The sequence below is a fragment of the Anolis carolinensis genome, unplaced genomic scaffold, assembly GCF_035594765.1.
Source record: "Anolis carolinensis isolate JA03-04 unplaced genomic scaffold, rAnoCar3.1.pri scaffold_10, whole genome shotgun sequence".
NCBI lineage: Eukaryota > Metazoa > Chordata > Lepidosauria > Squamata > Dactyloidae > Anolis > Anolis carolinensis.
The window spans coordinates 6,258,711-6,402,889 of NW_026943821.1; the positions used below are offsets into that span (position 1 = coordinate 6,258,711).

At 41.1% G+C, this 144,179-nt stretch overlaps 4 protein-coding genes and 1 long non-coding RNA gene across 8 annotated transcripts in view; 1 reads left to right on the plus strand and 4 right to left on the minus strand.

Annotated features, from left to right (window-relative positions):
* Positions 1-14,687: 14,687 nt before the first annotated feature.
* foxa3 (forkhead box A3) lies at positions 14,688-50,014 on the minus strand. The gene is made up of 2 exons (XM_003229630.4): positions 49,540-50,014; positions 14,688-16,785 (listed from the first exon to the last, which is right to left on the minus strand). The coding sequence occupies exons 1-2, from the start codon at positions 49,609-49,611 to the stop codon at positions 15,598-15,600; spliced, it is 1,260 nt and encodes a 419-aa protein (XP_003229678.3). The 5' UTR covers positions 49,612-50,014; the 3' UTR covers positions 14,688-15,597.
* A 5,943-nt stretch (positions 50,015-55,957) lies between these two features.
* irf2bp1 (interferon regulatory factor 2 binding protein 1) lies at positions 55,958-59,926 on the minus strand. Its single transcript, XM_003229631.3, has one exon. The coding sequence runs from the start codon at positions 59,554-59,556 to the stop codon at positions 57,715-57,717; it is 1,842 nt and encodes a 613-aa protein (XP_003229679.1). The 5' UTR covers positions 59,557-59,926; the 3' UTR covers positions 55,958-57,714.
* A 10,061-nt stretch (positions 59,927-69,987) lies between these two features.
* Positions 69,988-78,522, minus strand: mypop (Myb related transcription factor, partner of profilin). The gene is made up of 2 exons (XM_003229632.4): positions 76,106-78,522; positions 69,988-71,780 (listed from the first exon to the last, which is right to left on the minus strand). The coding sequence occupies exons 1-2, from the start codon at positions 76,566-76,568 to the stop codon at positions 71,146-71,148; spliced, it is 1,098 nt and encodes a 365-aa protein (XP_003229680.2). The 5' UTR covers positions 76,569-78,522; the 3' UTR covers positions 69,988-71,145.
* Positions 78,523-97,231: 18,709 nt separating this feature from the next.
* nova2 (NOVA alternative splicing regulator 2) overlaps positions 97,232-144,179 on the plus strand; it is a 60,351-nt gene continuing 13,403 nt past the window's right edge. The window contains exons 1-3 of one of the 4 annotated variants that reach the window (XM_062962795.1): positions 97,232-98,049; positions 120,755-120,898; positions 138,000-138,166. In XM_062962795.1, coding sequence (XP_062818865.1) covers positions 97,809-98,049; positions 120,755-120,898; positions 138,000-138,166 — 552 coding nt within the window. In that variant the 5' untranslated portion in view covers positions 97,232-97,808. Of the gene's footprint in view, positions 98,050-101,112; positions 101,917-101,966; positions 102,298-120,754; positions 120,899-133,930; positions 134,210-137,999; positions 138,167-144,179 lie in introns of those variants that run through there. The other 3 variants (XM_062962797.1, XM_062962796.1, XM_062962798.1) reach the window with 3 other exon arrangements.
* On the minus strand, positions 120,418-133,897 carry LOC134293858 (uncharacterized). The gene is made up of 3 exons (XR_010000834.1): positions 133,737-133,897; positions 133,218-133,412; positions 120,418-120,890 (listed from the first exon to the last, which is right to left on the minus strand). It is a non-coding gene; the product is annotated as an uncharacterized LOC134293858 (long non-coding RNA).

Below are 144,179 nucleotides of genomic sequence, written 5' to 3' on the forward strand. Positions count from 1 at the left end.
CAGAAAATAAGACCTAGTAGAGGTTTTGCTGAATTGCTAAATATAAGGCCTCCCCTGAAAGTAAGACCTAGCAAAGGTTTTGTTTGGAAGCATGCCCAATGAACAGAACACCAGAGCATGCAGGATCGGTAAATGTACGTACCATAGAGTGTTGTATATGGAAATACAGTAGAGTCTCACTTATCCAAGCCTCGCTTATCCAAGGCTCTGGATTATCCAAGCCATTTTTGTAGTCAATGTTTTCAATATATCGTGATATTTTGGTGCTAAATTCATAAATACAGTAATTGCAACATAACATTACTGCGTATTGAACTACCTTTTCTGTCAAATTTGTTGTATAACATGATGTTTTGGTGCTTAATTTGTAAAATCATAACCTAATTTGATGTTTAATAGGCTTTTCCTTAATCCCTCCTTATTATCCAAGATATTCGCTTATCCAAGCTTCTGCCGGCCCGTTTAGCTTGGATAAGTGAGACTCTACTGTATTGGTAGTAACAAAAAATTATTGATAGGATTCACAGTTTGTCTGGTTATGCTGGTTTATGATGACAACTACTGGACAGTCTATATATATAAAAGAGTGATGGAATCACAGCACCAGACAAAACAACAAAACTACGGCCCCCCCCAATCTCGAAATTTGACAACACAACCCATCATCCACGGCTCTAGGTTGATACAACAAAAAGAAAAGAAAAATAAAGTCCTAATTAGAGGGAGAGGAATAATTGCTTTTATCCAATTGCTGCCAGTTAGAAGGCTAAGCTCCTCCAACTTGGTCTCCTAGCAACCCAATAAAAATAATAAAAAACACTAAAAATAATTAAAAACACTAAAAAAATTAATACAATAAAATACTATAATAACAGAAAATAACTAAAAACAATACAAGAAAATAATAAAATATAATAAATAAAAAGATAACTTACAATAAAATTAATTAAAAAATACAAATAACGTCAAATAAAATTGCACAACAATTTTTAACCAATACCACCACCACTTTGCCACAGCAACGCATGGCCGGGCACAGCTACTAGTATATAATAAATGTTAATTTTTTGTTCAACAATAAATGTGAATCCTTCTTCATGGAAAAATAAGACTTCCCCTGAAAATAAGACCTAGAGCATCTTTGGGAGCAAAAATTAATATAAGACACTGTCTTATTTTCGGGGAAACACGGGATCTATCATCTATCTATCTATCTATCTATCTATCTATCTATCTATCTATCTATCTATCTATATCTATATCTATTTTTACTTTTTACGGTCTACATCAGGCCTGTGTGGGTGCATCTACATTGTAGAATTAAAGCAGTTTGATATCACTTCAACTACTATCGCTCAATGCGATGGAATTTTGAACTACCATGGCTCAATGGAAATTGTAGTTTGGTGAAGGACCAGCACTCTGGCATAAGAGGATAAAGACCTCTGATAACTACAACCCCCAGGATTCCATAGAATCGAGCCACAGCTATTAAAGTGGTGTCACTCTGCATTAATTCTACACCTAGGAAACCAGGTTCAAATCCCACATGTGGAAACCTAATGGTCAAGCCACACTCTCTCAGCCTCCCAGGATTTTGTAGCATGGGTCCACGGCCGTTAAAGGAGTCCCAATCTGCTTTAATTCTGTTGTGTAGATGTGCCCTAAGAACAATAAATAAAATCCACATTGAACAGGATTATATGGCAGTGTGGACTCAGATAATCCAGTTCAAGGCAGATTTTGTAGAGTCTCGCTTATCCAAGCCTCACTTATCCAAGCCTCTGGATTATCCAAGCCATTTTTGTAGTCAATGTTTTCAATATATCGTGATATTTTGGTGCTAAATTTGTAAATACAGTAATCACAACATAACATTACTGTGTATTAAACTACAGTAGAGTCTCACTTATCCAACATAAACGGGCCGGCAGAATGTTGGATAAGCGAATATGTTGGATAATAAGGAGGCATTAAGGAAAAGCCTATTAAACATCAAATTAGGTTATGATTTTACAAATGAAACACCAAAACATAATGTTAGACAACAAATTTGGCAGAAAAAGTAGTTCAATATGCAGTAGTGCTATGTAGTAATTACTGTATTTATGAATTTAGCACCAAAATATCACGATATATTGAAAACATTGACTACAAAAATGTGTTGGATAATCCAGAATATTGGATAAGCGAGTGTTGGATAAGTGATACTCTACTGTACTTTTTCTGTCAAATTTGTTGTATAACATGATGTTTGGTGCTTAATTTGTAAAATCATAACCTAATTTGAAGTTTAATAGGCTTTTCCTTAATCGCTCCTTATTATCCAAGCTTATCCAAGCTTCTGCCGGCCTGTTTAGCTTGGATAAGTGAGACTCTGCTGTATATAAAATCCACATTGAACTGGATTATATGGCAGTGTGGACTCACTCAGATAATGCAGTTCAAAGCAGATATTGTGGATTATCTGCCTTGATATTCTGGGTTATATGGCTGTGTGGAAGAGCCCAAAGTGTGCATGTGTGCAAAGGGAAAGAGAGAAAGAGGCCACTCGATCATAAAATAATAACTTAGGGGCCTTCATCTCCAGGACTACATCTCCCAGTTGCCCACAATGGCTGGAGAGTTCTGGGAGTTAGAGTGCAAAGTATTTTTTTAAAAAAATAAAACAACAATACTCTTGGATTTTTTTCAAGGGTTTGTTCATCGCCACTCCGACCATCTGTTGATAAAGAAGACTTTCTATGTAGTATTGATCTGAGCAAGAGACTTATAAGACTCCTGGTCATCAATGTTTCAATCGCTTTCCTTGATTGAATCAACCCACCCGTAGTGCCGTCTTCCTCTTTTCCCCTTCTCATCATTATCACCTTTTCAGTGAGTCATATAATCTTATGATATGTCCAAAGCAGAATAACTGGAAACCAGTCGTCTTGGATTCTATGGATGCTGGGACAGATTGCTGCAACAACCTCACAACCTCTGGGGATGCCTGCCATAGATATGGGTGAAACCTCAGGAGAGAATGCTTCAGGAACATGGCCTGGAAAACTCACAGCAGCCCAATACAGCTATCCTTTGGCTGGGAGGTGACATTGGTCCAATGCCTTTCAAGCCTCCTTTGGGACGTTATTTTAGCACTCTTTCCAACATTGCTTGTAAATATCTCCGCTATCTCGCTGGTGGAAAATCAGATTGGGGACAATGAGGCCAGATTACTGGCTTGACCTCGAGAGATTGTGTGCCCGAGAATGCAGAAAGGATTGCCAGTTGCCTGCAAGTGATTGCTAGCAAGGTTTCCTTCAATTTCCTGACTTATTTTTTTCCCATGCAAACCAACTACTAGCCCAGGGGTCCTCAAACTTTTTAATCCGAGGGCCGGTCCGCAATCCTTCAGACTGTTGAGGGGCCGGATTATCATTTGAAAAAAAAATGCAAACAAATTCCGATGCATGTCTTATTTGTAGTGCAAAAGCAACAACAACAAGAACAATGAAAGAACAATACAATATTTAAAAATAAAAACAATTTTAACCCAACATACATTTAGCAGGATTTCAATGGGAAGTGTGCTCCTGCTTCTGGCCGGTGAGATAGTGAAGTTAATTAGGATTGTTGTTGTTGTTGTTGTTGTGTGCCTTCAAGTCATTTCAGACTTTGGGCGAGCCTAAGTCTAAAATGTATTTATTTATTATTTATTTATTTACTGCATTTATTTAGTACATTTGTATCACACCCTTCTCACCCCAAAGAGGACTCAGAGTGGCTTACAAATTATATGTGCATACAATATATTATATTATTAGCATAGCACACTATTAGCATTATATATTACTATATTGAACTATACCACTATACTGTAATATTATTAGTAATATTATATGTAATATATAATATATAATTAATATTATTATATGGTATTATTATTAGTGTTATATTGTATTACATTATAATATTATTATCAATATTATATGTATATACAATGTATTATATTATAAAACTGAGGGCGGGGGCTAGGTAAATGACCTCGGAGGGCTGCATCCGGCCCCCGGGCCTTAGTTTGGGGACCTCTGTACTAGCCTATGGTGTCATTATCTCAACCACATTTGGATCATCTCAGATTTCCAGATTAGAGATATAATGGTCACCTGTTGGGGTTTCATGCTTGGAGATGGTCCCAGAGTTTAGTGCCTAGTGGATCCTCCAGATATTCTGGACTTCAGCTCCCAGAATCCCTGACAATGTCAGCCTGCTGGTTATTAGAGTCCAAAACCCTTGGAGGACCAGAGTTTGGGCAAAAGTATATTAAGTGATTAAGTTTTTAAGGAGAAACTGGATGGCCATCTGTTGGGGATGTTTTTGTTTTGTTTTGAAGATTCTAACCACAAGTCTATTGGTTGCATCTTCTTGTGTCTTCCCACATTGTCTCCTGGTCTTCACATACAGTAGAGTCTCACTTATCCAACATTCTGGATTATCCAACACATTTTTGTGGTGATTGTTTTCAATACATCGTGATATTTTGGTGCTAAATTCGTAAATACAGTAATTACTACATACCATTACTGTGTATTGAACTATTTTTCCTGTCAAATTTGTTTTATAACATGATGTTTGGTGCTTAATTTGTAAAATCATAACCTAATTTGATGTTTAATAGGCTTTTCCTTAATCTCTCCTTATTATCCAACATATTCGCTTATCCAACGTCTTGCCGGCCCGTTTATGTTGGATAAGTGACTCTACTGTATACTGAGATAAACAGAAAACCTGGGATCAGACCCTGGGATATAGGGCCTCTGTAAGTCTATGACCCCTTCCACACAACTATATAAAATCCACATTGAACTGGATTATATGGCAGTGTAGACTCAGATAATGCAGTTCAAAGCAGATATTGTGGATTATCTGCCTTGATATTCTGGGTTATATGGCTGTGTGGAAGGGTCCTATGATACTGTGATGATACTACCTCAGGGGTAGAAGCAGCTTTGCTGGATGAAGCCCTTCTTTGCCAAAGGGCATGCCAATCCTAGCCAAAATTTAAGTTGGTTGCTGGTCTTCCAAGGTGGATTCTCTGGGATTCTTTTTTCCTGGTTATCTGAGCAGAGGAGGAGGAGGAGGAGGAGGAGGAGGCTCGCCTGAAGTCCCTGGGCAGGGCTTCCACCTGGGCACAGAAAGCCCCCTTTGCTGCCTGCCTGTGACCAGGGGGTGGGTACTGTTATTTTTTCCAGAAATGTGCGGAATCGCCCGGCGTCCGGCCAGCCGGCGGAGCCACACGCGCGTCCGTGTGCACACTGGCTCCATTCAGGCCCCGGCGGGCTTGGCTTGGCACCCCTTTGGGCACCGGATCCAAGGCCCCGAGAGTGGCACACCTCTGAGCCCACAGTCAGAGAAAGAGAGAGAGAGAAATAGGAACACATGCTTTTGAATCGAGACTTTTCTGCATGCTAGAAAAGTGGCATAGGTTTTCACAGTGCTACGAACAGAGAAGGAAACAAAAACAGGGGGGAGAAAGTGCCCAGATTTGTACCCAGGCATGGCTCATACTTTTTGTATCGTAACTTTTCTGCATGCTGGAAAAGTTGCATATGTTTCAACAAAACTACAAACAGAGAAGGGGAAAAATATGTGCCCAATTCTGTGCCCATGCATGGATCATACCTTTTGCATCAAGACTGTTCCGCCTGCTAGAAAAGTTGCATATGTTTCAACAGGGAACAAAATAAAAACAAAAAAGTGCCCAATTCTGTACCCAGGCATGGCTCATACTTTTTGTATCAAGACTTTTCCGCATGTTAGGAAAGTTGCATATGTTTCAACAGGGAACAAAATAAAAACAAAAAAGTGCCCAATTCTGTACCCAAACATGGCTCATACCTTTCTGTATCGAGACTTTTCCGCATGCTAGGAAAGTTGCATATGTTGTAACAGGGAACAAAATAAAAACAGAAAAGTGCCTAAATCTGTACCACTACCCAGGCATGGCTCATACTTTTTTGTATCGAGACTTTTCCGCACGCTAGGAAAGTTGCATATGTTTCAACAGGGAACAAAATAAAAACAAAAAGTGCCCAATTCTGTACCCAAACATGGCTCATACCTTTCTGTATCAAGACTTTTCCGCATGCTAGGAAAGATGCATATGTTGCAACAGGGAACAAAATAAAAACAGAAAAGTGCCTAAATCTGTACCACTACCCAGGCATGGCTCATACTTTTTTGTATCGAGACTTTTCCGCATGCTAGGAAAGTTGGGTTTCAACAGGGAACAAAATTTTTAAAAAAACTAAAATGTGCCCGATTCTGTGCCCATGAATGGGTCATCCTTTTTTAAAATTATGATTTCTCTGCCAGAGAGCCCTAGTGCCTATCCAAACTATGAATCCCAAGATTCTGTAGGATGCAATTGTAATAGTGAAACTAGAATGATAGTGCTATTATTGTGGAGTGTGCAGAGGCCTTACATTTGTGGAGAGCTCCATTGCCCTTAAGGTAAAGGTAAAGGTTTTCCACTAACATTAAATCCAGTCGTGTCCGACTCTGGGGGTTGGTGCTCATCTCCATTTCTAAGCCAAAGAGCCGGCGTTGTCAATAGACACCTCCTAGGTCATGTGGCCAGCATGACTGCATAGAGTGCCGTTACCTTCCCGCAGCAGCGGTACCTATTGATCTACTTATATTTGCATGTTTTCGAACTGCTAGGTTGGCAGAAGCTGGGGCTAATAGCAGGAGCTCACTCTGCTCCCCAGATTCGAACCGCCAACTTTTTGGTTAGCAAGTTCAGCGGTTTAACCCGCTGCTCCACCGGCAGCTCCCTATTGCCCTTAATTTGTCCCAATGAAACTACGAATCCTCCTGCCTTGGTTAGTGCAGATGGGGAAGCATTTCAAGGATGAGAGCTTTTCCACCTGGGATACTTACCCTTTCTTTTTTCCTCTCTGAGGAGCTATTCCATTTGTGAAATGGGCTCAGCCAATTGAACAATCACACTGATTTCCAACTTTGGACAACCGAGGCATTGCTGTTGGAATAAACTCCATGTAAGTATGTAAGTATGTACAGAGTTTTTGGGGAAAGGTCATAGTAGAAATAGAGAGTATCATGAAGAAAAAAATTAATACAAACCCAGCGACTATACTATTATCTATTTATAATACAGAGGAATGGAAAGAAAATGAAAAGAATTTGGTAACAATGTTGCTAACGGCCGCAAGGTTATTAATAGCAAGGAATTGGAAAGGGGAGGTGGAAATTAAAATAGAAGATTGGTACAAGGAAATTTGGAAATTAGCAATAAATGATAAATTAACATGCAATTTAAATATCAAAAAAGGCCTAAGAAATAAAAATGACTTTGAAAGTATATGGAAGAAATTTATTGAAGAAACATTAAGGAGAGAAGATGGGAATCAACCCCCACCAGAAGAAATGAGGTTCTGGTTGGACTATAAAGAAATGGACTCCGGTGATGGAGAGCACAACGGGTAGAACACTGGGGGAAGGAAAAGACTTAATTATATGAATTGTAAAGATTTTTCTTTTTTTGGTAACAAAATTAATAGTAATGTAATAAAAAAAATATTCAAAAAATGCCATGGCTCAATGCTACAGAATCATGCACATTTCAGTTCTACATGGTCCCTCAGCCTCCTTTGCTGAAGAATTAAAACTACAAATGTCCAGCATTGAGCTGCGGCAGTTAAAGTGATAACTACTGCCCAAGTCTGCAGTCCTCAATGAATAATGTAGCTGAGGGGAATTCCTTTCCCTGGAATGTATCTATTTCTTCTCTCCTCTCTGTTTCTGCTCTCATTCTGATTGGTTATGTAGAATGGATATTTTGTCTTTGACTTTCTGTTTTTACACGTGTGTGTGCTGTGTGTACTGAGATCTCTCTCTGCTTGTGTGTGGCAGGAGAGGTGTAGAGAGTTAGAGTTCGACAGAAGCTCAGATCCAGTTCTTTACTATCAAGAAATGTAGTTATTATTTTTGTAAATAAACATTTTGTAATTTTTTTAAAAAAGGAATAAACTCCATTCTTGCCTTTCACCTGCTGTTGGAAACTGTGTATTAGAGAGCTTCGAGTGTTGTGCTCGGACTCTGGAGACCAGGGTTCAAATCTCTGCTTGGATATGAAAACCCAATGGGTGATATTGGGCATGTCATGCGCTCTCAGACTCAGAGGAGAACCTTACTAGGAAAGGTCTTGCCATGTCAGCTGTTTGGTAGGTTGGCCATGTGTCGGAAATGATATAATAATTGCATAGGACCCTGGCCTTGGCGGTGCCAGCTAGAACACTGGCACAGGGACTGCCAGTTCCCAATTGTACCCAAAATGACGGGAACTGCACTTTTTTGGGAACTTCATCCTCTGTGATTCAGCACCGGTTGTGGGAGACATGGACAGCGAGGACGTGCTCCGGCATGCGCCGTGTTGTTGCCGGCGTGACCCTTGTGCCAAAGAGCCAGTTAGTGATTAATCCTTATTGCAAGGGCAGCATTGGTGGGTGGGATCGAGGGGGTCCGGACTCTTCTGGCCCCCCTTTCCGCAGAAGCGTGTGGGCACCGTGTTTGATGAGCAAACAAACCCAACGGTCAGGGACTGTCGTGGGCGGGTGTTGCAGGGCGGAGGGCAAAGTTTAGGGCTCTAAGAGGATGGCATAAGGGTTAGGTGGCCATTAGGGTACAAGAGAAGGACTTCAAAACTTTGCGGAAGACCTGGCCTTTTAAGAGGTTCATCTCCAATTGACCACAACCCCTTCTCCATGAGTCAAAAATGTCTAGAACTGTCTTATTTTTTAAAACCAGCAGTTTTACTATAGGTTGAGTATCCTTTATCAGAAATACTTGGTCCAGGGCATGTTTTCGATTGTTTTTCTAGCACAACCCTCTACTGCAGGCATGGGCAAACTTCAGCCCTCCAGGTGTTTTGGACTTCAACTCCCACAATTCCTAACAGCCTACTGGCTGTTAGGAATTGTGTGAGTTGAAGTCCAAAATGGGTATCTATAGATATCAAACTATAGATATAGTTGATATCTATAGTTTCACTGATCCATGCTCCCCAAAATATTCCTCCCCAACAGTGTTGGTTGACCTCTTGAGATGTATTTAGATGTATTTAGATTTCTTTGTGGAGCCCCGGTGGCGAAGTGTGTTAAAGCATTGAGCTGCTGAACTTGTAGACTGAAAGATCCCAGCATGATGATGATAATTAATAATAATAATAATAATAATAATAATAATAATAATAATAATAATAATAATAATACATTGTGTTGTCGAAGCCTTTCATGGCCAGAATCACTGGGTTGCTGTGAGTTTTTTGGGCTGTATGGCCAGGTTGGGAGTTCTGTTGGAAACTAGGCAGTAGTAAAGGTAAAGATTTTCCCTGACTTTAAGTCCAGACTCTGGGGGTTGGTGCTCATCTTTATTTCTAAGCCGAAGAGTCGGCATTGTCCGTAGACACCTCCAAGGTCATGTGGCCGGCATGACTGCATGGAACTCTGTTACCTTACCTATTGATCTACTCACATTGGCATGTTTTCAAACTGCTAGGTTGGCAGAAGCTGGAGCTAACAGCGGGCGCTCACTCCGCTCCCCGGATTTGAACCTGGGACCTTTCGGTCTGCAAGTTCAGCAGCTCAGCGCTTTAACACACTGAGTGGGCCAGCTAACACCTTCCAACAAAGGATTCCCCCAGGCAGGAAGCAGCCAGGCTTTGAAACTGAAAGACCATTCAATACTAATCAAGGTGGCCAATTGCAACATTCACCCTTGCCTCCAACAGACAAAGAGTTCTTTCTCCCACCCCGGACATTATTCCACAGATATCTAAACCTCACTTGCCTAGTTTCCAACAGACCTCACAACCTCTGAGGATGCCTGCCATAGCTGTGGGCGAAACGTCAGGAGAGAATGCTTCTGGAACATGGCCATACAACCCGGAAAACTCACAGCAACCCAGACTGTAATCCATTTGATGAAGCAGAGCTTGAAAATGTTAGGGTTTGGGGAATCTTTCAATGAGATTGGGGGATTATGGGATCTATAGTGCACTAAAGCGGTGCTTATTGGCATTTATGTGCAGGAGAGTTCCTATCCTTATTTTCACTTGGCATGCACGTTAAAGGTGAAACAAACGAACAACGAAGGCTGACGATTGTCATTTGAGTCGGTGACAACAGCACAGGACGAAATGGGGAAATCGGCAGCGGGGTTTCAAAGGCACACTCTTAGATATGTATTCCAAAGGATAAGCCTATCAGTGGAGGATAAAGCTATCAGAGACGGCTGCCAGTCATAATGTCTTCAAGCAACTCCCACTATTATCAGATAGTTGCTTCTCCATCCCAGTTGCTAGAGAAGTGGAGCATTTCTTTCCATTCACGCCCCACTGGTGGGATTCCCGGAATCCCACACGTCTTTGGATTGGATCCATCACAGCAATTCTCAGGTTTTCAAGACATTAACAAGCTCAATCACACCATTGCCTTTATTGACCCCGGCTTGGTAGGATTTGTGCCATGAACATCTTTTGAAATGGGACGCAAGAGGTCCATGTAGTTTTGCCCATCTGATTCTAACCTTCTAAAGATCAAAGTAGCCCATGAGATCTATCTTAAAACTATAGGATTTTGCAGTTCTGGCACAAGTTGATATTAGTATTGGCAGATTTCAGGGCCTGGCTCCTCTCTGCCAGTTTGTAGGGGAAGAAGGAGGAGTCTCAGGGTGAAAGCAATGCCTTAAATATATATAGTTCCCTATATTTATTAGGTATGTTTTTGATGTTGTTGATGTATGGGGAACTCTGTAAAACCATGTTTAATTGCCCTAGTCCAGGAGTCTCCAAACTTTTTAAACAGGGGGCCGGTTCACGATCCTTCGGACCATTGGAGGGCCGGACTATAGTTGGCCACTGAGCAATAATAATATTCATAAATAATAATAATAATAACAACAACAACAACAACAAAAAGAGTGTTGGAAGAGACCCTTTGGGCCATTAAGTCCAACCCCCTTTTGCCTTTGTGCACCAAAAGCACAAGCAAAGCACCCCTGACAGATGGCCACTCAGCCTCAAATGTTTATTGTTGTTGTTATTATTATTATTATTATTATTATTATTAATAATAATAATAAAGAGAGTTGGAAGAGACCCCTTGGGCCATTAAGTCCAACCCCCTTTTGCCTCTGTGCACCAAAAGCACAAGCGAAGCACCCCTGACAGATGGCCACCCAGCCTCAATGTTAATAATAATAATAATAATAATAATAATAATAATAATAATAATAATAATAATGGTTGGAAGAGACCCTTTGGGCCATTGAGTCCAATCCCCTTCTGCCTTTGTGCACCAAAAGCACAAGCGAAGCACCCCTGACAGATGGCCACCCAGCCTCAATGTTAATAATAATATTAATAATAATGGTTGGAAGAGACCCTTTGGGCCATTGAGTCCAATCCCCTTCTGCCTTTGTGCACCAAAAGCACAAGCGAAGCACCCCTGACAGATGGCCACCCAGCCTCAATGTTAATAATAATATTAATAATAATGGTTGGAAGAGACCCTTTGGGCCATTGAGTCCAATCCCCTTCTGCCTTTGTGCACCAAAAGCACTAGCAAAGCACCCCTGACAGATGGCCACCCAGCCTCAATGTTAATAATAATAATAATAATAATAATAATAATAATAATAATAATGTGATTTTGTGATACGAAATCCAGCATATCTATCTTGTTTGCTGTGTCATACAATATAATAATAATAATAATAATAATAATAATAATAATAATAATAATAATAAGAGTTGTAAGAGAAGAAGAATCCCCTTGGGTCATTTAGTCCAACCCCCTTCTGCCCTTAGTTTGGGGACCCCTGCCCTAGTCGATAAAGGTATTTTTGAAAAGCCTAAGCCTATTATTGGCTTATTTAGGGGAGTGCTCTTCAATCTTTGGTCCTTCAGTCGGATTGTCTTGCCATGGCGGCTGAATGTTGATCTACTGATCTGAATTTTGAGAACCACCAACAAATTTCTAAAGTTCCCTAGAGGAATTGTAATTTGAAATGTGTGACCCCAATAACCATTCTTTACAATTGTATAGGCTTGCACTCTCCCTCTCTCTCTCTCTCGGCTGCCCCATAGAGAAAGATGTAGACCTTGGGAAACTATAACTCCCAGAAGTGCATAGTATGGAGCTGTAGTATTTAAAGTAAGGTCCAGCTGCATTCATTTCACAGTGTAGATGCACCCAGAGAAGGTTCATGGACCTTGGGAAACTGCAATTCTCAAGACCATCTCATGGAGACATGGCATTTAAAGTAAGGTCCAACTCCATTCATTCCACAGTGTAGATGCCTCAGAGAAGGGTATGGACCTTGGGAAACTATAACTCCCAGGAGAACTCCATTGCACGGAGCCATGGCATTTTAAGTGGAGTGCAAGGGCATTCATTCCATATTGTAAACGCACCAAGAGAAGGGTATGGACCTTGGAAAACTATGACTCCCAGGACTGCACAGCATGGAGACATAGCATAATAATAACAATAATAATATTATAATAATAATAGCATTTAAAATGAGTCCCTACTGCATTTATTCCCCAGTGCAGATGCACCCAGAGAACGGTATGGAGCTTGGGAAACTATAACTCCCAGGAACACATAGTATGGAGCTATGGTACTTAAAGTGTGGTCCAAGAGCATTCCTCCCATAGCGTAAATGGACCCAGAGAAGGATGTGGACCTTGGGAAACTATAATTCTTAGGAACGCATAGTATGGAGCTATGGTATTTAAAGTGGGGTCCAAGAGCATTCCTTCAATAGCGTAAATGCATCCAGAAAGGGATATGGACCTTGGGAAACTATAATTCTCAGGAACGCATAGAATGGAGCTATGGGATTTAAAGTGGGGTCCAAGAGCATTCCTCCCATAGCATAAATGCACCCAGAGAAGGATATGGACCTTGGGAAACTATAATTCTTAGGAACGCATAGTATGGAGTTATGGTATTTAAAGTGGGGTCCAAGAGCATTCCTTATTATAGCGTAAATGCACCCTGAGAAGGATATGGACCTTGGGAAACTATAATTCTCAGGAACGCATAGTATGGAGCTATGGGATTTAAAGTGGGGTCCAAGAGCATTCCTTCCATAGCGTAAATGCACCCAGAGAAGGATATGGACCTTGGGAAACTATAATTCTTAGGAACGCATAGTATGGAGCTATGGGATTTAAAGTGGGGTCCAAGAGCATTCCTTATTATAGCGTAAATGCACCCAGAGAAGGATGTGGACCTTGGGAAACTATAATTCTTAGGAACGCATAGTATGGAGTTATGGGATTTAAAGTGGGGTCCAAGAGCATTCCTTCCATAGCGTAAATGCACCCTGAGAAGGATATGGACCTTGGGAAACTATAATTCTCAGGAACGCATAGTATGGAGCTATGGGATTTAAAGTGGGGTCCAAGAGCATTCCTTCAATAGCGGAAATGGACCCAGAGAAGGATGTGGACCTTGGGAAACTATAACTCTGAGGACTACACAGCATAGAGACATGACATAATAAACTTTCCCTAACTTTCCCTAACAAGGGTATCTTGGCTCCTCCCACAATTTCATCTCCCACAAATTGGGAAAACGTCTCATTTCAATCCCGAGAGCAACAAATGCGATTGCATTACAGAATTGGGCATTCATCCGGATCATTCCCCAAAAATCCACTTTCCCACCACCTCCTGAAACGTCCGAAAAGAATGCTGGCCCCCAGGGTGAAAATTCGGAAAGAATGCTCTAGTCTACATTTGAACCCAACTTAATATGATGAACTCATTCGGTTACCGGATTTTAAGTGTCGGACTCAGTGCAATTTAGTAAATGTGATGAAGCCATAGGTCTTGAAAGCAATAGTTGCTAGGCCTAGCTATCTATGATGTTATTGGTAGTAATGGATGAGGCAGATATGGCTGTGGACAGATTTCCAGTGTGCCAATGAGTTGGACTGAACTACAGTAGAGTTTCACTTATCCAACACTCGCTTATCCAACGTTCTGGATTATCCAATGCATTTTTGTAGTCAATGTTTTCAATACATCGTGATATTTTGGTGCTAAATTCGTAAATACAGTAATTACTACGTAGCATTACTATGTATTGAACTACTTTTTCTGTCAAATTTGTTGTATAACACGATGTTTTGGTGCTTAATTTGTAAAATCATAACCTAATTTGATGTTTAATAGGCTTTTCCTTAATGCCTCATTATCCGGGGCTGTGGTGCAGACGGGAGAGCAAACCAGCTGCAATTAACTGCAATGAATCAGTTAAGGTCATGAGTTCGAGGCCCGCTCGGAGCTATGTTGTTTGTCTTTGTCCTATGTTAAAAGGCATTGAATGTTTGCCCTATGTGTATATAATGTGATCCGCCCTGAGTCCCCTTCGGGGTGAGAAGGGCGGAATATAAATGCTGTAAATAAATAAATAAAATAAATAAATTATCCAACATATTTGCTTATCCAACATTCTGCCGGCCCGTTTATGTTGGATAAGTGAGACTCTACTGTATCTGTTTCTTGGAATAGGGATGGATTTCAACCCAAATACGTATTTGTGTGTGTATGTGTGTGCATCAGGAGCAACATTTCTTTGCCACAAGATCGGAGTGATAACAGGGAGGTGGGCACTGGATACCGTTGGTTTTAATTATTGATAATACCAAAAAAAGAGACAGAAACAAAAGGCACCCCCCTGAATTGTCTCTAAAGTACGATATATTAAATCAACTCTGACCCCTTTCCCGTGACAGAAAGCACAAATATTTAAATATAAAGCCGCATTTACAAAAAAAATATCTGAACTATATTCTCCTTGTTTCTCTTTAGTCATAGACCTAAATTGTCTTGGGTGTAACCAAACTCCTTTGCATGTAACAACAGAGTTTGCCAAGTGTGATTCTGACCTAATGGTGGGTTCGAGAAGCCGAAGATGAGAGTTCGATCATTGACTGTAACATCTGCCTTGAAGCCGGAAAGTCAGCCTGTCCTGGACCAAAGGATGGTCCTCAGCTTGGTCCATCTTTCAGAATGACCTTTCCTATGTTCCTTCTCACGTATGCATGGATTCCCATCAGCACTCCACTGGTGACAGTATCAACAAGTGAGGCTGATCCATTGGAGATGGCGGGATTTGCTCTTGGGAAGAGTGCAACCAAGCCAAGGTGATGATGGATGGATCCAGGAATCATTGAGTCCAAAATCCAATCCTTCATACCCATGTGGTGGTGGGTCTCAATAAGACACAGACTTTTTCTTCCTTCCTGCTCTCCTAATCATTATGGGCAAATGAGTCTATTGAAATGGCAGGCCGTTGACCACTATGAGACAATGTTGGTCTGGAAAGCTTAAGAGTCCAGTAGACCAGGTCTCTTCATGATGGCTTTGATACTCCTTTCTACTGGCCTTGTTGCAATAGATTGGCACTGGGAAGGTCTTGATGATGAAGACACCAGGAGGAGCATCTCTCATACTTCTGGCCTCCTTCCCCTTCTCCCCTATTTTATTTATTTTGTCTGCATTGTAGCAAGACAACCCTATGAGGCGTTGAGTAAGGAGCGGTTGTAGAGGCTTTGATAGTAGGAGCCGGTCTCGCTGAGGGAGGTGGAGGTCTCATAGGGATGTTTGCTTTCCACCGAATGTGGGGAGCCGTAACCGCTGTACGCCATGGCTTGCTCGTAGGACTTGAGGTCAACCTTCTGGCTCTGCTCCGTTGACATCAGATTGGTGATGGAAAAAGGGTGGTTGAAGTTGAACTGAGGGTCCATTTTAAGGTCACTGGGGAGATCTAGGTTGGTGATGGAGGTGGCAAAGTAGTGGCTATTCAAGGACTGGGAAATGGGGGCCGGAGAGGCCTCAGAAGCCGGGGATGAGCCCTGCCCCCCAGAACAATCTAGCTGGACCAGGCCCCGTTGCTCCTCCGAGCCGTGAGAGGTATCGGAGTGGCCCGACTCGGCCCCTTCCGAACTAGTGTTGGGACTCTGCCCCTCCTGGAGCCCTTCTGAAACCTTGGAGGCCGAGTCTTGGCCCCCGGAAGCCTTTGCGTTGACCTTCTTGGCCTTGTCCTCGATTTTGAAGCGCTTCTGGCGTCGCAGGTAACAGCCGTTCTCAAACATGTTGCCCGAATTGGGGTGGAGGGCCCAGTAGGAGCCTTTGCCGGGCTTGTCCGGGGAGCGGGCCACCTTGACGAAGCAGTCGTTGAAGGACAGGGAGTGGCGGATGGAGTTCTGCCAGCGCTGCTGGTTTTCGCGGTAGTAGGGGAAGAGGTCCATGATCCACTGGTAGATCTCGTTGAGGGTCAGCATCTTGCTGGGGGCCTGCTGGATGGCCATGGTGATGAGGGAGATGTATGAGTAGGGCGGCTTGGCATGGGTCAACGTACGCCGGTAGGACTTGCCCATCTCCTTGGGCCGGTTCATGCCGGACGGAGAGTAGCCCAGTGGGGTCATCGCCTGTCCGACGTTTTGGTACGGCGAGAGGGAATTGAGACTGGATGACTGGCTGCCCAGTGGAGTCAACACTGGACTGACCGGAGAGGCCACGGTCGGGAGGCCGATGGGGCTGGCGGCGTTGGTCAGTCCGGTGAGAGACGGGCTACTCAAGCCACTGTTGGGATACGCCATGTTCATGGAGCTGGCGGACGTCAGCGGATTCAACGTCACGTAGGAATTTATCGGATTCATGGGCCCCAAACTGGAGGTCATTGTGCTCACGGAAGGAAACACCTAAAGGAAGCAAAGAGAGGCTGTTGAAAGAGATACATTACACTTTCTACATTTCCAAGATTGACTTATGCAGATTTGAGTACACTAGAATTATACTGTGTTTCCCCGAAAATAAGACAGTGTCTTATATTAATTTTTGCTCCCAAAGATGTGCTAGGTCTTATTTTCAGGGGGCGCCTTATTTTTCCATGAAGAAGAATTCACATTTATTGTTGAACAAAAAAATGAACATTTATTATATACTGTACAGTAGTTGTCATCACAAACCAGCATAGCCAGACAAACTGTGAATCCTATCAAGAATTTCTTGTTACTATCATTATTTCCATGTACAACTGGTATGTACATTTACCGATCCTGCATGCTCTGGTGTTCTGTTTGGCAGGCGCTAGGCATGCTTCCAAACAAAAACTTTGCTAGGTCTTACTTTAGGGGGAGGCCTTATATTTAGCAATTCAGCAAAACCTCTACTAGGTCTTATTTTCTGGGGATGTCTTACTTTCGGGGAAACAGGGTAGAGTCGGAAGAGACCTCATGGGCCATCCAGCCCAACCCCCTTCTTCCAAGAAGCAGGAAAATCGCATTCAAAGGATCCCCGACAGATGGCCATCCAGCCTCTATTTAAAAGCCTCCAAAGAAGGAGCCTCCACCACAGTCTGGGGCAGAGAGTTCCACTGCTGAACAGCTCTCTCACACAGTTAAGAAGTTCTTCCTAATGTTCAGGTGGAATCTCCTTTCTTTCCTGTAGTTTAAAGCCATTGTTCCGCGTCCTAGTCTCCAAGGCAGCAGAAAACCAGCTTTCTCCCTCCTCCCTATGTAATCACAGGGCTCAGGAGATCCTTAAAATGGGATGTTGCCCCTCAATCCTGTAAGAACGGTCCCACTTTTAAATGGAAGAAACATTGGGCTCATAGCAGTGAGCCAAAAGTCACCAAGGGGTCCAACATGAACTGGATTGGAGGCCCTTTATGAGACTTGATTTTTCCACATTGAATGTAAATTTAGTCTTGAAATTGCTTTATGAATATTCTACAGACAATATGTAGAGTATTCCTTACACTACATAACACAATTTTTGTTCTTGGGTTATAAATGTCATTTTCTACTTGGTTCTAGCACAAAAACATGGAAAAAAGTTTATTAAACTGCAAAAACCTTGTTTTTGCGGGAGGGACATCCTGCAGCACGTTTTGCTCTAGCTTTTAAATTAACATCTCATCAAGACTCAAGCAATTCAACCTAGTTCGTGGCAGCCACAAAAAATATGTTTCTGCAGTAGAACGACTTTCAAAATAAATACTACACATTTAAACAGGAAATAACATCTTTAAACCAGAAACAGACAATATTTCAGATTTTGTTACATAGACTTGATTAATAAGGCGTCTCTATAAAATCCAGATTATCTGCTTTGAACTGGATTATATGGTAGTATAGACTCATACAATCCAGTTCAATGCAGATAATCTGGATTATCTGCCTTGATATTCTGGATTTTATGGCGGTGCAGAACGGCCCGAGGAATCTCTACATCAAAGTTTTCTAAACTGTGTATCTCAACACATTGGTGTGTTGGCTGCAGTGTGTAGGTGTGTCACGCGAAAATACGGCGAAATGACCAAAAACTAGGAAATGTATGCTATTATCTTACAAATCGTATATTCTCGTGCACGCGAAAATACGGCAAAATGACCAAAAACTAGCAAATGTATGCTATTTTCTTACAAATCGTATATTCTCGTGCACGTGAAAATACGGCAAAATGACCAAAAACTAGCAAATGTATGCTATTATCTTACAAATCGTATATTCTTGTGCATGCAAAAATACGGCAAAATGACCAAAAACTAGGAAATGTATGCTATTATCTTACAAATTGTATATTCTTGTGCATGCAAAAATACGGCAAAATGACCAAAAACTAGCAAATGTATGCTATTTTCTTACAAATCGTATATTCTCGTGCACGCGAAAATACGGCAAAATGACCAAAAACTAGGAAATGTATGCTATTATCTTACAAATTGTATATTCTTGTGCATGCAAAAATACGGCAAAATGACCAAAAAGTAGGAAATGTATGCTATTTTCTTACAAATCGTATATTCTTGTGCATGCAAAAATACGGCGAAATGACCAAAAACTAGGAAATGTATGCTATTATCTTACAAATTGTATATTCTTGTGCATGCAAAAATACGGCAAAATGACCAAAAAGTAGGAAATGTATGCTATTTTCTTACAAATCGTATATTCTTGTGCATGCAAAAATACGGCGAAATGACCAAAAACTAGGAAATGTATGCTATTTTCTTACAAATCGTATATTCTCGTGCACGCGAAAATACGGCAAAATGACCAAAAACTAGGAAATGTATGCTATTATCTTACAAATCGTATATTCTTGGGCCCCAATACATTTTGTTAGTACAATTTATATATATGCTAGTAAAACTGAATGACTGTGTTGCAAAATGATGCATGTCTGCAAAGTGTATCTCCAACATGAAATGTTTGGAGAAACTCTAGATCCTCAAGCATGACTCAATGATGAGTGATTCTCAATGTTTGCTCCTACAAATACTTTGGACTTCCATTCCCCCTACCTTGACCCATCATGACCATCATGAGTTGGGAAACTTCTGGAAGGACCAAAGTTTGAGAGCCTTTGCTCCATGAAAGAGTATTGAACAAATAATAAGAACCAGGAAGGAACTTCTCAACATTTCCTTCAGATAAAGGGCTTTTAACATATTATACAGGCAGTCCCTGAGTGACAAACATCTGACCTACAAACAACTCATAGTTAAGAACGTTTGGGCTGTCATAACAAAGGAAATAGCGGTATTAGGGAAAAGAGAGGAAATGGGAAATAAAAGGGAAATAAAAGAAGCAATAATTGAATGTGCACAAGCAGTAATAGTATTAGGGTGGAAAGATAAATCCAAATGGTCAGTAAGTAAATGGTACCAATATATGGTAGAGCGAATGGAATTTGAAATTATGAATGTGAAACTAAATGTTGTAAAAACTAATGAAAATAGAACAAGAGAAATGGAAGAAAGATGGACAAGGGTAAAGAACTATATCATGAATCAATTTGGAGATCAAGCCATAAGAAATAAGATACAAATGTTATATAGTATATAGGATGGAAATGGATAAAGATAAAGATATAAAGATTGTCTCACAAAGAAACGAATATGTAAAAAGAAAACAATCCTCTTGTTGGTTGTGGGAATTGTAAATGTCTTGTATGTCTATAGTATGTATATTTGTGTTTTAAATAAAAAAATTAATTTAAAAAAAAGAACGTTTGGGCTGAGACAACAGGAAGTGAAAGGAGTCTACCGCTTGGAAAAAAAATCACTTCTGAAAGAGTTATTATTATGGGGAAAGGGGGTCTCCATTGAGGCTTTAACTCTGATTATTTCCGGTGCCATTTTTGGTTGACTCAACTTCTATTTGCTCATCAGAGGCAAACCAGAGGCTGCAAGGAAGAGAAAGACAAGCCATATCTACATAAGATAATGACTTAATTGGCAAAGCTATTGATTGCCATCGGTGTTGGGTGATCTCGATCAATATAGGGCTTCGGTAGCCATCTGGTCTTCTGTTTGAGGCTGTGTTGACCCAGCCCTAAGATCTGTCTGCAGGGCTTACAAGCCACCTTGTTCTTCAGGGATGTGAACTGGGGATTTTCCAGCAGCAACAGCTCATTCCTCCCTCTCGCTTCACGGGCTGAATCCACCTAAAGCCACTCACTCATGTTTGTCTAAGGCAGCCTTATACAACCCGTTTCCCTGCTCCACCCCAGAAGCCTTGCGATTGAGGGTGGCGAGGAGGGAAGCCCGTCGGATGGCTTGGCCAACTGCCCTTGTTCCTTGCAGTAAAAAGGAAGACCTTCCTGATCTTCCTTCAAGGGTCTTCTTGGATCGGTCCATCCCAATTAGCTCTAGGATATCCACCCAATCAGTAGGAATAACTATGTCCTCACCAGATTGTCTTCTTAACACTGTCTGATTTAAGAAGAAGGAAAGCATAGGAAGACTTCACACTCTGTTCTTCTAAAGTGGCCATCTATACCCATTATTAATTTTTGATCCTCCAGATGTGTGACCCTACACTGTTTATCCTGGGTACCAACACACCTGGAGATAACCAGGCTGGAGCAAGACTCTTCTCAAATTGTCCTACATATAACTCGACAGACCCTGCCTTGTTTTAGAAGCTAAACCAATCTTCCAACCAGGTGAGTACCTAGATGGAAGACCACCAATGAACCCCAGTATCTGTTGGCTATATTTCAGAAGAAGGAACTGGAAAATTCACCTCTGAGGATTCCTTGTCTTTCCAAGACTTGGAAAGACAACCATTATTATTTTTTGATCCTCCAGATATGTGACCCTACGCTGTTTATCCTGGGTACCAACCCACCTGGAGATAACCAGGTTGGAGGAAGACTCTTCTCAAATTGCCCTACGTATGACTCGACAGACCCTGCCTTGTTTTGGAAGCTAAGCCAATCTTCCAACCAGGTGAGTACCTAGATGGAAGACCACCAATGAACCCCAGTATCTGTTGGCTATATTTCAGAAGATGGAACTGGAATATCCACCTCTGATGATTCCTTGTCTACAAAATTAATGGGGTCACCACAAGACAACAAGAGACAAACACAAGACTTGGAAAAATGACCAGAAATGTCATTGTTCAATATGAGGGTTGGGTTTGGTATTCCTTTCTGTATGTCCTTCCCGTGCAACCGACTGAAATGTGTATGTTGCTGCATGTGAGGATCTTCTCACAATAATAAGAGTGTTGGGTTGAGAAGGAAACATGATGTCCCAGAACGTTGGTTTTCTACGTTTTGGGGCATCAACACCCAGAAACCCCAAGTGGGAAACATGGTGTAGATTAGATGTATCCAACCATTGATTCTTCAAGTTTGAGGAATAATAATAATAATAATAATAATAATAACAACTGGGAAATATGGTGTAGACTAGATGTCTTCAACTGTTCATCCTCCAAGTTGGAGAATAACAACAACAACTGAGAAACATGGTGTAGACTAGATATCTCCAACCATTGATCTTCAAAGTTTAGGGAATAATAATAATAATAATAATAATAATAAGAAGAAGAAGAAGAAGAAGAAGAAGAAAATCGCATAGACAGACTACAAACAGAGGCACAACTATGTGGCCCAAAGAATTCATTGGAACTTATGCCTCAAGTACCACCTGCCAGCAGCAAAGAACTGGTGGGATCACAAACCTGCAAGAGCACGCAAAGATACTGTGGGTCTTCCGAATCCAGACTGACAAAGTTCTGGAACACAACACACCAGACATCACAGTTGTGGAAAAGAAAAAGGGTTGGATCATTGATGTTGCCATCCCAGGTGACAGTCGCATTGACGAAAAACAACAGGAAAAACTCAGCCGCCTTCAGGACCTCAAGATTGAACTGCAAAGACTCTGGCAGAAACCAATACAAGTGGTTCCGGTAGTGATGGGCACACTGGGTGCTGTGCCAAAAGATCTCAGCCGGCATTTGGAAACAATAGACATTGACAAAATTACGATCTGCCAACTGCAAAAGGCCATCCTACTGGGATCTGCACGCATCATCTGAAAATACATCACACAGTCCTAGACACTTGGGAAGTGTTCGACTTGTGATTTTGTGATACGAAATCCAGCATATCTATCTTGTTTGCTGTGTCATAATAAAATAATAATAATAATAATAATATATTGTATATACATATAATACTGATAATAATATAATGTCAAACAATATAATACTAATAATAATACTATATATATATATATATATATATATATATATATATATATAATGTAATATTACTAATAATATTACAGTATAGTGGTATAGTTCAATATACTGTAGTAATATATAATGCTAATATTGTGTTATGCTAATAATATAATATATTGTATCTACATATAATTTGTAAGCTGCTCTGAGTCCTCTTTGGGGTGAGAAGGACAGGATCTAAATGTAGTAAATAAATAAATAATTTGTCTGGATATTCTGGGTTATATGGCTGTGTGCAAAGGTCCCTAGTCTTTAGAGCAATAGGAAAAAAAGCTTGGTCCTCTACATTTGGGAAATAATAATAATAATAATAATAATAATAATAATAATAATAATAATAATAATAATAATGGTGAGGACTAGATGTCTCCAACCATAGTTCCTTCAAGTCTGGGGAATTATAATACTGAAATTATAACTGGGAAACATGGTGAAGACTAGATGTCTCCAACTGTTGGTCCTTCACATTTGGGGACTGATAATAATTTTTTACTCCCAGAAGCCCCAGCCAACTGGGAAACATGCTGTAGAGTACATGTCTCCAATCATTGGTGTTCCAGGTTTTGGGATTTTAACTTAACCTCAACCATCAGGAATTCTGGAAGTGGAAATCCAAAATACTTGGAGGACCAAAGATTGGGGAACTTTGATGCAGAGCAGTGGTTCTGAACCTTTGGGTCCCCAGATGTTTTGGCCTTCAACTCCCAGAAATCCTAACAGTTGGTTAACTGGCTGGGATTTCTGGGAGTTGTAGAGCAAAACACCTGGGGACCCAAAGGTTGAGAACCACTGATGTAGAGGATAATGACAAAGGAAGTCACCCAGTGGGACTCGAACCTTGGTCTGCAGACTCCAACTACTTGCTCCAACTACTATACCATGTGATAGTCCTTTACGCCAACCACTATATCTGCTTTCGACTCGTCCTTCAGCCTGGTCTGTCCTTGTCTCTCTGCTCTGCCGCTGGTTTTTGTGAGCCAAACATTATTAAAACCCTCCTTGGATGAGAAGAAGATTACCCCTCTCCCAACCAAGGCCAGTTACCTATTGTCTTCATGGCTTTTGAACCTTCTTTCATTATCTGGGATTAGAGGGAGCTATTTCAGGGCCGGTTCTGAAACTCCCTTGGAATTTCTTTCAGAGTCCCACCAGAAACTTTCCCTCCATTTGAGACAACAGCCTTTGACTACGATTTACAAATAAATGGCTCATGGGGAAGATATTGTAATGACTTGGAGTACATCTACATTGTAGCATCAATGCAGATTGACAACACTTCTCTCCTCCAGGGATTGGCAGGGATGCAACGATGTCCTGCACTTTTATGTGTTGACTGCTACACAAATCATGTGTACATATCAAACATAATGTGCCCTATAGCTTGTGATTTGGGTCAAGCACATTTGTTCATGTTGGCTGGATCTACACTTCCATATATCCCAAAATCTGATCCCGGATTATCTGGCCATGTAGACTCATATAATCCAATTCAAAGCAGATAATCTGGGATTAGATGTAGTCGCATCTTCCGCACAAGTAAATGGAGATTTTAACTTTCCACTTGTCCATTTGTATTATATTCTTCCAACTTTTCCCTATTTTGTATAGCTACACTGCCATATAAAATCCAGATTATCTGCTTTGTACTGGATTATATGTTTTGTACTGGATTATATGTCTTTTAATTTAATCTTTGTCCTATGTATTTTAATATATACAGTAGAGTCCCACTTATCTAATGTTCTGGACTATCCAAAGCATTTTTGTAGTCAATGTTTTCAATATATCGTGATATTTTCTTGCTAAATTCGTAAATACAGTAATTACAACATAATATTACTGCGTATTGAACTACTTTTTCTGTCAAATTTGTTGTATAACATGATGTTTTGGTGCTTCATTTGTAAAATCATAACCTAATTTGATGTTTAATAGGCTTTTTCTTAATCCCTTCTTATTATCCAACATATTCGCTTATCCAACATTCTGCCGGCCCGTTTATGTTGGATAAGTGAGACTCTACTGTAGTCGCATCTTCCGCACAAGTAAATTGAGATTTTAACTTTCCACTTGTCCATTTGTATGATATTCTTCCAACTTTTCCCTATTTTGTATAGCTACACTGCCATATAAAATCCAGATTATTCTGCTTTGTACTGGATTATATGTCTTTTAATTTAATCTTTGTCCTATGTATTTTAATATATACAGTAGCGTCTCACTTATCCAACGTTCTGGATTATCCAACACATTTTTGTAGTCAATCTTTTCAATACATCATGATATTTTGGTGCTAAATTCGTAATTACGACATAGCATTACTGTGTATTGAACTACTTTTTCTGTCAAATTTGTTGTATAACATGATGTTTTGGTGCTTAATTTGTAAAATCATAACCTATTTTGATGTTTAATAGGCTTTTCCTTAATCCCTCCTTATTATCCAACATATTCGCTTATCCAACATTCTGCCGGCCCGTTTATGCTGGATAAGTGAGACTCTACTGTATACTTGAATGGTATTGTGTTTTATCTCTGTGTTTTTAATTGCGGTCCCATCTATGATGCCATATAATGCAGCTTGGAACTGCATTATGTGGTCAGTGCAGACTCATATAATGCAGTTCAACTACATTATATGTGTCTTCCATGTGTTTTTAATATGTGTATTTTACTGTATGTATTTTATGGTGATGTATTTTGGCTGTGTCGTACCCTGCCTCGAGCCAGGTAACCAATAATAATTACTATTGGGTTGCTGAGAGTTTTCTGGGCTATATGGTCATGATCCAGAAGCATTCCTTCCTGACATTTTGCCCACATCTATGGCAAGCATCCTCAGAGGTTGTGAGGTCTGCTGGAAACTAGGCCTGTGGAATAATGTCCAGGGTTGGAGAAATAACTCTTTTCTGTTTGAGGGAAGTGTGAATGTTGCAATTGATCATCTTGATTAGCATTGAATGGCCTTGCAGCTTCAAAGCATGGCTGCTTCCTGCCTGGGGGAATCCTTTGTTAGCTCACCCTGTTAGTTGGCAGGAAGCAGCATGACACTGCCCTCAAACAGAAAAAAGTTCTGTGATTCTGGCCATGAAAGCCTTTGACAAAACATTTATTATTATTATTATTATTATTATTATTATTATTATTATTATTATTATTATTATTATTTTATGACACAGCAAACAAGATAGATATGCTGGATTTCGTTTCACAAAATCACAAGTCGAACACTTTCCAAGTGTCTAGGACTGTGTGATGTATTTTCTGATGATGCGCGCAGATCCCAGTAGGGTGGCCTTTTGCAGTTGACAGATCGTAATTTTGTCAATGTCTATTGTTTCCAAATGCTGGCTGAGATCTTTTGGCACGGCACCCAATGTGCCCATCACCACCGGGACCACCTGCACTGGTTTCTGCCAGAGTCTTTGCAGTTCAATCTTGAGGTCCTGATAGTGGCTGAGTTTTTCCTGTTGTTTTTCGTCAATGCGGCTGTCACCTGGGATGGCAACATCAATGATCCAAACCTTTTTCCTTTCCACAACTGTGATGTCTGGTGTGTTGTGTTCCAGAACTTTGTCAGTCTGGATTCGGAAGTCCCACAGTATCTTTGCGTGTTCATTTTCCAATACTTTTGCAGGTTTGTGATCCCACCAGTTCTTTGCTGCTGGGAGGTGGTACTTGAGGCATAAGTTCCAATGAATCATTTGGGCCACATAGTTATGCCTCTGTTTGTAGTCTGTCTGTGCGATTTTCTTACAGCAGCTGAGGATATGATCCATGGTTTCGTCGGTTTCCTTGCACAGTCTGCATTTTGGGTCATCAGCTGATTTTTCGATCTTGGCCTGAATTGCCTTTGTCCTGATGTCTTGCTCCTGGGCTGCAAGGATCAGGCCTTCTGTCTCCTTCTTCAGGGTCCCATTCGTGAGCCAGAGCCAGGTCTTCTCTTTATCAGCTTTTCCTTCAATTTTGTCAAGGAACTTTCCATGCAATGTTTTGTTGTGCCAGCTGTCAGCTCTAGTTTGTAGTGCGGTTTTCTTGTACTGGTTTTTTGTCTGCTGTGCTTTGAGGAGTTTCTGATTTTTGACTTCAATCAAAGCAGGTTCTTCACTTTGCTTTCCATCTTCTGCCAGGGCATGTTCTTCTTCTTTGACTGCTTGTGTTACTTGTAAGGGTCCTCTACCCCCTGATCTTCTAGGCAGATATAGCTGGTCAACATCACTGCGAGGATGAAGTGAATGATAAATAGTCATGAGTTTTCTTGTTTTTCTGTCCAAATTGTCCAGTTCCATCTGTGTCCAGTTTATGATGCCAGCAGTATATCTTATGACAGGTATGGCCCAGGTGTTTATGGCCTTGATGGTGTTGCCTCCATTGAGCTTGCTTTTGAGAATTTTTCTGACCCTTTGTGTGTATTCTTTGCTGACCACAGTTTTCACATGTTCATGCTTGATGTTGTCCAGCTGTAATATGCCCAGATATTTATAGGCCTCTGGCTGGTGACACTTTTTTTTTTTGGCTATTAGGCATATTTATGCCCTCACTTTCAATGATTTTTCCCTTCTTCAATGCCACTATTGAACATTTGTCCAAACCAAACTCCATGCTGATATCAGTACTAAAAATTCGGACAGTGTTGGTCAGAGACTGGATTTCAGTTTGCATTTTCCCATACAGCTTCAAGTCATCCATGTATATCAGATACGAAATTTTGTGAGATTTGTTGTTGTTGTTGTTGTTGTTGTTGTTGTTGTTGTTGTTGTTATTGTCCAAAACACTAATTCTGCACTGATCCTGATCAAAGTGGAAACTGGTTTCCTAGGAATGCCACCGACTGGATCCGGTGCATGGAGGTTTTGCAACCCTTGTTCCATTGGTGAAACGGCGCATTTTGCACGGCAAGTTTTGCAAGCCTGCGGAGGAGGAAGCCAGCAGTTTCAGGGGCCGAGTCTGGATTTTTTTTCCGTGGCCTCCCTCCTCTCCCAGATAGCCCCAAATCCTTTCCAAACAGTGGAACAGACTCTGGGGTTGTGCAAAGCAGGCCAGCCTTGGACATTCGAACCCTGTTGTTTGCAAGGAGGGGGTTCTGGCATGCTCGGCCTTTTCCCAAAAGGACAGAGGGAACTCTCCTTTTACGCCGTGTGCAAAAAAAAAAGACCTTTGAAACATGACAACGGTGGCGGAGACGTTGCAACCCACTTCTCCATTGGGAAACCATTTGCCAAACCTCCCAGTGTCACCCCACTCCTGCCAATCCACGAATACAGAGGGGGAAAGAGAGGCATTTTGCAAAAAAAAATATATCTCAAATGGCCTAATCTTAAAAGGAGTTATATAAAGCCGGCATTGTTACCACATCTTGGTTATGAGCCTTCTAGCACTGAGGGTGGATCTACACTGCTATGTAGAATCCAGATTATCTTCTTTGAACTGGATTATATGGCATAATGTAGATTATCTGATCTGATACTCTGAATTATATGGCAGTGTAAAAGGGGCCTGAGAATCTCATGTATTTATTTTATTTATTTATTTACAGTATTTATATTCCGCGCTTCTCACCCCGAAGGGGACTCAGGGCGGATCACATTACACATATAGGCAAACATTCAATGCCTTGACATAGAACAAAGACAAAGACAAACGCAGGCTCCGAGCTGGCCTCGAACTCATGACCTCTAGGTCAGAGTGATTGGTCTCAGCTGGCTGCAGCTGGCTGCTCACCAGCTTGCGCCACAGCCCATGTATTTGTTCATTTGGGACTTGAACCACATTGCAGAAGCCAACGAAATGAACGCATGTCAGGCGAGTCTTATGAAACAACCCAGTTATTCTTTCAAACCAATTGTTTCGCATCTGCCATCCGGCTTTGGATACGTTTATGGTGTGCCACCGGAATCTCCCTCGCTTATATTGCCCCCCATAAAACATTGGTACTCATAAAGCCATGAGGTTAAAAAACAAAAAAACCCCAGACCTTTCCGCTATCGATGGTTGGCGGTTATGAACAAGATTGTTCCAGTCTATTCAGGGCTGAAGAGTTCGACATTATGCCTGTTTGCTCTAAAATAGCTAACCTGGAATAATAGCATCTCACTTTCCAAGCCTGTGTCTCAAACTATTCAGGTCTTTTCACAAAAATGACTTTTTTCAGAGTCTAAATATCCTAATGGCATCAGTTCATGGCTGATCTTGAAAGCTAAGCAGGGTCAGGCCTGGTAGTATTTGGAAGGGAGATCACCAATGGATACCAGGGGCTTGGGTGCTCTATTTCATAGGAAAGCAATGGCAAAGCAAATCTGTGTATTTACTGTATCTTGACCTATGACTTGTTTTATTGTTGATTGATTGTTTTATTGTTATGTTTTTATATTGTTTGTGACCTGGGTTTGGCCCCATGTAAGCCGCCCCGAGTCCCTTCGGGGAGATGGGGCGGGGTATAAAAATAAAATTATTATTATTATTATATTATTATTATTATTCCTTGCCCCAAGGACGCATCTACACTGCCACATGCCAAGGAAAGCTGTGTTATATACAATCAACACAGACACATACAGTAGAGTCTCACTTATCCAACATAAACGGGCCAGCAGAATGTTGGATAAACGAATATGTTGGATAATAAAGAGAGATTAAGGAAAAGCCTATTAAACATCAAATTAGGTTATGATTTTACCAATGAAGCACCAAAACATCATGTTATACAACAAATTTGACAGAAAAAGTAGTTCAATACACAGTAATGCTATGTAGTAATTACTGTATTTACGAATTTAGCACCAAAATATCATGATATATTGAAAACATTGACTACAAAAATGTGTTGGATAATCCAGAACGTTGGATAAGAGAGTGTTGGATAAGTGAGGCTCTACTGTATATACAATCAACACAGATACATATAATGCAACACAATGCAGTTAAACACTATGTAACAAATGGCGTCTCCATAAATAGAGTAGCAACATTGAAGCACACTCATGTGTTTCTCATAGAGTCTTCGGCCCCTTCTACACTGCCGTACAATCCGGATTATCAAAGTAAATAATCCAGATTATCTGATCTGAACTGGACTATATGAGTCTACACTGCCAGATAATCCAGTTCAAAGCAGATAATCTGGATTTTAGATGGCCTGTATTACAAACTCCCAGATTTCATGGGAATTAAAGTGGCACAATAGCGCTATAACTGTGCAGTTTCCCCAGGAGAAGGAATCTCAGAGCAAGAGCACAGTCCTGAAAAAAAAAGAGTACCGTATATACTTGAGTATAAGCCGACCCGAATGTAAGCCGAGGCACCTAATTTTACCACAAAAAAACTGGGAAAACATTGACTCCAGTATAAGCCGAGGGTGGTAAATTTCAGAAATAAAAATAGATACCAATAAAATTACATTAATTGAGGCATCAGTAGGTTAAATGTTTTTGAATATTTACATAAAGCTCAAATTTAAGATAAGACTGTTCAACTCTATCAGATCATTATTCTCATCTTCTTCAATGTAAATGTGCTTATGTATCCTTTTAATAATAATAGAGTAAAATAATACATGTAATAATAATAATAATAATAATAATACAGAAAATAATACAAGTAATAATAAATAGAGTAAAATAATAAATGCAATAATAATAATAATAAGATCAGAGTGAAATACATGTATTAATACAGTAGAGTCTCACTTATCCAAGCTAAACGGGCCGGCAGAAGCTTGGATAAGCGAATAGCTTGGATTATAAGGACTGATCAAGGAAAAGCCTATTAAACATCAAATTAGGTTATGATTTTACAAATTAAGCACCAAAACTTCATGTTATACAACAAATTTGACAAAAAAGTAGTTCAATACGCAGTAATGTTATGTTGTAATTACTGTATTTACAAATTTAGCACCAAAATATCACGATATATTGGAAACATTGACTACAAAAATGGCTTGGATTATCCAGAGGCTTGGATAAGCGAGGCTTGGATTAGTGAGACTCTACTGTAATAATAATAAAAATAGAGTAAAATAAATGTAATAGTAGCAACAATAATAGAGAAAATAATAAATGTAATAATACCAATAATAATAGAGAAAAATAATAAATGTACCATATATTCCCGAGTATAAACTGATCCAAATATAAGCCAACCAGGACCCTCACCCGAGTATAAGCCGAGGGGGGCTTTTTCAGTCTTAAAAAAAGGGCTGAAAAAATAGGCTTATACTCGAGTATATACAGTACATTCCTCATTAACGGAAGTTAGGCTGGGTCTATAATGCCATATAATCCAGTTTCCGAATCCAGATTATCTGCTTTGAACGGGATTATATGACAGCGTAGAATAGAGCCATACAATCCAGTTCAAAGCAGATAAATTGGATTCAGAAACTGGATGATATAGCGGGGATAGATGCAGTCTTAGTGTTGTTATTTTAACCATTTCAATAGGCTGGCAGTTAACACATCACAGTTGCTGACATCATCCTTTGTGACATCATCAGGGTCCCCTTTCTATGACATCATAAACTAGGTTTAACATTCTATTATTATTATTATTATTATTATTATTATTATTATTATTATTATTATTATTTCTATCGTGTTTATATTTAGCTTTTATTTCGTGATTGAGGCCCCTTCAACACTGCCAAATAAAATCCAGATTGTTTTGAACTGGATTATATTGCAGTGTGGACTCAGCCAATTCGGTTCAGCACAGATCATGTGGATTATCTGCTCCGGTAATCTGGATGATATGACAGTGTATGACAGGAGCTTCCACACAGCCATATAACCCAGAATATCAAGGCAGATAATCCACATTATCTGCTTTGAACTGGATTATTTGAGTCCACACTGCCATATAATCCAGCTCAATGTGGATTTTATACAGCCCCAAGAGACCGATGTGGAGACCCTATGGCTGGATCTACACTGTCATATAATCCATTTCAAAGCAGATAAACCAGATTAAATGGCAGTGTAGATAACGCCTATGGGTGCATTTACTACAGTATAGAATGAATGCAGTTTGGCATTCAACTGCTATGGCTTAATACTGTCGAATCCTGGGAATTGTATTTTAATAATAATAATAATAATAATAATAATAATAATAATAATAATAATAAAAAACTTTATTTATACCCCGCCACCATCTCCCCGTGGGGACTCGGGGCGGCTTACATGGGGCAGAGGCCCAAACAACTTAAAACAAAACATAGGCAACAAATACAAATCACAATATAAAGAGATAAAACAGTAATACAATATATCAATTAAAACAAATTATTTTGGTGATTCATCAGCAGCAGAGAAGGCTAAAGACCTTGTAGAACTATAACTCTGCCATGGCAGTCGAAGTGCTGTCAAACTGGATTAATTCTACAGTGTGGGCACACCCTAGTACTATTCAGCATGTTTTTACGTGTTCATAAAACTACTTAATATACTTTTACATGTTCATAAAAATGTGGAAGAAAGTTCCTGCTTGTTCTTTACACTTCCAGCACTTGTTGTTTCTTCCCTTATACATTTTAGCTTGGGCCCCTGGTGATGGTTAAAGCACTGAGCTGCTGAATTTGCAGACCGAAAGGTCCCAGGTTGAAATCCCGGGAGCGGAATGAGCACCCGCTGTTAGCTCCAGCTCCTTCCAACCCAGCAGTTCGAAAACATGCAAATGTGAGTAGATCAATAGGTACCGCTTGGATGTTTTGGCAGGCCTTTGGAGATACAGTCATTAATTAATCAGCCCCAGAGGGTTTTTAATAATCTATCCTGGTTTTATTACGATTTTACCATTTATGTGTTTTAAATGCAATTTTTTATCCTGTATTTTTGTTTTAATTGATATATTGTATTACTGTTTTATCTTTTTATAGTGTGATTTGTATTATGTTGTTTATGTTTTGTTCTATGTTGTTTGGGCCTCTGCCCCATGTAAGCTGCCCCGAGTCCCCACGGGGAGATGGTGGCGGGGTATAAATAAAGTTTTATTATTATTATTATTATTATTATTATTATTATTATTATTACCGCTCCGGGGGGAAGGTAACAGCGCGCCATGCAGTCATGCCGGCCACATGACCTTGGAGGTGTCTACGGACAACGCCGGCTCTTCAGCTTAGAAATGGAGATGAGCACCAACCCCCAGAGTCGGTCACGACTGGACTTAACATCAGGGGAAAACCTTTACTTTTACCTACATTTTAGCTAGTTTTGCTGGGTCAGGTACCACCTGTGCATCATTTTATTATTTTTTTTCTAAGACCGTAGCACCGAATTTTCTTTAAGCCAATAGTCCACATTTCCCCCCATTTATCTAGTTCTATGTTATGCCTGATATTTTGTGCACAATCAGGTATCAGTTCTGTTTAAATTTCCATATACAATAATCTATGCTCATAATAAAAGTTAAAATATGTATGTGTGTATGTGGCTGGGGTGTCCACTTACACAATCTGGGCCCCGACTTCCACAAATAGCTATAACTTCCACTACTCAGAAGACACCAATGGCCCTCCCTCCAATGACATTGCAGGTTATGGCGAGCACCATGAACATGTCCAAGAGCCTGCCAATGTCATCCACAAACACCACCCAAGTGAAGGCTTTCATATGGGGATTATTTCATTCTAGATTTTATGTTTTTCTTCCACCACGGGCATCCCAGTGTTTCTTATGCTCTCAATTTGTGGGGAATTTGCATGACTCCACCCACTGCCTCTCCCATAACCTTTTCCTACTCTTTTCTATGGCACACAGCAAACAGAGGAAGTAATCAGCAACTGAACATACTCAAGAGGTTTGGGGAGAATTCACCGAGATTTATAGGAGTTGTAGGGACTGGGATGTGTAGTTCACCTGCAATCTAACAGCACTCTGAACTCCACCAGCAATGGACCTGGAACTCACTTGGCACACAGAATACCCATGACCAGCAAAAAATACTGGAGATCTTTGGAGGGATTTATAGGAGTTGTAGTGCACTATGAACCCAAACAAGGATGGATCTGGACTAAACTTGGTATGCATCCCCAATATGCTCACATTTGAATACTGGTGGGTTTTGAGGGGAATTGGCCTGGACATTTTGGAGTTGTAGGTACTGGGATGTATAGTTCATCTGCAATCAATGAGCACTCTGAACTCCACCAAAGTTCAGCCGATGATGGAGCTAGACCAAACTTGGCACACCGAACCCCATGACTAATTCAACCTACTGGAGGGGTTTGAGGGGACTGGCTCATCATAGTAGGAGTTGTAGTTTACCCTATAGCAAGAGTGCACACTGAAACCCACCCATGGTGCATCTAGAGCAGTGGTTCTCAACCTTTTTTTGACCAGGGCCCACTTGACCAGAGACCACTTTGACCAGGGACCACCTGAACAGGAATCACTTGACCAGGGACCACTCTCCAACATTAATACCAAAAAGGTTACAAATCAGTTTTTGGTCAATTTTAGATTCAGTTTGATTATCTGGGGTGCAGATTCAAAGAATTGCATTGGTTAGACCACATCAACTTTAATTTTTAATATGTTTAATTAACATATGCCATCCAGCAGTCGCCATCTGCTCGCCTACAGAAAACCATATTTAATAATCTAGAGCTGATGTGGTCTATCCAATGCAATGGCCAGCTCTGCGGAAAGGAGAGGAATTGAAATTAATAAAATAAAATAAAAGAAAGAAAGAAAGAAGAAGAAAGTTCGTAGACCGGATTTTTGTTCTTGTGGCCCACTGTTGGGCGCTGCCCACAGGTCGAGAACCACTGATCTAGAGCAACCTTGCCCAACATAACAAACTTTAAGTACTAATGGAATTTCTCAGGGTGAACCTGGCATGATGTGAATTGTAGTTCACCCACAACCTTATGCATTTTGTACAAGTAAAAAAATGACTTTTTCAAATAACCTGGGCAACGCCGGGTAGCCAAGCTAGTACTTTGCATATTTTTCCAATAAGATGTCTTTCCTTAGTACACGGTTCCTTTTCAAATTCTGATTGGTTCCTTTCAAATCTCATATTTTTATTGTCTAACTCAAATCTTTCTTTCAGTTGCCTATATCTATACCACTGAATCCTTCAGTTCTTCTTGAGTTTTAAATGTGTATTTATCATTTCCATGTGTTATTACATCTCTCTATACACTCTAGTACAGGGGTCCCCAAACTAAGGCCCGGGGGCCAGATGCGGCCCTCCAAGGTCATTGACCTGGCCCCTGCCCTAAACCTTAGACTTACGGTTGACCTAAGTCTACCTGGTCTTTGGAGGTCTTTTTGCTTACCTATGGTCTTATGAGATCGTCTAGATGGTCTTTGAAGGTCTCTTTGCTTAGCTATGGCCTTATGAAACCATCTAGATGGCTTTTAGAGGTCACTTTCCTTACCTATGGTCCTATGAGACCAACTAGATGGCCTTTGAGGGTCCTTTTCCTTGCCTATGGTTTTATGAGATTATCTAGATGGCCTTTGTGGGCCCCTTTCCTTACCTATGGTCTTATGATCATCTAGATCAGGGGTCCCCAAACTAAGGCCCATGGGCTTCCAAGGTGATTTACCTGGCCCCTGTCCTAAACTTTAGACTTAGAGTTGACCTAAGTCTGAAATGACTTGAAGGCACCCAACAACAACAATCTTAATTTTGGACTATTTCATCCTAGTCCGGCCCCCTAACAGTCTGAGGGACTGTGAATCGGCCCTCCACTTAAAAAGTTTGGGGACCCCTGCTCTAGTACTATATCCCATAGCTCCCTTGAACGAAATATTCCGACCGTTCTGCAGAATCCCACCTTGATGTCTAAAATATCGGTTTTTGCCTGAAAAACAAAACGGCACCCTCCTCCTCCTCCTCTTTGCCCACCGATGTGTCCCACCCTTCAGCCATATCCTGTCCTCCCCTTCCTCCGATGGGCAGCCATTGGTTCCTGGGCAAAAACGGCACATCCTGCTTTGCAGGTTTTCTGTTTGCTCCCTTTCCACCCAGACCACAGACAGGGCTAAAATTAAGCTGTTTTTTTTTTCCTTGCAAAGGAGGGAAACTTTGGGACCAAGTTTGGGAAATAATAATAATAATCTGGGGGCTGGGAGAGAAAAGAGCCCTTGTCTTTAAAAAAAGGAGTCAACCTGAGCCTGAAATAAGCCTATTATTAGAGCAGTAACTGTATTATATGAGTCTACACTGACTATATGATGCAGATCTGTGAGTGCGCTTTCATATCACTTGCAAACATATGGAGACTCCATTCATTTCATAAGGTTTCACTACATCATATAAGTCTACACTTACTATATGATGCAGATATCAAAGTGTGCTTTTATGTCGCTTGCCGACTTATGGAATTAAGTCAGCAAGTGACATTAATTTCATAGGGTTTAAGTGCATCATATAAGTCTACACTCGTCATATGATGCAAATATATAAGTGTGCTTTCATGTCGCTTTCCGACTTACGAAATTAAGTCGGCAAGTGACATTAATTCCATAGGGTTTAAGTGCATCATATAAGTCGGCAAGTGACATTAATTTCAAAGGGTTTAAGTGCATCATATAAGTCTACACTCGCCACATGATGCAGATATATAAGTGTGTTTTCATGTCACTTGCCGACTTATGAAATTAAGTTGGCAAGTGACATTAATTTCATAGGATTTAGGTGCATCATATAAGTCTACACTCGCCATATGATGCAGATATCAAAGTGTGCTTTCATGTCGCTTGCCGACTTATGAAATTAAGTCGGAAAGTGACATTAATTTAATAGGGTTTAAGTGCATCATATAAGTCTACACTCGCCATATGATGCAGATATATAAGTGTGCTTTCATGTCGCTTTCAGACTTATGAAATTAAGTCGGCAAGTGACATTAATTTCATAGGGTTTAAGTGCATCATATAAGTCTACACTCACTATATGATGCAGATATATAAGTGTGCTTTCATGTCACTTGCCGGCTTATGAAATTAAGTCGGCAAGTGACATTAATTTCAAAGGGTTTAAGTGCATCATATAAGTCTACACTTGCCATATGATGCAGATATATAGGTGTGCTTTCATGTCGCTTGCCAACTTATGGAGCCTCCATTAATTTCATAGGGTTTAAATGCATTATATAAGTCTATACTCAACAGAAGATGCAGATATATATTTACATGTGCTTTCATGTCACTTACTTACAAATTGAACCTCCTATAATTTCACAGGGTTTGCATGCATTATATAAGACTGCACTCGCCATATGATGCAGATATATACCGTATATACTCGAGTATAAGCCGACCCGAATATAAGCCGAGGCATCTAATTTTACCACAAAAAAACTGGGAAAACATTGGCTCCAGTATAAGCCAAGTGTGGAAAATTTCAGAAATAAAAATAGACACCAATAAAATTACATTAATTGAGGCATCAGTAGGTTAAATGTTTTTGAATATTTACATCAAGCTATCCAACTGATCAAATCATTATTCTCATCTTCTTCAATGTAAATGTGCTTATGTATCCTTTTAATAATAATAGAGTAAAATAATACATGTAATAATAATACTAAATACAGGAAAATAATCCATGTACAGTAGAGTCTCACTTATCTAACACTCACTTATCCAATGTTCTGGATTATCCAACGCATTTTTGTAGTCAATGTTTTCAATACATCATGATACTTTGGTGCTAAATTCGTAAATAAAGTAAATACTACATAGCATTATTGCGTATTGAGCTACTTTTTCTGTCAAATTTGTTGTATAACATGATGTTTTGGTGCTTAATTTGTAAAATCATAACCTAATTTGATGTTTAATAGGCTTTTCCTTAATCCCTACTTATTATCCAACATATTCGCTTATCCAACGTTCTGCCAGCCCATTTATGTTGGATAAATGAGACTCTACTGTAATAATAAATAGAGTCCAATAATAAATATAATAATAATAAGATCAGAGTGAAATAATAAATGTATTAATAATAATAATAAAAATAGAGTAAAATAAATTTAATAGTAGCAACAATAATAGAGTACAATAATAAATGTAATAATAATAGAGTAAAATAATAAATGTAATAATTTCATAAGGTTTAAATGCATCATATAAGTCTACACTTGCAATATGATGCAGATATATAGATGTGCTTTCATGTCGCTTGCCAACTTATGGAGCCATATAAGTCTATACTCAACATAAGATGTAGATATATAAGTGTGCTTTCATGTCGCTTACCTACTAATGGAGCCTCCAATAATTTCATAGGGTTTACATGCATTATATAAGTCTATACTCAACATAAGATGCAGATATGCAAGTGTGTTTTCATGTCGCTTGCCGACTTATGGAGCCTCCAATAATTTCATAGGGTTTCACTGCCTTGAACGGCATTAAACGAATTGACACTCGCCATATAATATACAATGCAGCTCTAAAGGCTGAACACTGTGGAATCATGACCTTATAAAACTAAAACTTCCAGTATTTTATAGCACTGAGTCACAGCAGTTAAAATGACACTAAACTGCACCAATTTGACAGTATAGACTGTATATAGTATGGTCTGCAAGTAGCAAACAGACATCTACGAAAACCTCTCCTTATGATTTATTTTGTTCAAAGCTTGACTTTAGGACCCTAACCTACAGTAGAGTCTCACTTATCCAACATAAACGGGCCGGCAGAATGTTGGATAAGCGAATATGTTGAATAATAAGGAGGGATTAAGGAAAAGCCTATTAAACATCAAATTAGGTTATGATTTTACAAATGAAGCACCAAAACATCATGTTATACAACAAATTTGACAGAAAAAGTAGTTCAATATGCAGTAATTCTATGTAGTAATTATTGTATTTATGAATTTAGCACCAAAATATCACGATATATTGAAAACATTGACTACAAAAATGTCTTGGATAATCCAGAACGTTGGATAAGCCAATGTTGGATAAGTGAGATTCTACTGTATTTTGGAACTTTCCCGTATAACTCACAAGCAACTGGCCAAAAAATAATAACTAAAATGTCATACTGCATTCACATTGCTGTTTTTTGTAGTACAGTAGAGTCTCACTTATCCAACACTCAATTATCCAACGTTCTGGATTATCAAACGCATTTTTGTAGTCAATGTTTTCAATGCATCGTGATATTTTGGTGCTAAATTCATAAATACAGTAATTAGTACCTAGCATTACTGTGTAATGAACTACTTTTTCTGTCAAATTTGTTGTAAAACATGATGTTTTGGTGCTTCATTTGTAAAATCATAACCTAATTTGATGTTTAATAGGCTTTTCCTTAATCTCTCTTTATTATCCAACATATTCGCTTATCCAACATTCTGCCGGCCTGTTTATGTTGGATAACTGAGACTCTACTGTACTGTGTTACATTAAGTTAAACGTGTCTTTATTTGTCTTCATTTGCTTATGACTATCAGGTCAATATAGAGTTGATGGTGTGGTCTAGTATGGGCTCTAGTATTAGGTCTATTTTTAATAGTAACTCTCAAACAACCAGAAACTTCATTTATCTGGCATTTATCAATCCCCATGGGTGCCATATGAGAGTCTATTGTATCACCTTCCTTTTGAACTAATGCTGTTGCAGATGCTGCCCTTGCCCCCACTATATGCAGTAGAGTCTCGCTTATCCAACATTCTGGATTATCCAACGCATTTTTGTAGTCAATGATTTCAATACATCCTGATATTTTGGTGCTAAATTTGTAAATATAGTAATTACTACATAACATTACTGCGTATTGAACTACTTTTTCTGTCAAATTTGTTGTATAACATGATGTTTTGGTGCTTAATTTGTAAAATCATAACCTAATTTGATGTTTAATAGGCTTTTCTTTAATGCCTCCTTATTATCCAACATATTCGCTTATCCAACGTTCTGCCGGCCCGTTTATGTTGGATAAGTGAGACTCTACTGTATATAGCACATGAATGGGGAAATCAAGATTATTCCCATTTCCTTGGCGCGCCCATCAAGCAATCTCATATCTAAGGCTTGGCGCACTTTTGTGCCTTTGCGCCTTTGTCATAGAGTTGGGTGTGGAACGCACACCTTTTCATAATATAGGCATCCTTCGCACGTCAATTATGGGGGGAGCCAACAATTATAGGCCGCATTGTTCATAGAATCCTAGAGTTGGGAGAGACCTCAAAATGCCATCCAGTCTAACCCCCTTCTGATAGGCAGGAAGGCACAATCCGATCCCTCCTGAGAGATGGCCATCCAGCCTCTGCTTAAAAAACCCCAGAGAAGAAGATTCCATTAGGCTTCAAGGCAGTCTATATTACACTAGAGTTGGAAGAGACCCCAAAATGCCATCAAATCCAACCCCTTTCTGATAGTCAGGAAGACACAATTTTATGGCCCAGTTCTTTTTAGGAGCCAACCCAGGATTTTATCAAGCATGTTTGTTTTTATATGATTTTATTTGTTTTATGACTTGCTTTATTGTTGATTGATTTGTTTTATTGTTGTGTTTTATATTGTCTGTTTTGCCTGGGCTTGGCCCCATGTAAGCCGCCCCAAGTCCCCTTGGAGAGATGGGGCGGGGTATAAAAATAAAATAATAATAATAATAATAATAATAATAATAATTATTATTATTATTATTATTATTATTATTATCCCTCTCGACAGATGGCCATCCAGCCTCTGCTTAAAAACCCCCAGAGAAGAAGACTCCATTAGGCTCCAAGGCAGTCTATATTATACTAGAGTTGGAAGAGACCCCAAAATGCCATCAAATCCAACCTCTTTCTGATAGTCAGGAAGACACAATTTGATCCCTCTCGACAGATGGCCATCCACCCTCTGTTTAAAAGCTTCAATAGAAGGAGACTCCATTAGGCTCCAAGGCAGTCTATATTATACTAGTTGGAAGAGACCCCAAAATGCCATCAAATCCAACCCCTTTCTGATAGTCAGGAAGACACAATTTGATCCCTCTCGACAGATGGCCATCCAGCCTCTGCTTAAAAAACCCCAGAGAACAAGACTCCATTAGGCTCCAAGGCAGTCTATATTATACTAGAGTTGGAAGAGACCCCAAAATGCCATTGAATCCAACCCCTTTCTGATAGTCAGGAAGACACAGTTTGATCCCTCTCGACAGATGGCCATCCACCCTCTGTTTAAAAGCTTCAATAGAAGGAGACTCTATCAGATTCCAAGGCAGTCTATATTACACTAGAGTTGAAGAGACCCTAAAATGTCATCCTATCCAACCCTATTCTACCAGGAAAAAGGACACATTCCGATCCCTCCCAACAGATGGACATGCAGCTTCACTGAAAAACTTCCAGAGAAGGAGATTCCACCAAACTTTCAAGGCACTATATTCCCCTATCAAATAGGTTTAACCAAGTTCTTCCTAATGATTAAGTGAAATCTTCTATTATTTTGCACCAAGGTGTCAAGAACACACATACGTAAACATCCGAGGCTTGTTGGCTGGCTGAAAACGCTTTAAATGATTTTCTTTCTAATTGATTTAATTGATGACCTACTTTTGCAAACTTTTTACCTTTGCGCAGAACCAGCCAGAATGGAAAACGGAGCCAAAAGTTATTTATTAATCCCGATCTTTCAAGTGACTCAGAGAGAAAGAGAGCGGCCCAATCGTAAAATCTTCAGCCATACAATAAACGTATATTAATCTATAGGAGGGGCCGCTCCAACTGCCGCAGTGACCCAGAGCCTGAATTCAAGCCATTGTTTGTAAAGTGTGCAAATGTAGCAAGAGTTTCAAACTGGGAAATTCAGTTTTGGGTGAAATCCTGATCAATATCGACATTAATATAAGTTTAAATGCATCTGTCTACACTGAAGAATTAATGCAGTTTGATACCACTCGAAAAAGTAAAACTCAAGGCACTTCTGGTCCAAAATATTATTAGAATACTCAACCTATTTATTATTATTATTATTATTATTATTATTATTATTACTACATTTGATTAATATTAAAAGTATTACATTTATGTATACGGTAGAGTCTCACTTATCCAACATAAACGGGCCAGCAGAATGTTGGATAAGCAAATATGTTGGATAATAAGGAGGGATTAAGGAAAAGTCTATTAAACATCAAATTAGGATATGATTTTACAAATTAAGCACCAAAACATCATGTTATACAACAAATTGGACAGAAAAAGTTGTTCAATGTTCAGTAATGATATGTAGTAATTACTGTATTTACGAATTTAGCACCAAAATATCACGATTTATTGAAAACATTGACTACAAAAATGCGTTGGATAATCCAGAATGTTGGATAAGCGAGTGTTGGATAAGTGGGACTCTACTGTATTATTATTATTATTTTATTATGACACAGCAAAGATGATAGATATGCTGGATTTCATATCACAAAATCACAAGTCGAACACTTCCCAAGTGTATTATTATTACATTTTATTAATATTAAAAGTATTACATTTATGTGAATTTAATTTTTAAACTCTTGGTTATTTTTAGATTTGTTATACTCAGGTTGTCTTTATTTATTTTTTAAATTTGATTTTTTGTTTGTTTGTTTTTTGGCACTGAATGTTTGCCATCTTGTTGGAAACCATCTTGAGTTCCCCTGGGGAGATAGAGTGGGTTACGAATAAAGTTATTATTATTATTATTATTATTATTATTATTATTATTATTATTATTATTACTATTATTATATGTTTTTAATATATATTTTTCATGGTCATTCGCTTTATCTATGTATTTTCATTATGCTGTACCCCACTGTAAGCTGTGAGATGAGGCAGATGAATAATAATAATAATACAGTAGAGTCTCGCTTATCCAACGTAAACGGGCTGGCAGAACGTTGGATAAGCGAATATCTTGGATAATAAGGAGAGATTAAGGAATAGCATATTAAACATCAAATTAGGTTACGATTTTACAAATTAAGCACCAAAACATCATGTTATACAACAAATTTGACAGAAAGAGTAGTTTAATACACAAGTAATGCTATGTAGTAATTACTGTATTTACGAATTTAGCACCAAAATATCACGATGTATTGAAAACATTGACTACAAAAATGTGTTGGATAATCCAGAAGGTTGGATAAGCGAGTGTTGGATAAGTGAGACTCTACTGTAATAATAATAATAATAATAATAATAATAAAAATCAGGAGGCAGAGGGCTTCTGCAAGTGAAACAAACCATAGAAGAGAAACATGCGCTGGCAGATTAATCATTATAATCAAGTCCTATCACGCCTTTTTGTTGGGTTTGGTATTGAATAGCCTAAGAGCTATTCAATGAAATTATTATTATTATTATTATTATTATTATTATTATTATTATTATTATTATTATTATTATTATTGATAGACAGATAAGAGAGAGAGAGAGATGATAGATAGATAGTTGAAAGATGTGCCATAAATGTGGGCAAAACGTCAGGAGAGAATGCTTCTGGAACATGGCAATACAGCCAGGAAAACTCACAACAACCCAGTTGATAGACAGTCAGAAAGATTATGTGAAAGACAGTCAAGAACCAACATGGATGGAAGTCAGTACTAGAAAACTGCTTCAAGTGCAAAAGACAAAAAGTAAATACCGTAAAAATAGAAGAGAAAACCGGCAAAAGAAGGCTCTCCATAGACAGTTCTTGGGGAAAATTGAGAGCAAAATTGACAAGGAAAAAACATGGATGTGGCTCACAAATGGAGCTTTGAAAAAGGAGACGGAGGTCCTGATTCTTGCAGCCCAAGAACAAGCAATTAGAACAAATGCTATCAAAGCCAGAATTGAAATGTCAACTACAGATTCTAAGTGTAGGCTCTGCAAGGAAGCAGACAAAACCATAGATCACATCCTTAGCTGCTGCAAGAAGATCGTGCAGACAGACTACAAGCAGAGGCAGAATACTGTTGCTCAAATAATCCATTGGAACTTGTGCCACAAATACCATTTGCCTGTGACAAAAAACTAGTGGGATCACAAGCCTGAAAAAGTTACAGAAAATGAACACGCCAAACTACTCTAAGACTTCTGAATTCAGACTGACTGAGTTTTGGAGCATAATACAAAGTATGGATCGTCGATGTTGCAATCTAGGCAACAGCAAAAATGATGAGAAGCCACTGGAAAAGCTGATACGCTACGAGGATTTAAAGATCAAACTGCAAAGACTCTGGCACATGTCAGTCAAGGTGGTCCCAGTGGTGATTGGCACACTGGATGCCTTGCTTAAAGACCTTGGCCAGCACTTGAAAACAATCAGTGCTGACAAAATTACCATCTGTCAGTTGCAAAAGGCCACCCTACTTGGATCTGCACACATTATCCACCGATACATCACATAGTCCTAGACACTTGTGTGATCCAATACAACAGCCAGCATAGTGATCTTGTTTGCTGTGTACTAATCTTGTTGTGTATCAAATAATAATAATAATAATAATAATAATAATAATAATCTCTCCAATCAAACTTTTTAAAATGGTCATTGAAATAATAATAATAATAATAATAATAATTATTATTATTATTATTATTATTATTTTATTATGACACAGCAAACAAGATAGATATGCTGGATTTCATATCACAAAATCACAAGTCGAACACTTCCCAAGTGTCTAGGACTGTGTGATGTATTTTCAGATGATGCGTGCAGATCCCAGTAGGGTGGTCTTTTGCAGTTGGCAGATGGTGATTTTGTCAATGTCTATTGTTTCCAAATGCCGGCTGAGATCTTTTGGCACGGCACCCAATGTGCCCATCACCACCGGGACCACCTGCACTGGTTTCTGCCAGAGTCTTTGAAGTTCAATCTTGAGGTCCTGATAGCGGCTGAGTTTTTCCTGTTGTTTTTCGTCAATGCGACTGTCACCTGGGATGGCGACATCAACGATCCAAACCTTTTTCTTTTCCACAACTGTGATGTCTGGTGTGTTGTGTTCCAGAACTTTGTCATTCTGGATTCGGAAGTCCCACAGTATCTTTGCATGTTCATTTTCCAATACTTTTGCAGGTTTGTGATCCCACCAGTTCTTTGCTGCTGGGAGGTGGTACTTGAGGCATAAGTTCCAATGAATCATTTGGGCCACATAGTTGTGCCTCTGTTTGTAGTCTGTCTGTGCAATTTTCTTACAGCAGCTGAGGATATGATCAATGGTTTCGTCAGTTTCCTTGCACAGGTGGTATTATTATTATTATTATTATTATTATTATTATTATTAAGAATATTTCTTTTTCCAGCCAAAATTTTAAAATTGAGCATTGACTACTTTTTCTTCTTCTTCTTCTTCTTCTTCTTCTTCTTCTTCTTCTTCTTCTTCTCTCTAGCCAAACTTTTACCATTTGGGCATTGACATTGTTGCTGTTGTTTTTGTTGTTATTATTATTGTTATTATTATTATTTTCTTCTCTCCAGCCAAACTTTAAAATTTAAAATATGTAAGCATCCATTGCTTGACCTATGCTTCTGATAAAACAAAATAAAGACCCTAATGCACAGTCTGTGAGCTGTGTTGCGTCTGTTTGGGAACGCGTGGCAGAACTCTCTAAATAAATAAAAAGTCATCCAGCAAATTTAAATGACGTACATGGCTGCACGGACCACCCTTTGGCTGCCTCCTGTTTGCCAAGGGAATGACTTTAAAAAACGTATCCTTATTACTAGAAAATTAGGTGGAAAGATTTCGCCAAAGATAAAGCTTAATGCTGGAAACCTTTGGTTAGAGAGAGGTCGGATCTACACTACTCAAAGGCTTTCATGGCTAGAATCACTGCGTTGCTGTGAGATTTCCGGGCTGTATGGCCATGTTCCAGAAGCATTCTCTCCTGATCTTTTGCCCACATTTATGGCACATCTTTCAACTATCTATCATCTCTCTCTCTCTCTTTCTTATCTGTATTAATAATAATAATGATAATAATAATAATATTTTTTTATTTCTAACCCGTCCTCTCTTCCCAAAGGGACTCAGGGTGGCTTCCAAATGTAAAGGCAAATAGATATCTATCTGTTGTCGAAGGCTTTCATGGCTAGAATCACTGGGTTGCTGTGAGTTTTCCGGGCCGTATGGCCATGTTCCAGCAGAAGCATTCTCTCCTGATGTTTCGCCCACATTTCTGGCACATCTTTCAACTATCTATCATCTCTCTCTCTCTCTCTCTCTCTTTCTTATCTGTATTAATAATAATAATGAAATATATATATATCTAACCCGCCCTCTCTCCCCAAAGGGACTCAGGGCAGCTTCCAAATGCAAAGGCAAATACAGTAGAGTCTCACTTATCCAACACTCGCTTATCCAACGTTCTGGGTTATCCAACGCATTTTTGTAGTCAATGTTTTCAATACATCATGATATTTTGGTGCTAAATCCGTAAATACAGTAATTACTACATAACATTACTGCGTATTGAGCTACTTTTTCTGTCAAATTTGTTGTATAACATGATGTTTTGGTGCTTAATTTGTAAAATCGTAACCTAATTTGATGTTTAGTAGGCTTTTCCTTAATGCCTCCTTATTATCCAACATATTCGCTTATCCAATATTCTGCCGGCCCGTTTACGTTGGATAAGCGAGACTCTACTTTAGTAAGATCAGAGTGAAATAATAAATATATTATTAATAATAATACAAATAAAGAAAAATAAATGTAATAGTAGCAACAATAATAGAGAAAAATAATAAATGTAATAATACCGATAATAATAGAAAAAATAATAAATGTACCATATATTCTCGAGTATAAGCTGACCCAAATATAAGCCAACCAGGACCCTCACCCGAATATAAGCTGAGCGGGGCTTTTCCAGTCTTAAAAAAAGGGCTGAAAAACTAGATAATCTCTCCTTATTATCCAACATATTTGCTTATCCAACATTCTGCCGGCCCGTTTACGTTGGATAAGCGAGACTCTACTGTAGATATCTATCATATCTATCTATCTGTTGTCGAAGACTTTCATGGCTAGAATTACTGGGTTGCTGTGAGTTTTCCAGGCTGTATGACCATGTCCAGAAGCATTCTCTCCTGACATTTCGCCCACATACGGATTATAAATGGAAGGAATGATGCCGAGAGGCAGCCATAATTTGCATTGCCCAAGTTTACAATGTTGTAAATACAGTAGAGTCTCACTTATCCAAGCCTCCCGTATCCAAGCTTCTGGATTATCCAAGCCATTTTTGTAGTCAATGTTTTCAATATATGGTGATATTTTGGGACTAAATTCGTAAATACAGTAATTACAACATAACATTACCACGTATTGAGCTACTTTTTCCTGTCAAATTTGTTGTATAACATGATGTTTTGGTGCTTAATTTGTAAAATCATAACCTGATTTGATGTTTAATAGGCTTTTCCTTAATCCCTCCTTATTATCCAAGATATTTGCTTATCCAAGCTTCTGCTGGCCTGTTTAGCTTGGATAAGTGAGACTCTACTGTATACACCATTTCTCCAGAGAAATAAAAAGGAAAGTAAGGCTTAGTTGCAGTGAATTTTCCAGGCTATATGGCCATGTTCCAGAAGCATTCTCTCCTGACGTTTATGCCCACATCTATGACAGGCATCCTCAGAGGTTGTGAGCTCTGTTGGAAACTAGGCAAGTGGGGTTTTATATATCTGTGGAACTGCTACATTCACACTCGCCTCAGGCAGACAAACATTCTTTCTCCTGCTCTGGACATTATTCCGCAGATATATAAACCTCACTTGCCTAGTTTCCAACACCCCACAACCTCTGAGGATGCATGCCATAGATGTGGGCAAATGTATGCTACTAAATGCCAGATATGGAGTCTCAAAACAACTTTGGACATTCCTCGCTCTTTCTTGTTGAAGTCTTCCTAGGAACATCTTGCCCGCCTTGGTTGGGAAAATGAGAGATTGGATCAGATCTCTGAAAGTAACTCTGAGGTTTACGAGACGAACAGCTTCATGGAGCTAGACCCTGTTGACTTCCCTCTAGTTTTGAAGTCCGTTTGAGTTGTCATGGATAAATTAATATCACACTTGTGTATTAGAACGAATGAAGAGTTGGGCACAAAAGCACACGTTCCCATCCCATGGTGATCATAAAGAATGGCTCTGTTTCCCAAATTGTATTCTTTACATGTGACGTACTCTCCAAAAAAGAATGGAATACAGACTTCAAGTTCAACGATATTAGCTTATTTCAACCTTACACACACACACACATATATCAACAACTGTTCCAAAATATTTCAATTCCAATCACTTCTGCTAATATGTATATGTAGATATGTGTGTGTGTGTGTGTGAGTATGTATGTATATATATAATAAACAAGTATCTATTCCAAAACATTTCAGTTTAACTCAGCTCTGCCAGTATATGCATGTGTGTATATGCACGTTTATTTATTTATTTATCAAACTTATATGCCGCCACTCCCCTTGGGCTCGGGGCGGCTTACAAGAACCGGCTAAAATCAACAATTTAATGCAGAGTTACATTTTTATAATGTGTTTTATGAATACTGATGTAAGTTAATAATTTTTTTAACTGATTTATATTGCACTGTATAATTTTTATATATGTGTTTTATTGTAAGCCGCCCTGAGTCCCCTGTTGGGTGAGAAGGGCGGGATATAAATATTGTAATAAAATAAATAAAATAAATAATATTTATATACAGTAGAGTCTCACTTATCCAAGCTAAACAGGCCGGCAGAAGCTTGGATAAGCGAATATCTTGGATAATAAGGAGGGATTAAGGAAAAGCCTATTAAACATCAAATTAGGTTATGATTTTACAAATTAAGCACCAAAACATCATGTTATACAACAAATTTGACAGAAAAAGTAGCTCAATACGCAGTAATGTTATGTTGTAATTACTGTATTTACGAATTTAGCACCAAAATATCATGATATATTGAAAACATTGACTACAAAAATGGCTTGGAAAATCCAGAAGCTTGGATAAGCGAGGCTTGGATAAGTGAGACTCTACTGTATATATATTTGTGTATGTATGTATATGTATGTATGTGTGTGTGTAAAACAAATATTTGTTCCAAAATATAATTCACTTTGACTCACTTCTGTGGGTTCGCTATAGTATTATGTTTATGTATATGTGTATATATATTTCAAATAAACAAGCATTTATTTCAAAAAAATTCGACTCACCTCTGTGGGTTCGTTATAGTACCATGTTTATGTATGTGCCTCTGTGTGTGTGTGTATATATATTTATATGTATATGTGTATATATGTATATATGTGTGTATATGCATATGTTTATATGCATATGTCTCTCTTTGTATTTATATATGCGTCTTGTGATAAATATACACACATATACGAAGACACATATATACAGACACACAGAGACACACACACACACATATATATACATATACAGTAGAGTCTCACTTATCCAACACTCGCTTATCCAACGTTCTGGATTATCCAACGCATTTTTGTAGTCAATGTTTTCAATACATCGTGATATTTTGCTGCTAAATTTGTAAATACAGTAATTACTACATAGCATTACTGCGTATTGAACAACTTTTTCTGTCAAATTTGTTGTATAACATAATGTTTTGGTGCTTAATTTGTAAAATCATAACCTAATTTGATATTTAATAGGCTTTTCCTTAACCCCTCCTTATTATCCAACATATTCGCTTATCCAACATTCTGCCGGCCCGTTTATGTTGGATAAGTGTGACTCTACTGTATACATATTTCTCATTTTAACTTACTACATAGAGCGTTATCAAGTTTTATCAAGCCTTGTTGTTTGGTTTAGTATTGTGATATGGCCTAAGGGCTAATCAATAACATTTATTATTATTATTACATATAAAGACACATGTATATGTGTGTATATATATATATCTCAAACCAACAAAGATCTATTCCGACTCACCTCTGTGGGGTCGTTGTAGTACGAAGTCCATTCCGAAATATCGTGCGATTCCATTTTGACGGAGCCCAGCATTCCAAAAAGTCCCGTCGAGAGGGAAGGAAATTAAAATAAAATAAAGGATGGAGATTTATTAGATATGGATATATATATATATATATATATGTATTAAAAAATCCTGGAATCACTTTCTTCCGGGTCCTTCTTCTTCTTCTTTAAAGAAAATAGGTGTTCTTTCCAGCCCAGTGGCGCCCACCCAAAAAAGCAACGAGTTCGAGATTGACCAAGGGACAGGCGCCTTTTTCGGACTGGATCCCAATTGGGAATGTGATTTTCCCCTCTAGAAGCCAATGGGACTCAACAGGCTTCCATGGATGTGGACAATGGGTCCGATCTTGGGACGCCGCATTGGTGGCAATGCCTTTTTGTCGCTCAGAGGCCCAACCGGCTTGGTCTCTGCAGCAAGAAGGGCTGGTCCTTTGGAAGAGAGAAGCAAGTCTTTATAAAGTGAGACACTTCTCCCAATACTCCGCCCCAAAAAGGAATTTTTTTTTTACCTTAGGTGAGCTCCATCATCTAATGCCATAGGTATCATTGCCATCTGGTGGAAGAGAGCTGTCCAACATGGGAGCTGATAGTTAGCTTTTCACAGTAATGGGATCAAAGATCAATGGTAGGAATTATTATTATTATTAATAATAATAATAATAATAATAATAATAATAATAATAATAATAATAGGACTCTTACAAGTAAAACAAGCAGTCAAAGAAGAAGAACATGCCCTGGCAGAATATGTAAAGCAAAGTGAAGAACCTGCTTTGATTGAAGTCAAAAATCAGAAACGCCTCAAAACACAGCAGACAAAGAATCAGTACAAGAAAACGGCACTACAAACTAGAGCTGACAGCTGGCACAACAAAACATTGCATGGAAAGTTCCTTGACAAAATTGAAGGAAAAGCTGATAAGGAGAAGACCTGGCTCTGGCTCACGAATGGGACCCTGAAGAAGGAGACAGAAGGCCTGATCCTTGCAGCCCAGGAGCAAGACATCAGGACAAAGGCAATCAAGGCCAAGATCGAAAAATCAGCTGATGACCCAAAATGCAGACTGTGCAAGGAAACCGATGAAACCATTGATCATATCCTCAGCTGCTGTAAGAAAATCACACAGACAGACTACAAACAGAGGGACAACTATGTGGCCCAAATGATCCATTGGAACTTATGCCTCAAGTACCACCTCCCAGCAGTAAAGAACTGGTGGGATCACAAACCTGCAAAAGTATTGGAAAATGAGCGGGCAAAGATATTGTGGGACTTCCGAATCCAGACTGACAAAGTTCTGGAACACAACACACCAGACATCACAGTTGTGGAAAAGAAAAAGGTTTGGATCATTGATGTCGCCATCCCAGGTGACAGTCACATTGACAAAAAACAACAGGAAAAACTCAGCCGCTATCAGGACCTCAAGATTGAACTTCAAAGACTCTGGCAGAAACCAGTGTAGGTGGTCCCGGTGGTGATGGGCACACTGGGTGCCGTGCCAAAAGATCTCAGCCCGCATTTGGAAACAATAGACATTGACAAAATTACGATTTGCCAACTGCAAAAGGCCACCCTGCTGGGATCTGCGCACATCATCCGAAAATACATCACACAGTCCTAGACACTTGGGAAGTGTTACTTGTGATTTTGTGAAACGAAATCGCATATCTGTCTTGTTTGCTGTGTCATAATAAAATAATAATAATAATAATAATAATAATAATAATAATAATAATAATAATAATAGTAGTAGTAGTAGTAGTAGAGTCTCACTTATCCAAGACTCACTTTTCCAAGGTTCTGGATTATCCAAGCCATTTTTGTAGTCAATGTTTTCAATGTATCATGATATTTTGGTGCTAAATTCTTAAATACAGTAATTACAACATAACATTACTGCATATTGAACTACTTTTTCTGTCAAATTTGTTGTATAACATGATGTTTTGATGCTTAATTTGTAAAATCATAACCTAATTTGATGTTTAATAGGCTTTTCCTTAATCCCTCCTTATTATCCAACATATTTGCTTATCCAACGTTCTGCCGGCCCATTTACGTTGGATAAGTGAGACTCTACTATATCATATTTTGGTGCTAAATTCATAAATACAGTAATTACAACATAACATTACCGCGTATTGAACTACTTTTTCTGTCAAATTTATTGCATAACATGATATTTTGGTGCTTAATTTGTAAAATCATAACCTAATTTGATGTTTAATAGGCTTTTCCCTAATCTCTCCTTATTATCCAACATATTTGCTTATCCAATGTTCTGCTGGCCCGTTTACGTTGGATAAGCGAGACTGTACTATATCATATTTTGGTGCTAAATTCATAAATACAGTAATTACAACATAACATTACTGCGTATTGAACTACTTTTTCTGTCAAATTTGTTGCATAACATGATGTTTTGGTGCTTAATTTGTAAAATCATAACCTAATTTGATGTTTAATAGGCTTTTCCTTAATCCCTCCTTATCATCCAAGATATTAGCTTATCCAAGGTTTATTTATTTATTTACAGTATTTATATTCCGCCCTTCTCACCCTGAAGGAGACTCAGGGTGGATCACATTGCACATATAAGGCAAACATTCAATGCTATAACATAGAACAGAGACAGACACAGACACAGATACGGGCGGGCCTCAAACTCATGACCTCTTAGTCAGAGTGATTTGTTGCAGCTGGCTGCTAACCAGCCTGTGCCACAGCCCGGCCCATTTAGCTTGGATAAGTGAGACTCTACTGTAATAATAATACACAGGCCGACTAAAAAAATCCTCTTCTTTTTATCTTGATTTTTTGGCCTGTTCTTGGGGTTCTTTGGGGTGCCAATTCTGAAAACTGCATTGGTTAGGCAGCATCAGGTCTAGTTTCTTAGATATCATGGTTTTCATTGGGTGACTGGTATACGTCATATATTCTGTACCTCAGAGACTAGGGCTGATGGGGGAAATCTGGTGCCATTTTTGGAATCAGTGGGTCAAACATACCCAGAAACAGGACTAATATTTGAGGCACCAAAATGTGTATTGGCCAGTATTTGTTTGTTTATTAATTTATTATCATCTATCTATCTATCTATCTATCTATCTATCTATCTATCTATCTATCTATCTATCTATCTATCTATCTATCTACCTACCTACCTATCAATCATCTATCTGTCTGTCTGTCTGTCTGTCTGTCTGTCTGTCTGTCTGTCTGTCTGTCTGTCTATCTATCTATCTATCTATCTATCTATCTATCTATCTATCTATCTATCTATCTATCTATCTATCTATCTATCTATCTATCTATCTATCCACATCATAAAAGTGAAAATATGTACCTGTGTGTGTGGCTGGGGTGTTCACTTACTCAAAAAGGCTCCCACTTCCACAAATAACAATAGCTCCCACGACTCAGGAGACGCTAATGGCCCTCACTTGAATAATATTGCAGTTTATAGCAAGTGCCGTAAACATGTCCAAGAGCCCTGCCAATGTCCTCCACAAACACCACACTGCCCACTACCCAAGTGAAGGCTTTCATACAGGGACAATTTCATCCTTGATTTTCTGTTTTTCCTCCGCCACAGACACCCCAGTGTTTCTGACTCTCTCCATTGGTGCGGAATTTGCATGACTCTGCCCACTGCCTCTCCCATAACCCTTTCCTATTATTTTCTATGGCACACAGAAAACAGAGAAATTGATCAGCAACTGAACATACTGGAGAGGTTTGAGGAGAATTCACCATGATTTATAGGAGTTGTAGGTACTGGGATGTATAGTTCACCTGCAATCTAAGAGCACTCTGAACTCCACCAATGATGGACCTGGAACTAACTTGGCACGCAGAACCCGCACAACCAGCAAAAAATACTGGAGGGATTTATAGGAGTTGTAGTTCACCTACATCCAGACTGCACTAAGAAGCCAAACAAGGATGGATCTGGACCAAACTAGGTATCCACACCCGATATGCCCAAATTTGAATACTGGTGAGCTCTGGAGGGAATTGGCCTGGACATTTAGAAATTGTAGGTACTGGGATTTGTAGTTCACCTGCAATTAATGAGCACTCTGAACTTCTCCAAAGATGGAATTGGACCAAATTTGGGACACAGAGCCCGCATGACCAGCAGAAAATATCTGAGGTCTTTGAGGGAAATTCACCTTGATTTGAGGAAGTTAGTTCACCTACATCCAGAGAGCAGTGAACCCAAACACTGATGGATCTGGGCCAAACTTGGCACACATACCTGATATGCTGAAATTTGATTCCTGGAGTGGTTTGGGGGCAAGTGATCTTCCTTTCTGGGAGTTGTAGTTCATCCACAACCAGGGAAACTGTGACCTCCACTGATGATGGACTTGGACCAAACCTGGCACACAGAACCCCCATGACTAACTCAACCTACTGGAGGGGTTTGATGGGACTGACTCACCATAGTGGGAGTTGTAGTTTTCCCTACAGCCAGAGAGCACACTGAACCAGAGCAAACTTGCCCAACATCACAAACTTTAAGTACTGATGGGGTTTTTCTGGGCTGACCTGGTATGATGTCAGTTGTAGTTCAACTCCGAGCCTAGTGTGTATTACCACTAAATTAGAATTAAACATAAGACTATTGAAAATAAATTAAACAAATGTTCTTAAAAGTATAAATGCATTATCTAGTGCTGTCTAAAGGGAGCGGAACAAAAAGAGCGAAATATCAGGAGATGAGTGTGAGGTTCGTGAAAATGGCTGTCAATGTAGATATGTGTTTTCCTATGTCCTGGGGTGCGTCTACACTGTAGAATTAATGCAGTTTGCCCCCACTTGAAATGTCCTAAGTGTAGTCGTACTCTATACTGCCCTGAACTCTTAAAGGGAAAGAAACACATACATTGTTATTATTAATTCTATTATTATTATTACTATTGTTGTATAAGATGTCCCAAGTGAAGTCGTACTCTATACTGCCCTGAACTCTTAAAGGGAAAGAAACACATACATTGTTATTATTAATTCTATTATTATTATTACTATTGTTGTATAAGATGTCCCAAGTGAAGTCGTACTCTATACTGCCCTGAACTCTTAAAGGGAAAGAAACACATAAATTGTTGTTATTATTATTATTATTATTATTATTATTATTATTATTATTATTGTTGTTGTTGTTGTTGTTGTTGTTGTATAGGATGTCCTAAGTGAAGTCGTACTCTATACTGTCCTGAACTCTTAAAGGGAAAGAAACACATAAATTGTTATTATTATTATTATTATTATTATTACTATTGTTGTATAGGATGTCCTAAGTGAAATCGTACTCTATACTGTCCTGAACTCTTAAAGGGAAAGAAACACATAAATTGTTATTATTATTATTATTATTATTATTGTTATTATTATTATTATTACTATTGTTGTATAGGATGTCCAATTGAAGTCGTACTCTATACTGTCCTGAACTCTTAAAGGGAAAGGAACACATACATTGCTCTTGTTATTATTATTATTACTATTAATATTGCATAGAAGGCCCTAAGTAAAGAAACGAAACTAAGTAAAATGGAAAGTATTGGCTTTGTGAATACAGGGGTTGTACTCTATACTGCCCTGAACTTTTAAAGGGAAAGAAACACATAAACTGTTATTATACTACTATTATTGTTATTATTACTATTACTATTGTTGTATAGGAGGTCCTAATTGAAGTATTTGTCCCATGGATACGGGTGTCGGGGGTCGTACTGTATACCACTCTGAACTCTTAAAGGGAAAGTAACACATACATTGTTGTTGTTGTTATTATTATTGTATGACACAGCAAACAAGATAGATACCCTGTTTCCCCGAAAATAAGACAGTGCCTTATATTAATTTTTGCTCCCAAAGTTGCACTAGGTCTTATTTTCAGGGGATGTCTTATTTTTCCATGAAGAAGAATTCACATTTATAGTTGAACAAAAAAAAATGAAGCTTTCTTATATACTGTACAGTAGTTGTCATCACAAACCAACTGTGAATCTCATCAGGAATTTCTTGTTACTACCATTATTTCAATGTACAACAATTTATAATATGTACATTTACCGATCCTGCATACTCTGGTTCAGCAGGCTTGCTTCCAAACAAAAACTTTGCTAGGTCTTACTTTCAGGGGAGGCCTTATATTTAGTAATTCAGCAAAACCTCTACTATGCCTTATTTTCTGGGGATGTCTTATATTCGGGGAAACAGGGTATGCTGGATTTCGTTTCACAAAATCACAAGTCAAACACTTCCCAAGTGTCTAGGACTGTGTGATTTATTATTATTATTATTATCATTATCATTATTATTATTATTCCTCGGTTGCAAAATATGATGCACAGTAAATTGAGAAAAAAAGATAATCAAGTTTATTGACAGAGACAAGTAAATGAAATACAAAAAGAACCCCAAACTTAACGTTCTCTCTTTTCCATATAATGCGGAAATCCGCTCCTTCTTCTTGCATCGCCTTGAACCCCACCATCGCAATATTCAAAATACACAGAGCCCTCTCTTGGTGCGTAACACAGCTTGAGGACCACGCAAGTCAGACTTTTATACATATATATGTCTGTCTCCGATCCCTCCGCCTCTCCGAATCACGTTTATTTATGTACACCTCCCTAGTCAAAATCCCGATTGATTTATTGCGACAGAATCCCATCCCTTACGAGGCTTCGATTTTGCTTGGGGTTAGGAATTAAGATAAATAGCCTCGTTTTGAACTAGGCTCCGTTTGTCTGTCCCCAGTGATGAAGATTTGGCCTCTGAATTGTATTACCAATTGACGGCCAATTTTGGCTCCTAGACGCCCCAAATCGAGGGATTTTGAGAGTCGGAAGTCCAACATGTAGAAGGCCAGAAACTGGTCCCTCTATTGAAAACCGCACTGGTTCTATTGAAACGAATGGGCGATGCTCTCAGACTCATTTGGATTAAGTGCTGGACTGGGAACTTTCCCATCCAATTGCTCCTTCGTTCCTTCTCATCTCTCCCACTTATATTTTTTAATTTTCCTCTTCGTTTTTTTGGTGTGCACGCTGAAGTCTTTTGGTACGGGGGAAAGGAAACCACCCACCTTCCGCTTCGGACATAAAAATCTACACAAGAGGCACTTTTCCCGTCTTTTCCCAGACCCTCTCCTCTCCAAAAAATGCGATTCCCATCCGACTCGTCTTCCTGCTCAGAATAAAAGAGAATCAAAACTGGCTAGGAACAGAAATCTGGACTTGATATATCTATATATCAGACATTTGCAAACTTGGGCCATCTAGGTGTTTTGGACTTCAACTCCCACCATTCCTAACAGCCTCAGGCCCCTTCCTTTTACCCCTCGGCCGCTTAAGCGGCCGAGGGGTAAAAGGAAAGGGCCTGAGGCTGTTAGGAATGGTGGGAGTTGAAGTCCAAAACACCTAGAGGACCCAAGTTGGCCCATGTCAATTATATAATATATATATAAATGTTGCACAGATTTAGTCCCATATATATATATATATGTACACACACACAAAACACACAATGCTCGGGGAGCAGTAGAATGGAGACACTGGTTTTAGGATGGTGGGCAATGGATTGGATGGGATAAGGAAAGTTGAGGGAAACATACAGATACAAGAGGAAGGGAGTTTTGGTTTGGGGATACAAGACAGGATGGGATGAACTTGGAGTAGTAGGATACTTGGGTAAACAAACAGCTGCCCTTTAAAAAAATCATATTTTCTCAGGGCATCCTAACAGGATGGTATGAACCTGGGGTAGGATACTTGGATAAACAAACAGCTGCCCTTTTAAAAATAATAATAATCATATTTTCTAACTCTCCGGATTCTTTGCCCCGACAGAACAACACAAACGATTGGTTAAACGTAAGACGCGGCTTCGTATATCAGCTTGCTATGGAAATTATTATTTAAAAAATAGATTTATATACAGACAAGGCCCTAGTCCACCGTGGGTGTCAAGCAAAGGGTGCCGGCGTCTGGCGGGGAGTAAGTTACTCATTCCAGTCACGGCCACCGTGGAATTCGGAGAGGGCGACTGAAGAGCGCTCAGCCCTGGCACACTGTCCCGGACGATGGGCGGACTGACGGACGCCGCTCTTTTCAGGGGTCGCGCTCCTTTTTTACTTTGACGTCTCCGGCTAAGATGGTGGCGATCTCGCCCTGCATGAAGGCCCAGGGCACGTTGGAGCCCACCAAGGGGCACTTCTCCCCACTTGGGCAATAAACCTCGCCGGCGGCTCCTTGGGCTTTGATGAAATCCCGAGAACACGGGAAGCAGAACTTGTGCCCGGGCACCGAAGGGCACTGGACGAAGTGGGTATCCTCCAGGCGCTCGTGGCAAATGGTGCAGCACAGCGGGGCGCTGCCGGCACCGCCCGACGAATCGGGGGCGCTCTGGGCACCGCTCGGCTCCACTCCCCCGGAAGAGTGGGCTCCGGAGGAAGAAGAGGAAGAAGAAGAGGAAGAAGAGGAGGAGGAGGAAGTGGTCGTCGCTTGGCCTGGCTCTCCGTTGCGGGGCACCAAGCGGTGTTGGCCGGACGCGGCGGGCGAAGCCGGGCTGGCGCTGTTTTGCCGGGCGGTGGTGGAGTGCACCGGATTGACCTCTTTATTCCCCAAAGTGTCGGCCACGTTCTTCAGAGCCGTGATGGGCGAGGGGTCGTTGCGCAAGGATCCCTCCGGCACCGCCGACGTCGGCAAGTGGGCCATGCCGGAGGGATACATCCCGCCGGCCGAGCTTTGTGCCAACCAGTGCTGCCTCTGCTGTTGCTCCTCGCCGGTGAGCTTGCCGGACAGCTCCCCATCTGGCTCGGGGGAGGCTTTGCGCCTGCGCATCACGGCCCGCGTAGGCGGCACGGCCCTGAGCAGGAGGCTGGGCGGCATGGCGCAGTTGCTGTCGAGGTACTGCTGTGGCATTGTCTCCGCCGAGGGCGGCTCTCGGAAGAAGCGGACGTTTTCGGTGAACAGCTCGCCGAGGAGGCGCCACTCGTTGGAGCCGTGGCACTTCTCGTATTCGAGGTACTTATACCCTGACGAGATGACTTTGCCGGGCTCCTTGAGGCAATCCTGAAACATCTGCTTGGCCACTCCTAAAACGCCGGCGTAGACGTTGCCGGAGCCGCAGGGATACTCGGTGAAGAGCTTGAGCTCGTACTCGTAACTGGGCCGGGGAGTGGCGTCAAAGGCGAAGATCCTCCCGACGAGCGAGTGGTCCTTCTTGAAGCGGACGTTGAAGGGGGCGCAGCCGTAGAGCGCCATCAGCCTCTCGCGCACCGCCTTGGGCTTGCCGTGCCACTCCTCCGCCCGGCCCCGCATGGCCTCGTTCAGCTCCGCCAAGCACTCGCTGTTGCGCTGCTTCTCTTTCTCGTAGTCGCCGTACACCAGCCTCGCCGGCTTGGCTAACTCGCCTAGCATTGGCGATGCCATGATTCCCGGACGAGCCCCCAACCCGGAGACGGCGGCTAGCAGGCCCTGGGGCCCGGCCATCAGCCCTTGCGGGACCAAATTGGGGGGCACCGGGCCGAGCAACGCCCGCCGGGCCGTGGGGCTTTGCCGACTGCCTTCGCCCTCGTCGGAGCCGGAGCCACGAGCCAAACCGTTGGGCAAGCGCGGGCTGAGCGCGTATTCGCCCCCGGAGAGACGCCCGCTGCCCCGCTCGTATCTCTCCAAGGAGGCCATGCCACTGCCACTCCCGCCGGCTCCACCGCCTCCATCCTTGGCATGCTTGGCACCCTGGGGCCCCGGCGAGCGGCCTTCCTGCAAGACGTGGTTCCTCTTCAGCTGCCGGGCCGTCTCGATGAGGAACTCGATGCGGTCGGCGCCTTCGAAGTTGACGCAACCCCGGCAGACGGCTTCGCTGAAGTCCCAGATCATGGCCCAGGGCATCTTGGGCAAGTCGCACAGGTAGCACCACTGCCGGCGTGACGTCTGCCCCGAGGAAGACATCCTGGAGGGAAAGGGCCTGCCCGTCCGAGGCCTGCAGCAGGGCTCGCAATCCAGGCCACCGATGCCGCCGCGCTCCAACAGGGGGCCGCCAATGCAACTGGTGAGGCAGAAGCAGCCAGGCTCTCAGCGCGGCCTTCCCGTTTCTCTCCCTCGCGTGCAAATCGTGCGGACGGGAATCCCGCCCCTAATGTGGGTTTGGCGCGGGAGGGGAGGAGGAGGACGCGGAGGAGAACTCTTCCCAAGGCCAGGAAGGAAGGAACGGGGGGAAAGAGGGGGGACCTGGCTTTCTTTTCTCCTCCTCCCCCCTCCTCTCTTTCTCTTCTTCTTCTCGCCCGCCTGCCCTCTTCCAGGGAGAAACTTACATAACTCCGCTGCAAGGCGCGCTGGGAGATGTAGTTCGGGCAGCCGGGGGCGGGGCTGCCAGGGAGCTGGCTCTTAAAGGCGGACCTGCGGGCAGCAGCCTTCCACTCAGGCAGTGGGTGGGTGAGTGAGTGAGTGAGTGAGTGAGTGAGTGAGTGAGTGAGTGAGTGAGTGAGTGAGTGAGTGGGCGAGCGAGCGAGCGAGCGGGCGGGTGGGTGAGTGGATGGGTGAGTGGATGGGTGAGTGGATGGGTGGTTGAGTGTGTAGGTGGGTGGCTGGATGAAAGATTGTTGATATGTTGTCGAAGGCTTTCATGGCCGGAATCACTTGGGTTGCTGTGAGTTATTCGGTCTCTCCGGCCACGTTCCAGAAGCATTCTCTCCTGACGCTTCGCCTGCACCTATGGCAGGCATCTTCAGAGATTGTGAGGTCTATATGTTGTCGAAGGCTTTCATGACCGGAATCACTGGGTTGCTGTGAGTTATTCGGTCTCTCCGGCCACGTTCCAGAAGCATTCTCTCCTGACGTTTCGCCTGCACCTATGACAGGCATCTTCAGAGATTGTGAGGTCTATATGTTGTCGAAGGCTTTCATGGCCGGAATCACTGGGTTGCTGTGAGTTATTCGGTCTCTCCGGCCACGTTCCAGAAGCATTCTCTCCTGACGCTTCGCCTGCACCTATGGCAGGCATCTTCAGAGATTGTGAGGTCTATATGTTGTCGAAGGCTTTCATGACCGGAATCACTGGGTTGCTGTGAGTTATTCGGTCTCTCCGGCCACGTTCCAGAAGCATTCTCTCCTGACGTTTCGCCTGCACCTATGACAGGCATCTTCAGAGATTGTGAGGTCTATATGTTGTCGAAGGCTTTCATGGCCGGAATCACTGGGTTGCTGTGAGTTATTCGGTCTCTCCGGCCACGTTCCAGAAGCATTCTCTCCTGACGCTTCGCCGGCACCTATGGTAGGCATCCTCAGAGGTTGTGAGGTCTATATGTTGTCTAAGGCTTTCATGGCCGGAATCACTGGGTTGCTGTGAGTTTTCCGGTCTCTCTGGCCGCGTTCCAGAAGCATTCTCTCCTGACGTTTCGCCTGCACTTATGGCAGGCATCCTCAGAGGTTGTGAGGTTTGTTGGAAACTATCCAAATTGGGTTTTTGTACCTGTGGAATGATGTCCAGGGTGGGAGAAAGAACTCTTGTCTGCTGGAGGCAAGTGTGAATGTTGCCATTGGGCACCTTAAATAGCACTGAATAATTATGTTATTATTAATAACATTATTATTATTAATAATAATAATAATAATAATAATAATAATAATAATAATAATAATGTTGCCCGCTTTTGGTCTAAAACTATTTAGCTGCTTGTGATTCCTTTATTTTATCACTTTTGTACTTGTTTGTTATGCAATGCTTTTGACACGAAATAAATAATAATAATTGCAGGAAAAAAATTATAATTGATTTTTTGACCTACAGGTTTCTTTCTTGCCCAAATACTGTAAAAACATATAGAATAATATATTTTAATAAATATATCATAATAATTGAAGAAATAATAAAAATAAATAATTGCTAAATAATATTAATTATTATTACAGAAATAATAATCGAATTTTTAATTTTTTTTACCTATTTGAGTTCTTTTCTTGCCTAAATACTGTAAAAATAAATATAAAATAATTGCAGAAATAATAATCATTGCTTTTTTATGTTCCTTTCTTTAGTGAATACTTTAATATATATATATATAGATAGGTAAAGTTTTCCCCCTGACATGAAGTCTAGTTGTGTCCGACTCTGGGGGTTGGTGCTCATCTCCATTTCTAAGCCGAAGAGCCGGCGTTGTCCGTAGACACCTCCAAGGTCATGTGGCCACAGGCATGACTGCATGGCGCGCCATTACCTTCCCGCCGGAGCGGTACCTATTGATCTACTCACATTGGCGTGTTTTCGAACTGCTAGGTTGGCAGAAGCTGGAGCTAACAGAGGGAGCTCACCCCGTTCCCTGGATTTGAACCGGCGACCTTTCGGTCAACAAGTTCAGCAGCTCAGCGGTTTAATCTGCTGCGCTAGTAGGGGCTTACAAAAATGATATTCAGCCTGACTTTGGCTGCTAAGCAGGGCCAGCCCTGGTTAGGACTTGGATGGGAGACCGAGGAGGTGCTTGAAGGCCCTCTTGGCCTTCCTTGCCTTTCCCCTCCTCTTCTTTTCTCTCCTTCCATCACTCTCTTTCATCCCTTTCGTTCCTCCTTAAATCCTTCCTCCAAAGGGAAGTTAAAGGGTTAAATCAGCTCCTTGGCTGGAAGGGGAGGGAACTACATTTCCCAAGCCGCCCCGCGCGGAGAGGTCCCGGATGTCATTGCGCATTTCCTGCCCCCTCTTTCTCTCCTGCAAAGTGTCCCCTCCCCTTCCCTATCCTAGGGGCGGGACTAAGCGAGTGATTGACAGGCAGGGGAGCGAGGGAAAAAAAAGTCCTACAGGTTGAGTTTAGTTTCTGCAAAAGGCTTCGGGCCAAAAAGGGTTTTGCATTTCGGAGTTTTGGCCTCTTTGCCTATACAGATTGAGGCCCCTTCTGCACTGCCATACAATCCAGATTATCCAAGTAAATAATCCGCATGATCTGCTTTGAACCGGATTATCTGAGTCTACACTGCCATATAATCCAGTTCAAAACAGATCATTTGGATTTTATATGGCAGTGTATAGAAGGAGCCCCAGACTGCCACACAATGCAGATTAATTGAATTGCGTTATGTAAGTCTACAACTCCCAGATTTCCAAAGCCTTGAGCCATGGCACCCAAAGCAGCATCAAACTGAGTTATATCTACCGTGTAGATACATCTGAAGTGTGATAGCAAGAGAAACACAGAATATAAATTACGTAAAAACACATTTATTCTCTTCTTTGTGTTCCATGTTCTTCTCTAGTATTGAATGTCACCTCTGTTGCTATCCAATTTGTTTTAATGGTTGTTAATTGGGATTTTTTTCATGCTGTTTATATATTTAATCCTGCTGTTTTATATTTAATGTTTGCTTATTTGTACAGTAGAGTCTCACTTATCCAACATAAACGGGCCGGCAGAACGTTGGATAAGCGAATATGTTGGATAATAAGGAGAGATTAAGGAAAAGCCTATTAAACATCAAATTAGGTTATGATTTTACAAATTAAGCACCAAAACATCATGTTAGACAACAAATTTGACAGAAAAAGTAGTTCAATATGCAGTAACGTTATGTTGTAATTACTGTATTTATGAATTTAGCACCAAAATATCACAACATATTGAAAACATTGACTACAAAAATGCGTTGGATAATCCAGAACGTTGGATAAGTGAGACTCTACTGTAGTATCAATAATAATACCTTACCATAGGAAATATGGTAGAAGAAGTATGGAGAAGGTTAAATATGATGAATAAGAATAATAATGAAAAATGCTGGCGGGGGTGCCAGGAAATTGGAAGCTACATGCATATGTGGTGGGATTGTAAACATGTAAAAGATTTTTGAGAAATGGTTATAAGGGAAATAGAAAATATTATGAATATAAAAATTAGTAGGAATCCAGTGGAAATATTACTTTTAATTAAAAAAGAGGATGAGAAAGATAAGAGGGAAAAAATTTAATAGCTATGCTATTAACAGCAGCTAGATTACTAATTGCAAAATATTGGAAAGGAGAGATGAAAATACAAATTAATGAATGGTATAGAGAAGTTTGGAGAATGGCAAACTAACATCAAATTTAAAAGTAAAGAAGGGATTATGGGAAAAAATTACTTCGAAGGTATTTGGAGAAAATTTCTAGAAAAATTATTGGAAAAAGAAGACTGGATGTGCTGGTACGGCTGTATCAGAAGCTCCAACTTTATTTTCTTTCTGCTAATGTTTGCAGTCATAGGGCAGGCTGCCTGTTCATCATCATTAAGTTTGGTTCCGCCCCTTGTTCAGGGCTCTGGGAGGGAAGGAGCCATTTTTAAGTCAGTCTCACTTAAGGAAGCTAAGCTATAGGACGTAGACCAGCTCGTCCCGTAGAAAAGCTTCATATCTCAAGAACATCTGGGGATATAGAACATCCGAGGAATCAGAAACAGAAATTCCAGGGGAAAGGTCCCAAAGGTTCTGGCTAAGAGCTCACAGCCTCTCAGCTCCTGAGGGAAACAGCCCTAAAGTTTCCAAAGAAACCTCGGAGAGGGAACAGCACCACAGATCCACGCAACCCCAGCTGAAACATCTGCAACCCTTGGTTGGTAGGTCCACTCGATACCCAGACGCATTTGGAGTCAGCAGTGGGTCCCACATCAGCTAGGCCCATATAATAGACAGCCTGGGAGAGGTTATAAGGGGGTTTTAGAGAAAGCACAGTTATCCAAAGACTGAAAAGGCCAACAGTGTGACACCTCAGGGCAGCGTGAGCACTGGGAATCAGACACGAAGGCCAATAAACAATCTAATATCTTTATTAAGGAAATAAAGGAGACAACTAAAAATAAGCAGAGTATATAGTCCAGCAGTAGACATTTCAGGAAAGGTCAAATGTAGTCCAGTAATGTGAAAGTAGATATCCAGTATTAGAGTTCAAAGTTTTAAATCCAATAACCGAAACACACTCAAACCTTTAGGCTGTTTGAGTGGGGATTAAGGCAAGATCTGTCAAAGAGTTCCAGGGCTCAAATCCGAGGCTAGGATGCAAGGCAAGGCAAAGTTAGTCGTGGTAAAGCTGAAACGCTGTCCAGACTTGACAGGGAGACGAGATGCAACGCCGGTCTACTTGAGAGTAGCACGCTGCAGAACTAGAGTCGATGTGAATTCCTCAACTGACACGTTGAACACCACAAAGGACAGTTGGCGCCCAGAACTTTTATGGGACTTCGCTCTCCTTTCCAGCCAGGTGTCTAAACACTCTTTCCCAAGGGAAAGTGGACTAAGTCAACAACTTGCCAGATGCAATCCTCCAGGGAAACTCTCGAGGGAACCGGCTTAATTAATGCTTGCTTTCTCCACTAATCTAGCGCTTCTCCGCGCGAGATGTTTCCCAAAACAATTTGCGGTCAAACATAGCGTTTTCTGGAGAACCGGGCTGCGAGTCAAGGCCCTTTTTAATTAACTGTGGGCTAAAACTGTCAACAGGGGACATCTGGAAGGGAACAGAATCGTGGGGAAATGGCAGAAACCCCATCGCTTCTTCGGTCTGATCCATAATGGCGACGGGGTCACGACTCGGAGGTCTCTGAGACACTACAAACAGTTCATTAAGGAAACCTTGAAGTGTTATTTGGCTCCTTGAAAATTTATTATTTGTTCAATAATAAAGACTTTGTTATCTCATTAAAGACTCAAAGGACTATCCTTTTCAGGAAAATCCTCAAGAACCTCTCTTTGAGGCGCCCTGGCTTCCCGCTGGGCATAAAGTATACGTCCTATACAAAGACAATAGCTACAGGCCCAGCGTGTGACAGAACACTGGAATTTACCTCCAAATGAAGAATTGAACTTTTGGTGTGACTACAGAAGAAGAGATGGCTCTGGGGAAGGGGAGCACAGGGGCGAATGTAAATAAAACGGGGAAATGTATATAATATGTTTATTTAACTGTAACTTTTTCTCAAATAATAACCAAAAAAAACAAAAAAAAACCCTGGAACCTCAATTAGGGGCTGAGACTGAATGAGAAACTCCCTCCTGGGTAAACAAAAGACTGGGTGACTTGGAAGGAGCTGAACAGGCTGCTATCCGCTACCACGAGATGCAGAGGCAATCTTCAGAAATGGGGCCTCAAAGTGGAGTCCACGATATGTGAGTGTGGAGAAGATCAAACCACAGACCACTGACTACAATGTCACATAGACAATGGGGGACTTTCTCACAGCGACACCAGAGGCACTCCAAGTGGCCAACTTCTGGTCAAAGGAAATGTAGTACAATGCCAAGTTTTTAAACTTTGTTTGTGGTTTTTCTATGCATTATAACCATAGTCTCAATTTGCTTCTGAGACAATAATAAATAAATGTATAAACACGAACACACACATATTCTTCATGGGCTCCTGGGAAAAGAAAACCAAAATATGCTTGCTCGCTCGTCTCAGTTCCTCATCTCTAGAATGGAAGCAAAAGGTGCAGAAAACTATGAGCAAAATCAAATGAACTACAGTAGAGTCTCACTTATCCAAGCTAAACGGGCCGGCAGAAGCTTGGATAAGCAAATATCTTGGATAATAAGGAGAGATTAAGGAAAAGCCTATTAAACATCAAATTAAGTTATGATTTTACAAATTAAGCACCAAAACATGTTAGACAACAAATTTGACAGAAAAAGTAGTTCAATATGCAGTAACGTTATGTTGTAATTACTGTATTTATGAATTTAGCACCAAAATATCACGATATATTGAAAACATTGACTACAAAAATGCCTTGGATAATCCAGAACCTTGGATAAGTGAGGCTTGGATAAGTGAGACTCTACTGTATATACTGGGCATGGGAACAATGCTAGTTGAAAATGTGTACAGTAGAGACTCACTTATCCAAGGTTCTGGATTATCCAAGGCATTTTTGTAGTCAATGTTTTCAATATAGCGTGATATTTTGGTGCTAAATTCGTAAATACAGTAATTACAAATTAACATTACTGCGTATTGAACTACTTTTCCTGCCAAATTTGTTGTACAACATGATGTTTTGGTGCTTAATTTGTAAAATCATAACCTAATTTGATGTTTAATAGGCGTTTCCTTAATTCCTCCTTATTATCCAACATATTCACTTATCCAACGTTCTGTCGGCCGTTTATGTTGAATAAGTGAGGCTCTACTGTAGTTCGTATATTTTGTACTAAAGCAACCATAATCCAGAAAATAAGCTGGTGCCTTTCTCCAGGAAGTTCCAAAGAGAAGAAAGTTCAGAGCAAACAAGTTAGGTCATTGGTATCATTTATGCCAAGTAGGTGTGGAAGGTGAAGAAGACCCTCAGCCATTGGTCAATTTTCAATGTTGCGGCAGCCATTTGCAAGTACAAACCTTTTGGGGTGTACGGCTGTTCTGCCTTCTCACAGCTGTGGTGAAAATAAACTTTGCTTTTTGCATCTCTCACAAGACTGAGTTTTCTGCCTGATTTCCCTCCTGAGCCAGGACCCTTTGAAGGTAATTGTCTTACAGTACCTCCATAAATGTGGAAAGTGCATGTTTGCTTGTAAAAAGAAGCACCGTGATTCTGCACCTCGTTTTTCTGCAATGGTGACGTCAAGATTTGACAAACACAAAGAGAGATCTAGTATGAAAAAATAGTTTATTGAATTTCCACCGGGATGGGATTTAGTGAAATACAGGCCATTAGCAGACCGCTAGAACTGGGAGACGGGTATTTCTCTTTGTGGGATTCACAGGCCGCGTACTTCTTTCGTCACTATCAAACCACCCACGTTTTCAGCTGAATATGTGTCGGGATTTGCAGAATGGGTTTCAGGCAAAGGGAAGAAGAAAAGGCAGCATCTTGGTAGGATGGGAAGATGGCCACATTACTCCACACTCCTTTACTGATGGTGGAGACGGCTCCCGGCATCAATAATGGGGCGAAGTGTGTTAAAGCATTGAGCTGCTGAACTTGCAGACCGAAAGGTCCCAGGTTCAAACCCTGGGAGTGGCGTGAGCACCTCCTGTTAGCCCCAGCCTCTACCAACCCAGCAGTTCGAAAACATGCCAATGTGAGTAGATCAATAGGTACCGCTCCGGTGGGAAGGTAACAGTGCTCCATGCAGTCATGCCTGCCACATGACCTTGGAGGTGTCTACGGACAACGCCGGCTCTTCGGCTTAGAAATGGAGACGAGCACCAACCCCCAGAGTCAGACATGACTGGACTTAACGTCAGGGGAAACCTTTACCTTTAATAGCCAGAACTGTGTTCTCGACACAAGAGTCCACACTGTCATATAATGCAGTTAAACGACCGACCGCATTATCTGGCAGTGTAGATGGGGCCTCAGTGCCATTTCCTTGTCCAACTTCTCTCACTGAACATTCCTTTTATTTTTCCTCTTTGCAGCCTATGATTTTAAATACTGTATTTACTCAAATCTAACGCTCACCATTTTGGGGCGAAATTGTCTTGCCAAAATTAGGGTGCAAAATCGCATTCGATTTGTGTAATATGGTCATCTTAGTGTTGAGCCAAAGCCAAGGGGGAAGCTGCTTCGGGAGCTCCTATTGAGGGATGTCACCTGTAATTAATTGCCATAAATCAATACTATGCAATACTGGGATTTGGAGTTTGGTGACGCATCAATATCTTTTGACAGAGAAGGCTCAAGGCCTTGCAAAACAATTAAAAGGAAATCTCTATCTTCTATAGGTAAAGGTAAGGTTTCCCCTGACGTTAAGTCCAGTCATGTCTGACTCTGGGGGTTGGTGCTCATCTCCATTTCTAAGCCAAAGAGCCGGCATTGTCCGTAGACACCTCCAAGGTCATGTGGCCGGCATGACTGCACGGAGCGCCGTTACCCTCCCGCCGGAGCGGTACCTATTGATCTACTCACATTGGCATGTTTTCGAACTGCTAGGTTGGCAGGAGCTGGAGCTAACAGCAGGCACTCACTCTGCTCCTGGGATTTGAACCTGCGACCTTTCAGTCTGCAAGTTCAGCAGCTCAGTGCTTTAACACACTTCACCACCGGGGCTCCTCAGAACCCCCATTTCCAATATTGGAGTTATTTATAGGATTTGAAGTTCGCCTACATCCAGAGCTCACTATGAACCCAAACAATGATGAATCTGGACCAAACTTGGCATGCCTACCCGATATGCCCAAATTTGAATACTGGTGGGTTTTGAGGGGAATTGGCCTCGACATTTAGGAGTTGTAGATACTGTGATTTATAGTTCACCTGCACTCAATGAGCATTCTGAACTCCACCAGGGATGGAATTGGTCCACACTTGGCACACAGAGTCCCCATGACCAGCTAAAAATATTGGAGGTTTTTTGAGGGAAAATTCACTCTGATTTAGTGGAGCTGTAGTTCCCCTACATCCAGAGAGCACAGTGAACCCAAATACCGATGGATCTGGACCAAACTGGGCACACATACCTGGGCCGGGCTGTGGCGCAGGCTGGTAATCAGCTGCTGCAATAAATCACTCTGACCATGAGGTCATGAGTTCGAGGCCAGCCCATGGCGGGGTGAGCACCTGTCAATTAAAAATAAAATATAGCCCCTGCTCGTTGCTGACCTAGCAACCCGAAAGATAGTTGCATCTATCAAGTAGGAAACAAGGTACCACTCATAAAAGTGGGGAGGCAAGTTTAACTAATTTACAACGTTGGAATGAGGAAGTGCCATCAGAGTGGATGATGAAGCAGCTGCTCCCCCCTGTGGCCAGAATCGAACATCCCCTCAGAAGAAGGTTAAATTGCCTCTGCATCTGTCTGTCTCTGTGTCAGTTTGATGTCTTTATGGGCATTGAATGTTTGCCCTATATGTACATAATGTGATCTGCCCTGAGTCCCCTTCGGGGTACAGTATATAAATACTGTAAAATAAATAAATAAATAAATAAATAAATAAATAAATAAATAAATAAAATATGCTGAAATTTGATTACTGGAAGGGTTTGGGGGGATGAGCACCAACCTCCAGAGTCAGACATTACTAGACTTCATGTCGGGGAAAACCTTTACCTTTTCTTTTGGGGGAAACGGACCTTCCTTTCTGGGAGTTGTAGTTCACCCACAACCAGGGAAAATGTGACCTCCACTGATGATGGACCTGGACCAAACCTGGCATACAGAACCCCCATGACTAACTCAACCTACTGGAGGGGTTTGATGGGACTGACTCACCATAGTGGGAGTTGTAGTTTACCCTACAGCCAGAGAGCACCCTGAACCCCACCGATGATGCATCCAGAGCACACTTGTCCGATATAACTAACTTTAAATACTGATGGGGGTTTTCAGGGTTCACCTGGCATGATGTCGGTTGTAGTTCACCCCACCACTTTATGCATTTTGTACAATTAACAAACTGACTTTTTCAAATAACCTGGGACCCAAGCTAGTATGTCTATAGAATTGTCAGCATTTTTATTAAAAACTAAATAAAATATTTGAAAACTATATCCCCCATGACTCCATAGCATTGAACCAAGGCAGTTGAAGTGGATTCATTCTGTAGCATAGATGCAACCCAAGGTTTTCTTTTCCATTGGTGGAAGCTTTGATGCTCTCTTTTGTTTTTTTAAAGAAGGAATTCTAAGCAGGCAGCAACTGTAATGGCTGTATTAGAAAGAATGCACCTTTTCCTGCCACGTATTACATTCGTAGGCAAGTAATTATTTTGGTTTCAAGGTTTCAAAAATTGGGGTGCGCGTTAGATTTGATGGTGCATTAAATACGGGTAATATAGATCTGCATATAAATTTGCAAGAACCTGGTGTGGGTGGCAGATCAATAGAGGAATGCGATCGAAGCCTTTTGGTTCCCGAAACTTCAAAAAACTACAAGCAAGAAGCCGGGAGCTGCGCTTGCTGAGCAATGAGTTGTGTGGAGCCGCGGCAAACTTTTAGCAGCAACCAGAACCTGGGAAAGTCACTTTTGGGGATCATGATTACCGTGTTTCCCTGAAAATAAGACAGTGTCTTATATTAATTTTTGCTCCTGAAGATGTGCTAGGTCTTATTTCAGGGGATGTCTTATTTTTCCATGAAGAAGAATTCACATTTATTGTTGAACAAAAAATGAACATTTATTATATACTGTACAGTAGTTGTCATAATAAACCAGCATAACCAGACAAACTGTGAATCCTATCAAGAACTTCTCGTTACTACCAATATTTCCATGTACAACACTTTATGGTACGTACATTTCTGGTGTTCTGTTGGCGGGCATGCTTCCAAACAAAAACTTTGCTAGGTCTTACTTTCGGGGAGGCCTTATATTTAGCAATTCAGTAAAACCTCTACTAGGTCTTATTTTCTGGGGATGTCTTATTTTAGGGGAAACAGGGTAGATCCTGGGAGTTGTCGTGCCCCAAAAGTGACTTTCCCAAACTTGGGCAACAAGCAAGGTCGGGGAGAGCAGGGCCATGTGTTGTAAAGGGTTCAAACTTGCATTATCCATATGAGGATATCTTTGAAGTTGGGGGGGCGGGTAAGAGAAGTCCTTGAGATGCCAATCACAAGGATAGCATGCTCAGCCCCTTCTCAGCATGTTCACGAGTTAGTTCTTCCAGCGCCCTCTCCGTTTGCGGGTGGGGATGCCTTTCCGCCGCTTCTGGAGCCTGCTTGGGGGTGGCCCCGTTTCGGGCACGTCTTGCAGAGGAAGTCTCGCCTCGTTCTCCTCCTGCTCTGAAGATGTTTCCAGTTTGGCAGCAAAGGTTCCTCTGGGTGGAGAAGGAAGGCTCTCCGGCATACAGATCTCCTCCTGGACGTGAGATGGGTGATGCTGCGTCTGTGCCGGAAGCAGGGGCAGCAAGGCGGCCACCACTTCGGTCAGCCGCTCCAGGCCTTGCCGCAAGGTGTAGCTCAGCTCACGGATGGCGTCGGCGGTCTCCCTCTGCGCTTGTAGGAAATCCGGGGGGGCCTCGCAGGCGGGTGCGCTGAGGCGGGTGCGCCGGCGTCTCAGGGGTGGCGAGGCGGAGGGGCACGAGGTGGCACCGGAGGAGTCTGTGAGATGCGGCCGGATGCAACCCAAACTGGCCGGAGAAGGTTCCAAGTGGACCATGGACTGGGCTGGAGTGGGAACTGGTGAATCACGCTCCTTGGGCCGCAGAAAGCCTCCGTCCAGGGCGCAGCAGGATGAGTGATGCACAGACATCTCCGGGCTGCAGGATGGGTGGCCTCCGGTTGGCATATCTGTAAGGGCAAGGAAGGGAAGAGAGTGACTATACTGCCACTACACTGACACTTGGAAACCCACCTCCCTGCGTTATAGTAGGGGCTGCTGTGGCGCAATGGGCTAAACCCTAGTACAAGTGAACTGCTGACCTGAAGGTTAGCTGTTTGAATCTGCAGGACAGGGTGAGTTCCTGCTAGCCCTAGCTCCTGCCAACCTAGCAGTTCGAAAACATGCAAATGTGAGTAGATAATAATAATAATAATTGTGCGGTTTTCTGGCATTGTATATTTCTGCCGCTTCTGTGACTGTTCATTTGTATTTTGATTCCGTAGCCCACTTGTCGATGGATGTCCAGAATCAGCAGCATCCACCGCGGTCCTTTTTATCCTGGGCGACGACCGAACCAGTATAAGCTCCCCCACCACGGCAAGGTTTGTGATCCCAGCAGTAAAGAACTGGTGGGATCACAAACCAGCAAAAGTATTGGAAAATGAACACGCAAAGATACGGTGGGACTTCCGAATTCAAACTGACAAAGATCTGGAACACAACACACCAGACATCACAGTTGTGGAAAAGAAAAAGGTTTGGATCATTGATGTCGCCATCCCAGGTGACAGTCGCATTGACAAAAAACAACAGGAAAAACCCAGTTGCTATCAGAACCTCAAGATGGAACTTCAAAGACTCTGGCAGAAACCAGTGCAGGTGGTCCCGGTGGTGATGGGCACACTGGGTGCCGTGCCAAAAGATCTCAGCCGCCATTTGGAAACAATAGACATTGACAAAATTACGATCTGGCAACTGCAAAAGGCCACCCTACTGGGATCTGCACACATCATCCATTATGGTAGGGGCTGCGGTGGCGCAATGGGCTAAACCCTTGTGCAGCTGAACTGCTGACCTGAAGGTTAGTAGTTCCAATCTGCAGGACAGGGTGAGTTCCCGCTAGCCCTAGCTCCTGCCAACCTAGCAATTCGAAAACATGCAAATGTGAGTAGATAATAATAATAATAAGCAGACAAAAAAACCAGTACAAGAAAACCACACTACAAACTAGAGCTGACAGCTGGCACAACAAAACATTGCATGGAAAGTTCCTTGACAAAACTGAAGGAAAAGCTGACAAGGAGAAGACCTGGCTCTGGCTCACGAATGGGACCCTGAAGGAGGAGACAGAAGGCCTGATCCTTGCAGCCCAGGAGCAAGACATCAGGACAAAGGCAATTAAGGCCAAGATCGAAAAATCAGCTGATGACCCAAAATGCAGACTGTGCAAGGAAACCGACGAAACAATTGATCATATCCTCAGCTGCTGTAAGAAAATCACACAGACAGACTACAAACAGAGGCACAACTATGTGGCCCAAATGATTCATTGGAACTTATGCCTCAAGTACCACCTGCCAGCAGTAAAGAACTGGTGGGATCACAAACCTGCAAAAGTTTTGGAAAATGAGCACGCAAAGATACTGTGGGACTTCCGAATCCAGACTGACAAAGTTCTGGAACACAACACACCAGTGCAGATGGTCCTGGTGGTGATGGGCACACTGGGTGCCGTGCCAAAAGATCTCAGCCGGCATTTGAGCCAGAGCCAGGTCTTCTCCCTGTCAGCTTTTCCTTCAATTTTGTCAAGGAACTTTCCATGCAATGTTTTGTTGTTCCAGCTGTCAGCTCTAGTTTGTAGTGTGGTTTTCTTGTACTGGTTTTTTTGTCTGCTGTGCTTTGAGGAGTTTCTGATTTTTGACTTCAATCAAAGCAGGTTCTTCAGTTTATTATTATTATATTTTGCTGCTAAATTTATAAATACAGTAATTACTACTGTGTATTGAACTGCTTTTTCTGTCTATTTGTTGTAAAACATGACGTTTTGGTGCTTAATTTGTAAAAACATAACGTAATTCGATGTTTAATAGGCTTTTCCTTAATCCCGCCTTATTATCCAACATTTTCGCTTATCCAATGTTCTGCCAGATAAGTGAGACTCTACTGCATTTATATATATCCTTGCTGGTAAGCTGTTAGGAATTGTAGGAGTTGAAGTCCAAAACACTTGGAGGGCCAAAGTTTGCCCATGCCTGCTAGACTGTATAGGGTAATCCTCTATAGAGCCTTATTAGCAGGTACCCAGCACGGCTTGTTGTTTATACCCACACCCTTTTGCAGAAAAACTGCATGCAAATTGATATGTAGTGATGCAAAATGGGACGGAACGGAAAGGAAAGAAAAGGACAGGAAAAAACCAGTGATGCACTTAAGGGTTCATTGTACGCAGCACATTCAGATGTCGGTACCAATTGGATGAAACGTGGGAGTTTATGAATCCTTCTTATGAAGAAACACTTTCAAAGAATGACACGCTGTTCTCACCGCATCTATAAAAAGGTCTGCGTGTAACGGCAGTACTTTGGCTGGGGCTCAAATGCCACACTCTTCTGCCCCACACAAACTATATTTCTTCCATGGCCATGGCCTCTATTAATTCACATCACTGGCCTCTTTCAGCTGTAAAGCGGATGCCAGGTCCAATGATTTTTAAAGAAAACAATACGCTTGGATTCCCATGTGGCACTTAAACCTTGTGAACCCATGAGTAGGAATTGTGTGGTTCCCCAAAATGTTGTTGAACTACAACACCTCTAATCCTCACCTTTATAATATGTTGCATGGGTCCCAGATGGTGTTGGATTGCCACTTCCAGCAGCCTAGCTGCCGTACATAAAGGTGAGGATTAGTCGCTCTGTACATGCTCAGATCTGACGCACTGTTCCAAGGTATCAACCTTCTCCTGATTTTTCTTTTCCATATACCCTTTTTAATGCTCCAGGAGTGAATCTAACCTCCATTTAAGTTGTCTTCTTTTCTCCTTCTTTTCAGAACAGAGTTTGGGAATTACCGTATACACTCGAGTATAAGCCGACCCGAATATAAGCCGAGGCACCTAATTCTACCACAAAAAAACTGGGAAAACATTGTCTCCAGTATAAGCCGAGGGTGGCAAATTTCAGAAATAAAAATAGATACCAATAAAATTACATGAATTGAGGCATCAGTGGGTTAAATGTTTTTGAATATTTACATAAAGCTCTAATTTAAGATAAGACTGTCCAATTCTGATCAAATCATGATTCTCATCTTCTTCAATGTAAATGTGCTTATGTATCCTTTTAATAATAGAGTAAAATAATACATGTAATAATAATAATAATAATAATAATAATAATAATAATAAAAATACAGGAAAATAATGCATGTAATAATAGAGTAAAATAATAAATGCAATAATAATAATAATTAGATCAGAGTGAAATAATAAATGTATTATTATTAATACAGTAGAGTCTCACTTATCCAAGCCTCGCTTATCCAAGGTTCTGGATTATCCAAGCCATTTTTGTAGTCAATGTTTTCAATACATCATGATATTTTGGTGCTAAATTTGTAAATACAGTAAGTACAACATAACATTACTGTGTATTGAACTACTTTTTCTGTCAAATTTGCTGTATAACATGATGTTTTGGTGCTTAATTTGTAAAATCATAACCTAATTTGATGTGTAATAGGCTTTTCTTAATCCCTCCTTATTATCCAACATATTCGCTTATCCAACGTTCTGCCAGCCCGTTTATGTTGGATAAGTGAGACTCTACTGTAATAAAAATAGAGTAAAATAAATGTAATAGTAGCAACAATAGAGAAAAATAATAAATGTAATAATACCAATAATAATAGAGAAAAATAATAAATGTACCATATATTCTCGAGTATAAGCTGACCCAAATACAGTATAAGCCAACCAGGACCCTCACCCGAGTATAAGCCGAGGGGGGCTTATTCAGTCTTTTAAAAAGGGCTGAAAAACTAGGCTTATACTTGAGTATATACAGTACGCAGCCTTCCAAATGTTGAACTCCAGGTCCCAGCAGTCCTAGCCAACAGTGTGGGAGGATATTGGGATTTACAATCCACCAGTGTTTGGAGTGAAATGTGATTTGCTGCTTTAGAAACATTGTTCTTTTTTAATGCTGTGAGCTGCTTTGCATCTGGGTGAAGAGGTAAAAGCACAACGAAAACAACAACAACATACAGGCAGTCCCCAAGTTTGTTCTTAAGTTCTACCAGCTGTAAGGAATTGTGGGAGTTGAAGACCAAAACACCTGGAGGGCCGAAGTGTGCCCATGCCTGGTCTAGATGCAGACCTCTCTGTTGCTGCCATATGGCAATGCTCTTCTGCCTTCAGCAAGCTGGCACCAGAAGTGCCACGTTCACAGCTGCACCTATTTGCCCATATTGGAGAAGTCTACCAGCCTGTGATCCCATTCCCCGTATCACTCACCTGTGCCCGGCTCCGCTGCCAGGGGGTAACTGTGGGCACCAAACCCTGGCCCTGCATCCTGGCAAGGCTCTGCCCGGCCGTTGGCCACCCCCAGCATCACGCCGGGCCCCAGGATGGCAAAGATGGCTTCCTCCTCGGCAGAGAGGCTCTCGTCGCAGGAGGCGGTGGTGCCGGCCCCTTGGGTGGAGTGGGGCACCCGTGCCAGCTTCTCCTTGGTGCGCCGCTTGAAGTCATTCCACCGCTTCTGGACCTCCTGCCCGGTCCGCTTCCAGCTGGTGATGCTGTTGATCTTGGCGGTGATGCCCTCCCAGACCCGCCGGCGCTCGGCCACTGTCACCCGCCGGCTCTGGGTACCGTAGAGCTTGCCGTAGTTGGCACGCACCTCTTGGATCAGGATCTGGTTCTCCTCGTAGGAGAAGCGCGGCTTACGCAGGCGGATGATCTCCTCGCTGGCCCCAGGCATTCCCAGTTTGCCTTCTTTCAATGATGCCAACCTCTGGGCAACAGCAAGAGTTGTTTATGCCCGGCACCATTTGGTCCTGTTCCGTGCTAATCTTTGGACTCCCTTAGGCTTGGTGCCGTGAAGTTGGCATCTCCATCATACTGGGCTCAGAGGCAAGGCGAGAAGATTGTGGTCCTTCTGGTGCCAACCTCTGGACTCTTACACCAGGCACAATGAAGTTGGCATCTCCATCATACTGGGCTCAGAGGCAAGGCGATGAGATTGTGGTCCTTCTGGTGCCAACCTCTGGACTCTTACACCAGGCACAATGAAGTTGGCATCTCCATCATACAGGGCTCAGAGGCAAGGCGATGAGATTGTGGTCCTTCTGGTGCCAACCTCTGGACTCTTACACCAGGCACAATGAAGTTGGCATCTCCATCATACAGGGCTCAGAGGCAAGGCGATGAGATTGTGGTCCTTCTGGTGCCAACCTCTGGACTCTTACACCAGGCACAATGAAGTTGGCATCTCCATCATACTGGGCTCAGAGGCAAGGCGATGAGATTGTGGTCCTTCTGGTGCCAACCTCTGGACTCTTACACCAGGCACAATGAAGTTGGCATCTCCATCATACAGGGCTCAGAGGCAAGGCGATGAGATTGTGGTCCTTCTGGTGCCAACCTCTGGACTCTTACACCAGGCACAATGAAGTTGGCATCTCCATCATACAGGGCTCAGAGGCAAGGCGATGAGATTGTGGTCCTTCTGGTGCCAACCTCTGGACTCTTACACCAGGCACAATGAAGTTGGCATCTCCATCACACAGAGCTCAGAGGCAAGGCAATGAGACTTTGGTTCTGATGGCACCACGCTCTGGACTCCCTTAGGCCTGGCAGCATGAAGTTGGCACCTCCATCATGCAAGGCTCAGAGACGAGATGCTGAGTTTTGGTCCTTTCTGGCACCAACCTTTACACCTGGCGCTGTTAAACGGGTACCTCCATCGTACAAGAGCCGTCTTTGGGTCCTGGCAAAGGAGTAAGGATTCCTTCTTCTTGGCATGGCTTGCTGTGCCAACCTTTGGACTCTCTCACGCCTGGAACCAAGAAGGTGGAGACCCTGTGATACAGGGACCAGAGGCAAGGTGCTGGGTTTGGCTCCCTTCCGGTGCCATCCTCTGGACTGGCTTATAATGCCCGGCTCTGCGAAACTGGCATCTCCTTCGTCCAAAGCTCAGAGGCAAAGCAATGGGATTTGGTGACTCTCTTATGCTTGGCACCATGAAGCTGGTACCTCGATCATACAAGAAAGACATTGGTTTTCAGTCCACGCTGGTGAAACTGGCATCTCAATCATACAGAGCTCAGAGGCAAGCCAATGGGATGTTTGGTCCAGTCCCAACCTCTGGACTCTTTGTGCCTGGCATTGTGAAGGTGGCATCTCAGTCTCCATCATCATCCAGAGCTCAGAGGCAAGGCAGTGGGATTTGGGTCCCGATGGCGCCAATGTCTGAACTCCTTGACGCTTGGCACCATGAAACTGTTGCCTCCACCATACAGAGCTCAGGAGCAAGGCACTAGGAGTCGGTCTCAGTTGGCACTCTGTCATCAAGAGGCAAAGAGCTGGGCTTTGTAGTTCCTGTGGTGCCAACCTCTGGACTTCTTTATGCCCGGCACCTTGAAGCTGGCATCCCCATCAAATGGGAGAAGGAGGCACGGCAATGAGTCCTAAAAGATTAGGAAGGGTTGCTTTCTTCTCGGCACTGCTTGCTGCTCTTCCTGCGGGTGGCACCAACCGGGCAAAGAAGGCAGCATGGCTTTGCTTCAGCAGAATTGCCTTCAGGGCTCCTCCGGCTGCCCAGTCCTCTTCTGCACCAGCTCAGCTGCGTAACGTTGGTGCATTGCAAAGGCTCTCCAAATGCTCAGGAAGCTGCTCTTGCCTTCCTCCTCCTCCTCCTCCTCCTCCTCCTCCTCCTCCTCTTCTTTGGGCATGCTCACTGCTCAGCCGCACTGCCCTAGCAACCGCAAGAGGCCTCCTTCTCTCCCCCCCCCCCCCACACACAGCTCCAAAGCCTTGTGGGAAAATCTCTCTTTTTCTCCATCTCAGACTGCAGAAGCCTCCCAAGTTTTTTGGACTATAGCTCCCAGAATCCCTGATCCTTGGCCAAGGCAGCTGTGGCTTCTGGGAGCTGGAGTCCCAAATATCTAGTCTGGGCAGCCCTAATATTCCACACCAGGCCTGGGCCAACGTATACCCTCCAGGTGTTTGGACTTCAACTCTCACAATTCCTAGCAGCGGGTAGGCTGTTAAGAATTGCGGGAGTTGAAGTCCAAAACATATGCAGGGCCGACATTTGTCCAGGCCTGATCTACACTGGAGTTTGGTTTCACTTTGATGCAAACAAAGCAAATAGGCAACTTACAACCATTAAAAGCGACACAGCTTAAAGATAAATACAGTAGAGTCTCACTTATCCAAGCCTCGCTTATCCAAGCTTCTGGATTATCCAAGCCATTTTTGTAGTCAATGTTTTCAATATATTGTGATATTTTGGTGCTAAATTCATAAATACAGTAATTACAACATAACTACTGCATATTGAACTACTTTTTCTGTCAAATTTATTTATTATTTATTTATTTACAGCATTTATTGTTGTATAACATGATGTTTTGGTGCTTAATTTGTAAAATCATAACCTAATGTGATGTTTAATCGGCTTTTCCTTAATCCCTCCTTATTATCCAAGATATTCACTTATCCAAGCTTTTGCCGGCCCGTTTAGCTTGGATAAGTGAGACTCTACTGTAGATAGATAGACAGATAGATAGATACTATGTGTGTGTGTACACACACACATATACATAGAGAGAGAGAAAATATAAACATTGCCCGGGCTGTGGCGCAGGCTGGAGAGCAGCTGCAATGAATCACTCTGACCTGGAGGTCATGAGTTCGAGGCCCGCTCGGAGCCTATGTTTGTCTTGTCTTTGTTCTATGTTAAAAGGCATTGAATGTTTGCCTATATGTGTAATGTGATCCGCCCTGAGTCCCCTTCGGGGTGAGAAGGGCGGAATATAAATGCTGTAAGTAAATAAATAAACATAACAAATAGGCGACTTACAACCATTAAAAGCGACACAGCTTATAGATAAATAGATAGATAGATAGATAGATAGATAGATACTATGTGTGTGTATATACACACACACATATACATAGAGAGAGAGAAAATATAAACATAGCAAATAGGCAGCTTGCAACCATTAAGAGACACAGCTTATATATATGTATATACTCTGTGTGTGTATGTATATGTATGTGTGTGTGTGTGTGTATATATATATATATATACAGTAGAGTCTCACTTATCCAAGCTAAACGGGCCGACAGAAGCTTGGATAAGCGAATATCTTGGATAATAAAGAGGGATTAAGGAAAAGTCTATTAAACATCAAATTAGGTTATGATTTTACAAATTAAGCACCAAAATGTTATGTTTTACAACAAATTTGACAGAAAAAGCAGTTCAATGCGCAGTAATGTTATGGTGTAATTACTGTATTTATGAATTTAGCACCAAAATATCACGATATATTGAAAACATTGACTACAAAAATGCATTGGATAATCCAGAATGTTGGATAAGCGAGGCTTGGATAAGTGAGACTCTATTGTAGTCTACTTACAACCATTAAAAGCGACACAGCTTAGAGATAGATAGATAGATAGATAGATAGATAGATACTATGTGTGTGTATACACACACATATATACATACAGAGAGAGAAAATATAAACATAACAAATAGGTAGCTTGCAACCATTAAGAGACACGGATTATATATATGTATATACTCTGTGTGTGTATGTATATATATATCATACACACACACACACACACACATATATAGATAATATAAACATAGCAAATAGACAACTGACAGCCATTGAAAGAGACACAGCTTATGCATATGTATATATTGTGTGTATACACATACATATACACATATGCATAGAGAAAGATATAATATAAACATAGCAAATAGCAGCTTAGAACCATTAAAAGTGACAGCTTATATATACTATGTGTGTCTCTGTGTGTGTGTGTATACACACACATATATAGATTGAGAGATACAGCTTATGTATACGTATATACTGTGTGTATACATACACATATGCATAGGGAGAGAGATAATATAAACATAGCAAGTATGCTGCTTAGAACCAATAAGAGACACAGCTTATGTACAGTATATGTATATACCATGTGTGTGTGTAGATATATATATATATACACACACATTACATGCACACACATATACATACATAGAGAGAGAGAAAGATAATATAAACCTAGAAAACAGGCATCTTACAACAATTAAAAGAGACATAGTTTATAGATAGATGTTAGATGATATAGATATGAAGGTAATGTAAACAGAAAATAGGTAGCTTGCAACTACAGTAGAGTCTCACTTAATCAACATAAACGGGCCGGCAGAATGTTGGATAAGCGAATATGTTGGATAATAAGGAGAGATTAAGAAAAAGCCTATTAAACATCAAAATAGGTTATGATTTTACAAATTAAGCATCAAAACATCATGTTATACAACAAATTCAACAGAAAAAGTAGTTCATTACACATTAATGCTATGTAGTAATTACTGTATTTCTGAATTTAGCATCAAAATATCACAATGCATTGAAAACATTGACTACAAAAATGCGTTGGATAATCCAGAACGTTGGATAAGTGAGTGTTGGATAAGTGAGACTCTACTGTATTAAAAAAGACCCAACTAATAGAGATAGAAAGATACAGATAGATATGCTTTGTGTATATATATATATATATATATATATATATATATATATATATATATAAAAGAGTGATGGCATCACGGCAACCCACAAAACAACAAAACTACAGGCCCCCCAACCTCGAAATTTGACAACACAACCCATCATCCACGCCTCTAGGTTGATACAACAAAAAGAAAAGAAAAATAAAGTCCTAATTAGAGAGAGTGGAATAATTGCTTTTATCCAATTGCTGCCAGTTAGAAAGCTAAGCTCCTCCAACTTGGTCTCCTAGCAACCCAATAAAAAATAATAAAAAACACTAAAAATTAATACAATAAAATACTATAACAGAAAATAACTAAAAATAATACAAGAAAATAATAAAATATAATAAATAAAAATATAACTTACAATAAAATTAATAAACAAAATGCAAATAATGTCAAATAAAAATTACACAACAATTTTTAACCAATACCACCACCACTTTGCCACAGCAACGCGTGGCCGGGCACAGCTAGTATATATATATATAGAGAGAGAGAGAGAATATATACCATACAAAACAGGAAGTTTACGCTATTAAAAGAGATAATAATAATAATTAAAAGTTTATTTATATCCCGCCTCGATCTCCCCCGAAGGGGACTCGGGGCGGCTTACAGCAAAATCAAAATACAAGCAATGATAAAATATAAAACATCAAAGGACAAAAACAAAAACCAATAAAAAATATACATAATAAGTTAAAAAACACAACACAGAATTAAAACATCAAATTAAAAACAATGAGGTTGCAATAGTGCATAAGCAAGGTACAGCACTCTTGGGCAGAAGGGCCAAAAGACTTTGCAAAACCACAACTTCTAGGATGATATCATCATCATCATCGTCGTTGTCGTCATCATTATTATTATGATCATCATTATCCATGGGTCAATGATATCAATGAAATGGCAGGTTAAGTCTTAATGGCCAGTGCTTTTGGTGCCCTCTTGTGGACAAAGAAATACTGCACCCGCATTGAAATTCTGATCTGCAGTGCGTTGCTGCCATCAAGTGGCCAAATGGGGAAGTGCATCCTTCAGCTCTGGAGAGCGCCTCTGTGCTGCCATCATGTGGACAGAGTGGGAAACCGCAACTTTATGTTATATTTCCCTCCAAAGGCACCCAAAGGGAGGAAAGCCAGAAAGAACAATAAAGAAAAGAGAAAAAAAGGAATGAAAGAAGACATGCAGAAGTAAAGGAAGAAAGATAATAATAATAATAATAATTATCTACTCACATTTGCAATTTTTCGAACTGCTAGGTTGGCAGAAGCTGGAGCTAAGAGTGGGCGCTCACTCCGCTCCCCGGATTCGAACCTGCGACCTTTCGGTCTGCAAGTTCAGCAGCTCAGCGCTTTAACACACTGCGCCACTGGGGACTCCTAATTTGGATAATTAGTAGATTTTAATTCAAAATCTTTGAAGAAGTATTTTATTATATTAAGAAGTTATAGTTTTGCAAGGCCTTCTCTGCTACATCATGCCAGTGACTCACCCCAATGCAATGATAGAATGAAGGCACATTTTAGCGTCACTTCCATTTGATGTGGTTCCGCACTGTTGGCTCATGGGATTTATAGTTTGCCGTGGTCCCATTGTTCTCTGATAACAGGAATGCAGTGCGGCCTCACTCGACTTTCCATGGTTCAATGCTATGGAATCCTGGGAACTGTAGCTTTGGCAGACTTTGCAAAACTAGACTTCCCAGGCTCCATAATATCGAGCTACGGCCGAGGTGCACTTTAGTTACAGAGTTGTATGGGATGCTGGGAGGTGTAGTTTGGTGAAGCAGCCGCACTCTTGAGCAGAGGAGGCGAAAGGCAAAACTTCAGTTCTCAGTATATTATTATTATTATTATTATTATTTCATAGCAATGAGCCATGGAAGTTTGAGTGGCCTTATCAGAGAACGATGGGATCACAGCAAACTATAAATCCCAAGGGCCCACAGCATGGAGCGACAGCAACTGGAAGTGGTGCCAAAACGTGCCTTCATTATACCATTGCAGTGGGGCGAGTTCCCGCCATGATTCAGCAGAGAAGGCCTTGCAAAACTATAATTCCCAGGATTCTGTAGCACTGAGGCATGGGTCCTTGGCAGCAAAGAAATACTATTTGAACCAAAGATATGTCTGTCTACATTGTGGGATACTGGGACTTGTAGTTTGGCACGGTACCAGCATTATCTGGTTCGGACCCTTGTAAAATTAGACGTCCCAAGATTAAACAGCAAAATGATATTTTCCAAGGCTGTGGGATAGACTGGATTTATTTATTAATTATTATTATTATTATTATTATTATTAGTTCTTTCCTTTTTTTTCCTTTCATTCTGTGTTCCTTCTTTCATTTCGTTTTTTCCTCCTTTCCTTCTTTATTGTTCTTTTTTGCTTTCCTCCCTTTTGGTGCCTTTGGAGGGAAATATAATATAGAGGTGCAGTTTTCCACTCATTCCACATGATGGCAGCACAGAGGCGCCCTCAATGGCTGAAGGATGCACTTCCCTATTTGGCCACTTGATGGCAGCAAAGGACTGTAGATCAGAATATCAAGGCGGGGGCAATATTTCAGTGTCCACAAGAGGGCACCACAGAGACCCACATTAGGGCTTGTTCAGAGCCTGTTTAGGGCAGTTCAGGGCTAGTGTTGCCCATTTGGTGCCTTTTAAAGGTTGTTCAGGGTCTATTTAGGGGTGACACAGCCATATATATATAATATATATATCTGTGTCACTCCTATACACACATGTGCATAGAGAGATAATATAAATGTAGCAAATAGGCAGCTTACAACCCATAAAAGAGACACAGCTGAGAGATGGATAGATAAAAGGTAAAGGTTTCCCCTGACGTTAAGTCCAATTGTGACTGACTGGAGGTTGGTGCTCATCTCCATTTCTAAGCCGAAGAGCCGGCGTTGTCCGTAGACACCTCCAAGGTCATGTGGCCGGCATGACTGCATGGAGCGCTGTTACCTTCCTACCTATTGATCTACTCACTTTGGCATGTTTTCGAACTGCTAGGTTGGCAGAAGCTGGAGCTAACAGTGGGTGCTCAATCTGCTCCCGGGATTTGGACCTGGGACCTTTCGGTCTGCAAGTTCAGCAGCTCAGTGCTTTAACACACTTTGCCACCAAAGATAGACAGATAGATAGAACAGAAAATTAACAGCTTGCAACCATTAAGAGACACAGATTATGAATATATATACATACACAACACACCCAAATAGAGGCTACCTCCAGGCAACAACGGCCAGGCTACCTCTATGGAAATATCCTCACTGATTGACTTTGCAGCTGCTCAATGCTACTCAAGCTTAGAATCATAGAATCATAGAATAGTGGAGTTGGAAGAGACCTCATGGGCCATCCAGTCCAACCCCATTCTGCCAAGAAGCAGGAAATTGCATTCAAAGCACCCCGACAGATGGCCATCCAGCCTCTGCTTAAAAGCCTCCAAAGAAGGAGCCTCCACCACAGTCCGGGGCAGAGAGTTCCACTGGTGAACAGCTCTCACAGTGAGGAAGTTCTTCCTGATGTCCAGACGGAATCTCCTTTCCTGTAGTTTGAAGCCATTGTTCCATGTCCTAGTCTGCAGGGCAGCAGAAAACAAGCTTGCTCCCTCCTCCGTGGGACTCCCCTTCATGTATTTGTACATGGCTATCATGTCTCCTCTCAGCCTTCTCTTCTGCAGGCTAAACATGCCCTGGTCTTTAAGCCGCTCCTCATAGGGATTCTTGTTCTCCAGACCCTTAATCATTATAGTTGCCCTCCTCTGGACGCTTTCCAGCTTGTCAACATCTCCCTTCAACTGGTGCCCAGAATGGGACGCAGTGTGATTCCAGGTGTGGTCTGACCAAGGCAGAATAGAGAGGAGCAGGACTTCCCTGGATCTAGACCAGTGATGGGCAACCTTTTGCGCTTGGTGTGTCAAAATTCACCAAAAAACCTAGCATGACTTGGGTGGTGTGTCACTTTGAGAAAAAAAAACACCATAATTTTGCAATATGTATAATTTAAATAACAAAAATGTATAATTGTAATATATAACTGTATTTAATAAATCAAAAAACTATTTACTACCATTATTTCCATGTACAACTATCTATGGGACCTCTTGCAGTTTCCACACTGATTTCTCTCTATTGTAGTTTCTATGTAGTCATGAATAATGAATAATATAATAATAATATAATTTTTTTTCATGTCAGGAGCAACTTGAGTTGCTTCTGGAGTGAGAGAATTGGCCGTCTGCAAGGATGTTGCCCAGGGGACGCCCGGATGTTTTGATGTCTTTACCATCCTTGTGGGAGGCTTCTCTCATGTCCCCACATCGAGCTGGAGCTGAAAGAGGGAGCTCATCCGCACTCTCCCCGGGTGGGATTCAAACCTGGCAGCTTTCAGGTCAGCAACCCAACCTTCAAGTCACTTAGTCCACTACGCCATCTGGGGGCTCCATAATAATAATAATATAATAATAATAATATAATGGTAATAATATGATAATATACTACAATAATAATAGAATGATATAATATATATATAAATGTAATGTGCATAATTCCCATGGAGTAAACAACAAAACCACTGGACCAAATCACACCAAATTTGGCCACAAAAGACATAGCCATCCAATCAATCTACTTGCGGCAGCGTATCAGCAAAAATGGCTAGGCATGTCAGTGCTGACATGCGTGTCATAGGGTGGCCATCACTGATCTAAATGCTATTCCCCTATTGATGCAGGCCAGAATCCCGTTGGCTTTTTTAGCAGCCACATCACATTGTTGGCTCATGTTTAACGTGTTGTCCATGAGGACTCCAAGAGCTTGCATTCACACTTGCTTCAAACAGACATGGGTTCTTTCTCTTATTTATTTATTTACAGTATTTATATTCCGCCCTTCTTTCTCACCCCGAAGGGGACTCAGGGTGGATCACATTATGTACACATAGGGCAAACAGTCAATGCCCATAAACACATCAAACAGAGAGCGAGACATATATTATTATTATTATTATTATTATTATTATTATTATTATTATTTACAGTATTTATATTCTGACCTTCTCACCCCAAAGGGGACTCCGGGCGAATCACATTGCATATACATATAAGGCAAACATTCAATGCCATATACACATAGAACAAAGACAGATACAGACGCAGAGGCAATTTAACCTTCTCCTGAGGGGATGTTCGATTCTGGCCACAGGGGGGAGCAGCTGCTTCATCATCCACTCTGACGGCACTTCCTCATTCCAGGTTGTAAATTAGTTAAACTTGCCTCCCCACTTTTTTTTATAAGTGGTACCTGTTTTCCTACTTGATAGATAAAACTATCTTTCGGGTTGCCAAGTCAGCAACGAGCAGGGGCTATATTTTATTTTTAATTGACGGGTGCTCACCCCGCCACGGGCTGGCCTCGAACTCATGACCTCATGGTCAGAGTGATTTATTGCAGCTGCTCAACAGCCGGCGCCACAGCCTGACCCCTGTGCATTATTCTCTGACCCTGTGCATTATTCCATCTATATATATATAAATGAGTGATGGCATCACGGCGACCGACAAAACAACAAAACTACAGGTCCCCCAACCTCGAAATTTGACAACACAACACATCATCCACACCTCTAGGTTGATACAACAAAAAAGAAAAGAAAAATAAAGTCCTAATTAGAGGGAGAGGAATAATAGTTTTTATCCAATTGCTGCCAGTTAGAAGGCTAAGCTCTGCCCACTTGGTCTCCTAGCAACCTACTCAGCCCAGGGGACAGGCACAGTTAGGCCTCACTTAGGCCTCTTCCACAGATTATCAGATTTTAACTGGATTATATGGCAATGTAGACTCAAGGCCAGGGGTCCTCAAACTTTTTAAGCCGAGGGCCGGTCCACAATCCTTTTGACTGTTGAGGGGCCAGATTATCATTTGAAAGAGAATACAAACAAATTCTGATGCACACTGCATATGTCTTATTTACAGTGCAAAAACAACAACAACAAGAACAATGAAATAACAATACAATATTTAAAAATAAAAACAAATTTAACCAACATACATTTATCAGGATTTCAATGGGAAGTGTAGTCCTGCTTCTGGCCAATGAGATAGTCAAGTTAATTAGGGTTGTTGTTGTTGTTGTTGTTGTTGTTGTTGTTGTTGTTGTGTGCCTTCAAGTCATTTCAGACTTTGGGTGAGCCTAAGTCTAAAATTTATTTATTTCTTTATTTATTATTTACTACATTGGTATCACACCCTTCTCACCCCAAAGGGGACTCAGAGTGGCTTACAAATTATATGTACATACAATATATTATATTATTAGCATAGCACAATATCAGCATTATATATTACTATATTGAACGATACCCCTATACTGTAATATTATTAGGAATATTATGTGTAATATAGAATATATAATTAATATTATTATATGGTATTATTATTAGTGTTATATTGTATTACATTATAATATTATTTTCAATATTATATGTATATACAATATATTATATTATAAAACTGAGGGCGGGGGCCAGGTAAATGACCTCGGAGGGCCGCATCCGGCCCCCGGGCCTTAGTTTGGGGACCCCTGCTCAAGGCCTTTCCACACAGCTATATAACCCATTTAGAATCTTATATTATCTGCTTTGAACTGGATTATCTTGACTCCACACTGCCATATAATCCACTTCAGTGTGCATACTAAACATAAAGACTACCATACAACAGACATTCAATACCACCACTACCTCAACAATTTCTCACCAACACCACCAGACAACGCCACAGCAACGCGTGGCTGGGCACAGCTAGTAGGTATATATACTTGCTTTATACACTCCACTTGCTTTCCTCTGAAATTGCCATTAGGCAATTTACAGATGCAGGCGAAACGTCAGGAGAGAATGCTACTGGAACATGGATGTACAGCCTGAAAACCTCAGGGACAAGTTCTTTCCCCTTTGAGGTGGCCATCGGTGCCCCAGTGGGGTGTGTTGGCCTTCCCTTTGTGGGGTCCGGAGGCAGTGGGGTCCTGGCGAAGGGAAGGGGGTGGAAAAGGGCCAGATGTGCCCGCCTTGGACAAGAATAATAGGCCGGTGGGGAGAGAGAGGGCAGACAGATGGGCCGGCGGACACAATGGGCCGTCCGCTTAGCATGCAGGAGCCGTGCGCGGCCGACTCCGGGCCTCCCTTCCCCCTTCCCCGGCTATTGAGCCGGACCAAAGGCTGCCAGGATGAAAAGGCCTCCTCCTTGCCAAGGCCCATCTGCTCCCGGCCCAGGCAGGCCTTCCCAAAGAGAGGAAAGACAAAGACCCACCCGAGGAAAAGGGTTCTCGCCACACATCAGGGGAACCACTGACTGCAGAGGGAAACTGAGGAAGACCCATAACCTAAAGACCCACTAAGGCAGGGGTCCCCAAACTAAGGCCCGGGGGCCGGATGCGGCCCTCCGAGGTCATTGACCTGGCCCCCGCCCTCAGTTTTATAATATAATACATTGTATATACATATAATATTGATAATAATATTATAATGCAATACAATATAACACTAATAATAATACCATATAATAATATTAATTATATATTCTATATTACTTATAATATTACTTATAATATTACAATATAGTGGTATAGTTCAATATAGTAATATATAATGCTAATATTGTGCTATGCTAATAATATAATATAATGTATGTACATATAATTTGTAAGCCACCCTGAGTCCCCTTTGGGGTGAGAAGGGTGTGATACAAATGTAGTAAATAAATGCAGTAAATAAATAAATAATAAATAAATACATTTTAGACTTAGGCTCACCCAAAGTCTGAAATGACTTGAAGGCACACAACAACAACAACAACAACAACCTTAATTAACAAGCAGGACCACACTTCCCATTGAAATCCTGATAAATGTATGTTGGTTAAAATGTTTTTATTTTTAAATATTGTATTGTTCTTTCATTGTTGTTGTTGTTGTTGTTGTTTTTGCACTACAAATAAGACATGTGCAGTGTGCATCGGAATTTGTTTGTATTTTTTTTTTTCAAATGATAATCCGGCCCCTCAACAGTCTGAAGGATTGTGGACTGGCCCTCGGCTTAAAAAGTTTGAGGACCCCTGCACTAAGGAAATGCCACAAAGGCTCCGTTCAGCAAAGGACAAGAGGGATCCTCTCTCCTCTGCAGGAGTCTACCGTATACCATGCAGTTGTGGACAAGTCTACAGAGAGACCACCAAACGCTGCATTGACCACGAATCAAGGAGCATGAAAAGCCCTGCAGAGAAGTCAGCCATAGCACAGCACATGATGAGCCAACCTGGACACAGCATCGTATTCGAGAACACAGAAATGCCAAACCACTCACACAACCACCACATCAGGCTACACAGAGAAGCCACTGAAATCTACAAGCATGTGGACAATTTCAACAGAAAGGATGAAACCATGAAAATGAACAAAATCTGGCTGCCGGTATTATAAAGAGTCTAAAATCAGGACAGTAAATAAAGAACAATACTCTGAAAACAGAGGAATTCCAGACATGAATCAATCAGGGCCAGCTAACAGCTCCCGACAAAGGATTCCCCCAGTAATCAGCCAGACCTTGAAGCTGCAAGGCCATTCAATGCTAATCAAGGTGGCCATTTACAACATTCACACTTGCCTCCAATAGACAAAAGTTCTTTCTCCCATCCTGGATCTTCACAGATACAGTAGAGTCTCACTTATCCAAGCTAAACGGACCGGCAGAAGCTTGGATAAGCGAATATCTTGGATAATAAGGAGGGATTAAGGAAAAGCCTATTAAACATCAAATTAGGTTATGATTTTACAAATTAAGCACCAAAACATCATGTTATACAACACATTTGACAGAAAACGTAGTTCAATACGCAGTAATGTTATGTTGTAATTACTGTATTTACGAATTTAGCACCAAAATATCACGATATATCGAAAACATGGATTACAAAAACGGCTTGGATAATCCAGAGGCTTGGATAAGCGAGGCTTGGATACGTGAGATTCTACTGTATATTAAAAACCTTCCTTGCCTGTTTTCCAATATACAGTAGAGTCTCACTTATCCAATGTTCTGGATTATCCAACGCATTTTTGTAGTCAATGTTTTGAATATATCGTGATAGTTTGGTGCTAAATTCGTAAATACAGTAATTACTACATAGCATTACTGCGTATTGAATTACTTTTTCTGTCAAATTTGTTGTATAACATGATGTTTTGGTGCTGAATTTGTAAAATCATAACCTAATTTGATGTTTAATAGGCTTTTCCTTAATACCTCCTTATTATCCAACATATTCGCTTATCCAGTGCTTTTATTTTTCAGTTATTGGGTTTTTTGGGGGGGAGGGGGGTGCCAAAACTCTGTTCGTCTACACTTGAAAATTACCTAGGGCCGGCCCTGCATAAAGAAAAGGCATACCTAGACAATGCGAGGTATATACTAGTTTTATTATATAAAAGAATTTGGAAGACAGTTGTAACCAGTTCCTTGTACTGGAAAAGTCTATTACCGTTAGCAAGAATCAGGGCCAACTTTAAGCCCAGCCAGGATATTTCAGAAGAGCTCAGCAATCCCATTTTTCAGGCTCTGTTTCACAAGATGCTGAGCTCCTCAGGAAGCCAGTTCATTTATTTCTGTGGGAGACAGGATCCACGGAGCGTGGAAAAGAGGCAGAATTCCACTGACGGATCTGAAAAGCTTGCAAAACACCCTTCGCTGCGTCAAGCCAAAGTATAAATGTGGCTGCAATTATTTTATATTGCAAAGAGTATTGCAATGCACAGCAATCCCCACTGCTTTGAATCCCTATTTGAAAACTCCCAAGTCAAGATTTCTGGATTGGATATTCATATTTAACATTAGTTTTTTTTAATTGGCAGAAATGACTTTATCCGCTTTGAACTGGATTATATGAGTCCACACTGGCATATAATTCAGTTCAAAGATGATAATCTGGGATCAGACACTGGCAGTTGAATCACACTTAATGTGAAAAAATATGAAGAGCATCACACCAGGTAAGAATATATGCACTCCAAATATGTAAATAACATAAAATAACAAACAAAATAATTCAAAACAACAAACAGACAAACAAACAAAAACTGTGACATTAATGCATTATAAGACAAAAGTGTGATTCTGACACAGGGGAATGTATAATTCTACTCAACATTGGTTAAATGTTTTTTTAAATAGGGAAAAGCAAGAATTTAATAATAGTAATACAGTAGAGTCTCACTTATCCAACACTCGCTTATCCAACGTTCTGGATTATCCAGCGCATTTTTGGAGTAAATGTTTTCAATATATCGTGATATTTTGGTGCTAAATTCATAAATACAGTAATTACTACATAGCATTACTGCGTATTGAACTACTTTTTCTGCCAAATTTGTTGTCTAACATCATGTTTTGGTGCTTCATTTATAAAAGCATAACCTAATTTGATGTTTAATAGGCTTTTCCTTAATGCCTCCTTATTATCCAACATTCTGCCAGCCCATTTATGTTGGATAAGTGAGACTCTACTGTAATAATAATAAAATAATAAAATAATAATAACAGTTTGTTACATGGCTTGGGGCAGGATACAACATAGTCAATACACACCATACAGTAGATACAATAAAATACATGTATTAAAGGTAAAGGTAAAAGTTTTTTCCAGACATTAAGTCCGGTTGTGTCCGACTCTGGGGGTTGGTGCTCATCTCCATTTCTAAGCCGAAGAGCCGGCGTTGTCCGTAGACACCTCCAAGGTCATGTGGCCGGCATGACTGCATGGAGCGCCGTTACCTTCCTGCCTATTGATTTATTCACATTTGCATGTTTTCGAACTGCTAGTTTGGCAGAAGCTAGGGCTAACAGTGGGAGTTCACCCCTCTCCCCAGATTCAAAACGTCGATCTTTCGGTCAGCAAGTTCAGTAGCTCAGAGGTTTAACCCGCTGCGCCATTGGGGGTTAAGACATTACTATAAAAAGTAGTAGGAGTAGTAGGAGCCCCGGTGGCGAAGTGCATTAAAGCGCCAAGCTGCTGAACTTGCAGACCAAAAGGTCCCAGGTTCAAATCCTGGCAGCGGAATGAGCGCCCGCTGTTAGCTCCAGCTCCTGCCAACCTAGCAGTTCGAAAACATGCAAATGTGAGTAGATCAATAGGTACCGCTCCGGCGGGAAGGTAATGGCGCTCCATGCAGTCATGCCGGCCACATGACTTTGGAGGTGTCTACGGACAACGGCGGCTCTTAGGCTTAGAAATGGAGATGAGCACCAACCCCCAGAGTCAGTCACGACTGGACTTAACGTCAGGGGAAACCTTTCCCTTTACCTATAAAAAGCATATATTAAAACATATGGTGCAAAGATTAAAATATTGTAATAATTGAATATAAATAGCTGTACGATGAACAGTAAATAGTAATGGGTTAGAGGGTCAGCGTAAGGCCACTTTCTATGTTCGATATTGTGTCCTTACTATGAGTATGGCAATGACATTTTGGGATCCCTTTGGCTTCTGAAATGTATCAAACATCACCCACAAATGTTGACGAGCATCTATTTAACCGCAGGGACTAGAAACTTTGTTTTAAATAACCTATCGCCCTTAGGAAGGCAAATTTCTGCAACTGTGATGCATCCAAACACACAGGTCTCCTTCCCATGTTTACAACACTATCTATATCTCTACTTAGAGAGATGTGGCGAATCTCTCCTACCTTTCTGAGCATGTACAGATGTCTCCTGGCTTTTCTGAAAGTCAGCAGGTGGCACTATTGTGTTGCTTGGCTTTACTCTAAGGGACTCTAAGGCCCTTGAAACAATATTATGAGGAAGCCTAGGTAGATTCCATTATTTGGTGGCCCACATAGAGCTATGGCAATGCTGTCCTCCATCCTGGCAGAATGGGAGGATAACAATTGAATAAATACTTAATACATGGTTGGCTAAGGAAGCAGATCTCTCCAGGCATAAGCATAGGCAGGTAATCTTATAATACGATATAAGGTAAACTAGGAGGGGAACTTATAATGCTGCAAGGTCTTCTTGCTATAGTTTTACATCGGTAGCCGAGAAGAATCCTCATCGTTTCCTTGTTGGAGGTCTTTCTGTAGCCGAATTAACTTGTGATTTTTAATCTGCATTTATCAGTGAATTTTAATGTAGTCTTATATGTATTTTAGTAGTGTTTGATCTCTGCTGTAACGATGTTGTGCCTTGCCTCGAGCCACAAAGAGAGGCAGGTAATACAGTAGAATCTCACTTATCCAAGCCTCGCTTATCCAAGCTTCTGGATTATCCAAGCCATTTTTGTAGTCAATGATTTCAAAACATCTTGATATTTTGGTGCTAAATTCGTAAATACAGTAGAGTCTCACTTATCCAGGCCTCTGGATTATCCAAGCCATTTTTGTACTCAATGTTTTCAATATATCATGATATTTTGGTGCTAAATTCGAAAATACAGTCATTACTACATAGCATTACTGCGTATTGAACTACTTTTTCTGTCAAATTTGTTGTATAACATGAAGTTTTGGTGCTTAATTTGTAAAATCATAACCTAATTTGATGTTTAATAGGCTTTTCCTTAATCCCTCCTTATTATCCAAGATATAATAATAATAATAATAATAATAATAACAACAACAACAACTTTATTTTTATACCCCGCCCCATCTCCCCAATGGGGACTCGGAGCTGCTTACATGGGGACCAAGCCCGAAAACATACAACAATAAAATGATAAAACAATTATTCCAACAGTAAAACATCAATATCAATAACACCACCATAGTAATCAACATATAGCATAAAAATATTAGATATTAGATAAGATATTCGTTTATCCAAGCTTCTGCTGACCCGTTTAGCTTGGATGAATGAGACTCTACTGTACATTTGATTTATTTATTTTATTTACAGTATTTATACCCTGCCCTTCTCACCCCAAAGAGCAGGTTACAGAACACACATACAGCAAACATTCAATGCCCATTATACAATTAAGAAGGACAGACAACACAAACAGAGGTAAAGTCAGCTTTTCCCATCTCATTTCAGCATCTTGGAGGCTGTGCTCGACTCCGGCCACGGGTGTGTGTGCTGTCACTCCATCTTCCATGCTGAAGAGCTTTCCTCCAATCAATGTCCTTAAGGGCACCTTTATTACCTCCCTGCTAAAAGCGGTACCTATTTATCTACTCACATTTCTGCTTTCAACCAGCTAGGTGGGCAGGTGAGCTGGGGCTAACAGCGGGTGCTCACCCCAACCTGGGCTCAAACTGACGATCTTTTGATCGGCAGGATTTTTCTGCAGCACAGCAGTTTAGCCTGCTTGCTAAGCCCGGCCCCTAAAATTAATAATATGTATCACCCATAATAATAATAATATGTAAAATTCATACATTACATATAAAATAAAATGTGATAATAATAACAACAACAATTCTTTATTGATTAGTCACTTTTGACCATATCAAAACATGTAAAACATACAATATGTACACACTTACGCATACATACAATAAAACCATGTAAAGATACAAAACATCCCGACCTGCGGCCTAATGTAATAATAATTCTATATTGGAGTTATTGTTTTTTCTTACAGTTTTTGTGGCATACAGTGTATGCAAGAAGCTCATGTGCTTTGCTATTACAGTAGAGTCTCACTTATCCAAGACTCGCTTATCCAAGGTTCTGGATTATCCAAGGCATTTTTGTAGTCAATGTTTTCAATATATCGTGATATTTTGGTGCTAAATTCGTAAATACAGTAATTACTACATAACATTACTGTGTATTTAACTACTTTTTCTGTCAAATGTGTTGTATAACATGATGTTTTAGTACTTAATTTGTAAAATCATAACTTAATTTGATGTGTAATAGGCTTTTCCTTAATCCTTCCTTATTATCCAACATATTCGCTTATCCAATGTTCTGCTGGCCCGTTTATGTTGGATAAGTTAGACTCTACTGTATATGTTATATATTACATATAATATTACAGTATAGTGGTATAGCACTTTGCCTGGATTCTATGAATTAGTCTCCAGTGTTAATATTGTATGTTTTATGTTGATTTTAACGATTGTTTTTACTGTAATTGATGTTTTTATTGGACAACTGTTTTATTGCTGTGTTTTGATATTTGATTGTTTTATCGGGCAAGGCCCCATGTAAGCCGCCCCGAGTCCCTTCGGGGAGATGGGGCGGGGTATAAAAATAAAGTTATTATTATTATTATTATTATAGTTCAATATAGTATGATGATAATATTGTGCTATGCTAATAATATAATATATTGTATGTACATACAGCTGCTCTGAGTTCCCTTCAGGGTGAGAAGGGTGGGATATAAATGTAGTAAATAAATGTAGTAAATGATTTTGGACTTAAATAAATAATTCTGGACTTAGGCTCGCCCAAAGTCTGAAATGACTTGAAGACACACAACAACAACAACAACAATCCTAATTAACCTGACTATCTCATTGGCCAGAAGCAGGCCCACACTTCCTATTGAAATCCTGATAGGTTTAGGCTTTCAATGGGTGAAAAACTCGGGTTCTATGTCTGTTTTTATTGTTGCTTTTATTGTTGTTTTTATTGTTATTTTAAAGCCAAGTGTATTGTTTTAACCTATTTCTGTAAACCGCTCTGAGCCAAACTGGGAGTAGCGGTATACAAGTTTAATGAATAAATGTTGGTTAAAATTATTTTCATTTTAAAATATTGTATTGTTCTTTCATTGTTATTGTTGTTTTGCACTACAAATAAGATATGTGTAGTGTGCATAGGAATTTGTTTTTTTTCCCCAAATGATAATTCGGCCCCTCAACGGTCCGAAGGATTGTGGACTGGCCCTCTGCTTTAAAAGTTTAGACCAGGGGTCCCCAAACTAAGGCCCGGGGGCCGGATGTGGCCCATCGAAGCCATTTATCCGGCCCCCATGGCACAAGGGCAGAAGGGGGTTGGGCTAAATGACCCAAGAGGTCTCTTCTTCTCTTACAACCATTATTATTATTATTATTATTATTATTATTATTATTATTATTTATTAATATTGAGGCTGGGTGGCTATCTGTCAGGGGTGCTTTGCTTGTGCTTTTGGTGCACAAAAGCAGAAGGGAAGTGGACTAAATAGCCCAAGGGGTCTCTTCCAACCCTCTTTATTATTAATTATTATTATTAACATTGAGGCTGGGTGGCCATCTGTCAGGGGTGCTTTGCTTGTGCTTTCGGTGCATAAAGGCAGAAGGGAATTGGACTCAATGGCCCAAAGGGTCTCTTCCAACCCTCTTTTTTATTATTATTGTTGTCGTTGTTGTTGTTGTTGTTGTTATTATTATTGCTCAGTGGCCAACTATACTCCGGCCCTCCAATGGTCTGAAGGATCACGAACTGGCTCCCTGTTTAAAAAGTTTGGGGACCCCTGGTTTAGACCAAGCGGGCGGCCTTTCTAAGGCTTCCTCCGCGTCCATGAATAGGAGTTCCCTTCTGGAAGAATAGGAATAATGATATGTCACAAGGGGAAGGCATTGTAGAGATAGGCCATAAAAGGGGTTGGGAACCCCTTGCGTTGCCCCAAAGCTCCCAGCTGCTGCCTCTCCTCTTCCTCCCTTTCTCTCTTCTTCCTTCCTTCATTCCCTCCCACCTGCTTCCCCCTCCTCTCTGCCAAGCCCCCAAAGGCAAAGAATAGCTCCTCTCTCTTCCTCCCCCCCCCCTTTCCCCCCTTGTCAGCTTGGGCTGCAAATCTGCTCAAAAGGGAGGGAAGGAGGGAGGGAGGTGGGTCTCTCTTTCTCTTTCTCTCTTTCCTCCAACGTCAGGGGCTGGGCTGGGCTCTGGGCTCCATTGCCATCCAGGACAGGCTACAAGAGGGATGCGCTGAAGGAGGAGGAGGAGGAGGAGAAGCAGCTTTGAGGCCGCCTGCAGCTCCCCTTCCTCTCCCCGGACCCTTGCTGCCCTCCTCGGCACCCTTTCCCCTCTCCCGGCCATCCCTTTGCCTCTCTCCATCACCCTCTTTGCACATTTCCCAATCCGCATCCTCCATCCCTCATCCCTGTGCTTCTTTCGGGTCTCAGCATCCTCTCTTTGCATCTTCCTCTTCTTCCTCCCCTTCTTGCTTTGTTGGGATGCTCCGGACAAGAGCCCAGGCCTGACCTCTTCCCAGGCCTGACCTCCAGGGCACTTTGGTCCAGACCCACCGGCATCCTTCGGAGCATCTTTCTCACCCTCTTTCTCCCCTTTTCTGCTTCTTTCTTTCTGTTATTTTTTTTTCTCCCTCTTTCCCGGCTCCTTCCTCCCCCTGCTGGAGTTTCTCGGGTACCGCGGAGGGGAAGTCCTCCGCGCCCTCGGGATGAAGATGATGGCAGGCGGATCGGTGCATCAGAACGGCCTCTTCCCTCCGGCACCCCAGCAACAGCCGCCGCAGCCTCCGCCCCAGGCCCCCGGAGGGTCCCAGGCCCAGGCCCAGAGCCACCCCAGCCCCCAGGCCCCTCCGCAGGCCCCACACATGGATTCGGAGCCCCCGGACTCCAGGAAGAGGCCCCTGGAGACCCCCACCGAGGCCATCAGCACCAAGAGGAGCAACACCGGCGGTGAGTGGGGGCTGAGCGGGGGTCGAAATGTCACTCTGGATATGGATATGGATACTCTTATTGTTATTATTGTTATTATTATTGATATCATCATCATCATCATCATTATCACCATCACCACCACCACCACTACCATCACATCACCATCACCACCATCACCATCACCACCACTACCATCACATCACCATCACCACCACTACCAACACATCACCATCACCACCACCACCATCACCATCACCACCACTACCATCACATCACCATCACCACCACCACCATCACGATCACCACCACTACCAACACATCACCATCACCACCACCACCATCACGATCACCACCACTACCATCACATCACCATCACCACCACCACCATCACGATCACCACCACTACCATCACCATCACCACCATCACCATCACCATCACCACCACCATCACATCACCATCACCACCACTACCATCACATCACCATCACCACCACCACTATCACCATCACCACCACTACCATCACATCACCATCATTATCTACCTCCCTTGCAACGTGGAGATGAATGCACAGAATGGCACAGATTTCTCTTTCTTTCCATTTAACTCTTCATATAGATCTCTCCCCCCCCCCCCCGAAAGGCCTGTCCAAAATATCTCCAAAACCATGGACTTTTGGACCTCTTTATCCCCCCATCACAAATATTATCTCTCTTTCCCCTTTTGCCCCAATCACCCTCGTTCTGAATATCTCCTTACCAAGCTAGAGATGGAAGCCTCAAATCTATAGAGATCTCTGTTCCTAAGGTGGAAAGCATAGAGAGAGCTCCTGTTTCTTTTCTTTGGGCCCTTCCAATATTGCCTCCCTCTCTTTCAAAGAGGTGACTGATGGATAGCACATGCGGGGGGAGAAAGATTGAGTTCAGGATGGATATAATGGGATGGAAAAAAGTCCCAAATGTCACCCTCACTGCCGACTTTCTTCCCTTTGCAAGGTGGAAGAATAGAATGGCAGATGTTTCCCTTTCTTTGACCCTTCAAATAGGTCCCCCCCCCATCCAAAGGCCTGTCGCTTTCCTCTCACCAAAACCTCCCCCACAAAGCCATCCCGTGAGACCGTGGATCTCTTTATTTCCCCACAAATATTCTCTCCCTTTCCCCTTGACGTCCTCAATCTTAATATCTCATGGAAGCATAGTATCGTAGATATTTCTGTTTCTTTCCTGCGGGACATTTGGCCTTTCAGATCTATCCCTTTCCTCTTTTAAAGCAGGCGGGTGATGGCACATAGAGGGGAGAAAGCCTGGTTTAGAAATATTCTGTGATAATGGAGAGAGGACCCTAAATGCCACCCTTGTTGACGACTTCTTTCCAAATATTATCTCCATCTCAAGGCGAGGATATCAATCTTTCTTTCTGTTGTCGAAGGCTTTCATGGCCGGGATCACAGGGTTGTTGTATGTCTTTTGGGCTGTGTGGTCATGTTCCAGAAGTATTCTCTCCTGATGTTTCACCCACATCTATGGCAGGCATCCATACCTCACAACCTCTGAGGATGCCTGCCATAGATGTGGGCAAAACGTCAGGAGAGAATACTTCTGGAACATGGCCACACAGCCCGAAAGACATACAGCAACCCAATCTTTCTTTCTTTTCTTTGGTAATGTGATGGTGGAGAGGCCTCTCTACATGTCGGCTTTCCTCCCAATGCTTCCCTTGAAAAGTGGAGATCTTTCTCTCCTTTCTTTCCTTTGGGCCACTTGGCCCTTCAAATATATCCAACTTCTCTTGGACCTCTTTGTGTCCCACAAATATGGTGGAGACAGAATCACGGAATGTTCCTTTTTGTTTGGGCCAATTGCGCCTCCAAATTGTTCCCTTGAAAGGCCTGTCCTTTTGCCACAAAGCCGTCCCATGGGCATCGGGACCCTGTTATCCGCCCCGTAAATATCCCGTTGACTCCATCCCTGCACCAAAACTGACACCCCCCCAAAAAAAAACCCGTATGTCGACCCTATATCTCTCCTGCCTCCATCTGTCTTTTCTTTCATCCGTTTACAACCATCTCTCATTCATTTTTCTCTCATCTACTCTCTTGTCAGGACCAAAACCTATGAATGTACTCCTCTTTCTTATCTTTAATAAGAAATAATAAAAGAAGGACTTTGACTCAACCAGGATTCAAGATCTAGTTTGCAAATCCTTTCTGGTTCAGTCCCTTAAGGTTTCGGCGATTCAGTGCATTTCTTCGTCACCTTTCCTCCCACAAACTGTCACAAGTGTGGCTCTCCTATCGAAAGCACCATTTTATTTCTCCAAAGGAGGATAAAATGTTAATCCTGCCTCCACCAGCCCTTCAACGCGAAAGCTTTCCAGAGTCTATATCTAGGCTGCCCGTTCTGTCAAAATGGAGTCGGTTGGAATAAATGTACAATTTCGTGGAACAAGGGGAGGGGGGAGAGGTGGAAAATCCCCCCCCCCTCCCCACATATAGACTATGGAAAAGCAGTCTACCCCGCCTTCCCATCTGTCTAAGGAAATGAAGACGGGAAGGATGTGAAAGGTTGAACGTGAAAAAGGGGAGGCCAGATCAGCCGGGATGTTGAAAAGGGCAGTTGTGCAGATCCAGGGATTAGTGGGAGATGGTGGATAGTGGGCTGAATGCAAATACTCAGGGCTTGTAAGCATTTCTGAGGTTTAGATTTTTATATATATATATATATATATATATATATATATATATATATATGTTTATGCATGAAAAAATCAGAATGGTGCTTCCTTGCATTTGAATTCCAATTGATACTGAGATACCCTGTTTCCCCGAAAATAGGACAGTGTCTTATATTAATTTTTGCTCCCAAAGATGCGCTAGGTCTTATTTTCAGGGGATGTCTTATTTTTCCACAAAGAAGAATTCACATTTATGGTTGAATTGTTTAAAAAATGAAAATGTATTATCTACTGTACAGTAGCTGTCATCACAAACAGGCATAACCAAACTGTGACTCCTTTCAAGAATTTCTGTATGATATTTTATTGCTATACTGTTGTTAAATTACTGTTTTAAATTTCTGTTTGTATGTAAATTTATGTTGTTGCTGGGCTTGTCCCTGTGTAAGCTGCCCTGAGTCCCTTCTGGGAGATGGAGGTGGGATACAAGAAAAGTTATTATTATATTATTACTATTTCTTGTTACTACCTTTATTTCCATGTACAACAATCTATGGTATGTACATACATCCTGCATGCTTCCAAACAAAAACTTTACTAGGTCTTACTTTCGGGGGAGGCCTTATATTTAGCAATTCAGACAAACCTCTACTAGGTCTTATTTTCTGGGGATGTCTTGTTTTCAGGGAAACAGGGTAGGTGTTTGTAATGTACCACATTCTGTCTCTCTCGTGTCTCCTTTTGTGAAACGGCCAGATTTTGGTTCCTTCGTTGCCTTTGAACCGACAGCAATAGCTGCCTATTACCATCCCTTTCTCTGTCCCTGGCTGGTTCTAATCATTTTTATTGTCAAATAATACTGATTGGCTGTCTTTCGGTTTCATGGCTTGGAATGATGAGAGAATAGATGGACACACATGAGCGGTTTCTCTCTCTCTCTCTCTCTCATGCACATACCCTCCAGATGTCATTAACATTTGGGGATGCTCAGCATTAGAGAAGCCATAAACACTGCATCTGAAAGGGGGAAATCTCCCCTATTTGTGGTGGGGAAAGAGAGGAAAATGGGGTTTATCCGAAGAGTGGCCGCGATTGTATAGTTTGCGGACAGCAGGGCGGGAGCGAAGCAAGAGAGAGAGAGAGATCTAGAAATATGCTAAGCATGTCTTCTTAGGAGACTGGCTGCGTTGGGAAGGAGATGGCAGGAAGATCTGGTGGGTGTGGAGAGACTATGCATGTATACGTGTCTGTCTGTATGTACGGTATGTGCGGAAATCTCATGCCTGCCTTTGCTTCTTATGACGGTTCGATTACCCCACTTTATTTGTCCCTGGCTTGTTTTCCTTCGCCAGCGGTGACAGGTTGGGGTTGAGGAGGATTGGCCCTTTTTTTGGGCTGCTTCCAGTGATGGATTTGGGGGAGGGAGAAGAAGGGCGAAGAAGCATTGATGGTGCTGCGGGAGGGAAAAGAAGGGGGGGACGTGGGAGAAGGAGTGTGACGGAGATGGAGGGGACGCCTTAGTGGTACCTGGTGCGCGTCGCCCCAAAAGGAGGCACCGATGGCCGGGAGGACGCACCATGCAGGCCCCACGGCAGGTTAGTGCTTGGGGTGGGGGTGGGGGGTCCCGGTCTATCCTTGTGCATATGGGTGTATATAAACATATGTGTTTCTGCCATATATATGTATGTGTGCATCTGCCGTAGTCGGTCTGCCTTTGTGTCATATCTCGGGTGAAGGTCAAACGGGGTGGGACCGGCGAAAGGGAAGGCGACGGCTGGGAGGCAAGAGAGGCCACGTCTCCAACGTGGCGTCTATGTGATCTGATGTGACGGCGAAGGAAAGGGGCAGATTGTTGTGCCTCTTGGGGACTTCCACCGAGACCAGGATGTCCCCTTTGGGCTCCAGGCCTTTCCCGGCCGGCCGTGGGAAGAACCGACGTCACCCGACAGCAGGAGCCTCGGCCGGAGGAGCATAAAGCCCCCCGCTGTTCCCTCTGCGACTGTCGGCTTTTGTGGGATCCCCGTCATCGTGGAGTGGTCAGCGCCAAGGTGGCCATTGTGAGGGTTGTGATGGAGAGGCACAACAAGGATGCACACAAACACATCCTTCTCCACTCCCCAGCCTTAGCATAGGCAACCTCAAAGTCAAGGTTGGGAGGCTTGGGTCCGGCTCCTGACCTCCCTTCAGTGACCTTGGCGCAGCCGTTGCCCTTCGCCTTTCCCCCCAAAAGCACTCCTCTGGCTTTACTTTGTCAACGGCCTCCCTCCTGCTCAGGAGCGCCTCTTTTCCCCAAAATGGCTGCAAAAGAGGCTCTTTTGCTAGGCTCTTCTAGTGATGGGGGGGGGGGGGGGGGAGCAGGCCCATCGTAGGCCATTTGCAAGAACCAAAAGGGTTGGGCGCTCCTCGAGATGGATGAGGAGTGAGGCGCAAATGGGAGGGAAGTCAAATCTCATGCAGGTTTATGGCTACAAGGGAATCCTTGCAACAAAGCATCACAAGAGAGGAAGAAAGGGAAAGGAGGGAGCCAGGTGAGTTACACACCTGTGTGAGTCGGGAAACAGATTGAGGCTGGATCTATGCTGCCATGTAATCCAGTTTCTGAATCCAGATTATCTGCTTTGACCTGGATTATATGAGGCCCCTTCTACACTGCCATATAAAATCTAGATTATCTGCTTTGAACTGGATTATTATGGCAGTGTCAACTCATATAATCAGTTCAAAGCAGATAATGTGGAATATCTGCTTTGATAATCTGGATTATATTGCAGTGTAGAAGGGGCCTGAGTCTGCACTGCCATATAAACTAGTTCTAAACGAAGAATCTGGATCCAGAAACTGGATTATGTGGCAGTGTAGGTGGGGCCTGGGCAGAGCCGGCCCTAGGAATTTTCCAAGTGTAGGCGAACAGAATTTTGGCGCCCCCCCCCCCCCCAAGCAATCACTGAAAAATAAAAGCGTTGGATAAGCGAAAATGTTGGATAATAAGGAAGGATTAAGGAAAAGCCTATTAAAATTCAAATTACATGAAGATTTTATAAATTAAGCACCAAAACATCATGTTTTACAACAAATCAACAGAAAAAGCAGTCTCGACTGCGCCCCATATGTTTTGCGCCCAAAGCAACCGCTTAATAAGCCTCATTGTTGGACCGGCTCTGGGCCTGGGAAATCCAGTACAAATGTTGCTGGGCTGTTGTGTGTTTTCCAAGCTGTATGGCCATGTTCCAACAGCCCTGGGATTCCGACCTTGAAAGCCTTCGACAAAACAAATGTTGCTCCTTCTATCTTTTTTTCCCCTTTATCCTCCTTCACCATCTTCATGCATTGACCAATCAGCATCAGAAGATGCTCAAGGTGGAAAAGGTTATTAATGCTGTTTGCAGCAGTTCACTTTTGCCTGAGACTCCTGGGAAGACAAGATTCCTCCCCTTCTTCTGCTTTCCCACTTAAGAGTTTATTGGGTTCAAACAACCTTAGCACTTTTACCTCTGTTTGCAGCAACTGCAGTAAGATGAGAGCAAAGAAGGAAAGTGGGAGGAGTGACAGAGAAACTGGGACATTTTATAAACCGCTGGAATGAATGGGATGGCAGAGGATGCACTGGGAATATCCCTGCCAAATCTTGACGGAGGGTGTATAAAAGGCATAAAAGATAGCTCCTGGCATCAGGGAAGCACCTCAGATGACCAAAACCCAAATAAAATGGGCAATTTAGCAAGTCCATGGGAGTGACTCACTTTTTTGCACTAAAGTGCGATACCATTTATTTGACTATTTGCTTGCAGGGAGAGGATCATGGCTGGTGGGTATTTGAACATAGTGAGTTTCCAGTTCTGATACTGGGCAGGAGATGTGGAAAGAAACTGTAAGATATTGGGAAGGTAATGAAAAGCCTCCAAATATTTGGAGATATTTCTTATTTTACTTGCATTGAATAGTAGAATTGTCCTAAAGGAGAAAAAGTACCCTGTTTCCCTGAAAATAAGACATCCCCAAAAAATACGACCTAGTAGAAGTTTTGCTGAATTGCTAAATATAAGGCCTCCCCCGAAAGTAAGACCTAGCAAAGTTTTTGTTTGGAAGCATGCCCGGCACCTACCAAACAAAACACCATAGCATGCAGGATTGGTAAATGTACATAATAATAATAATAATAATAATAATAATAATAATAATAATAATAATAATAATTTTATTTTTATACCCTGCCTCCATCTCCCCAGAGGGACTTGGGGTGGCTTACATACCGGTTGTATATGAAATAATGGTAGTAACAAGAAATTCTTGACAGGAGTCACAGTTTGTCTGGTTTAGTTATATTGGTTTGTGATGACAACTACTGTACAGTATAGAATCAATGTTCATTTGAATATGAATTCTTCTTAATGGAAAAATAAGACATTCCCTGAAAATAAGACCTAGCGCATCTTTGGGAGTAAAAAATAATATAAGACACTGTCTTATTTTCGGGGAAACACGGTATGGGGCCCATTCACATCACACTTATATAGTACTATTATACCACTTTTATTGCCAGGGCTGCATCTTTATGATTCATTGGGTTTTGTAGTTTTTGAAGCAATGGACCACTTTGCCTGAAATGTTTAACTGCAGCTTCCAGGATTCTGTAAAATGAAGCAGTGGCACTTTGGATGCAAATATAGCACTGTAGTTGTTTAGTGTGAATGGGACTTGGACCACAATATACCCCCAAATGTATGCCAAGCAACATCAGAGAGTGGTGAAGATGACGGCAGTTATTAATGAAGAAGAGATAAACACAACAACAACAGCAACAACAACAACAGCAACAACAATAGGATGAACTACTGTGAAAGGAAAGGGTGTATCTTAGCCCCACAAGAGACCTTGGAGGGCCATGTCCCCATTGACTTTTCTGCAGCCCTGTTTGGCTGAGCATCTTCCAGTGATTGTATGAGAATGCCCATCATCCCTAGCCAGAAGCGAATGCAGCACTTTGCTTGTTCCTGAACCTTATGTGGGATGCATCTTCACTGTAGAATTAATACAGTTTGACACCACTTTCATTGCATGGTTCAGTGCTATGGAATCACGGAAGCAATAGTTTGACAAGGTCTGTGGCTTTCTCTGCCACGGAGTCCTGGTGTCTCACCAAACTACAACTCCCAGGATTCCACAGCATTGAGCCATGACAGTTCAAACCATGTCGAAATGCGTTACAGTAGAGTCTCACTTATCCAACACTCGCTTATCCAACGTTCTGGATTATCCAACGCATTTTTGTACTCAATGTTTTCAATACATTGTGATACAGTAGAGTCTCACTAATCCAAGCTTCACTTATCCAAGCCTCTGGATAATCCAAGCCATTTTTGTAGTCAATGTTTTCAATACATCGTGATATTTTGGTGCTAAATACGTAAATACAGTAAATACAACATAACATTACTGCGTATTGAACTACCTTTTCTGTCAAATTTGTTGTATAACATGAAGTTTTGGTGCTTAATTTGTAAAATCATAACCTAATTTGCTGTTTAATAGGCTTTTCCTTAATCCCTCCTTATTATCCAAGATATTCGCTTATCCAAGCTTCTGCAGGCCCGTTTAGCTTGGATAAGTGAGACTCTACTGTATTTTGGTGCTAAATTCATAAATATAGTAATTACTACATAACATTACTGCGTATTGAACTACCTTTTCTGTCAAATTTGTTGTATAACATGAAGTTTTGGTGCTTAATTTGTAAAATCATAACCTAATTTGATGTTTAATAGGCTTTTCCTTAATCCCTCCTTATTATCCAACATATTCGCTTATCCAACATTCTGCCGGCCCGTTTATGTTGGATAAGTGAGACTCTACTGTATTTCTACACTGAGTAGGGGCATTCTCCTTCCTCCACACAGTTAATTGAATACAAATGACTTTTTGCACATCAAACACCGTTTGCAGCCATTGAAGTAAGCTGAGGACAAAGGAGGGAAGTGATATGAAACAGGGACGTTTTTAAAGCAGCTGGAAAATGGGATGGCAGAGGATTAATGGGGCAAATTGGGGTAGCCGGAGGGTGCGTATTGAGCGTTTCGATCATGGATGGAAGTGGGGCAGCAGAAGGGCCAAAGGGTTATAATTCTTGATCTCGGGATTTGCCATTTTGGAGCAGAGCTTTTGCAGCTGTTTACAGCTGTTCTGTCTAGGGGAAAGGGAGGAGAAGGGGGGAGGCCGTCCAATAATCCAGCCTCGGCTTAGACATAACGGGTCTTGTTCCAAACTGTCCCGCATACATCTCTTCACACGCACGCAGCTGGCGACGTGAGCGGCATCACCCTGTTCCCACAGCTGGTCATCGGGTCCGGTCGGGGGCCTGGCGAAGACGAGGGCCTGAACCTGACCTACTTTTGCGCATTGGAGAAGGAGAGGGGCGGAGAGGAGCTGGAGGGAGACCTGACAAAACCAGACATGGGTTGCATGCGCCGGCGCCTATGCACCTGCCTTTCCCACCCCATCTGCTCCCTGTATGCATTGTAGAGTCAGTGTAGTAGACCCAGGCCCCATCTATCCTGCATTGAGTTGCATTATATGGGTCTAGGCTGGTTGTATTCATGCCGTTCGAAAGTGTAGATCCATCTACACTGGCTGTTTAATGCATCTTGAACTGCAGTGGTCAGACAATGAACTCCCACAAATACAAAAGAAAACCCTTAATGTGCACCGATGCTCGAATCACCATCAAACTGGATTCTTATGTTATTGTCTGCAAAATGAAACCACTTTCTTCAATACAATTATGAAACTGCATTAAACAGACAGTGTGGATGGAGATTTAGCTCCGTTCTCATCCGCCTTGTGTGCAATTCTCAAACTGGATTCCTATGTCATCATTGGCACAATATAAACACTTTCTTCAATACTGGTACGGAACTGCATTAAATAATGGTCAGTGTGGATGGAACCTTAGCTCAGAACACTTCTCCTTTATGCCTCTCAAATCATCCGTCTAAAAGGACCTGAGCAGGCAAAGTCTATTGGTTAGAATAGGACCATAATGTCGGAAGGGGACCCAAGGGCCATCTAGTCCAACCCCTCTCCATGCAGGAATATTCATCTAAAGTACAGTAGAGTCTCACTTATCCAACATAAACAGGCCGGCAGGATGTTGGATAAGCAAATATGTTGGATAATAAGGAGGGATTAAGGATAAGCCTATTAAAACATCAAATTAGGTTATGATTTTAAAAATTAAGCACCAAAACATCATGTTATACAACCAATTTATTTATTTATTTATTTATTTATTTATTTATTTACAGCATTTATATTCCGCCCTTCTCACCCCGAAGGGGACTCAGGGCGGATCACATTACACACACAGGCCAACATTCAATGCCTTTTAACATAGAACAAAGACAAACAAACTTAGGCTCCGAGCGGGGCTCGAACTCATGACCTCCTGGTCAGAGTGATTCATTGCAGTTAATTGCACTGGCTTGCTCTCCCGCCTGCGCCACAGCCCGGGCAGAAAATGTAGTTCAATACGTAGTAATGCTATGTAATAATTACTGTATTTACGAATTTAGCACCAAAATATAACGATGTATTGAAAACATTAACTAAAAAAATGTGGTGGATAATCCAAAATGTTGGATAAGTGAGACTCTACTGTACTTTGAAAGATGGCGATCTGACCTCGGCCCACTTTCTAGAGCGGTCAAGTTCACCCTTGAACAGTTCTTATGATCAGGAAGTTCTTTCTAATATAATTTATTGGGTTTTCTTAGGCCAGATGTGGTTTGTACAGTTCCTTCCTCTAAAATAGATCTGATATTCATTGGTGATCAGGTACTATACAGTACTAACCGGGGCTGACTCTGCTTGCCTTCCAAAATCAGATGAGATTTGGTTCCTTTAGGTATTCAGGTCTCTGTATTAACAATACAGCACTATTTAGAGTAATGGTTCTCAACCTGTGGGTCCCCAGATGTTTTGGCCTTCAACTCCCAGAAATCCTAATAGCTGGTAAACTAGCTGGGATTTCTGGGAGTTGTAGGCCAAAACACCTGGGAACCCACAGGTTGAGAACCACTGATTTAGAGAGTCCTTCCCTTGTCAAAAATGAGGGTGGCCATTCGAAGCAGACATTTCTCTTTGTTTATTTTGGGTTTAATTAATATGGGGAAATAATAAGAATAATAATTTGCTGGGTTTAGGGTCAGGTAGAGGTGTTAATATCCCATACAGTCCATCCTCCGTATCCATGGAGTCCATATCCATGAATTCAACCACCAAAGTCTTGAAAATATAAAAATTAAAAGAATATAAACATTCCCAAAAATACCATATATACTCGAGTATAAGCCGACCCGAATATAAGCCGAGGCACCTAATTTTACCACAAAAAAACTGGGAAAACATTGACTCCAGTATAAGCCGAGATACCAATAAAATTACATTAATTGAGGCATCAATAGTTTAAATGTTTTTGAATCTTTACATCAAACTGTAATTTAAGATATGACTGTTCAACTCTGATGAAATCATTATTTTCATCTTTTTCAATGTAAATGTGCTTATGTATCCTTTTAATAATAATAGAGTGAAATAATAAATGTAATAATAATAAATGCAGTAAAATAATAAATGTAATAATAGAGAAAAATAATAAATGTATTAATAATAATAAAAATAGAGTAAAATAAATGTAAAAGTAACAACAATAATAGAGTAAAATAATAAATGTAATAATAATAATTAATAGAGTAAAATAAATGTAAAAGTAACAACAATAATAGAGTAAAATAATAAATGTAATAATTATAATTAATAGAGTAAAATAATAAATGTAACAATACCAATAATAATAGAGAAAAATAATAAATATACCATATATACTTGAGTATAAGCCGACCTGAATATAAGCCCACCAGGACTCTCACCCGAGTATAAGCCGAGGAGGTGTTTGTTTCAGTCCTAAAAATACTCGAGTATATACAGTACTTGATTTTGCATTGTTGTGAGTTTTCTGGGCTGTATGGCCATGTTCCAGAAGCATTCTCTCCTGACGTTTTGCCCACATCTATAGCCTCTGAGGATGCCTGTCACAGATGTGGGCGAAATGTCAGGAGAGAATGCTTCTGGAACATGGCCATACAGCCCGGAAAACTCACAGAAACCCAGTGATTCCGGCCATGAAAGCATTTGACAACACATCCTTGATTTTTCCAATTTATATAAAGGATGCCATTTTATTATGCCACTATATATATAATGGAAGGAAGTAGCCAGGTTCCAAAGTGACTCTTTGATTGAGGGTGCTACTCCAGCTCGCCAAACAAGAATTCCTCTAGGTATAACACAGCCAGGCATTGAAGCTGCAAGGCTATTCAGTGCAATTCAACCAGACCAACAAAGGATTAACCTAGGTAGCAAGCAGCCAGGCTTTGAAGCAGCGAGGCTACCGTGTTTCCCCGAAAATAAGACAGTGTCTTATATTAATTTTTGCTCCCAAAGATGCACTAGGTCTTTCAGGGGATGTCTTATTTTTCCATGAAGAAGAATTCACATTTATTATTGAACAAAAATTGAACATTTTATATATACTGTACAGTAGCTGCCATCACAAACTAGCATAACCAGACAAACTGTGAATCCTATCAAGAATTTCTTGTTACTACCAATATTTCCATGTACAACACTCTATGGTACGGACATTTACCGATCCTGCACGCTCTGGTTTTCTGTTTGGCGGGCATGCTTCCAAACAAAAACTTTGCTAGGTCTTACTTTTGGGGGAGGCCTTATATTTAGCAATTCAGCAAAACCTCTACTAGGTCTTATTTTCTGAGGATGTCTTATTTTAGGGGAAACAGGGTATTTGTTGCAATTCTAGCAGCCCAAAAAACCATTCCCCTAGAACGCAAGTACCCAGCCTTCCAAGCAGCAAGCCTATTCAGTTGCATTCCAGTTCACCAAATAATGATTCCCATAAAAAGAAAACAGCCAGGCTTTGAGACTGCAAGTCTATTCACGGCTATTCCACCTGGCCAACAAAGGATTCCCATACGCCACGGCAATGCGTGGCCAGGCACAGCTAGTAAGTATATAAAAGAGAACTAAACCAAAGCGACCATATGAGGAAAAACAGTTGATCACTTTGTGCCTCTGTCAATAATAATAATAATAATACGTAATAATAATAATAATAACCTGCTTTGATTGAAGTCAAAAATCAGAAACTCCTCAAAGCACAGCAGACAAAAAATCAGTACAAGAAAACCGCACTACAAACTAGAGCTGACAGCTGGCACAACAAAACATTGCATGGAAAGTTCCTTGACAAAATTGAAGGAAAAGCTGATAAGGAGAAGACCTGGCTCTGGCTCACGAATGGGACCCTGAAGAAGGAGACAGAAGGCCTGATCCTTGCAGCCCAGGAGCAAGACATCAGGACAAAGGCAATTCAGGCCAAGATCGAAAGATCAGCTGATGACCCAAAATGCAGACTGTGCAAGGAAACCGACGAAACCATGGATCATATCCTCAGTTGCTGTAAGAAAATCGCACAGACAGACTACAAACAGAGGCACAACTATGTGGCCCAAATGATTCATTGGTACTTATGCCTCAAGTACCACCTCCCAGCAGTAAAGAACTGGTGGGATCACAAACCTGCAAAAGTATTGGAAAATGAGCACGCAAAGATACTGTGGGACTTCCGAATCCAGACTGACAAAGTTCTGGAACACAACACACCAGACATCACAGTTGTGGAAAAGAAAAAGGTTTGGATCGTTGATATTGCCATCCCAGGTGACAGTCGCATTGACGAAAAACAACAGGAAAAACTCAGCCGCTATCAGGACCTCAAGACTGAACTTCAAAGACTCTGGCAGAAACCAGTGCAGGTGGTCCCGGTGGTGATTGGCACATTGGGTGCCATGCCAAAAGATCTCAGCCGGCATTTGGAAACAATAGACATTGACAAAATCACGATCTGCCAACTGCAAAAGGCCACCCGACTGGGATCTGCACGCATCATCCGAAAATACATCACACAGCCCTAGACACTTGGGAAGTGTTCGACTTGTGATTTTGTGATACGAAATCCAGCATATCTATCTTGTTTGCTGTGTCATAAAATAAAATAATAAATGTTCTCCAGAAGTGTTGGGTTGTTGCTTCAAAATTGGGACTTGGGCATCCTTTATGCACTGAAAAAGAAGAAGAAGGTGAAGCAAGAGGGATTATTTTTAGAGCTCAAGGTTAACCAATCAAGTTGATTAGGAGAGGGAGAAAAAAAAATCCAATATTTATTAACACTGCTTTATGATTAAAATGGAATTTACAAGGTGTGAGGATTGCCAGCGGGTGCAAGGGCTCTTTAAAAGGATTAAACGGATCTATAGGAATGGCAGGGTCTGCTGTGTCTTCCCAGTACTATGGATGGAAAGGAAACAGGGAAAGTGAACGGGGCAAAGAGGGATGGGAAAAGAAGGGGCAGCATATTGCTTGATCAGCTTGATCGCAGCCGCCTAATAACTTAACTGGTATAATCCAACCAAGAGGGAATTCTTTTAAGTGGATTTGGGCAGAAGATCTGCAGCTTAGGGACATTATGGCCACGCATTAGGACCAAGTTGAAGGCGGAGATGCACCATCAAAGCCCTCTCAACAGATGGTCATCCAGTCTCTATTGAATCATAGAATCCTAGAGGTGGAGGAGACCCCCAAAGGCCATCTAGTCCACCCCTTCTTGCCCGCAATCTGATTTCCCATGAGATGCATGTGCCCCATTTTTTATCTGTGACATGTGATAGATAATTCAGGACAAAATTAATGTAAAAATTAATGGAAAAAAATGGATGTTTTTTTTCCATTGGGAGTTTCTGTTGTGACCAAAAGTGCACTTTGATGCCACGTTAACGGGTTAAAAGCCCATTAAATAACAGTATATTCACATCAGCTCACCAAAAAGGGATTCCCATAAAAAGAAAACAGCCAGGCTTTGAGGCTGCAAGGCTATTCACTGCTATTTATTTGCACTCTTAGCACTTGGGCCTAGATTCTTTGAACCTAATCCATGATTTTAACATTTTATCTTGTATGTGGTTTTTATGATTTGCTGTTATGGTTTGATTATTGGTTTCATTGGTTTTCTTGTCTTGTTTTTATTGTTCTGTTCGGGCTTGGCCCCATGTAAGCCGCCCCGAGTCCCTTCGGGGAGATGGGGCGGGGTATAAGAATAAAATTATTATTATTATTATTATTATTATTATTATTATTATTATTATTATTATTCCACCTGGCCAACAAAGGATTCCCATATGCCACGGCAATGCGTGGCCAGGCACAGCTAGTAAGTATATAAAAGAGAAATAAACCAAAGCGACCATATGAGGAAAAAAAGGCTGAACTCTCAGCTGTGGGTTGAAACTGCATTATATGGTCAGTGTAGAGCAGGCATGGGCAAATTTCGGTCCTCTAGGTGTTTTGAACTTCAACTCCCGCAATTCCTAACAGCCTACCTGATACTAGGAGTTATGGGAGCTGAAGTCCAAAACACCTGGCAGGCCGAGGTTTGCCTATGTCTAGTGTAGACTCATATAATGCAAGTAAAGCCATCCTTTAAGAGGTATAGCATGCCAAGCATATTAATGAACGATTCACTTAGCACAGACATAAATATGGCTTCTATTATCATGTATTATTTATTAAACAACAGCATTAAATGTGCTAAATTCAGAAGCTCACAGCAGTTACAGGCTTCGTAATGTTTCTCCGTATCAGAGTCAGCAAAGTTAGTTTTTTGAATTGATACTCTCAGAATCCTATATATGGCTAAGGCTGGCTAGAGGATTTTGTGAGTTCAAAATAATGATGTTTACAAATGATACATATAATGTATGTATATCGTATAATGATATATACAGTAGAGTCTCACTTATCCAATGTAAACGGGCTGGCAGAACGTTGGATAACCGAATATGTTGGATAATAAGGAGAGAATAAGGAAAAGCCTATTAAACATGAAATTAGGTTATGATTTTACAAATTAAGCACCAAAACATTATGTTATACAACAAATTTGACAGAAAAAGTAGTTCAATACACAGTAATGCTATGTAGTAATTACGAATTTAGCACCAAAATATCATGATGTATTGAAAACATTGACTACAAAAATGTGTTGGATAATCCAGAACATTGGATAAGCGAGTGTTGGATAAGTGAGACTTTACTGTATAATGAATGCTTTTTGCAGCCTTTTCTTCCCCCCTGCAGAATTCTCGGAATGCAAACTACATCAATATCATCATCATCATCATTATTATTATATTCAATCTTTTTCTCTATACAGTAGAGTCTCATTTATCCAACGTTCTGGATTATCCAACGCATTTTTGTAGTCAATGTTTTCAATATATCGTGATATTTTGGTACTAAATTCATAAATACAGTAATTACTACATAGCATTACCATGTACTGAACTACTTTTTATGTCAAATTTGTTGTATAACATGATGTTTTGGTGCTTAATTTGTAAAATCATAACCTAATTTGATGTGTAATAGGCTTTTCCTTAATCCCTCCTTATTATCCAACATATTCGCTTATCCAACGTTCTGCTGGCCCGTTTATGTTGGATAAGTGAGACTTTGCTGTACATCAATATCATCATCATCATTATTATTATATTCAATCTTTTTCTCTATAATAGAAACAATAATAATTTATACCCTATTTTTTCTCTACCAAAGGAAACTCAAGGTGCCCAGCCATAAAAACCGTAACAGTGTGAATTACAACCTAATGCATATAAAAACATCAAAATAAAATTAAACCTAGAAATATTTTTAAATACATCATTAAAAGCAATAAAAACCTTTAAACAAATCTATTACAATTTAATAGGACACTGCGACTTTTGCAGAGGCTGAAGGAAGAAGCCAAGGAGGAAGGCAGGGAAGAGAGAAATTGGGACATTTTAACAGAAGCTAGAAAAGTAGTGTGAAAGAGGCACAATTGGAGGATAGTGCCATTTGGAATATCAATTTCAGCAACAATTGTTGCTCAAATGGAAGGCATGAAGTGTGTAAGCTAGGTTGGATGGGCATCTGTCGGGAGGGCTTTGATGGTGTCTTCCTGCAGGGCAGTGAGCTGGACTGGATGGTCCTTGGGGCCCCTTCCAAGTCTAGGATTCTACAATTCCATTAGACTTTCATACATACCTTATGTTCTATGCCTTGATATCTATCCATCTCTTAGGGTCCTTTTGATGTAGCAAAGCATAAGTAGGTCACGTCTGTAGCAGCAACCCAGCCAGGGCCCAGATAAAAATAGGTGCTATAGAAAGGTTTCTGTGTTGGGAGGGAGAGCTAATACTCCAGAAGACAGGAGCAGAATCCAAAACAATATTAACAGGTTAGAGAGATGATTGGCCAAAACTAACAAAATGAAATTCAACAGGGACAAATGCAAGCTATTCCACTTAGGCAGGAAAAATGAAATGCAAAGAGACAGAATGGGGGACGATGCCTGGCTCGACAGCAGCATGTGTGAAAAAGATCTTGGAGTCCTCGTGGGGAGGAAGGTGAACATGCGCCAACACTGTGATGCGGCAGCTCAGAAATCCAATGGGAGTTTGGCCTACATAAATAGGAATAGTGTCCAGTAGGCATGTCCGATCGATGGGAAAAATGTTTCAGTTCTCGTTTCTAAAGTAGGGGGTGCCGGCGCTTCGATATAGAAAGTATTTCCGAATTTTTCACCCAAAAATTTCAGATATTTCTGAAAATTCGTAATGATTCTAAATGTTTCTAAAATGGCTGACGTGCATGCGCAATCGCCCAAAAAAAAAAAAAGGAAACCGGGGGGACTTTTACAGGGCTCTCCCGCCCTCATTTCTTGAGCTATCCTCATCAAATTTGGTACAGTGGGAGATCACATTCAACAGTCTTTGCTCAACAAATTGCAGAACGTTTCCTGTCTCCTATGATTTTTGGTGAATTTTCATAACTTTTTATAATACACTATTTTTCAATATTTGAAGAAACCTGTTCCTGGTTTGAAAGTCTTATTTCCTGTTCAATTGGGTTCTTATCACTGTGAAAGTCCCTCTTCTACTTATGTAGACTTTAACAAAACATTAAGACACATTTCAAGAATGGACCAACGATGGTTCAAATTACATTGCTGGTTGCGCCCAGGGACGTCTCGGAACTCGATTCAAAAAGCGAGAACAATCCGAAATAATTCCGATATAAGAATCAAAACGATTTTTTGGACAACCCTAGTGTCCAGATACTGGGAAGTCAAGCTACCTCTCTATTCTGCCTTGATTGGACCACACCTGGAATACTGTGTCCAGTTCTGGGCCCCACAATTGAAGGGAGAATTTTTTAAAATTTTTTTATTGGTTTTGGTGAAAGAAAGAACATTTAAGGATAACAAACGAGTGGGGGGGGGGAGACAATAAAACTAAAATGCAGAGAGTAAAAGGATGAGGGGTGGGGGGCAGAGGGACAAAAATTGGGTTATGGGAAATATATCATGTGGACTGTAGGTCTGAGGGTGGAGGAAGAGAAAAACAAACAAACAAACAAAAAAACATTTAAATATTGTACCCCATGGAGCATTTCCCCAACACCCAAAGCTGAACATAAAGCATAATACAAGGAACATAATCAAAGAAGAAGAGTATGTAGCTATCCACAGAATATACAGAAAAAACACACACAAAAAAGAGAGAACGAAAAATAAAGAAAGAAAACCAAAAAAAGGGAAAAAAACCAAAATGGAATAAAATGACTTCCATCTATTGTAAGGTGTTATAGTAAATATTCTCTAGTTGCATTTCAATCTCCAGTCTTCATCTTTAATATTGTTTCTGTATCTTCTTCCGAGGCAAGAGTCTAGATGTTCTTTCTTAACTTTTATGATTATCATATCATTATCTTACCATTCTCTTTTTTAAGATAATTTTTAATTTCTTCCCAGTCTGTTTGATTTTTTGGCCTACCTTGGTTTTGAATTGAAGGGAGATGTTGACAAGCTGGAATGTGTCCAGAGGAGGGTGACTCAAAGGATCAAAGATCTGGAGAACAAGCCCTATGAGGAGCGGCTGAAAGAGCTGGGTATGGTTAGCCTGCAGACGAGAAGGCTGAGAGGCGACATGATGAGGGCCATGGATCAAAATGTGAGGGGAAGTCATAGGGAGGAGGGAGCAAGCTTGTTTTCTGCTGCCTTTGAGACTAGGATGCGGAACAACTACTTCAAACTACAGGAAAGGAGATTTCATCTGAACATTAGGAAGAACTTCCTAACTGTGAGAGCTGTTCAGCAATGGAACTCATTCTCAGCCCCAGAAGCTGCTTCTTTGGAGGCTTTTAAGCAGAGGCTGGATGGCCATCTGTCAGGGGTGCTTTGAATGCGATTTCCTGCTTCTTGGCAGGGGGTTGGACTGGATGGCTCACGAGATCTCTTCCAACTCTATGATTCTATGTGTGTATGTATTATAATCATTATACAGCAATGTAGATGGGGTCTAGTTCTCCAAACTCTCTTGAAGCTGTTCATTCATCTATGGTTCTGGAGTCCAGGGTTCGATTCCTAACTCAGTCACTGAAATCCACTGGGTTGTCTTGGGCAAGTCACACACTCTCAGCCTAAAAAAACCCCCATATTAGGGTTGCCGCATGTTGACTTGACTGCGCAAAATAACAAGACGTCCTTCCTTGCAAGATCTGGAACTCTCTCCCTAAGGAGATCAGGTTAGCTCCTTCTCTGCCCATTTTCCGCCGAGCAGGAAACCATGAAAACATGGTTGTTCCAGAGCAGGGGTCCTCAAACTTTTTAAGTGGAGGGCCGATTCACAGCCCCTCAGACTACTGGGGGCCAGACTAGGATGAAATAGTCCAAAATTAGGATTGTTTTTGTGTGCCTTCAAGTCATTTCAGACTTAAGCCAACCCTAAGTCTAAAGTTTAGGACAGAGGCCAAGTAAGTGACCTTGGAGGGCCTTAGTTTGGGGACCCCGGGCCTTAGTTTGGGGACCCCTGTTCCAGAGCGTGTTAGAATGAATAGGCCCAATAGAGCTGTCATTAGAATACTTCTTTCTGTTTTAAAAGTGTATGGCACTTTATCACTGTTACTTATTTCCATGATACAGCACTTTATGAAACCTGTCCCCACTGGTTTGCTTTTAATTACTCTGATTTTATCTGCTTGGATTTTAATGTATTGTCCATTGTTTTATTTTGTGTATCGTTGGAATGTTTTAAGTTTTTGTCAAATATGTTGTGTTGTTGTTTTGGGTTTGTCCCTGTTGTGAACCGCCCCAAGTCCCTTCGGGGAGATGGGGTGGGATACAAAAATTAAGTTTATTTATTATTATTTATTATCTAAGCCCACCTTGTTCTCCTATTGATCAGATATGGAGGGAAAAAGGAGCGATGATCCATCTAGCCAAACAGCAGGATTACCTTTACTCTCTTGTACAGTATAGTCTCACTTATCCAACATAAACGGGCCGGCAGAATGTTGGATAAGCGAATAGGTTGGATAATAAGGAGAGATTAAGAAAAAGCCTATTAAACATCAAATTAGGTTATGATTTTACAAATTAAGCACCAAAACATCATGTTATACAACAAATTTGACAGAAAAAGTAGTTCAATACGCAGGAATGTTATGTTGTAATTACTGTATTTACAAAATTAGCACCAAAATATCACGTCATATTGAAAAAACATTGACTACAAAAATGCGTTGGATAATCCAGAACGTTGGATAAGCGAGTGTTGGATAAGTGAGACTCTACTGTATTTACACACCCTCCTTTCCCTCATATCTTTTCCCCTATCCTTCCTTTTCCTTCCTTCTCTCCTTTTTTTATTCTTTCTCCCCATCACTTCCCTTTCACTCTCTTTGTGACTGTTTCCCAATGACATCACAAAGGGCCACTCCACCTAGCAACACCCTTTGTAGTACGGAAAGACAGACAAATGGATGGATGGATAGATGGATAGATAAATAGATGAAGGTTGATTGCATTGTGATAAAGGGATGTACTGAATTCATGTCTTTGTGAGCATGTACTGAGGTGTAAGGGTTCCTCCCTTAAACTACATCCAAACGCTTGCCATTTTGGAGAACCCAAGGGAGTCGCTCAGGCTAACCGAATTCAGTCTAAAAATAAGTCTTGAAGCAGAGCAATTGAGGCAGCCAGGTGAGCCGGCTCTTATCCTTTCCTCTGTAAAGTGTGTGCAGTGTGTGCTTTTTAGAAAAAGGAAAAAAAACAGGGAAAGCTCTTATTTTGAGTAGTTGGGAGAAGCAGCAGCAGCAGCAGCAGTGGCTTATGGCTGCACTTATTAAATTGCGGTGAGGCCGGGCGGCTCCGGAGCGGCAACCTCAGGAGCGAAAACCCATCAAACTGCTGGAAATAACCCTGAGTTCCTCCAAGTGTTTTGGACTTCATCTTCCAGAATCCCTAATCAAAGCAACTGTAGCTTCTAGGACAGGCATGGGCAAACTTGGGCCCTCCAGGTGTTTTGGACTTCAACTCCCACAATTCCTAACAGCCGGTAGGCTGTTAGGAATTGTGGGAGTTGAAGTCCAAAACACCTGGAGGGCCCAGGTTTGCCCATGCCTGTTCTAGGAGTTGAAGTCCAAAAAAACCCAGAATTTGGGAATAACTGACGTAGAGATGCTTAGGCAAAATAATAATAGCATTTCTTTAAAAATCCACTTTTGCAAAGGCCTTGTCCCCCTAATGTGGAAAGTATACTGTCATATTTTGTAAATATTTTTAATCTGTAACAAGAAAGAACAACAAATCAATACAAAAAAAGTAAACAAAAGGAGCGACAAACGCAAATTGGAATAAACAAACAAAAAGCCGTAGTCAACCAAGGAACACAAGCATTGCTTTATCAATGTAGCTTTCTCCAAGGATGATGACATGGGCTCCCTTTCATTGCATTGTTGTTGTTGTGTGTTTCCAGTAATTTCTGGCTTTTTCTGGGGTTGAGAGTGTGTGACTTGCTCCAAATCATGTAATAGATTTTCCATGGCTTATTTTTAAAAAGCCATAGTTTATTTGGAGTTCCAATACCAGCATTAGGAAATCTGTACTTTGAGAAGGAAAATACTGTTTTACAGTGATATTTTTCTGGATGTTGGGGTTCGGTGTTCTACTTTGAAATAGCATAGAAATATTACTTATTTGTGGAAATCAGTATAGACTCATATAGTGCAGTTAACACCAGGCATGGGCAAACTTCGGCCCTCCAGGTGTTTTGGACTTCAACTCCCACAATTCCTATCGTCTGTTAGGAATTGTGGGAGTTGAAGTCCAAAACACCAGGAGGGCTGAAGTTTGCCCATGCCTGGTCTACACTGACTATAGAAAGCTGTTCCAAAAGAAAGCTGGAGCTGTGGTCATGTAATGCAGTGTAGACCCATATAATGCAGTTTGGATGCAATGTAGCTCCAGCCTTTTTCAAGCATAACTTACATCTGCAGCCTCAGGGACTAGAAATGTGCCATTGGCTCTAAACTGGAATATGTGGGATCCTTATTTTCTCTGCTTCTACAGTGAAATCGTTCCGTACATAGCTCTGAATGTTTCTTATTTCGAAAAATAGATTACTATGAATGTGAGTAAAGTAAGAATTTAGACCTCCAGAAACCTGAATGTGTGGAAATAACAAAAGAAATTCGGATTACATGGATTGGGTGTATTGAGGAGCTGTGTGGCCTGATTTTTATTAATGTCTGCAAAGAAGAAGAAGAAGAAGAAAGTGTGTTATCATTTACCACGATGGAGGGAAAAGCTACCTTTGCTGGATCCCAGTAGCATCTTCCTGCATCCGTTGCTGTGCCAAGATTCGGGTTGCATTTTGCAGAAGCCATCACATTCTCTTTTATGATGCGGTGCCTCTGGGAGCTGTTTCCGCCTTCCAGCTCCATGCAGCAGAACCTGGGAGGGCTGTGTGGGAGTGATCCATGGCTTTCATTTGGCCAAGGATTCGGATGATGAGATATCTTTTTTGTCCCTTTCTTTTCCAGAGGACGGCGAATACTTCCTGAAGGTCCTGATCCCCAGCTATGCGGCCGGATCCATCATCGGCAAAGGCGGCCAAACCATCGTCCAACTGCAGAAGGAAACCGGGGCCACCATCAAGCTCTCCAAATCCAAGGACTTCTACCCAGGTGAGAAAAAAGAGTCAGCGAAAGGATTTGTGAAAGTGACAAAGTGGGGAAGTATTTGCTCAAACTCTCTTTTTCCCAAAACCGAAATAGAGTGCATCTACACTGTGGAATTAATACAGTTTGACATCATTTGAACCACCAGGGCTCAATGTTATGGAATACTGTGTTTTGTAATTTGATGCGATACCAGCACTCTTTGGTAAAGAAGACTAAAAAACTTGGAAAAGTACAACTCTCAGAATTTATTTATTTTATTTTATTTACAGCATTTATATTCCGCCCTTCTCACCCCGAAGGGGACTCAGGGCGGATCACATTACACATATAGGCAAACATTCAATGCCTTTTAACATAGAACAAAGACAAACAAACATAGGCTCCGCGCGGCCTCGAATTCATGACCTCCTGGTCAGAGTGATTCATTGCAGTTAATTGCAGCTGGCTTGCTCTCCCGCCTGCGCCACAGCCCGGGCCCATAGCATTGTACCATTTTTGCACCACGGAAGTTCAAGTGGTGTCAAACTACATTAATTCTGCAATGTAGATGCACCCAAAGAAAGTTGTTCATACGTATGATGACTGGTGTCCAAGTACAGTAGAGTCTCACTTGTCCAACATAAACGAGCCGGCAGAACGTTGGATAAGCGAATATGTTGGATAATAAGGAGGGATTAAGGAAAAGCCTATTACACATCAAATTAGGTTATGATTTTACAAATTAAGCACCAAAACATCATGTTATACAATAAATTTGACAGAAAAAGTAGTTCAATACACAGTAATGTTATGTTGTACTTACTGTACTTACAAATTTAGTACCAAAATATCACAATGTATTGAAAACATTGACTACAAAAATGTGTTGGATAATCCAGAATGTTGGATAAGTGTGCTGGATAAGTGAGACTCTACTGTACATACCCAATATCCTCTGAACAAATTTTACCCTGATATCGCACCTCAACATCTATATACAGTAGAGTCTCACTTATCCAAGCCTCTGGATTATCCAAGCCATTTTTATAGTCAATGTTTTCAATATATCATGATATTTTGGTGCTAAATTCGTAAATACAGTAATTACAACATAACATTACTTCGTATTGAACTACTTTTTCTGTTAAATTTGTTGTATAACATGATGTTTTGGTGCTTAATTTGTAAAATCATAACCTAATTTGATGTTTGACAGCACAACCCCTCATCCATGCCTCTAGGTTGATACAACAAAAAGAAAAGAAAAATAAAGTCCTAATTAGAGGGAGAGGAATAATTGTTTTTATCCAATTGCTGCCAGTTAGAAGGCTAAGCCCCGCTCACTTGGTCTCCTAGCAACCCACTCAGCCCAGGAGACCCTTTACCTTAACTACCGCCAATTCCTCAATACTTTATTTCCCATACCACCATACCTCGCCACAGCAACGCGTGGCCGGGCACAGCTAGTAAATGACTCGTAAATGACTAAGTAAATGACTTAGACTCACAACAGCAATAAAACTGGCCTGCTTTTTCAGTTGTTTTTAAAATGCCCCATTTCTCCCCTTTTACCCTATTATCCTTAGCTCATTTCAGTGGCTGCAAGCTGAATTCAGTGTGCAACACTACATACAATGCTGTATTTCTTTAGCTGTAAGACACTATCATTTGTAAGAAGCACTCTAATTTCAGTTCAACCGACACCAACAAAAATACACCTGCGATTCTAAGATGCGCCCCATTTTTAGAGATGTTGATATAGGGAGAAAGTGTGTCTTAGAATGGTCTACTTCTTTAATATCTTTTGCCATCTTGAGCATGCTCTGATGTTAGTCATACATGTGTCGTGGATTTCATCTGTGAATGGTTGGAAAGTAGAAGAGGATCCTAAACATGGAAATGGAAAACTGCAGTGTTCAAGAACTCACTTGTGAAATATGCTGCCTGGCAGTCCAGCAGAGTTTCCTTCTCCCTGCCCAGTGCTTCTTTTCTCTAAGCTAAACATACACAGGTCTTTTCTCTAAGCTAAACATAAGCTGCTCTTCATAGGAATTAATGGGTTCCAGACCTTTCATCATTATGGTGGACACGTTCTAGCTTGTCCATCTCCTTCTTGAATTGGACACAAGGGTTCTTCCAGGTGAGGCCTGACCAAAGCAGAAGAGAATGGGACCATGGTTCCCCTCACTGTAGACACTATCCTCCTATGGATGCAGCGTAGAATGGCATTGGCCTTTTTAGCTGCCATATCACACTGTTGGCTCATGTTCAGCTTGCAGTCTGTTACGACTCCTAGATCACCTTCACATGAACTGTTTTCCAGCCAAGTGACTCCCATCCTATTTTGCTATACTTCTATTAATGTACAGTGTTCCCTCACTACTTCGCGGTTCACTTTTCACGGATCGCTGTTTTGCGGTTTTTCAATAAACTCTAAGAGACTATTATAAATCATAAAAAAATTACAATTTACATCTTAAGGAAGGGAGGAAGGAGAAGCCAAAGGGAGAGAAAAGGAACCCAAGTGGCAACAGGAGGAGGAGGAGGAGATTTATCAACACACGATTGGTTGATAAAGACTTAAAATAATGCATAACTACTAAAATAATGTACAGTAGAGTCTTGCTTATACAACGTAAACGGGCCGGCAGAACGTTGGCTAAGCGGACATGTTGGATAATAAGGAGAGATTAAGGAAAACCTATTAAACATCAAATTAGGTTATGATTTTACAAATTAAGCACCAAAACATCATGTTAGACAACAAATTTGTCAGAAAAAGTAGTTCAATACGAAGTAATGCTATGTAGTAATTACTGTATTTACTAATTTAGCACCGAAATATCACAATGTATTGAAAACATTGACTATAGAAATGCGTTGGATAATCCAGAACGTTGGAGAAGCGAGTGTTGGATAAGTGAGACTCTACTGTATAAATATTAAAATAAATATAGTGTCCCTACTTTGCGGATTTTCACTTATTGCGGGTGGCCCTGGAGCCTAACCCTCGCAATAAGTGAGGGAACACTGTAGCCTAGAATCGCATTGGCCTTTTTCGCTACTGCATCACACTGTTGGGTCATGTTCAGCTTGCAGTCTGTTGCGACTCCGAGATCACCTTCACATGAACTGTTTCCCTTTCACGTGGACTGTTTAGCACCAAATAAGCCAATCTACCCCATCCTATATATGTGCAGGTTTGCCTGAGGCTAAGGTGGGCTTTAACAGCCAAGGAGGAATTCAAACATTTTATCTTGTATGGGGTTTCTTTTTTTATGACTTGCTTTTATTGTTTGATTGATTGGTTTTATTGTTTTGTTTTTATTGTTCTGTTTGGGCTTGGCCCCATGTAAGGCGCCCCGAGTCCCTTCGGGGAGATGGGGCAGGGTATAAGAATAAAATTATTATTATTATTATTATTATATTATTATTATTATTATAAACCCGGGTTTCCAGAGTGTAGTCCAATGCTCAAAGCATCGTCGCGCCGTGCTGGTCCTCTAGACAAAGATGCTCCAGTCCAAACCATGACTTGGTGGCACATCCTGTGGCCATTGCAGCCTGGTGAAGGAGGATGGGTCTCTCCAACACCGCCTTGCCCCTCTTTCCCCATAATCCTGGCCGTGATTGAAGGACAGACAAAGCCCCGATGGGACCGGCCAGAGCTAAGCTGCTTTCCCCATCCACATCCTGCGGTCTTGATTGCGGGATTATGGGCTGGGACAGCAAATCCCCGCCGACGATGCAAAACGATGGAGAGGGGGAGGGTGGAGAAGGAAAAAGAAGGAGAAATCGGCCTGAATTGTGTTGCTGTGGCAACTGGGGAGCAGGTGCCTTGTTTGTTTGTGGCTTCCGGGAAGGGACCCCCACCCTTTCCCTCCCTGTGCTTGGCCCCCCCTTCTCCTCCTCCAAGGGAAAGGAAACCCTTTGTATTTATGGTAGGGTTTGGTGGTCTAATGGAAATGTCTTTCGAATGGAGCTGTCTTTCTATTGATGGAGGGGCTATTGGTTGAGGCACCTAGACAAACACATCCTTGTGTCCTCCATGAATGAAGGTACCCTGATCCAATTGGATAACAGGCAATATGTGTGTGCAGTGTATCTATGTGCGCAATATCTTTGTAGACATTAGCGTCGCCACAGTGGAAACTGGGGAGGAATCCTATAATCTTAATCTAAAAGGAATGTACCAGATCCTTCTGATTTAGGAAGGCGAGAAGGGTCAGCCCTGGTTAGTACTTGGATGAGAGACTCCCATTTAATACTAGAGATACTATTGACTATATTTTAGAGGAAGTGACTGGCAAACTCACTTCTGAGGTCCCTTCTACATTGCCATATAAAATCCAGATTATCTGCGTTGAACTGGATTATCTGGAAATGTAGACTCAGATTATTTATTTGTGACATTTATATCCCGCCCTTCTCACCCTGAAGGGGACTCAGGGTGGCTTACAAGTTATATATACATACAATATATTACAGTAGAGTCTCACTTATCCAACATAAACGGGCCGACAGAACATTGGATAAGCGAATATGTTGGATAATAAGGAGGGATTAAGGAAAAGCCTATTAAACATCAAATTAGGTTATGATTTTACAAATTAAGCACCCAAACATTATGTTATACAACAAATTTGACAGAAAAAGTAGTTCAATACGCAGTAATGCTATGTAGTAATGATTGTATTTACGAATTTAGCACCAAAATATCACAATGTATTGAAAACATTGACTACAAAAATGCGTTGGATAATCCAGAACGTTGGATAAGTGAGACTCTACTGTATATACATACAATATATTATAACATTAACATAGCACACTATAAGCATTATATATTACTATATTGAACTATACCACTATATTGCAATATTATTAGTAATATTACATGTAATGTAAATATACACTTATAACAGTGTATTATTATATTGTACTAGCTGTGCCCGGCCACGCGTTGCTGTGGCAAAGTATGGTGGTATGGGAAATAAAGTATTGAGGAATTGATGGTAGTTAAGGTAAAGGGTAAAGCTTTTCTCCTGACATTAAGTCCAGTTGTGTCCGACTGCACACTGAAGTGGATTATATGGCAGTGTGGAGTCAAGATAATCCAGTTCAAAGCAGATAATATAAGATTATAAATAGGTTATATAGCTGTGTGGAAGGGCCTTGAGTCTACACTGCCATATAATCCAGTTAAAATCAGATAATCTGTATTTTATAGGCAGTGGGGAAGAGGCCTAAGTGAGGCCTAACTCTGCCTGTCCCCTGGGCTGAGTGGGTTGCCAGGAGACCAAGTGGGTGGAGCTTAGCCTTTGAACTGGCAGCAATTGGATAAAAACAATTATTCCTCTCCCTCTAATGAGGACTTTATTTTTCTTTTCTTTTTGTTGTATGAACGTACAGGCATGGATGAGGGGTTGTGCTGCCAAGTTTAGTGTTTCTGGGATGTGTGGTTTTGTTGTTTTGTCCTAGGCTGAAATTTCATTACCCTTTTATATATATAGATTACATTATAGTATTATTATCTATATTTTATGTAAATACAATATATTATATTATTAGTATAGCATAATATGAATATTATATAGTATTATATTGTTATATTGACACAGGAGACATGGTGGAATATCTGATTTGATGGAGCTGTGGTGCCGCAAAGGGTTAAACCCTTGTTCTGGCTGGAGTGCTGACCTGAAGGTTGCCAGTTCTAATCCACAAGACGGGGTGACCTCCTGTCTGTCAGCTCTAGCTTGCAGGGACATGAGAGAAGGCTCCCAGCAGGATGGTGACACATCTGGGCGTCCTCTGGGCAATGTCTCTGTAGACGGGCAATTCTCTCACACCAGAAGCGACTTGCAGTATGTTCTCAAGTTGCTTCTGACACATTTTTTAAAAATCTGATTTGATAATCTGGATTATATGGCAGTGTTGAAGGGCCTGTGTCTTCCTTACCTAAGAAAACGCCGTAAAGTGTATGGGGTTGCCAATAGGCAACTTGAAAGTTACATAACACACGAGCAAAGGTGGAATTTCGAACTATATTTTAATGGTGTGATCTTTAATAATGTTGTGTTTTATCGTTCTGCTTTAACCCTTTTTTACCCTGCCTCAAACTGCAAGGAGAGGCGGGTAATAAATATTATTATTATTAATAATAATTCCACCTTTATCTCTGTGATAGAGGCCCCTTCTACACTGCCATATAATTCAGATTATCAAAGCAGATTATCTCATTTGGGGTCCATGTTGGCGAGGGGATTCTGGGAGTTCCAGTCCAAAAAAATCAATTTTCTCAATCCTTTTAGAAATTAACATCCCTTCTTTCAAAAAGGTAGGGGAAAATCCACTGTCTTTGAGAATGCAAGTTCAAGTACTAGGCAGCTCTCAAAGACTGTATGCATGTTTACGCAGAAGGACGGCTGGGGCATTCAATGGGGCTTTATTCTGAAGAAGCAGGATTCTATTGGTTGCTTTGCTGAGGCTGAAGATGCAGGATTTCTGGGCTGAAAGGCCAGCTTGGGTCACGATGCAGCTGCAAGCAGGAATGAAATCGAGACTCAAGGGCCTGATGCATTAGTTTTTTCAATATTTTAGAGATCTATATCCCATACTAGGTCCCCACTGCCATATAAAATCCAGATTTTCTGCTTTTAACTGGGTTATATGGCAGTGTAGATTCATACAATCCGGTTCAAAGCAGATAATGTGGATTATTTGATAATCTGGATTATATGACAGTGTAGATCCAGCCCCAGTTTCTTTTCCCTCTTTGAACGTTTCCTTTTGGACTGAGTTCACTTCAATTGCTGAAAAAAAAGAGCTCAAAGTGGACTCAACTCAGGAGACATCTACACTGTAGAGTAATGCAGTTTGATGCCAATTTAACTGCCATGGCTCAGTGATATGGCATCATGGGAGTTGTAGCTTTACAAGATCTTCGGCCTTGTCTGCCAAACAGTGCTACCATTCCCAGGATTTAATACAATTGATCCAAAGCAGTCAATGTAACATTAAAGTGCATTAACTCTGCAGTGTAGACACATCCTCCGTGGAATAAGGGGTAAAATCTTGCTCTCTATCCTATAGTCTCAGGCCCCTTCTACACTGCTATATAAAATCCAGATTATCTGCTTTGAGCTGGATTATAAAGCAGTGTAGACTCATACACTCCAGATAATGTGGGTTATCTGATGGATTATATGGCAGTGTAGATCCAGCCTCAGGCAAAGCCTTTTCTATCTTATGCGTTCTTCCTCATTAATAACTTTTGCCTTCTGGACCACACTCTGATGTTACTGGGTCACATATATTCCAAGTATAAATCTGTGAAATGTTGCAAAGTTTGTCCTAGAGCTCCAGGATTTACTCTGGTTCAGTTCTGCGGCTGTAAACTTTGACTGGGGGTTGGGTGCAAGAAAAGGAAACAGGAAAGGCAGCCAGGGCTGGCCAGCGAGGGAAATGAATAGAATGGCAGGAAACACTCTTTTTCTGATAAGGTGAACAGAAGGACGCAGGCCAAAGGGGCTCTGTTTGTGTGCGCATTTTCCCTACTCCAGATTTGGGAGCTGACGTCTTGAATCCTCCCCCCTTGTCTTCAGAAAAGGGCAGGAAAAGCACGAAGCACCCAACAGGAAAGAGAATGCTCCTGTAGGCAAAAGGAATCCCTTCTAGAGAGTGGGAATGTGGCCCTAAGGTTCTTGGAGATATGTTTTAAAAGCGGACTGAGAGATGTTTCATATCAATGTTGAGAGGAAATAGGAACAAGAAGCCTGTCTGTGTCATCGCTGATGCACCTATAAAAAAGTCAGAAGGAACAACTGGCAGGGATGCCGTATCCTCCAACTGTCCTGATTTTGCAGACAGACCCAGTTAATCCTTTGTTGTCCCACTTTTTCAGTTTCTTTGAAAATGTCCCAGTTTGTCCATGCCTGGTGTAGACTCATATAATGCAGTTCAATTTGCATTCTATGGCAGTGTACATCCAACCTTAGTTCAGTTACTGAAAAACTGAGGCTGGATCAACACAATAGTAGTAATAATAATAATAATAATAATAATAATAATAATAATAATAATAATAACAACAACAACAACAACAACAACAACAACAACAACAACTTTATTTATACCCCACCATCATCTTCCCAACGGGGACTCTACCATAGGATGCAGCTTGAACTGCATTATATGGTCAATGTAGACCATTCTATATATATAAAAGGGTAATGAAATTTCGGCCTAGGACAAAACAACAAAACTACACATCCCAGAAACACTAAACTTGGCAGCACAACCCCTCATCCATGCCTCTAGGTTCATACAACAAAAATAAAATAAAAATAAAATCCTAATTAGAGAGAGAGGAATAATTGTTTTTATCCAATTGCTGCCAGTTAGAAGGCTAAGCACCACCCACTTGGTCTCCTAGCAGCCCACTCAGCCCAGGGGACAGGCAAAGTTAGGCCTCACTTAGGCCTCTTTCACACTGCCTATAAGATACAGATTATCTGATTTGAACTGGATTATACGGCAGTGTAGACTCAAGGCCCTTCCACACAGCTATATTACCCATTTATAATGGACTTAATGTCAGGGGAAAACCTTTACCCTTTACCTTAACTACCACCAATTCCTCAATACTTTTATTTCCCATACCACCATACTTCGCCACAGCAACGCGTGGCCGGGCACAGCTAGTATAATACATATAACGAGTCTACAATGACTAGTATATAATGTCACTTGAAATTGTATTCAATGGCAATGTAGATCCAGTCTGAGACCAAACTGCAAAAGTACGTAGCTTGCACTCAAGCTGGGTCTACACTTCAATATACCGTATATACTCGAATATAAGCCGAACACCTAATTTTACCACAAAAAAACTGGGAAAACATTGACTCCAGTATAAGCTGAGGGTGGTAAATTTCAGGAATAAAAATAGATAACAATAAAATTACATTGAGGCATCAGAAGGTTAAATGTTTTTGCATATTTACATAAAGCTCAAATTTAAGATAAGACTGTCCAACTCTGATCAAATCATTATTCTCATCTTCTTCAATGTAAATGTGCTTATGTATCCTTTTAATAATAATAGAGTAAAATAATACATGTAATAATAATAAATACAGGAAATAATACATGTAATAATAAATAAATACATAATAATAAAAGGAGCCCCGGTGGCGAAGTGCATTAAAGCACTGAGCTGGAGACTGAAAGGTCCCAGGTTCAAACCCCGGGAGCGGCAGGAGCGGCCGCTGTTAGCTCCAGCTTCTGCCAACCTAGCAGTTCGAAAACATGCCAGTGTGAGTAGATCAATAGGTACTGCTCCGGCGGGAAGATAACGGCGCTCCATGCAGTCATGCTGGCCACATGACCTTGGAGGTGTCTACGAACAATGCCGGCTCTTAGAAATGGAGATGAGCACCAACCCCAGAGTCAGACATGACTGGACTTAACGTCAGGGGAAACCTTTACCTTTACCTAATAATAAATAGAGTAAAATAATAAATGCAATAATAATAATAATAAGATCAAAGTGAAATAATAAATGTATTAATAATAATTATAAAAACAGAGTCAAATAAATGTAATAATGGCAACAATAATAGAGAAAAATAATAAATGTAATAATACCAATAATAATAGAGAAAAATAATAAATGTACCATATATTCTCGAGTATAAGCTGACCCAAATATAAGCCAACCAGGACCCTCACCCGAGTATAAGCCGAGGGGGGCTTTTTCAGTCTTAAAACGACGGCTGAAAAACTAGGCTTATAGTCGAGTATATACAGTAATCTAGTTTCTAAATCCAGATTAACAGGGTATAAATAAACATAATAACAACAACAATTATAAATCCAAATTCCTGCTTGAAGGATGCCACATGGCTACCAAGATCTAACAAGCTTCTAGTCCTCAAGCAAGTTAACCAGCTCACCTAGCCACAGCTACATTAGGAGCCAACTACAGGTTGCATTTCTTTTGTAAAAGAAATTTGGAGGTTTTTATTTTGAAAGGAAAGCAGCCATCCAGAGTCCTGATCCAGATTGTACTCCCAACATTTGAGTATGGAAATTGTTTGAATAGGAAATGGGCATATGTCGCAATCTGGATCAGGTGCTTTCCCTGTCGCTGCTTTCCAAATAACAAGACACAACTCAAATACGCTTTGTAGCTTTGGATCCTGTTTGGAAATCAAGGCTGCATCTACACTGTAGGATTAATCCAGTTTGATACCATTTTAACTGGCATTGCTCAATGTAGTTTGTAGTTTTACCGGGTCTTTCGCCTTCTTTGCCAAAGAGAGCAGGTGCTTCCCTCGCCAAATTGCAACTCCCAGGATTCATTCGGATTGAGCCATGGCAGTTAAAGTGGTATCAAACTGCATTAATTCTGTAGTTTAGATGCATCCAAAGTTACTTGAGATACATCAGTTTGAAAAAGGAATATAAGGTGGATGCAACTGCCTTCCACTTTAGCAACACCTGGTTGCCTAAAGGCAATTCTGAACTCACCATGGTTGAGTGACCTGTTTCCAAAGCTGCCCTAGAATTACAGAATTGATTTGCATTAACAAGCAGTCGCTTCTATAAATATCTTTACTTTGAGAAACAGGCAAACGTCGTCCTATCAAAAAGAAAAAAAGGAAACCCAGTGCAGGATTGAGAATGATGATTAGGATGAGGAATTTGAAATGGCCTCTTAGGCCCTTCTACGCTGCCATATAATCCAGATTATCAAAGCAGATAATCCGCATCCAGATGATCTGCTTTGAACTGGATTATATGGTAGTGTAGACTCATGGCCCATGGACTGGATGGCCCATGAGGTCTCTTCCAACTCTACTATTCTATGATTCTATGATTCTATATGATTTAATAATCTGGATTATATAGCAGTGTAGAAGAGGCCTGAGTCTACACTGCCATATAATCCAGTTCAAAGCAGATAACGTGGATTATTTTCTTTGATAATCTGAGTTATATGGACACATAGAAGGGGCTTGAGTCTGCACTGCCATATAATCCAGTTCAAAACAGATAATCTGGATTTTACATGGCAGTTTAGAAGGGGCCTCAAATAATCCAGTTCAAAGCAGATAATGTGGATTATCTGCTTTGATATAATATGGATTATATGGCAGTGTAGACAGGGCTTCAGCCTTCTCCAGGATAAACAGCCTCAGGTCTCTAATCCATTCCTCAGATGGATTAATGGCTTCTAAGCATCTTTCAGCCCCTTCTATACAGCTGTATAAAATATACATTGAACTGGATTATATGGCAGTGTAGACTCAGGGCCCTTCCACACAGCCATATAATCCATAATATCAAAGCAGATAATCCACAAAATCTGTTTTGAACTGGGTTATCTGAGTCCACACTGCCATATAATCCAGTTCAATGTGGATTTCATTCAGCTGTATAGAAGAATGATACATTTTAATATATAGAATACATACATTTTAATATATTCTAGATATCTTAATATATAGAATGATACATTTTAATATATTGGGTTTATGGTTCCCGTCCCCTTGTTCTGGTCATGTAAGTGTGATTTATTGTTATAATCGTATTATTTCACTTTGTTTGATAATGTGTATTATGTTGTTATGTAATGTTTGTGTTGCTTTTATGACTGTAAACCGCCCTGAGTCCCATCCGGAAGATAGGGTGGTATATAAATAAAGTTATTATTATTATTATTATTATTATTATTATTATTATTATTATTATTACAGTAGAGTCTCACTTATCCAACATTTGCTTATCCAACATTCTGGATTATCCAACGCATTTTTGTAGTCAATGTTTTTAATATATCGTGATTTTTTGGAGCTAAATTCCTAAATACAGTAATTACTACGTAGCATTACTGCATATTGAACTACTTTTTCTGTCAAATTTGTTGTATAACATGATGTTTTGGTGCTTAATTTGTAAAATCATAACCTACTTTGATGTTTAATAGGCTTCTCCTTAATCTCTCCTTATTATCCAACATATTCGCTTATCCAATGTTCTGCTGGCCTGTTTTGTTGGATAAGTGAGACTCTACTGTATTATTATTATTAGCTGTCTGGAAAGAGCCTCTGATATCCCAGTTCAAAGCAGATATTGTGGATTATCTGCCTTAATATTCTGGGTTACATGGCTGTGTGGAAGGGGCCTGAGTCCACACTGCCATATATTCCAGTTCAAAGCAGATAATGTGGAATTTTATTTAGCTGTGTGGAAGGGGCCCCAGTTCAAACCAGACTTTGATATTCTGGGTTATATGGTTGTGTGGAAGGGCCGCAAGTTACCTTTATTTAATCACCTTTTATATTGTCTTAGGCTCCTTCTACAGCCTAGAATCGCATTGACTTTTTGAGTTGCTGCATCATAGTGTTGGCTCATGTCCGGCTTGTCCCTTGAAGTAGCACAGAATGGCTTTTTTTGGTTGTGGTTGTTGTTCTGATGTCAGAAGAGTCATATCCCCGGCGGTGCTGGATGTTGGCTGCTTCAAAAAAACCTAAACACAACCAAACAACAAACAAAAGGCTCTGCGGGCTTCATAGCACCCATGGGGTGCTACATACGAATATGAAGAGAATGCCTTGCCTTGCATCCTGCTTCCAGCCACGCTTCTACAAAGATCACACGCTGTAGATCAGGCGTGGGCAAATTTGGGCCCTCCAGGTGTTTTGGACTTCAACTCCCACAATTCCCAACAGCCTGCCGGCAGGCTGTTAGGAATCGTGGGAGTTGAAGTCCAAAACACCTGGAGGGCCCAAATTTGCCCAAGCCTGATATCCCTCCTTTATTTTTATTTTTGACTCTTCAGGTGACTGCCTACCTGTCCACACTTCATCAGGCTGGACTTCCCACACATTCCAGCATGACAAATAGGCACAATGGAGACCCCCTTCCTTCTCCATCCTGCATCATCTTGTTGCCTAGGTGCCAGTTGCCATGGCAACGGACCCCTTGAGGCCTACTGGTAGTAGTGAGGCTAGCTGAGAAGAAGGCCTCAGTGTGTTGCCATGGCAACCCGGAGCCAGATAGGGGTATTGTTGAAGCCGCAGCTGATGGGGAAGGCAGGAAGGAGAAGGAGAAGATGGAGAAACCTCACTTGGGGGAAAAGATGAAGAATGGGAGCACTCTGCCTCCCAGTATCCTTGGTTTTGCTTCATAAAACATTTTACACAGGCCTCACAAACAACTATAGTGCCTCCCCACAACACATTCTGGATTTTTTGGGGGTGGAATTTCCCCACAAGAATGCATGAACCCTCAAAAAGATGAAAGATACCTCAGAGCCGGCCCTAGGTATTTTTCAAGTGTAGGCGAACAGAATTTTGGTGTCCCCCCCCCCCCCCAAACCAATCACTAAAAAATAAACGTGTTGGATAAGCGAAAATGTTGGATAATATGGAGGGATTAAGGAAAAGCCTATTAAACATAAAATTAGGTTATGATTTTATAAATTAAGCACCAAAACATCATGTTTTACAACAAATCAATAGAAAAAGCAGTCTCGACTGCGCCCCCGTATGTTTTGAGTCCGAAGCAACCGATTAATTAGCCTCATTGTTGGACCGGCTCAGGATACCATCAATATCCATAAAATTATTGAAGAAACTGTGATTTTTTAATGCCTTTTAAATTTATTTGTGTGTTTTTGTATTTGATATTATTGTATGTTGGTTTTGTATCTGTAAGCCGCCCCGGGTCCCTCTGGGGAGATGGTGGTGGGGTACAAAAATAAATTATTATTATTATTATTATTATTATTATTATTATTATTATTATTATTATATTCCACAATGTAAGCATTGCATTGCTGTGCAGGGATGGCAATGTGAAGACATAGGGCCCTTCCGCACAGCCATATAACCCAGAATATTAAGGGAGAATGACCCACAGTATCTGCTTTGAACTGGGTTATCTGAGTCTACACTGCAGATAAAGTGGGATTTTATTCCGCTGTGTGGAAGGGGCCTCAGATAACCCAGTTCAAAGCAGATATTGTGGGATTGTCTGCCTTGATATTCTGGGTTATATGGCTGTGAGGAAGGGCCCTGAGTTTCCTTTGGGGAGATAAAGCAGGGTATAAATAACAACAACAACAATTGTGAGGAGACCCTATGGAACCTATATATACCCCCTATATATACCTACCCTGTTTCCCTGAAAACTTAAACTTGAACATGCCTATCTGTATTTTATAATGCGTTTTATGAATGTCTTATGTAAGTTAATTTTTTAACTGATTTATAGTGTATTGTACAGTTTTTATATGTGTGTTTTATTGTAAGCCGCCCTGAGTCCCCTGTTGGGTGAGAAGGGCTGGATATAAATATTGTAATAAATAAATAAATAAAAATAAGACATCCCCTGAAAATAAGACCTAGTAGAGGTTTTGCTGAATTGCTAAATATAAGGCCTCCCCTGAAAGTAAGACCTAGCAAAATTTTTGTTTGGAAGCATTCCTGCCAAACAGAATACCAGAGCATGCAGGGTTGGTAAATGTACATATCATAGATTGTTACATGGAAATAATGATAGTACAGTAACAAGAAATTCTTGATAGGATTCATAGTTTGCCTGATTATGCTGGTTTGTGATGACAACTACTGTACAGTATAGAATAAATGTTCATTTTTTGTTCACTAATAAATGTGAATTCTTCTTCATGGAAAATAAGACATCCCCTGAAAATAAGACCTAGAGCATCTTTGGGAGCAAAAATTAATATAAGACATCATCTTATTTTTGGGGAAACACGGTATATATCTCCATTGTCATCTTTCTCCTCAAGCAATGCAATGATAATAATTTTATACTTGTTCTTTTTAAAAGTTATTATGTTTATAATGTTTAGTTATACCCCGCTTTTTCTCTCTACAAGAGAAAGCAGCTTAAAATAAAATCAGTACCACCCATAGAAAAAAGCTTTACCTATATATATACATATTTACAGTATTTATATTCCGCCCTTCTCACCCCAAAGGGGACTCAGGGCGGATCACATCACACATATAAGGCAAACATTCAATGCCTTAACATAGAACAAAGACAAGACAAACGCAGGGCTCCGAGCTGGCCTCAAACTCATGACCTCTTGGTCAGAGTGATTTGTTGCAGCTGGCTGCAGCTGGTTGCTCAACAGCCTGCGCCACAGCCCGGCCCATACACACACACACACACACACACACACACTAGCTTGGGTATCCGGCGTTGCCCGGGTTATTTGAAAAAGTCCTTTTTAAATTTTACAAAATGCATAAGGTTGTATGTGAACTACAACTCACATCATGTCAGGTGAACCCCCTGAAATTCCATCAATATTTAAATTTTGTCATGTTGGGCAAGTTTGCTCTATATGCATCATTGGTGGGGTTCAGTGTGCTCTCTGGTTGCAGGATGAACTATAGCTCTAACCATGGTGGATCAGTCCCCCCTCAATTCCCTCCAGTAGGTTCTGTTGGTCATGGTGGTTCTGTGTGCCAAGTATGATCCAGGTCCATCATCGGTGAGATTCACAGTTTCTCTAATTGTAGGTGAACTACAACTCCCATAAATTGACGTCTATCCCTCCCAAACCCCTCTAGTATTCAAATTGGGTGTACCAGGCAACCGTGCATCATCGTTCGAGTTCATGGTGCTCTCTGGATGTAGGTGAACTACAACTCCCTCAAAAAACGGTGAATTTCTACCAGAGGTCTCCAGTATTTTTTGTTGGTCATGGGGATTCTGTGTGCCAAGTTAGGTCCCAGGTCCATCTTTGGTGGGGTTCAGAATGCCCTTTAAATCTCAGTACTTACAACTCCCAAATATCAAGAGCAATTCCCCCCAAAACCCACCAGCATTCAAATTTGGGCATATCAGGTTTTGGTCCACATCCATTGTTCTTTGGGTTCTTAGTACTCTCTGGATGTGAGCTATGACTCCTATAAATCAAGGTCAGTTGCTCCCAAAACTCTCCAGTTGGTCATGGAGGGTTCTGTGTGCCAAATTTGGTCCAGGTTCATTGCTGGTGGGGGTCACAGTGCTCTGTCTTGACGCAGGGTGAACTACAATTTCCATCATGTTGAGTCAATCGCCCAAACCCTTCCAGTATGTTCAGTTGCTGATCAATTCTGCTCTGTTTGCTGTGCACCATAGAAAACAGTAGGAAAGGGTTATGGGAGTGGCAGTAGGTGGGGCCATGCAAATTCCACACCAATAGAGAGAGTAAGAAACACTGGGATATCTGTGGTGGAGGAAAAACAGAAAATCTAGGAGGAAATTGTCCCCATGTGTAATCCTTCACTTGGGTGGTGGGCAGTTTTGTGTTTTGTGGAGAACACTTGGACATGTTCATGGAGCTTGCTATAACCTGGAGGGAAGGCCATTGGTGTCTCCTGCAAAGTGTGAGCTATAGCTATTTGTGGAAGTGAAGCCTGTCTGTGTATGTAGACACCCCTGTGACATACAAACATACATATTTTTACTTTTATTATGTGTATAGATAGAAGATATAGATATAGATAAGCAAAGCTTTTTCTGTGGGTGGTACTGAAATATATACAGTATATGTCAAAGCATGAATGTATGTTGGATTGTAGGTTTCGTACCACAAAGGCACACATACCCCTCATTATTCAACTTTAAATAATTGAGGTGTTGAATATTAAATATTAAAAATGGGTTCCACTCCCCTGTAGACACAGATTAGCATCTTGGGAGTTCTCCTGGACTCATCGCTGAGCCTGGAATCCCAGGTCTCAGTGGTGGCCAGGAAAGTATTTGCACAATTAAAACTTGTGTGCCAGTTGCGCCCATACCTTGAAAAACCAGACTTGGCCACAGTGGTCTATGCTCCTGTTACTATTATTATTATTATTATTATTATTATTATTATTATTATATCATCATTAGATTTATTTATACCCTGCTTTTTCTCTCCAAGAGGAGACTCAAAGCGGCTGGGGAGAATAGTTGGGGTAAATTTAATGGGGCCAAACATCCAGAGCGTCTTTTCAAACCCTTTGGCTCTTGAACAAGAGAAAAGTGGGAGTGTGAATCATCATCTTCATCATGGCCAACTCTCTCTTTTATTTTTGGCACCCTTCAGGAACCACGGAGCGCGTCTGCCTGGTCCAAGGCACGGCAGAAGCCCTCAATGCAGTCCACAACTTCATTGCCGAAAAGGTCCGAGAGATCCCTCAGTCTGTAGTGAAGCCAGAGTCAGTCAACATCCTCCAGCCGCAGACGACGATGAACCCAGACCGAGCCAAGCAGGTGAATAGCTGGTGGTGTTTGATTCTTTTGGAGGGTCCTGGGAGGAGAGTACAGTTTGGAGTGTCCTTTAAAAGAAAGTAAGATTGTTGGATTAGACTAAAGCTCAGCCTCTCGCAAACCTGGTGGCCTTCGATATTAGATTGCATCTACACTGCAGAATTAATGTAGTCTGACATCACGGTTCAATTCTATAAAGCATGGCAGTTGTAGTTTTACATGGTCTTGAAGCTTTTCTGCCAAATAGTGCCTGTGCCCCACCAAACTATCATTAGCACTGAGACACATGGTGTGGAACTGCATTTATTCTGCAATGTAAATGAACTCATTTGAGTGCAATCCTACACCACTCTCAGCCAGGATATGGGTTATTATAAAGCCATCTGGAGGGAACCTTGTTGCTGAGGCCCCTTCTACAGTGCCATATAAAATCTAGATTATCTGATTTGAACTGAATTATATGGCAGTGTAGACTCATATAATCATTTTCAAAGCATCTATTGTAGATTATCTTCTTTGGTAATATGTATATATGGCAGTGTAGAAGAGTCCTGAATTGTGGTCTAGTCTAGGGCGTATAAAAGCCATGTTTTTTGAATCACAATTTCCAGAATTCCCAGTGTTTCTTTCTTTGGAAGTCTTTAAATTGAGGTTGAGTGGGCATCTTTAAAGAGTGCTTTTGTTGTGTATTTTTGCGTGACAGAGTGGGGTTGGACTAGAAGACCCCGGGACCTCTTCCAACTTGTCAGATACTCTGAGGTTATGATTCTGTCTGACAGATGATATCTCCCTAAATGAACCCATCCAGCCCTCTGAAATTTTATGTGCTTCTGAACACAGACATTCCACATGTTCTTACAGTCTTTGTAGTGTTTTCTGCATCTTGCTTTTCTCTCTGATAATTAAATACCAACAGAACAAAACACTGGATGGGTTGGTCAGTAGTTACTCAAACTTTGGGAAGATACAGTATAGAAATCAGATAAATAAGCATACAAAAACTGTGAAAGCATATCACTAAGCATGATATTCAGAAGGAATTCCATGTTTGGTAAACCTCAACCAGCATCAAATGGATTGCTGAATGTTTTAGTAGAAGGGGAGATTGTCTAATTTGAATCCCACGTTTCCATTTGGAAGGACATCTCTAACAATATAAGCTTGTTCAAGTATCTGTATCAAAATTCTTCTTTGATGCAAATTTACAATCAAATCAAATTTCAGACTTGGAAGGGGGTGTACATGCCATCTATTCCACTTCCTGCCATGTAGAAACACTAGACTTTTTCAAAAATCGTGTCAGAGGTGACCTGAGAACATACTACAAGTTGTTTCTGGTGTGAGAGAATGGGCCATCTACAGAGACGTTGCCCAGGGAACGCCCATATATCTTAGCTGGGAGGCTAAAAACAAAAACCTAGCTAGAGCTGACAGGTGGGAGCTCACCCCATTTCACAGATTCAAACTGACAACTTTCGGGTCAGCAACCCAACCTTCCGCATTGAGGAAGCCCTCAATGCGGCTTCAGGTCAGCAGTTCAACCGGCACAGAGTTTAACCCATTACGCCACCGCACTCCCAACACAAAGCTAAAACAGTCTTTAAAGAATGAGAGTCAACCACTATCCAAGACAATCCATTTCATTCCCATACTGCTCTTACAGTAATTAATTTCTTCTTAATGTTTAGGTTGAATCTCTATTCTCATCACATGAATCTCTTGGCTCATGTTCTAGCCTCCAGAACAGGAGAAAGAAAGCTTGCTCCATCTTCCCTTCAGACATTCCACCAATTGAATAGAAACTAATAAAAGACCTATATCAATGCAAACATATTTTTGCAATCCTTGAAATGTCTACAAAAGAGATTGGTGACTGTGTGGAATATGTGGTGTTTCTGTTCTCTGGCACTGTTTTTCCATTGCAAGGGAAAGATGGCTAAATGTGGAGGGGTGTGCCTATTCCTCCACTCAAGGTTGCTGTGTGCAGAAGGGGCCAGCCGGCAGGTTTTCTCATTGTCTGTCGGTTGTGCCGTCGCTATGGCAGCGCAGAAGAAAGCCAGCTATGGGTTGGAAGCTGAAAACAAGGATCTTGGCAGGGCCACCTTTGAGTGTGGGTCAGGAAGTGTGTATGGAAGAAGAATTTACATGGCTGCAAGGGTGAAGGGAAATGAATGGAGAGTGCATTCCTGCCCCCTGCCAGTTGAAGAAGGGCTTTTCCTTCTTTTGGGGGAAGCTACAGAGATTACAGGCAGTCCCCAAGTTACAAATATCCAAATTTACAAACAACTCCTAATTAAGAACAGGGGGTGAGACAACAGGAAGTGAAAGAAATCTACTCCTCAAAAGGAAAATTCACTCCCACAATTGTTATCATGATGGAGAAATGTGTTTTCACCTAAGCTTTCTCACTCATCCTTGTTTCCACAACAAGCCAAATTTTCCAGTCTTCTGAACAGGGGCACAGGCAGCAAAACAAACACCACAGGGCATTCACCCATCCCATGCTAAACAAAGCTCTACACACACACATATGGCTACAGCAACACTTAAAAATGTACCTCATCATACAAATTCAACTTAAGAACAAACCTACAGAATCTATCTCATTTGTAACTTGGGGACTGCTTGTATTCCGAAATGTACATATCAATATAGGAAGTTTGCTGGTCTATCTGATTTGTATTCTGATTTTATCTCAGATCTTTCACGCAAAGCATAACACAAGTAAGAATAGGTAAAGGCACGAGATTCTGCCTGATCTTGGACACTAAACAAGGTTTTATTTTTATTATTTTGTGTTAAAAGCATTGCATAATAAATACGTTTAAAGCTGATAAAATATAGGGATCATAAACAGCTAAATAGTTTTAGACCAAAAGTGACCACAATGTCTGTAGCTTTTAACAACTCTTCCTCTGTACGTGAGGCAGGGCATTGTGGGCAAGTATACATACGTGGAGTTGTTTGTTCTGCTCCACAGTCACACAAAGTGGAGGATTCCTCCAGGTAGTGCTATCTTGTCAGGTTGTCTTTTGATCTGCCCACTCTGCTTCTGAGTCTGTTCAGGGACTTCCAAGTTTGCCCCTGGAGGCAGACCCTCATGGGGGGCCATCCAGTTGGGATTGCCTGGTTTAGCTGCCCAGAGGGACACCCTTGCTGTTGCTGGAGGAACATTAAGAGGAGTGGTGGTTCTCATGAAGCTTTTCCTTGATTTGAGTCTACTGGGAGGAGGCTGATAGCCATGCAGTGGATGGCTTTCACAATGCTCAATCTTATTTCCCTCAGTTAGCAGCAACTTCCCATGGCCCATAAGTGGGAGCAATGCCAGCCAGCTTGTAGAGTTTATCAACAGGTGTAGGTTTAAGGCATCCTGTAATCTGCATATTTCAGGCATACTCAGCAGTTGAGAAAGACAAGGCCAGGGCTGATGTTATTATTAATTTTGGGTTTTCACCCCCTGCACTGCCAGTAAGTTTCCACAGGATGTTGTCGTGTGCAGCAACTTTGTGCTTGGTATTCATACAGTGTTTCCTAAAGGTTAGTGTTCTATCTAAAGTGACACTGAGATATTTGAGATGGAAACAGTGTTCGAGCTCTTGGCCTTCCCAGGTAACTTTCAGTTTCCTGTTGGCTTCACAGTTACATAGGTGGAAAGCACACACTTGTGTCTTGGCAGGGTTAGGCTTCAGGTGGTTATCTTTGTAGTAGCTGGAGAGATCTTTCAAGGCATTGGTGAGTTGGTTTTCAATTTTTTCAAAGTCTTTTGATTGTGTTGTTAGGCCAAGGTCATCAGTATATATAAAACTCTTTATGAGTGGTGGCTATGGCTGATCATTTGTAAAGATATTAAACAAGGTAGGTGTAAGAACACTGTCTTGGGGTAAAGCATTCTTTTACCTCCTCCATCTACTTTTCCTGCCCTAAAACTCCACATAGAAGCTGTGGTTTTCGAGGAGGGTGTGGACAGTTTCTGTAAAATCATAGTCCCAGTCAGCCCTAAACAAGGTCACCCCTAGTTAGGATTCAGATGAGAGACCACTAATTAATACCTAGTGCTGAAATAATAATAAGAATAGTTTATTTTTAACCCGCCCTATCTCCCCGGAGGGACTCAGGACGGCTTCCAGACCTAAAACATAAAAACTGGCAAATATTCAATGCCATTTCAACAACATAATACATTTATACAAAAGAATTAAAGTAGAATAAAACAATAGCTGGTGATCTGGCAATCATGAGAGAAAGACCTGGGCCAAAAATGACAGAAATGCCCCCCAAATCTTACAGGGCATTTTACAGGGTTTTTTGTTTGTTTGTTTGTTTTACAAAAAAATGTTTTGTAAAGGGAAGGAGGAGGTAAAGGCCACAATGAAATCCTGGGGTTACATGCCACTCCTAGCCCTCACTTTACCCATATCTATTTTAAAGCTGCACATAAGGAAATCACACTGGATCAAAGCAGCACTTCTAACTAGGGAAAGGTGAAACGATGAAACATATTCAATTTCAAAATAACAAGAACACTCTGTTTTAGTAGGGGGGAATAGAAGACAGTAGGGGCTTCATTTGCTTCAAAACCTTGTCTCTTCCTCTAACTTTTTGTTATATTTGTAGGTGATTTGTACCCCTACAGAGTTGAGAACCAGTAGAGCACTGACTCAACTAAACATGCACCAAATGCCTTTCCTCCGCTGAGGAAAACAAAATGTATTTGTTTACCATCAGGCAAACAAGATTTTTTTACTTTTCAGATACACCCCTCCCCAGTATGTAGTATGGAAGGAACAGAGGAAGGAACTGACAAAACCACCTCTGAGTATGTCTTATCTAGGAAAACCCTATGAAATTAATGTAGTTGCCGTAAGTGAATAGATTACTTGAAAGCACACACACAAATACACAAAACTCTGGAGAAGCAGAAAACTAGAAAAAATCCCTTCCTTGGACTCAGCCCAGAGACACTCCCAGTAGCCATAGTGGCTGGAGGATTCAGAGTAATGCAGTCTAAACAAATATATTTTCTTAGTTCTGAGACATGCAGTATGTAAGCTATACTGTGAAACAGGTTCTTACAAGGGGTAAAATTGTATTTGGGAAGAAAAAGGTGAGGTATTTGTCCAAATCAGTGGCCTAAAGGACATCTTAGCAAGGTGAAAGACTAATTTTAGTACTAAAATATCCAGAAATGGGACACAAATTGGGACAGGTGATTCGAGATACTTATAAGGTGAGCAACCTGATATTATCTATCTTTTTTTAAGGACAGAAGAGGTGTCAACAAATTTTGCCTGGCCTTGGCAGCCGACACAGATTAATACCTGGTTGCCAAGGCAAAAGGAGCTGGTTTTATGTGACACTTATTAAGGAGAGGGAAGAGGGAAGATTGTTTCCAAGACGATACTGATAAAGAAAGATGTATCTCTTATCCTTTCCTAGATGGCCAAAATAACATCCCATGTCAACATTGCTCCAAAAACAGCATGGGAAGGTACTCCTATATTCCTTCCCAACCAGTACTTTTACTGGTTTTTAGCATTGTGGGAGTTATGGTCTAATGAAAGGAATATTTTCCTAGCTGTATTCAGAAATATAGTGCAAGTGCCAACTATATCTGGAAAGGAGGAGAGAAATAGTACCAGCGTTGCTCTGGTGATGCTTCAATTTGCTTTGGAAGCACTGCTCAATACAAAGAGAATCTATTCCCCACCTCCAAATTTGGATTTATCCTTTTCTTGCCCAAAACTGTGGGAAGCTCTTGCTGTGGAGGCGAATGTGATGGGCAAAACTGTGGATGCTCCCCTGCTGTTCCAGGCTGTTGTCTTCTGTGGGCGTTCTCTTAGAAGTGTCTTTCTTGATTTTGGTTGTGAGTCGGCCGCCTTGGAGGAGACTGCTAATTCTCAGATTTAATCTGGGATGCAGCACCTATTCTTCTAGCACAGAAGGACTTTCTTCTGCAATCTCGTTTGGTTTTTGCCCCCCTCTCCACTAATCCAGCACCATCGCAATGGGTTGGTCG

Excerpts from the sequence above, each read along its gene's own strand:
- foxa3 (XM_003229630.4), bottom strand. The coding sequence starts at position 49,611 with ATGCTGGGCTCCGTCAAAATGGAATCGCACGATATTTCGGAATGGACT. Across the intron at positions 16,786-49,539 it reads ACTACAACGACCCCACAGAG|GTGTTTCCTTCCGTGAGCAC; the intron begins GTGAGTCGGAAT and ends TGCTTCCTTTAG.
- irf2bp1 (XM_003229631.3), bottom strand. The coding sequence starts at position 59,556 with ATGTCTTCCTCGGGGCAGACGTCACGCCGGCAGTGGTGCTACCTGTGC.
- mypop (XM_003229632.4), bottom strand. The coding sequence starts at position 76,568 with ATGCCTGGGGCCAGCGAGGAGATCATCCGCCTGCGTAAGCCGCGCTTC. Across the intron at positions 71,781-76,105 it reads GGCAGCGGAGCCGGGCACAG|ATATGCCAACCGGAGGCCAC; the intron begins GTGAGTGATACG and ends TTGCCCTTACAG.